General features: G+C 43.9%; 2 protein-coding genes across 3 annotated transcripts; one reads left to right on the plus strand and one right to left on the minus strand.

Moving 5' to 3' along the window:
* Positions 1-4,927: 4,927 nt before the first annotated feature.
* On the minus strand, positions 4,928-75,638 carry ACAD10 (acyl-CoA dehydrogenase family member 10). Its single transcript, XM_083151405.1, has 21 exons — positions 75,493-75,638; positions 63,282-63,474; positions 57,173-57,321; positions 56,342-56,536; positions 56,028-56,186; positions 54,957-55,116; positions 54,684-54,825; positions 52,489-52,557; positions 49,962-50,143; positions 47,291-47,441; positions 45,405-45,550; positions 37,106-37,279; positions 35,302-35,705; positions 16,844-16,984; positions 16,190-16,327; positions 13,900-13,990; positions 11,394-11,552; positions 10,870-11,042; positions 9,843-9,986; positions 7,578-7,655; positions 4,928-5,838 (listed from the first exon to the last, which is right to left on the minus strand). The coding sequence occupies exons 2-21, from the start codon at positions 63,466-63,468 to the stop codon at positions 5,704-5,706; spliced, it is 3,177 nt and encodes a 1,058-aa protein (XP_083007531.1). The 5' UTR covers positions 63,469-63,474; positions 75,493-75,638; the 3' UTR covers positions 4,928-5,703.
* BRAP (BRCA1 associated protein) lies at positions 75,539-117,143 on the plus strand. 2 transcript variants are annotated; one of them, XM_083151407.1, is made up of 12 exons: positions 75,539-75,676; positions 82,595-82,750; positions 83,904-84,057; positions 89,150-89,339; positions 90,660-90,773; positions 96,387-96,535; positions 96,731-96,806; positions 98,310-98,448; positions 99,088-99,197; positions 113,350-113,439; positions 114,555-114,658; positions 115,201-117,143. In XM_083151407.1, exons 2-12 carry the CDS (start codon positions 82,603-82,605, stop codon positions 115,547-115,549), a joined length of 1,623 nt encoding a protein of 540 aa, XP_083007533.1. In that variant the 5' UTR covers positions 75,539-75,676; positions 82,595-82,602; the 3' UTR covers positions 115,550-117,143. The 2 variants fall into 2 exon arrangements, with proteins under 2 accessions (XP_083007533.1, XP_083007532.1); XM_083151406.1 differs by lacking the exon at positions 75,539-75,676 and adding an exon at positions 75,936-76,197.
* Positions 117,144-144,179: the final 27,036 nt, after the last annotated feature.

A 144,179-nucleotide genomic window follows, 5' to 3' on the forward strand; every position in this document is an offset into this window, starting at 1 on the left:
AAAAATACTATTTAAAATAAACCAATTATTATTACTAAACTATTGTGCTCTTTTTGAGAGATATTTTTCTTATATTTCTCTTGCTCTATATGCAAAACCCAGTAATATTCCAGATTACAATTGGGAGCTGCAAATATTGGAATTTAAGTTAATTGGACATTGTTTTGTCTTAATTCTTTTTCCCTTTGCGTCTGAAATTTTTCTCCAATAATCCAGTGGTTCCCAAACTTCTTCGAATCATGGCACCCTAGAGAATCAGAAATATTTTCGTGGCACCCCATGGCCAAAAGTTTCTTATTGAGTACTTTTTAAAAAAAATATTAAATTAAATAATTTGTACAAGAAAGAAATAAGCGTGGGGCGCTCAAAGGTACACAATAATAACCGATAAAAAATGTATTAAATACACAGACAAAACAATACATTAAAGTATAAATTGAATATTCAATTGATGCAAATACCGATATGAACTTAATTACTCCTGAAGAATCATTACTATCACCATTGGCTATATGAAAACAGTCAGTCCACTTTGAATGAGTATCAATAGGCTATATGGCTGTTGGTTGGAATAGCAGCTCAGTTGTATAGCTAAAACTCAGCTGTAATTTAACAGAATAATCATCCAGCAGTCAGATGCAATCTGCAGGGTATGTAAATGGCAACAATGTCTCCATAAACCAGGCATGTTCAAACTGTGGCCCTCCAGCTGAAACTACACATTCCAGCATGCCTTGCCATAGTTTTAGCATTCCCTAATAGCAAAACTGTGGCAAGGCATGATGGGACTTGTAGTTTCACAACAGCTGGAGGGCCATAGTTTGGACATGCCTGCCATAAACAGATCAAAGCGGTTATATTACCTCCAGTGGTTCAGATTGTATCACCATTCCACTGTTTGGAGGTGGGATGGGGCTCCTGCAGGTGTGAGCTCGCACGGCCCAATGTGTACTCCAGGGTGTTTTTCAAGTAGCACTCTCAGCTGTTGTGTCCAAAGTGCCCAGCTTGTGCAGTCCCGCTGGCTGATGCCGTCCCCCGCCGGCTGCTCGTGTGGTGTGGGGGTACTGAATGACGCTCTGCCACAGCGCGAACAGTACAGCTGTGATGACCGTCACTGAGAGGTGAATCACTTGTAGTGTCGGGGGTCACAGGGGCCGGGTACCAAAGGGGCAGACTCCTTGGAGAACACGTTTCGACACTCCCCGGGCGGCTTTTTGAAATCCAGAGTCACTCTGGATTTGAAAAAAAAAACACACCCAGGGAGCCATTTACTGCTAATTAGCCGCTGTATTTTTAATGGTGATTCCTATTCGTATTCTGTTGATGGTGTATACATTCGTATTTGTAAATACAAATACGAATATGCCATGAATACAAATTTACGTATTTTCGGGATAGTAAATCCCGAAAATACAAATTTGTAAAAAATAGGTGTATTTTTGTATAGGAATACACCTATTTTTTTTACTAATTTATCTTAGTAAATTTTTACCCACAGTCTTGTATGAAAGGGTTCAGTATGATTTACAAACAATTGAACTACTGACAATCACTTGGCTGTCATTGTTATACCGACTTATGCCCACTTTTTTATCTCTGTCTACCATAGCCTCCACCCAATCCATCCTGAACAGAAAATGTAATTTAGATAGGAATAGGGGGAATTGTGGAGGCGTGGGATCAATCCATCCCTGAAGAATAGTCTTCCTACCCGCTGCACTCAAAGCCAACAGTAATTTTTTGCTTTCTTTTGTCATACGGGTGTTTGGGTCAAATATTCCCAGTATCGCCCACTCTGGGGTAAAGGAGTTTTGCCTCTGCGTAGCGCTTCACTAGCAGCCAGAAGTAACGAATAATAGGACATACCCACAAACAGTGATAGGTATCTGCGTTGTCAGAGCGGCATTTTGGGCAGCTGTGGGTGTCTGATGTTCCCATATGGAAGCGTCTTACGGGGGATAAGTAAGAGTTGTGATAGATGTTTATGAATAGCTCAATGTACATGTTGGCTTTGAGGGTTTGTCGGGAATATAGCAGGCCCTTCTGCAATTGTGGAATCGAGAGTGTAGGGAAGTGATCAAGCCATGTGGCCATACCACCCTTGATCTTAGTGTAGTCCAAGATCTGTCTCAGAAAGGTATAGTGGATAGATATGGCTTTCGAGGTCGGAACCTGATAGGCAAGCATGGTGTCCAGGGTGTTATTCCAGTCCTTATCAGAGAAATGGCCTATCACATGCATTACATAGAAATTAGTTTGCAGAAAGGCTAGGGGGTATGGGCTAATCATGGGATATTAAGCTGTCAATTCTGAGAAACGTAGAGCTCCCTTCTCATCCTTTACTACCAGGGAGTCAACCGATTTATCCCCATTGCCGCCCATGCGGTATAGGGATGAGCAGCCATGCCGTCCAAAAATGCTGGGTTTTTAAGCAGGGGTAGGAACAGGGAGTGGTGTTGATTTAGGCCTGTTTTATGTCTTAATATGTGCCAGATCTTTTTAGTTGACCATAGCAGAGGGTTGGTTTTAATTTGGTCGGGCAATTCTTGGTCATGTTGGTGTAAGAAACCCACAAGACTCGTATAATTTAAAAAGCTCTGTTCCAGGGGGGTGTTAGTGTACACAGAACTAGAGTGTAGCCAATCCCGCAAGTGCCGGAATAAAGCTGCGTGGTTGTAGGTGACTATGTCCGGAAAGTTAACACCTCCGTTAAACACAGGTTGTGTGAGTTTTTTCATCGCAATGCGTGGACGACCTCCTGCCCATATAAACTTGTGGGCAATACAGGTGATCTGTTGCGTGTCTTTTTGAGTTAGTAGGACTGGAAGCATTTGTAGTGGGTAAAGTAGTTTTGGTATCGCTACCATCTTTAGCAAGTTAGCACGTCCCAGATAGGATAAAGGAAGACGTTCCCATTTGGCCACATCGTTAGATAGGGCAGTAATAGCTTTGGTTACGTTTATGGTGTATAAGGTGGTTGGGTTTCGGGGTATCAGGATGCCTAGGTACGTGATGTGTTTAGTTTGCCACTTTAGTTTGTATTGTGGTGCCCATGGGGGGGACCTTTGGACCATAAAGCAAAAGGGCAGAGGATTTATCCATATTAATGCTGAAGCCAGTTATGGGTTCAAAGGAAGTTAATTTGTTTAAAAGTAAGGGCAGAGTGTGTTCGGGATTGGCGATATAGAGAAGAATGTCATCAGCGAAAGCTGATAATTTTAGTTCCTGGGTGCCTATTTTTATTCCTTTAAATTCTGGCCATGTCTGTAATGTCCGTAGGATGGGATCTAATGCTATGTTGAATAAGAGCGGTGATAGGGGGCATCCTTGTCTAGTTCCCTTTTCTAGACAGAAGCGTGGACCCTTAGATCCATTTATCAATAGTGAGGGCGAGGCGTTGTGGTATATTGTTCGTATAAACAAATGTGCACATTTTAAAAAATGCGATTTTGTGTAACTTCAGGCTTTTCTCGGACCATGATTGGCTGGCGGGGCTAAGTCCCTGTCTAAGACACCGTTCTGCATTGCGGAGGGTCCAGAGAAGCCCCGAAGATGAGCCTGGTGCTGGCTTGCTGGGCCTTGTAGTGCCACAGCAATACACAATAGTTGATCTATTTTTTACACCAATTATCAGCTTAATGCCCACCGCCCAGGGGCATCGAGGACAGCCCCGGGCTTCAGCATGGGCAGGTAAGTTCTGGAGGGGGGGACCCCTTCTTTGGGGGGGTCCCCACTTCCCCAGGACCCCTGCCCATGCTAACCGGTAAGGGGGACAATGCTTTGGCCGGGGGGACTTGTATAAAAAGTCTCCCCCCCGGCTGTGGCATTACCCTGCTGGTTGGATGGGCCTGGTGCTGGTTCTTCAAATACGGGGGACCCCTAGTCATTTTGGGAACCAGGATCGACCCTTGAGCCTGCTACTGGTTTTATAAAATCCAGGGAACCCCCACTTGTTTGTTCCGGGGCTTGTTATGCTCAGGAGGGGGGACCCGATGCCGTTTTTTTTTTCTAACCCTTTTTTTGGACAGAACCATGCACAGATCACAATGATCTGTGCATGGTTCTGTCAAATTCGCCAGCCAGAACCTGGTCTAATTTTTTGGCGATTTTTGGTAACTTTTACCAAAAATTGCGCCCTATTACATGTGCGAGTTAGATGCTTTCCAATGGGAAAACATCTGGATGCGAATTGAAGTGTGACTAAAAATCGCCACTTCAAAATGTGCGATTTCGCGGCAAAAAGTGAGATTTTTTGCCGCGAAACGCACCCTTTAAAATATGCGATTTTCGGAAAATGCACGAAAACGGCCGTTTTTGCGGGAAAAACAAAAACCCTGCACCCTATTACATTTCCCCGCAGTTTCATTGACATTCTAATCATGTCAACATTATGGATGTCACCATTACAACCATGTCAAAAGTTTTATAAAACAAAGCCATCCCACTACACTGCTCTCTCTTCTTAAGTGCATATATGGGAGGGGAGCAAATAGGGGTAACTATAGTCAATGTGGACACAGAAGTATCTATGGCAACTGGGGTGGTTAAGGGGAAATGCTACTGGCCTATAGGGGCTGTGATAATATACCAAGGGTAAGTGTGAGGTAATTTCTAGAGGGTCTCAACATAGGTAGGGAATGCTGATACCACAATAGTAATGGTAGTTACTAGTAAGGTACTAGTAAGCTCGCTCGAAGCAAATGCTTCGAAAGCTCATCTGCTACCTTGTGATTGCCTCTGTGTTTGAGCATGCGTGAGAGAGATAGAGATGTAGTTTAAATCGCAGCCAACAGATGGCAGTGTTTCGGAGACACACAATCAGACACTAGACATATATATAGATGATTATTTACCAATCTCATTAAAATATTTAGACATTTGTTTTTCAATAGTCATCAGTTAAACAATCGGAACCAATGCTAGAGAATGATATGCAATTTTTTTTATTAAATTAATTTTTAGAAACATTTCTTAGAAAAAGAATTAATATTTTTCATAACAAAAGTGATATTGTACATTAACGAAAAATATTGTTTTTTCGCAATTAACAACATTATAAGTTACATCTGTGTCATTTTATCCCCATATGAGAGAAAAGTATTGAGTAATAAAAATATGGCATAAAACATGATTTGCAATGGTATGATTACATGAAATGATATCTATAGTATAGTGTGTAGAGTTTTTTAATCCAGTAGGAAGGCAAGGCACAATACTATCTCATACAGCAGGCAGAGGCACCAGGGACTGGCCATACCGCCAGGCATGGACCTAAGGCAAACCCTGGATGACATGTTCTAAACCACTTCAACTGCTTAGTAAATATCAAGTTCCAACCACTACTTCCAGCTTAAAAGGGCTATTCAACATATGATCATTTTTTGCTGCAAGAGTGACATAATATTGCAAAGTAATATTGTAGTGACAAATCTTTATACTCATACATAAAGAAATGGATGGAAAAAACCTGAATCGTACAAAGTAACAGTCATATGGAGAGCTGACATAATTAAAGTAGTGTAAAAACACCACTCATGCATGTGCATATCCAGGTATAAGAAAGTTATGTCACACAATCACACCATAAGTACACAGGTGGCTTGTGACCACATATTGCCAGTGATTGGTAATCTTCAGGCAGGACATAGAAGTGATTTAATGAACCATACACCTATATTTATATTGCCCATCTAAAGACTGGCCCTAATGTTTAAGTTCTATTTTAGCCACAGCTGCTCGGTGAACTTCATCCGGTCCATCTGCCAAGCGTAGAGCCCGTGCCCAGGCATGGAACTGAGCAAGAGGGAAGTCGTTGCTGAGACCTGCTGCCCCATAAGCCTGAATAAGGAATTTACATGGATTAAAAAAAATAATGTAAAAATGATTAACACAGTTGAGAATACAAAAAAACAAGCACAGTGTTTGGCATAGTTCATCAGCAATCAGTAACTAGTAAGCGTCATTCTTTTGGGGGGAGACTGAGGGGGCCATATTCAATGCGATCTAGGTGGAATCTCTCTGCCCACGATTGCATTGCAATATGCAATCCTATTAACGGCATGTATGACCCTGAACCGGAAAAGACAGAGGTTCCGATCCCATCTCTGTGATGTGCTCTGCCAGCTGCCAGCCAAGCCTCGCGTGAATGGTCAGCCAGGCTGAGCTGTACAGCAGGTGATTGCGAGGGAACCCTCTGCCCAACTGGCAATGCACGGAGTAGCCCATAGGCTATAATGGGCTACAGACATTTTTAGATGGCAGTAGTTGTAGGGGCTAAAATCCGGAATAGTAAACCGTGCAGCATCGCATCCCACATTTAAAACAGCTTGAGGTGGAGAGTTTGCAAGAATGGCGGGATTGCAGATAGCTGCTGTGGTCCTTCCTTCGTACAGGGAATACTTTATATTTGCAGGTAACCCCAGAAAATGAGTGTTTTCAGGGAGATAGCTGCAAATAGACAAAGAAAAATAGCAGCTGAATGGCTGTAAACTCTTGCACAACCCTTGGTAAGTTAGGACTGAATTCAATTAGCCATGGTTAATCAGTGTGGGCTATTTGATCTGCCGGATCTATTCAATTATAGGAAGCTCTAATACAAATTAATTTTAAATGGCCTGATCAAGTGTGCCGTGAACCTGTTAACACATAGGTCTGGGAATTATTCAGGATTGCATAGGTTAACGAGCGCCAATGGTTAATTCACAGCGCAATGAAAAGGGGCTGTAATTGAATAGCCCTGAGCCCAAAAGCTACCACCGTGGCACAGTACATTCTCCTGAAAATGTAATTTGGCCCATAGCATCTTGTATAGGAAATAGTGTTTTGCAATACAAAACAAGTTTTACTGGTCATCTGTTGGCAGAAAGTTGACAACCACTTTAAAGACCCCCATACACTAGGCTGACTTGTCCGAAGGACAAGTTAGACCTGATTTCTGGTCATTCTTTTGTATTACATTTTTTAAATATCCTGCCCTCCACCGCAGGGGATGCAGAGAGGGTAGAGCGCATCTCCTGCACGGCGCTTACCCGCCTCGCACATAGGTGTGTACCAGTGTTGCTGCACTGCTGGCACACACCTACACGGACCGTGTCTGATGCGATACATCACAGATGTGCTGCTGATGGCTGCCCATACGATTTATCTTATGTGCAACCCGTCAGACCTCCGACCCCTGGGACCGCGCAGAAGTTTGGATCGGATGTCATATACATGCGATTATTGACAATGTCACACGATTTCTCAGCCTGATCCACCAGAATCGGGTGAAATCGGGCCCAAATCGCATAGTGTATTGGGGCCTTAAGATAGGAAAGTCAGATGTGCACCTAAAACTTCTGCTGCCACCATCCAGCTGGAATTCTGCTCATTCTTTGTAATTATTTACCTTTTGTACAAAGAAATTGCAACATTGTATATCACTCATAGTAGCCTAGTCTGCGCTACAGGACAAGCTTTTATTTGTGCTTTCAAATTAATTCAAGAAGCTCAGCACTACAACAGCACAACATGTCAATCACGTTACTTTAAAGACAGACACATTTAAATATATAGATCAGTATACTGTTGGACTTTACCTGAATTGCTCGATCAACCACATTTTGGACCATCATAGGGGCGACCATTTTAATCATGGCAATTTCCAAAGCAGCTTCCTGCACACAAATATGAAATTTAATGGCTTGCAAAACAACAATTCACTTACCCATTAGTACCCATTACCCATGCACATGAAAAACAGTACATACTATACATGGACTTCCCCTTTGGCATACGTTAACATAGTTAACGCATAGGAAAATGTTGCACTGCTTCCAATGGATTTTATTGATCATGTAGGGATAGTAATATGAATGGATGCTTGGCAACTGGATAAGGTCTAACAGGTTCAATGTTCTCAACAAGTTATTGGATAATTATTTTATTAATTTCTGAAATGTCACTCATTCCTTCCTGTTTAGACCAAAAAAATGGCATTGTTAGAACCAGTTCTTGCATTTTACCATAAAAAGTCACTATACACACTGTGAAATCCCTGTTCACAATAGTGTATTGGACCTTAGAAAAGCGCCCTTTGGCAGGTATAAACGCGTCGGTCGGTGGACCGCGGTGTGGACAGACGGGCAACACATTCCAGATAATACCATCCGGAGCCAGGTACAGCGATCTCCACCCGGGTTGTTGTGACCTCTTTCTGTGCTCATATTGAACGGTTTGATATATCAGTTCACACTACATCTGGTACTTTGCTACCTACATTACCTCACCTCACTGCGGCTGTGTGGATGTGCAATATTAGGACTATGTGACTGTCATTTTACCAGGGCTGTGTGGATATGTTTTACGAATCTTCATGAATGTTTATGCTATTTATCAATTAAACTGTACTTCACTATTTTTTGCAAAATCTCTTATCTCTTTGGGCGTACTCGCTGCATTGAAAGCGGAATATTGCGAAAAAGTCTCCCCTGTGACGTCAGCGCTAGCTAAGTGAACTACTAGAAAATTTGCTTGTTGTTATCATAAGTAATATTATTAAAATATTGCTTATCTGTCAACATAATCAACATTAAAAACAAAAACAAAACTTATCTCCTGTTAATAAATTGCATCCAGATTATGGTAACTGACCTGTAACAGACACACCATGTACCTGGTAGACAGCGCACAGTGGCACTTAGGGCCTTTTTCTGGTTGGTTCGGATGGCTCCGAATGCGTTCGGACGGCTGATGGTTGGTGTTTTCGCATGTGCAGAGTCGTATCTGCGCATGTGTGAATGCCACGCATGTCCGAATACAGCGTGAATTCTGTAAAATCCGAACAGCGGGTGGAGAGGGGCGTGAAGGGCTGTTTGGGCTCATTAATATATGCGTACGCCCCGCGTTTCATGGGCGTTCCCATGAAAACGCTGGGCGTACGTATGGTAATCCGGCCGTGACGCACGTGTGGGGGGCGGACCACTGACATAGCCGGATGCCAGCTGCCTGCCCATATCCCTGCTTTTGCACGGAGAAATGCCCGAGTGGTCTGGAGCACTCGGTGATGCCTGACCACTCGGTCCAGCATTCGCTGGTCGGCGACCATCGAATGATGGGAGAGGTTTCCACAGATGGAGGAGGTGTTCACATGGAAAATCCACTCGCAGTCCATTCGGTTGGCGTCTTACCGCATTCGAAGTGATCCGTACGGAAGGCGGGGCTAAGAACACTTGGTTCCAGTCCGCAAATACGCATCCGTCTGAGCCAACCAGAATAAGGCCCTTAATGCTTCTGCGCTGTACATGAGCAATACGCAGCTGCTAACATCCTCTGCAGCATCACACTGAAATCCCAGGCAGCACCTGCAGAATTTCGAATGAAGCTGAACCTGAACAAACTCAGCAGTACTATAGGGACAGGGTAGAAAATTAAAAGACAATTTAGGAATCCCCTGCCACTAGGTAGAACCACTGAGCCAGCACATCCAGCTATTACTCCTCTACCTGTTATATAGGATGTCACCAAATCCTGCTATAGCCTGCAGGGTGGCTGTGTAACTGTGTAATGGGGGGCAATTGCTTCACCCCCAGATACGTCGCTGCCAACACATGCAGTAGAATCAGCATCTGTGCGCTCCATGCATTGTTCATTGGCTGAGCAATCCATTACATTGCACACTGTGAAAATCAGTGAAATCAGGAAAATGTCCAGTTGTCACAACATTTTGCAGTGAAATATCAGCAACGTTTCCATCAGATACCAAGTAACATGGGTTTTTAAAATGAAGGAAAACAACAGAACTATTGCATGCTATACAAAGGTTATTGAATGAAGTATATACATATAGTAGTGTGAGAAATGACCTTATTGCCGACAGTATCCATAAGATGGGCAGCTTTCAGAACCAGCAGTCTTGCCTGTTCGATCTCTGCTCTGGATTTTGCAATGTCTGCCAGGATAGTTCCTTGCTCAGCTAAAGGTTTGCCAAAAGCTATTCTTGATTTTACCTGGGGAGGATATAGCAAATATAAGGGAAACTTACTTTTGACCAGAAAACATCATGTGTACGCTGAACGGCTACTCCATAGAAAAGTAACAATGTTTAGGTAGGAAATCTTTAGCCCCAAACACACTAGGCCACAGGTTCTCAAAGTCCGTCCTCAGGACCCCACACAGTGCATGTTTTGCAGGTCTCCTCACAGAATCAAGTGAAATAATTAGCTCCATCTTTGGATCTTTTAAAATGTGTCAGTCAGTAATGCGTGCACTTGTCGGGTGACCTGGAAAACGAGAACTGTGTGGGGTCCTGAGGACCGAGTTTGAGAACCACTGCAGTCCAGAATTAAAACCTCATACACTCTGTGAAACACAGTAGTGGTAGTATCATGGTTTATGCCTGTTTTGCTTCATCTGGCCCAGGGCGACTTACCATCATTGATGGGACAATGAATTCTGAATTTTACCAGAATATTTTAAAGGAAATGCCAGGACCTCTGCCCATGTGCTGCATCTCAAGACACAAGACAAAGACCCAGAAAATCGAACTAATTCGACCAAAAAATGGTTATTGAAATGTTGTGGAAGTAAGCAGCAGTTCATGGGATGAAACCCACCAACATAACAGAGTTGAAGTTTTCGATGTAGGAATGGGGTAAATTCAGGGCTGGTGCGTCCCGGCGCTCAATCACTCACCCGCTCCACAGGGGGGTTGCCCCAGCACACACCTCTGTTGCTCCATGTGGGGAGGGGGTAGCGCTGTGCGATGCGGCACTGGGCGCCGTGATGCTCCCCAGGGGGGGCTTGCCGGGTGAAGCGATGCGGCGTGACGTTCAGGGGGGGGGGGGGGGGTTTGCTGGGTGATGCGGCGCGGAGAATGATCTAGTTACTTACTCTCTGCTTCATGAGCGTTAAAGACCGCTCTGCATGACCAATGAGCCTCATGCAGTGATGTATCCTCCCTGGGCCTAGTCTGCCCTGTGCAATTTCAAATCCTCTGCCTCTACCCAGGAGGATGTTTTCCTTAGGCACATGTACATTGTCAAAGCGTAATTCTCCATGTCCACCTGTGGGACAGAAACACACACTGAAAGTCAGTTCTTTATATTGCTCAAGAGAACACATTCCCGTAATTAGAGCCAACTAATCAATACTTAATGGTGTCCAGGGTTGCCTACATGATACATGAATCATCAGTGCAGCCTTTTTTTGCTAATGCATTACTGCATTTGCCCAATATTTCATGAATTATACATTTCATTAGTCTCTGCATAGCATCAGATGTCTGTATCTGTATAAGTGTTATCTGCACAATAGCTACTTTGCATAAATGCACCTGGTGGATATAGTAATATTCCCACCCCATGTATGTGGCTGGAAATTGTAACCATTAGCATACTGTATACTGCAATTCATACCAGGAGCATCCTCTAATCCGTAGACAGTAAGTGGCCTTAGAACTGTTACTCCAGGAGTATCCATAGGAACTAGGATCATGGTCTGCTGTTTATGGCGAGGGGCATCCAGATCAGTCTTTCCCATAAAGATGCAAATTTTACAGCGTTGATCCATTGCACCTGTATAGACAAGGCTAGTGTCACATAAATAAAACTTAAAAAAAAAGAATTATCTTTTTTTGTTTTAACCTGGTCAAAACACAAACACCACATTTGAACACTGAAATGCTTTTTATATCATTATTCAAATACAATTTATGTACTGTATGTTAAGAAATAACTTCATATTCATTAAAAAAAAAAAATCCTCTTTCGTTGGCATTTTCAATGAATGAATGTGTGTTTGTGTGTGTATCTGAAATAACCATAAATCCCAATTATAAAAATACTGTGGCTGTCTCCTCTCTCCACAACAACTTATTACTATATATGTTACAGTGCAATGTATATGTCAGGGACATGCAATCAGGGGAGGCAGTGCTTCGCCTGTCATAAATGATTAAAAAAAATGGCCCGGTCGGTAACTTCAGTGACAGTCGCTCATAAGCTCCTGCACATCTTCCGCATGTGTGGCGCGGGGATGAGCAGGGCCATCTGAGCGACTGTCACGCCGGAGCACGCCGTCCAGAAGAAGCCCCGCCGCCCTGGAAGTCCCGCAGCCGCCGCCCTGGAAGCCCCCCGATCTGGAAGCCCCGCTGCTGCCGACCTGGAAGCCCCGCTGAAGACAGATGCTTCCTGGACCTGCCGGGTGCCGCGCCTGCCCTCTGCAGTCGGATGGAAGCTGCAGTGAGAGGATGCGACGCTGGAAGACTCCGGATTTACAGTGTGCCACCAATGGTTGAGGGGAGAGGGGGATGCCACACTATACCACCAACGATTAAACTTTTTATGGGGGATACTACCACCAATTATGAAATGTTTGGGGGGGGGGGGGTCATTTACTGATTCATTGAGATACATCTCACATATTTATTATATCCATCACACAAATCTCTGCGTATGTAGGGCCCTTAAGTTTCTATCATAATTGGATACTCCTGTAAGTTCTGGAAGTCTGGGCAGGGATCTACAAATAGACATAGAGGTGACAGTGCTAAATAGCCGTGAGCATCCTGGCTGCACACTGACAGGGTGTAAACACATTATGCCACTCAAGTAAACATAAAATGACAAGACTGACACTCATGTACAGATAAGGCACTCCATCTGAATTGGTTAAAAGGTGCTGCTGTATGCACCATGAGCCTAATTCATATCTGTATGGAATTGCATAACAACAAGGAAATGGCTGTGCAATTCCCTATAATTAAAATTGTAAAGGCCCCCATCCACTAGAGCGAGGTATCGCATGCAATAACCCACTTACTCACCCAGCAGCTGCAGGACCGCATACGATACATTGTTTTGCGGTCCTTTTGCATAAAATGTATCTTATGCGATCCTAGCAAGGGGTACGGGCTGCGATGCACGGGATGGCAACTCACATCGCAATCGCAGAAAAGTGAGATGCAATGTGTCGCTTTTCATGTGATCTGTGATTGCATTGCTTCGGAATCGTATAAAAAGTGTCCATATCGCACTAGTGGATGGCCGCCTTAAACCAGCATAAGGCATCTGTAGAATATAGACATCTCCTCCATGGTTTTGCAAGATCTGAAGGCTGAGGACCTGCCTGAGGACGCAGCCTAAATTCACCATCACAACCCATTGTGTTGCAATAGAAATGGTTCCAGGCACCTGCCAGCCTGTGTTGTGTTAATAATAAGCTTACTCAGGCTGACCGTAGAATCTGTCTGTCCCTGCAGTGCTCCTTTGGCCACCAGGATATTGCACAATCCAGATGGCTGACATAATGTCTAGGTCGACATACAGATGGTCGACATTGTCAACACAAGCAACAGGTGGACATGACAATGGTTAACACACAAAAATAACAACATGTTTTTCATAATTATTTTCTTTTACATTCTTTTACATACTTTACCATCCCCCAATTGGGAAAAGTAAAGTGTGCATTGAAGAACCCGGCCCAAAGCCAGCCATATATGGAAACGAGGTACACTAATTAGTCCACATGCAAAGGTGTCAAGATTGACACAACAAACGTGACACATTCATATTGTCCTTTTCTTGTGTCAACATTTTCTTCTTTATACCTTGTGTATGTCGACCTTTTATACCATACCTGCACAATATATCCCCAGGCTCTCCTGTATACATCCCAGAATCCTGTATAAGTGTCAGATCCATAGTAATTGGTCGGGAACAATTATAGCAAGAAGAACCGGCAAAGAGAATGTGGTGGAGATGTGTGGTTCAGTAAGTTCATCCTGCCACAACAATACAGGGCATTTTGATTGAGTAGGCCCAAAAAGCCCATCTGCTTGTGATGATGGGGGTCATCTCTGTAACGTTTCTAACTGAACTTTGCTTGTATACTGCATAAAGTGTCCCTTTAAATTCATACCTGACGTCCACCACTTATGTCCATTTATAATGTAAGAGTTTTCTTCTTCTCTTATTGATGATTCAATGTTGGTAGCATCAGAAGAGGCGACCTATGGCAGAATACATAAAGAGGGCGTCTTTACTATGCTTCTTGGTCAATAATAGAAGCCTTCCAACATTTTACTACAACTACAGTATTATCATGGACTACAACCTAACATATGTGAATAATTCATTCCTATTTGTAGGGACATGGAATATGTATACAAACTGTATGTTAAAGGGAATTTCAGTCAACAAATAAAAGCAATGCACTTTGCAACCAAATTACTGGCACTATCATAGACAGTCAAGAATATTTTATACATTTATGCCTTAAAAATGATATAGGACCAATACAAGGAAACCTAAAGCTGTTCTCTATATGTATTTGAGTATGAATTAGAATCCTTTTATTTTTTTTACTTTGTGTACACCTTAATTCAAAATGCATGTTTCCTTCTGGCTTCCTTTACACAGATACAGAAATTTGCCTACAATGGAATCCTATATTGCAAAAAGCTAATGATAAAGTAGACCTTATCTTCAGTGGCGTAGCTACGGCTCCGCAGCCCTGGCGATGGGGAGCCGACGCACCCAGGGCGCAGGGTCACGGAGCCGTAGGCAGCAGTTCTTGAAAGCTGCAGCACCCAATACTTAAACTTCCGTTTCTCTTCGTCTCTGGCTGTCTGTGTGAGGACGCTAATTGACCTGCCCCATGACCTGCTCATGGGGCGGACTGCGGCGGGTCAATGAGTATCCTCACACAGCAAGCCAGAGAGCTCCTCTCCCTTTCTTCCTGCCTGGCAATCCCCCGGCTTCCACACAGCCCACCCCCTGTCCTTACACTGTTGTGGCCGCCGCCCCCCCCCTGTGCACGGCTTGCTGTACAGAGCGGCAGCTGCTGGAGAGCGAGCACTGTGTGGTGGCCGCCGCCCCCCCCTGTGCACGGCTTGCTGTACAGAGCGGCAGCTGCTGGAGAGCGAGCACTGTGTGGTGGGGGCTGCCCCCCCGGTGGATGCTGTCACAGCCGCCGGCTCAGTGAAGTTGGCAGATACTCCCGGAGCAGGCTGCAACTTCACTGCGCCAGCGGCTGTGACAGCGTCCACCGGGGGAGCAGCCCCCCCCACACACAGTGCTCGCTCTCCAGCGGCTGCCGCTCTATACAGCATATATATGGATGAGACAGGCAGGGACTAGTGCGGCACTTTACCTCCTCTGCCCGCCCCACTGCCTCTCAACTACCTGCCACCAGCCCCAACCTGCTGTCTGCCCAATCAAGTTAGGTAAATAATGGCAGCAATTTACATAAAGTGTTTTATAAAGTTTTCTATATATATTTTATTTGCGTACCATACAGGGGTGCAGGGAAGACAGGGGATAGACAGGAGAAGAGGGGACAAGGAGACAGAGGTGAAGGGGGGACAGGGGGGAAGGAGTGGTGAAGAGGAGACATGGAGAGGGGGGGCAGTGGTGGAGGGGGACAGGAGGATGGAGAGGTGTAAGGGGGATAGAGGGTAAAGGAAAGGATAGAGGGATGGGAAGATGCAGGGGGATAGGGGGCAGAGTGGTACAGGTAGGACAGAGGATGGAGAGTTGTACAGGCAATGGAGAGGTGCAAGGGGGATCGGGGCAGAGATCAGCAGGTAGGAATGAGGATGGAGAGGTACAGTTTTTTTTTATTGTGATTGCCAATGTCTGGGGAGGGGGAGAGAGGGGGGCGCCAGAAATTTTATTTGGCTTGGGGGAGCAAAATTTCTAGTTACGCCACTGCTTATCTTTCAATACTACATACAAAACTTTTGTTACCACCACTACTTATTATTTCCAGCATTGTTTCTCCACACAGTGCTGCCTCCTCCTGATGCTAATCACCATCAGATCAATATGAGAGCCAGTGGTGTATTTCCCACTAGGCATTTGAGGCACGTGCCTAGCACAACATACTCACTTGCATGAAATCCCTGCTTCTCATACAAGGTCATGTGATTATTTTGTGGTGGTGAAGGGGAGAAGAAGTTGGTATTACTTTGGCAGTTGGGAAGGCTCAACATTAAGGGGGCAGTGACATGATCTCGTAAATTTGCCCCTGAGGAGAGCAGCCTGCTTATAAATGTTAACCAGATGGCAGTGCGGACGTCACTTAATGACATTTCAATACCCCAGTACCCAATCAGTGGCGCAGTTACTTCTAACCTGGTGGGAAAATGCTACTCTGACACCATAAAAACCTTCATTGACTGTAAAGTCAACAAATGAACGTTTAATACCTGTGGTTCAGTCATTGCAAAACAGGACCTTATCTCCCCTTCTAATAATGGCTTCAACCACTGTTCTTTCTGTTCCTCTGTTCCGTAGCGGATTAGCACCTCCATATTTCCTGTGTCTGGGGCCGCACAATTAAAGATCTAAGTATTTTAAAAAGAAGTGTTACTAGAAATAAATACCGTGAACACAAATAGATAAAGAGATAACTTAAGAGTCCCATTTAAGGTAACAAAACATATGTTTGACACACAACCGACATTGCACCCTGAAAAAAAAAAAATCAGAGCTTTTTTATTGAAGAACAGGAAATTATGCAATATAAAAAAGAAAATGACTTGTGCAATGATTATGGGGGGACTTCAATCTCCCGCCCCTATTCCCGACGGGTAAATTAGCGTCAGGGCCCCATTCAATGCTGTCTTTCCCGACAGCATTGAACAGTGATCTCGGTAGAATGTGCCCGACTTTAAAAGCAGTCGTGCCCGTTCTGCCGAGAACAGCCATGGATTGTCGAGCTCCTGGCCTCCTGATTCCGTGAGGAGACCTGCAAAACATGCACTGTGTGGGGTCCTGAGGACCGACTTTGAGAACCTGTGATCTAGTAATTACCTTCTTCCATATTTCATACATGCTACTATATATACTGGATCACATACCTCTGGTGCATAGAGAGAGTGGCCCATTAGCTCACAAAGATGAGCATATTCCATGTTTGTAAGCTTAGCGCCGTATTTGCCATCTGGGTCACTTTCCAGAGGAAGGAAGAGATTCCACAATCCTTGGGACTTTGCTTTCTCCTACAAGATACATTTCAACACTAGGTAAATCTACCAATTAAACAGTTATAAATGCCCAAATGAGACTTTGTGAATACATGGAACATTAAAAACCAAACAAATATGTATTGATACATAGTGAATTCTAATCTATATTTAACTAATCTATAATAATTTCAATTAAATTATATTAAAGGTATACCCCATGGATCACTAGTGTTTCCAAGTGTTGCAAAAAATATTCTTAATAAATCTTTTATCTATAGCTAAAAAAATGAATTCTCCAACAGTGAATCCAACCTACCCAACTTCTTTAACTATGTTAGAAACTATTTTAAAATATGTCTTTACAATGGATTGGGTTGACTCTTCTCTACATAAGGCAAAGGAAACATAGGGTGACATTCTATGGATTGAGATAATTAGACTTTTGCGAGTTTTTTCGCAAAAACGGCCGAAATCGCATTTTTTTCCATTTTCGCATATTTAATGAGCTGCGAAAATGTGAAAAAAGTGCGATTTTGGCCAACAAGTTGGATACACTGGAAATGCGATGGCTGCTTTTCGCAGCACATCGCATCCAGATGTTTTTACATGAAAAAGTATACAAATCGCATATTTAATGGTATGCGATTTGTATAAAGTGTGTCTATAATTCGCCCAAAAATCAGACCAGGTTCTAAAGGGCGAATTAGCCAGAACCCTGCACAGATCGCAATGATCTGTGCAGGGTTCTGGTGTAAAAATAAGTTTAAACAGTTGAAATAAAAAAAAAACAGCGCGGGGTCCCCGGCCAGAGCATAACCAGCCCCGGGCTCATTGAGCCGGTGCTGGTGACATAAAATCAGGGTCCCCAACAAATAGGGGTCCCCTTGATTTAATGAAACCAGCACCAGGCTCAAGGTCCGGCGCTGGTTCCCGAAATACGGGGGACAAAATGACTAGGGGTCCCCCGTATTTTAAGAACCAGCACCAGACCCAACCAGCCAGCAGGGTAATGCCACAGCCGGGGGACACTTATTATATAAGGTCCCGCGGCCAAAGCATTATCCCCCTGGCTGGTCAGCATGGGCAGGGGTCCTGGGGAAGTGGGGACCCCCCAATGAAGGGGTCCCCCCCCTCCAGGACTTACCAGCCCATGCTGAAGTCCGGGGCTGTCCCCGATGCCCCTGGGCGGTGGGCATCAGGAGCAGCGCGTCTGCCGGAGAGGATGCCGAGGTCGTCGCCGGGGACCAGGTGAGTAGAATTTCCTTCCTTAGGAACCCCTTTTGGACTACTTCGGATCCTGGACCCCGGAGACATCAGCCCTGGAGCCCAGGACCCCGGACCAGCCCCGGAACCAGGACCAAGGCCCCGGAACCGGACTCTTCTGTCCAGGAGCCCCGGACCCAGGGACCGACCTACGGGCTCAAGGTAGGTAAGTATCAGTGTGTGTGTTATGTGTGTATTAAACTTTTATTTTTCAGGGTGTCAGTGTGTTTTATTTAACTATTTTTTGTACTGTAGAACTACAAGTGCCAGCATGCGGGGTAGGCTTGCTGGGACTCATAGTTCTACAGTAGAAAACAATAGTTTTTCTTCTATTTTTTACACTATCCATCAGCCTGATGCCCACCGCCCAGGGGCATCGGGGACAGCCCCGGACTTCAGCATGGGCTGGTAAGTCCTGGAGGGGGGGGATCCCTTCATTGGGGGGGTCCCCACTTCCCCAGGACCCCTGCCCATGCTGACCAGCCAGGGGGATAATGCTTTGGCCGCGGGACCTTATATAATAAGTGTCCCCCGGCTGTGGCATTACCCTGCTGGCTGGTTGGGTCTGGTGCTGGTTCTTAAAATACGGGGGACCCCTAGTCATTTTGTCCCCCGTATTTCGGGAACCAGCGCCGGACCTTGAGCCTGGTGCTGGTTTCATTAAATCAAGGGGACCCCTATTTGTCGGGAACCCTGATTTTATGTCACCAGCACCGGCTCAATGAGCCCGGGGCTGGTTATGCTCTGGCGGGGGACCCTGCGCTGGTTTTTTTTTTTATTTTAATTTGCGATTTCCTGCAAACAGCGATTTTCAGACATGAAAATCGCACATTTTCAGGACTAAAGACATCGCACCTATTCGCACTATTTGGCCCGTTTTTCGCATCTCATTAAATATGCGAAAAACGGCCCAATCTTGCGATTTTCAAAAGTGCGAAGTGGTGCGATAAAAAAAATGCGCATTTATCTCAATCCATAGAATGTCACCCATAGATAGATAGATAGATAGATAGATAGATAGATAGATAGATAGATAGATGAAATAGTGTATGTCTAGGGGAAATTCAGAGTGGCACGATCTCTTTTTTATACTATCTCTTCGCCTTTTTTTCCCTTCCCCCATGCCTTTCTTTATCCTTGTTCCTACTATTTTATTATTATATTATTGAAATTGTTGATTTTTCTGATCACACTAATTGGAAAATGAGAAAATGGGGTACTTGTTTCCTAGCACGGCGCCCATCGCATCGTATACCATAAGCCTTACAATGGTATGCGATGTTACGCGATGGCACCAGATGTTATACAATTTAAAATCGTATACCATCGTATACCATCAATCGTATACAGTGGTATACGATTTTAAATTGTATAAGCACCCTAATGGGTGTTTTCAATGTTAAATGGCCCCCCCTATAAGATTATTAATTGTATAAGCACCGTAATGGGTGCTTACAATGTTAAAAGCACCCCCACGCCACCCCCAGTATCAACGCCAACCCGAAGAGTGGCGAGTGCAGCGAGCCCGCGAAGGGTGGCGGTACGCGTCTCCCGACCATTTCATACCCCCACTATTCACGTCGGTGTGGAGTTGATTTTAGATAGTGTGGCGAGCGCAGCGTGCCACTGAGCCCAAAGCGTGGCGAGCGGACGCGGAACACATGTAAAGTAATCCGCGTCCGCTCGCCACGCTTCAGGCTCGGTGGCTCACTGTGCTCGCCACACTATTTAAAATCGGCTCCACGCCGACACTCGCCACGCTTCGGGTTGGCGTTCACAGTGGGGGTGTCGTGGGGGTGCATTTAACATTGTAAGCACCCATTAGGGTGCTTATACAATTAAAAATCATATAGGGGGGGCAAAATCGCATCGCATGTGGCTATATGGCATGTGATACAATGCATAAGATGCCATACGATTGAAAATCGTGGGTGCCGTGCTAGGAAACAAGTACCGAAAATTGAAGCCACAAGAAGTTAATTTGTGCCGGCTCATCTGTCAAATGACCATAAAGGAAAAAAAAATCCGGTACTTGTTTCCTCAAATACAACAAGATGGAATTTCCAAATCCTTGGCGCAACACTTGAATACGATAAGACTGGAGTTCTTTTTTCCAGAGATTTTTCTTATTTTTCAAGGATATTCTCAGTAGTACATGTAAGAAGAGGGGAGTCACTGATTAGAAGAGTCTATACCCCAAAATTTATAGAAACAGCAATGAAGGGTGTATAAGTATAGGCGTACCCCTACTCACGGTAAGTAAGGTGATGTAAAGGCCCGTAGCGGTTTCTTTGTGATTTTCCTCTGTTTTCTTGATCTTGGTTCTTTTTTATGTTCTCCGTACCAGATGTTGAAGTAAAAAATAAAAAGGAGGGATTAGTGGATAGTTCTTATCGTGTGATAAACACCCCGTGCAGGTTCTGATGTGATGAGAATGTGACTATCGTACCTTACTCACCCCAAGATAGAGTAAGATACACATATAAAGGTATCTTTATGACGAAATACAACAAATGGCTACAATAGAAAAGTGGGTGTGCGTACCGCACTCACGTCAGTAGGTGCGGGGTATATACCCGTAGCGTTTTCTTTGTTCAAAACCTCGTGTTGGTCCGTAAAAAACGGTGTTTTTCTCCCAAATTTGGTAGTTGGGAGTAAATATATAAAAAAAAAAAAAAATGGATCAGTACATGAATCTTATCATGTGGTGAACACCCTGTGCAACTCCAGATATGGGCCAGATGTGACTATCGTACCTTACTCACCCCAAGACAGAGTAAGATACACATGTAAAGGTATCTTTGTGATGGAGATATTAACAACGGCTGCAACAGAAGGTAAATATGCGTACCGCACTCACGTGTGTAGGTACTGGGTATATACCCGTAGCGTGTTCTTTGTGCAGATTTCTGTTGATCCGTGAAGCAAGATATTTTTCTCCCAAATTGGTGATTTTAGGAAATAAATGTGAAAATAAAGGTAAATAAAATTGCGTTTGATAAGTGCTATTTATACTCCTATATATAAGTGTAGGTAGGTGTAGAGGAAAATTTGGTGTCTTGATTTTATTTTGTATAAAAACCAAGATGGAGGTAACACAAGCGTACCGTGACTCACAATGGAGTGTGTAGATAAACACCCAAAAAGGTTTCTTTTCATAGAAGGGGATACAATTTTTCACCACGTGATGTGCATAGATATGTAGTAATATGTACCCAAAGACAAGTTGATCAGAGATTTGCGTACCCGAACTTACAATAATGCAAGTTTTCACCACTTATAATGGTTTCTTTTATCTTCTACGTGGGAAATAATCCGTGAGGATAATTCCTTCTCCCAAATATGGCCGAAAAGATGTTTTAAAAATTTATAAGTTCTTTATTCCATAAAAAAGTAAAAGATACAAAAATCCTCCATCCCAACGATGGTCAGATTATACGAGAGTCCAAGAGTTTGTCCACAAGTCATTACAATATGTCCAGCACAACAATAGAAAAAAATACAAAAAATAAAAATGAAAATGTAAAAAAATGAAATTGGTTTCCGAAAATTTTTATGTTTCAACATACCGTCCTCCACATATACAGTAACATCAAGAAAATTAATACTTTTTTCCTCAATTTCAAAGGATAATTTTATGTTGAGATCGTTGTTATTGAGAAGATCACAAAAAGTTTTCAAAGCCACTCTGTCTCCCTCCCAAATGAAAAAAATATCATCGATGTATCTTGCATAGGACACCAGATTCGCCCCAAACGGGTTATTAGCCCAGATCGTGTTTAACTCCCATGCCCCCATAAACAAGTTGGCATAGCTTGGGGCGAATCTGGTGCCCATTGCAGTCCCTGTCCGCTGCATATAGAAAACATCGTTAAAAAGAAAAAAATTGTTTTGCAAGATAAATGTTATACTATCTAGGACAAAATCTTGAAGGCCCTGTGGTTTCTCTGATAGGGCAAGAAAATGTTTAGAGCTATGTACCCCCTTATCATGTTCTATGATGGTGTACAAAGACCCCACATCCGCTGTTACAAGGAGAAAATTGTCCTTCCATGTAATGGAGTCAATGAGTTTCAGAAAGTCCCCTGTATCTTTGAGGTGCGATTTGTTTAAGGAGACGAGGGGTTGGAGATGATGATCCACAAACATCGACAGATTGCTAGTAATAGACTCCACCCCGGAGATTATAGGTCTTCCGGGTGGGTCTATGAGACTTTTGTGTACCTTTGGTAGTACATAGATAACTGGGGTAATGGGTTTATCATTCAGGAGGAATTTTGCTTCTCCCGAGGTAATGATATTTTTGTCCAGGGCTACATTGATGAGACTTTCTAATTTTTGGATGGTACTGGACGTGGGGTCTCCTCTTAATTTTTTGTATGTTTGTTTGTCTTGTAGTTGTCTTGTAATCTCGGCTTCATATTTTTCTATATCCAAAATAACAATCCCCCCCCCTTTGTCAGCTGGCTTGACTATGATCTTTTTATTTTCTTTTAAACTTTTCATGGCCAGCTTCTCTTTTGCAGTAAGGTTTGATATACTTTTATCGATTTTTATCGATTTTATATCCTCTAAAACTAAGGTCGAAAATGTTTCCACATATGGACCTTTGCAATGCTGGGGAAAGAAAATGGATTTAGGTCTAAATTTGGGTATGATGTTTTCATTTTCTAAAGGTTGTTCAATTTCATCGTTTTTATGGTAAAATTTTTTTAGTGCTAGTTTCCTTGAGAATCTTTGTAGATCTATGTATAGATCAAAATTATTAACATGATTCGTGGGAGCATATTTTAACCCTTTTTGTAACAGGGTTAATTCTTCTTGGGATAAATCATGAGAACTCAAATTAAAGATTTTAGTGGCCATTAGGGTAGGATTACTGTTGTTTTCCTCGCTGTTTAAAGCTGGTATAGAAGTTTTTATCTTCTTTTCCCTTTTATTTTTATAAGGCTTTGCTTTCCTTGTGGTGGATTGCAGTTTTGTTTTGCCACCCCTTTTGCCTCTATATTGAGATAGATGTTTTATCTGTTTGGGGATGAAGTATGGCTCATCTCTAAAAAAGGAGAGTAGCAAGGGTCGAAATTTTCTGTAAATGAGTCCTCATGCACTAATGGACTATACCTATTTTGTGTTTTAAAAATCGTAGAGTTCTTTCTTTGTCTGTCACTGTGATTATCCCTGAAAGTTTTTGGAGGAATTCTCCATTCAGGCGTTCTTTTAATTTCATTTTTAGGGTATCTCTCAGTTTTATTGGGATTGTGTTTATTCCAATGGGGTGTATGGTTTGTCTCCCTTCGGTCATACATATTGTATTTCCGATAGGGTGAACGGGTCCTGTTGTATCTAGGATATTCGGTCTCGTTTTCACGGGACCTTCCATTGAAATTAATTCTCTCTGTATAATTTGTCTTATATCTATAAGGCTCATGGATATAATTTTTCCTGGTAAAATTTCTTCTTTGTCCCTGTATATGTTGTTTAACCTCATTAGGTATATTTTTTACTGGGATTTTACTTAATTCTTCTGGGTTCTTATTAAGTTCTTCTTTGTCCCTTTTGAATTTCTTTACTTTCCTCTGTATTATGGCTCTTTCTGCTCTCCTAACATTAGAGGTAATAGTTTGTTCCAGCAGTTTGAAGTCTTCATTTTTGGCATAAGGGAGGGCTAATGATTTATACATTTTAATCTCTTCTTCCACTTTTTCTAACTCCCGTCTCCTTTCTTTAATAATCAAGGACATGAGTGAAAAAGAGCAATCATTTATGATTATCTCCCATTGTTGCTTAAATTCTTCTCTTGCAGTGGAGAAGGTAGAGGTTTTATTAATTTTTAAGCCTTTTGGGATCAGTTTTTGGGATAGATATTTCTCCAACGTAATGACCTCCCATAGTATTTTACTCTCCTTTAATAGCATAGATTCTAATTTTTCCATGATACCCTCTAGGTCTTCATCTATTAATTAATAGATGAAGACCTAGAGGGTATCATGGAAAAATTAGAATCTATGCTATTAAAGGAGAGTAAAATACTATGGGAGGTCATTACGTTGGAGAAATATCTATCCCAAAAACTGATCCCAAAAGGCTTAAAAATTAATAAAACCTCTACCTTCTCCACTGCAAGAGAAGAATTTAAGCAACAATGGGAGATAATCATAAATGATTGCTCTTTTTCACTCATGTCCTTGATTATTAAAGAAAGGAGACGGGAGTTAGAAAAAGTGGAAGAAGAGATTAAAATGTATAAATCATTAGCCCTCCCTTATGCCAAAAATGAAGACTTCAAACTGCTGGAACAAACTATTACCTCTAATGTTAGGAGAGCAGAAAGAGCCATAATACAGAGGAAAGTAAAGAAATTCAAAAGGGACAAAGAAGAACTTAATAAGAACCCAGAAGAATTAAGTAAAATCCCAGTAAAAAATATACCTAATGAGGTTAAACAACATATACAGGGACAAAGAAGAAATTTTACCAGGAAAAATTATATCCATGAGCCTTATAGATATAAGACAAATTATACAGAGAGAATTAATTTCAATGGAAGGTCCCGTGAAAACGAGACCGAATATCCTAGATACAACAGGACCCGTTCACCCTATCGGAAATACAATATGTATGACCGAAGGGAGACAAACCATACACCCCATTGGAATAAACACAATCCCAATAAAACTGAGAGATACCCTAAAAATGAAATTAAAAGAACGCCTGAATGGAGAATTCCTCCAAAAACTTTCAGGGATAATCACAGTGACAGACAAAGAAAGAACTCTACGATTTTTAAAACACAAAATAGGTATAGTCCATTAGTGCATGAGGACTCATTTACAGAAAATTTCGACCCTTGCTACTCTCCTTTTTTAGAGATGAGCCATACTTCATCCCCAAACAGATAAAACATCTATCTCAATATAGAGGCAAAAGGGGTGGCAAAACAAAACTGCAATCCACCACAAGGAAAGCAAAGCCTTATAAAAATAAAAGGGAAAAGAAGATAAAAACTTCTATACCAGCTTTAAACAGCGAGGAAAACAACAGTAATCCTACCCTAATGGCCACTAAAATCTTTAATTTGAGTTCTCATGATTTATCCCAAGAAGAATTAACCCTGTTACAAAAAGGGTTAAAATATGCTCCCACGAATCATGTTAATAATTTTGATCTATACATAGATCTACAAAGATTCTCAAGGAAACTAGCACTAAAAAATTTTTACCATAAAAACGATGAAATTGAACAACCTTTAGAAAATGAAAACATCATACCCAAATTTAGACCTAAATCCATTTTCTTTCCCCAGCATTGCAAAGGTCCATATGTGGAAACATTTTCGACCTTAGTTTTAGAGGATATAAAATCGATAAAAATCGATAAAAGTATATCAAACCTTACTGCAAAAGAGAAGCTGGCCATGAAAAGTTTAAAAGAAAATAAAAAGATCATAGTCAAGCCAGCTGACAAAGGGGGGGGGATTGTTATTTTGGATATAGAAAAATATGAAGCCGAGATTACAAGACAACTACAAGACAAACAAACATACAAAAAATTAAGAGGAGACCCCACGTCCAGTACCATCCAAAAATTAGAAAGTCTCATCAATGTAGCCCTGGACAAAAATATCATTACCTCGGGAGAAGCAAAATTCCTCCTGAATGATAAACCCATTACCCCAGTTATCTATGTACTACCAAAGGTACACAAAAGTCTCATAGACCCACCCGGAAGACCTATAATCTCCGGGGTGGAGTCTATTACTAGCAATCTGTCGATGTTTGTGGATCATCATCTCCAACCCCTCGTCTCCTTAAACAAATCGCACCTCAAAGATACAGGGGACTTTCTGAAACTCATTGACTCCATTACATGGAAGGACAATTTTCTCCTTGTAACAGCGGATGTGGGGTCTTTGTACACCATCATAGAACATGATAAGGGGGTACATAGCTCTAAACATTTTCTTGCCCTATCAGAGAAACCACAGGGCCTTCAAGATTTTGTCCTAGATAGTATAACATTTATCTTGCAAAACAATTTTTTTCTTTTTAACGATGTTTTCTATATGCAGCGGACAGGGACTGCAATGGGCACCAGATTCGCCCCAAGCTATGCCAACTTGTTTATGGGGGCATGGGAGTTAAACACGATCTGGGCTAATAACCCGTTTGGGGCGAATCTGGTGTCCTATGCAAGATACATCGATGATATTTTTTTCATTTGGGAGGGAGACAGAGTGGCTTTGAAAACTTTTTGTGATCTTCTCAATAACAACGATCTCAACATAAAATTATCCTTTGAAATTGAGGAAAAAAGTATTAATTTTCTTGATGTTACTGTATATGTGGAGGACGGTATGTTGAAACATAAAAATTTTCGGAAACCAACCGATTCCGGCACATATATCCCCACTTCCAGTTGCCATCATAGCCAATGGCTTAATTCAATCCCAAAAGGACAATTCCAACGTCTACGAAGAAACTGTTCTGACGATAAAATATTTTTGGAACAGGCAATGGATATGAAAACAAAGTTTGAAGCTTGCGGCTATGAAAAAACAAAACTTGATGGGGAAATTGAGCCCCTTAAAAAGAAGGAAACTATACAATATAGGAATAAAAATAGGGAGAACAATAAGGACAACCCCTATGCATTAGCCTTCGTATCTACATATACCGAAGAACACAAGAAAGTAGAGAAGATCTTTAAGAAACATTGGAAGGTGTTGTTATGTGATCCGATATTGAAAAACATCATACCAGAAGTCCCTAAGCACATTTACCGTAAAGCCCCAAATATTAGAAATAACCTGGTTAGGAGCAATTTTACTTCTAAACCCCACATGTCTAGAATAACCACAAAGGGTTTCTTTAGATGTGGAAGCTGTATGGGGTGTAAGAACATAAAAAGTAAAAGTACCAGCAAAATCACCTCCTATGAGATCAACGGATTCAAAATGGACATTAAGGACTTCATAACGTGCAATGTGAAAAACGTCATCTACACAATACAATGTAGCTGCAATAAGCACTATATTGGTCGCACTACAAGAGCCCTCAAAACTAGACTCGGAGAACACATTAGGAACATCAAAAAGGGTTTAGATTGCCATGCCTTATCATTACATTTTAAAAATGTGCATAATTGCTCCCCGGCAGAAATAACATCTTTTTGCGGTCTGAAAAGGGTCAATAAGAACATCAGACATAATGACAACACATCATCTCTGGCCAAGGCAGAGATGAATCTCATTTTTAACTGCAAAACATTACTGCCGGGAGGTCTTAACAGTGACTTCGAGCTGAAGTGGTTCTTGTGAACATAGCTTCAGCTCGACCATCACTGTCACTAATATTTATTATGTAAGGTTATAATTTATAATCCCCATATATGATAAACTTGTCTACATTAACTTTTCGTTATATTCACACTACTTGTGTATGAACCAATTATTGCACAAACACACACAGGGCTGATTTATAAATTCTTTATTCTTATGTATACTTACGGTTTAATATATAGATTTATGAATGGGGCAATCTCTGTATTAATGTATATCTCTGTCTATTCTTTTAGATACGTGTCACCATGACAACGCTCACGCTCCTGATGTGACCATTCTCAAGCTATTACGATGTGCGGGTCAAATTCCAGGAAGTAAATGCGCACATCCAAACAGCTGACTGCCCCAGGCTTCCGTCAGCTTGCGTTCCAGCAGCCGGAAGGAGGGAGCGCACATACGCGATCAGCTGAGTGCGGCATTACAAGCCGCACAGCTAGAAAAACGGCAGCGGTATATCCCTGCTGCCTTTCAACTTCTATCACATTTGCTATTCCCATTACCAACCTATGTTTGATAATAATCTAAAGGGACTTCCGGGAGCGAATAGACGGTTGTCATGGTGACCGTTTAAACAAAGCTTGGATAACACAAATCACGTTGAATTATCTGGCATGTTTTAATTTATAACACTATATATAGAATGTATAAACGATGTTTCTGATGATTTACTGCTGATGCTGCATTATATACCATGTTTTTATAATTACATATGCAAAAGGAAGTTAATTGTGTAACCTCACTTCCTGTTTGCTATGATTGGCTGCTCTGGGTATAAAAGATGGTCACTCACTCTCTGCAGACATGTCTTGAAAAAGGTGCTTGGACACCGAAACGCGTTGACCAGTTTTGTGGAGAGTGAGCAGCCATCATCTTTTTCCATTTCGTATGTATTTTAAACCTTGTATTTTATTGGTATTTTTTTCATTTTTTTACATTTTCATTTTTATTTTTTGTATTTTTTTCTATTGTTGTGCTGGACATATTGTAATGACTTGTGGACAAACTCTTGGACTCTCGTATAATCTGACCATCGTTGGGATGGAGGATTTTTGTATCTTTTACTTTTTTATGGAATAAAGAACTTATAAATTTTTAAAACATCTTTTCGGCCATATTTGGGAGAAGGAATTATCCTCACGGATTATTTCCCACGTAGAAGATAAAAGAAACCATTATAAGTGGTGAAAACTTGCATTATTGTAAGTTCGGGTACGCAAATCTCTGATCAACTTGTCTTTGGGTACATATTACTACATATCTATGCACATCACGTGGTGAAAAATTGTATCCCCTTCTATGAAAAGAAACCTTTTTGGGTGTTTATCTACACACTCCATTGTGAGTCACGGTACGCTTGTGTTACCTCCATCTTGGTTTTTATACAAAATAAAATCAAGACACCAAATTTTCCTCTACACCTACCTACACTTATATATAGGAGTATAAATAGCACTTATCAAACGCAATTTTATTTACCTTTATTTTCACATTTATTTCCTAAAATCACCAATTTGGGAGAAAAATATCTTGCTTCACGGATCAACAGAAATCTGCACAAAGAACACGCTACGGGTATATACCCAGTACCTACACACGTGAGTGCGGTACGCATATTTACCTTCTGTTGCAGCCGTTGTTAATATCTCCATCACAAAGATACCTTTACATGTGTATCTTACTCTGTCTTGGGGTGAGTAAGGTACGATAGTCACATCTGGCCCATATCTGGAGTTGCACAGGGTGTTCACCACATGATAAGATTCATGTACTGATCCATTTTATTTATTTTTTTATATATTTACTCCCAACTACCAAATTTGGGAGAAAAACACCGTTTTTTACGGACCAACACGAGGTTTTGAACAAAGAAAACGCTACGGGTATATACCCCGCACCTACTGACGTGAGTGCGGTACGCACACCCACTTTTCTATTGTAGCCATTTGTTGTATTTCGTCATAAAGATACCTTTATATGTGTATCTTACTCTATCTTGGGGTGAGTAAGGTACGATAGTCACATTCTCATCACATCAGAACCTGCACGGGGTGTTTATCACACGATAAGAACTATCCACTAATCCCTCCTTTTTATTTTTTACTTCAACATCTGGTACGGAGAACATAAAAAAGAACCAAGATCAAGAAAACAGAGGAAAATCACAAAGAAACCGCTACGGGCCTTTACATCACCTTACTTACCGTGAGTAGGGGTACGCCTATACTTATACACCCTTCATTGCTGTTTCTATAAATTTTGGGGTATAGACTCTTCTAATCAGTGACTCCCCTCTTCTTACATGTACTACTGAGAATATCCTTGAAAAATAAGAAAAATCTCTGGAAAAAAGAACTCCAGTCTTATCGTATTCAAGTGTTGCGCCAAGGATTTGGAAATTCCATCTTGTTGTATTTGTGGTAATTTATGGTTATTGGGTGATAGCCAGGGAAAGTACATATCGCGGGCAGCAGCGCGCCATCACAGGTCATATCCTAGAACTCTTTTGTGGTACTTGTTTCCTATCTGGGCGCCCAGGTTTTCTACGTACGGCACCGTAATGAAATCGGATCGCATCGCATCGGATTCGGTACTCGATGATGTACGATGGCATACGATGCTATCCGATCCGATTTTACATTGGAATCAATGTTAAATGGTCCCTGAGACCCGATTTTACATTGATTTCAATGTAATAACCCCGCAAACCCACGATTTGTATAGGAAACCCCCCCTGATGGTTTAAAATGCGCCTCCATTGTTAACGCCACCCCAGTATTGACGTCAACCCGAAGCGTGGCGAGCGTAGCGAGCCCCGCGAGGGGCGGCGGTACGCGTCCTCCGACTTTTTCATACCCCCACTATCCACGTCGGCGTGGAGTTGAGAATAGAATAGTGTGGCGAGCGCAGCGAGCCACCGAGCCCGAAGCGTGGCGAGCCCCGCGAGGGGACGCGGATACCTGTGAAGCCCGCAAGGGGACACGGATACCTGTGAAGTATCCGCGTGCGCTCACCACGCTTCGGGCTCGGTGGCTCGCTGCGCTCGCCACACTATTCTATTCTCAACTCCACGCCGACGTGGATAGTGGGGGTATGAAAAAGTCGGAGGACGCGTACCGCCGCCGCTCGCCACGCTTCGGGTTGACGTCAATACTGTGTTTCTGTGCAGATGTGACAAGGGGAGGGCTTTGAAGGGTTAATAAATACAGTAGTGTTACAGATGGCCCATCCTATGGGCCAACCATAAAAGCGGGAACGAAATCGGATCGGATCGCATCGCATCGTTCAATATCGTGTATGTGCATTTGTGGTATCCGATGCGATGCGATCCGATTTTGATACGGAGAATAGCATGGTGCGCAATTAACTTAGCGGGCGCCCAGATAGGAAACAAGTACCAAAAATCCATCCACAAAAGGTCTCAAGGTGCATGTGTGATGTTATTCCCTGTTTAGTTCTCTGTCAGTATCAAAATGTGAACAAGATATAATTGTACAGCATGTTTGTAACCTCTTGCATTGCATTTCCTTCATTATGTAGAAACAAACGAAAAAAAAAATATCTGAAGAAGCCGCTGAGTCCCCACGGAAATACAGGAGGACCTACCCATGTGACCTGCCTATTGCTGTATGTTTTTTGAGACAATTGTCATCTGTGCCAAAGAGAAGGAGCCCGGGCTTCCAAGGACTACTTAAACTGGATTGCTGCAAATAATTTGCTAAAAAGAGCACACAACCCGGTTCATACAGTGCAGGTACAGGGAGGTCACCTCCCTTTTCATTGTTTTTATTTTTATTTTTATGTCTGGCCAGACAAAATACAGTGAGAGAAGGTCTCTCATATAGAGGAATACCAACATCCTCCATCCACCCTGCAGTGGATGAAAACATATGAATGTAATTAACAACAGCTTTTTTCATACAAATACTGGGACCAGTAATAACATAGCATCAGGCTGTGCTAAAGTCTTGGCCTAACAAAAGAGGCTTTTTAAACTTATTATGGCAGACTAATTATCCTTCTTTCATATTTTAATAATTTTGTCTATAATAACCTGATTTTTTATCACTGGCCAGTGTATTACAATTTAATAAATTCTATTTATTTCTATACATTGTTTCTAGCGCATTATATGTGTTTTTTTCGTTTGTTTCTGCATGTCTGGGGAATAGGCATTTCCCTTACTTGATGCTGCTGGAACCTGCTGCGCATTTCTACACATATATCGAATGAGTATCTGTACGCAGTAGTGTATTGGGTCTACACCTCAAACTATTTTATAAAGACATCGTGTTTTTTTTAGAGTTTTTAGAGATATTTTTCCTGTGTTTGTGTTTTTTCCTTCATTATGTGGCTTAATAAAAACATTTTTAAATATGTTATTAAAAGAAACTGCTTATAATAAAATATGTCAATCACTGCAAAGAAGGCTATGAGGCCAATTAAGAGTTGCACACAAGTTGGCTGCAATCAGGCTCACACTGCATACATGGACTCAAATGCGAATAGTCACCTCTATGCGGAGTTCCCTGCAGCTATGCCAAAGCACTGCCCCATTCCATACAATTGGTCAAATACCCACCATCAGCAGGAGGGAGGACAGGAAGTGAATACTACTATCCCGTCCTCTTCTGCCCGCCTGCCTGACGCCCACACCACCGCCCGCCTGCCTAGAGGTGCATGTTTGAGAAGTATTTTTTGGTTTTAATTTATGCAAGTACCATACAGAGGTTCAGGTGTGACAGGGGGACGGCGAGGTACAGGGGTACCAGGGGGGTGGATAGGTGCTGGTGAAACAGGGGGATGGAGAGGTGCAGAGGTGATGGGGGATGGGGAGGTGGAGCGGTGACAGTTGGACGGAGAGGTGCAGCGGTGACAGGCAGGTGCAGTTGTGACAGAGGGACGGGAAGGTATAGGAGTGACAGGGGGATGGGAAAGTACAGGGGGATGGAGAGGTGCAGAGGTGACCAGGGATGTGCAGCGGTGACAAGGGAACAGGAAGTTCAGGGGTACCAGGAGGACGGAGAGTTGCAGGTGTGACAGGGAGATGTGAAGGTGCAGGGTGCAGGGGTACCGGAGAAGTGCAGGTGTGACAGTGCGCCAGGTAGGTGCAGGGAAGAAGGGAGTAAAAGGAGGGACTATCTAAATGGATATGACATTACCTTAGCGCCCGCCACCCCCCCCCCCCCCCCCCCCCGTCTGAAGTACTCCGGGCCCCCCAAAACCTTAATCCTGTTCTGACCATCAGTAATGCACTCTTGTACCAGATCTGTACTTTTCCTAGGCATACATGCTTTACATTATCCGGAATTCCAGCTAAATGTCCTCCTTAAATTTAGTCTACTTGCGAATGCCCCTTACCACCCATTTATGCCCATTCAGCTGCAAGTGGCAATGCAAATTATGGTACTTGTTTCCACGATATTGATCTTAGGCATCGCAAGGAAAAAAATTGCGTCGGTCGCATTGCATGCGGCCAAAAAAATCGCATGCGATGCGACCGACGAGATTACCGCGGTTTTACATAGGGAACATTGTTAAATGGGCCAATTGACCCGATTTTACATAGGGAACAATGTTAAATGGCCCACAGACCCCAAATAGCCACCCTGAAGTGTGAAATGGCCCCCCCAATTGTTAACGCCACCCCACGATCAACGTCAACCCAAAGCGTGGCGAGCGCAGCAAGCCCGCGAGGGGCGGCGGTACGCGTCCTCCGACCTTTTTATACCCCCACTATCCACGTCGGCGTGGAGGCAAGTCAGATGCTTGGTTGCATAGGGAGAGGTATCAGCAGTAGAAAGAAAGAAGTAATAATGCCACTGTATAGGTCATTGGTACAACCTCATCTAGAGTACTGTGTTCATGTCTGGAGGTCATATCTCCAGAAGGATATAAATACATTAGAGACTGTACAAAGAAGAGCAACTAAAATGGTGCATGGCCTACATCACAAAACGTACCAGGAAAGACTAAAAGATCTTAATATGTATACTTTAGAGCAGAGAAGGGAAAGGGGGGACATGATAGAAACTTTCAAATATATCAAGGGTTTTAACAAGGAACAGGTGGGAGACATTCTTCACAGGAAGAGGAGCAACAGAACACGAGGACATGTACTGAAACTAGAGGGAGGAAGATTCAGGGGAAATGTGAGGAAGAATTACTTCACAGAAAGAGTAGTAGATAAGTGGAATAGCCTCCCATCAGAGGTGGTAGAGGAAAATACAGTAGTACAATTTAAACATGTTTGGGATAGGCATATTGATATCCTTACAAAAAAAATAAGGATCAAATATGGTTTGAGGTAACATGTTTAAAAAAGGGGCAGACTAGATGGGCCAAGTGGTTCTTATCTGCCGTCAAATTCTATGTTTCTATGAGTTGAGAATAGAAAGTGTGGCGAGCGCAGCGAGGGGACGCGGATACCTTCACAGGTATCCGCGTCCCCTCGCGGGCTTCACAGGTATCCGCGTCCGCTCGCCACGCTTCGGGCTCGGTGGCTCGCTGCGCTCGCCACACTTTCTATTCTCAACTCCACGCCGACGTGGATAGTGGGGGTATGAAAAGGTCGGAGGACGCGTAGCATCGCCGTTCGCCACGCGTCGGGTTGAGGTTGATCGTGGGGTGGCATTAACAATTGGGGGGGCCATTTCACACTTCAGGGTGGCTATTTGGGGTCTGTGGGCCATTTAACATTGCTCCCTATGTAAAATCGGGTCAATTGGCTCATTTAACATTGTTCCCTATGTAAAATCGCGGTAATCGCGTCGGTCGCATCGCATGCGATTTTTTGGCCGCATGCGATGCGACCGACGCGATTTACATTTTACCATGCATTTCTATGTAAAATCGCGGGCATCGCATCGGTCGCATCGCATCACATTATAATGGCATGCGATGCCCGCGATGGGCGCCGTTCTAGGAAAAAAGTACCCAAATTATATATGCACATCTCAGCATCACCCATAGATCCGTCCACAAAAAAAACTTGTGTGCCACTCTGAATTTCCCCTAGATACAGTATACACTATTTCATCTATCTATCCATCTATATATGGCTAACTACTCCTCACCTCTATGAGGTTACGTACTGCCAGTGACCACTAACGGCCACTCAACAAACCCAATTACTCCTTTGTGCTAAAAGATGTCATAACAGAAAGTGAAAACAATGTTTGCAGGGACACTGATCTGGTTCAAACTTGCTTGATATGGAGAGAGGGAACTGTGAAGACAGAGATTGGATATAGAAGCAGATAGGGACTGGGGGTGTGGTGGAGAGTTTGTGGACTAAAAAAACTGTTGCAGCTCAAAATGAAAGTAAAATATGTCACAGTACAAAGTAAAAGCACATTTACAAAGCTGTCATTTTGATGTGCTTTTGGTACTTATATGTTAGTTGGGCGCCCACTAAGCTATTTGCTTAGTTTTGCGTGTCCACTCGCCACGCTTCGGGCTCGGTGGCTCGCTCCGCTCTCCACACTATATAAAATTAACTCCATGCCGACATGGATAGTAGGGGTATGAGCGTACCAACTAACATATAAGTACCGGGATTTTAACTAGTACAAGAATATTTGCTAACAAAATAAAGTATTTTAGATACTTTGTTCCACAGAGCAGAACCTTCAGTGGTTACATATGGATCTTCGGGCTTTATATTCTCCACTAAGGTACATTGCAGAAGAGTTTTAAGCAGTATATAGAACTTAGTGCACCGTTTTTGTCTGTTAATTAGTAACATTACCTTAAGGTCTTCAATTAATGGGTGCGGAGTCCATCTGTTCTCAGAAATTTGATAATTTCTGAGTTCTTGCTCAACAGGATAAATATGAACATCTATAAACTCCTTCAATTTGCTGTACAGGCTTTTGGCCTCTGCAGAAAGAGCATCAGGGGAGATGACCAGAATACCTTTCTGTGCAGAATGAAGAGAGGATCTAGAATATGTAACAGAGGTTCTGTTCTCCAAAGGATTCAGGTTTATTATTCTACTCCATGTACTGTAAAACCTTGTGGGATTTTTAGAAGTGGTCCCTGAATGAGATTTGAATACTCGAAAACCTTCTTTGGTAGCAAAATCCCAAGCCATGTCAGCCATTAATTCAGCTAATTTTCCTCCAGCTTCTGCATTTGCTGCGCTAGCCTGTCCTGCAAGAGATTAAGGTGGAGTTCAAAGGAGCATTGCCTTTATCAAGCACCAAGGGTGGTATTTGATTGTTTTTCACCAGAATTTCAACTCTCTATCCTCTGGGGGCTGTGCACATATGTGTGGCTGATCCTGGCCATATTGAGCACGATATAGACAAAAAAATAGATCCATTGAATATCGCCTTATGATCTGTGGTCATTTAAGATGGGAGATCGGGTGCGATTTAACAATTGAATACCACCCCAAGTGTCACAGAACCAAACATGCTTGTTAGTATTTACACTGGACTGATTTTCTACATGAATACAATATAAAACAAAAACAATGTGCACATGCTGAAATGACTGTATTAAAAGGAAAAAGGGTACTTATGTATTATCTGGGCTCCCATGTTAAATGCACCCCATTTTTTCATACCCCTACTATCCAATTACACATGGAGTTGATTTAATATAGTGTGGCGAGCGCAGCGAGCCACCGTGCCCGAAGCGCGGCGAGCGCAGCGAGCCCCGCGAGGGGACGCGGTCTCATAAGAAAAACGGGAGCCCAGATATTACATAAGTACCGGAAAAAGAAACATACAATTTTAAGACAGATAAGAACCATTTGGCCCATCTAGTCTGCCCCTTTCTTAACCATATTGTTACCCCTAAACCCTATATGATCCTTATTTCTATGTAAGGATATCCTTATGTCTATCTCATGCATGTTTGAATTGTTCTACTGTCTTAACCTCTACCAGAATCAGAATCAGCTTTATTGGCCGGGTTTACTTGCGTATACTAGAAATTTGGTTTGGATTGCTGTGCAACAGCCAGTTAGGTACAGTTAAGCAGTGACAGTACAGATATACATAACACATACAGGTGTGGGCCAGATGTACCCTGGGGGTTATAGATGCAGGGAATATAAATTCAGCGGCGCCACTGGTCCTTGCAGCAGCCAGGTGGGTAAATATATAGGGAAATACGGTACAGTTATCACACAGGGATCACATACCTGCCGAGCTGCACAGCGACTAGGCAGCCATCAGCGGCGCCACTCGTCGCCGCAACAGCCAGGTATATAAAGAATAAGCAGAGACAGTACAGATATACATTGCTGTGCAGTGCACAAGACAGGGGAGACACGGGGTTACATGGCTTAGTGCACCATTCCTAGGCAGCCATTTGTGGTGTGGCGCCATCTTGCTCATGCTGCTCACAGCAGAAGAGCTCATCCAGCCATCTTCCCTGGAGGGAGAGCCAGCATGGGGGGGGGGGGGGGGGTGAGTCCGTGGGGCCAGGGGAGAGTCAGGGGGGAGGGGGGGGGGTGTCAGTGAGGCTGGGTTGAGGTCAACCATGGAATATCTTCTCTTGATAAGTGTAATCACTCACTAAAGCCACTGAAAGGACTGTACCTGTGAGCGAACGCTTGTATACACCTTGCAAGATTGCAGCCAGTCGGAAAAATGAGAAGGCCATGTAGATGTTCCAGTCCTCGGCCTTAGAGATCCCCATGTTTTCATAGTACTGATCAAAGTATTCCTCTGCAGTGGGAATCCCCAGCTCTTTCAAACCATAGGTTTTCAGCCCTTACATGAAGGAGAATTGTTAGCTAAAATCCATGTCATAAATATGTGACCGTATTAATTGCAAACAATATATTTTTATAAGCGGTTACCTAAATTTTTAAACTTATTTTCAACTTTAATAAAAAAGAAACAGGGCCATACTATTAGAATTACCTAGGTGGCGTGATCATATGTTAGTACAGGTTGAGTATCCCGTATCCGAGTATCCGTTATCCGCTGTACTATTATTCACAAAACATACCAAGATTTTAGACTGAAAGGATTTTTCACATTAATAAACATTAAATCATAAGCATATTTTCATAGAGTGGCTAGTGATTGCTATCCACTGACATTTTCAACCATTTTCAAATTGCGGCACACCGAACTAGACTTTAAAATTGCCAAGACACTCCATCAGTCCCCAACAGAAAATAAAATAACTGACATTGGTCTCAGCAGGAAAAAAAAAAAAGCCCACATTGCCCCGCACAGTAATTAAACACAGTGGTCCTCAGAGTAATATAAACACTTTGGTCCCCAGGCAGGGCCATTATGAACACAATAAGGGGATTTTTGTAAGAACTTACCGTTCGAATCCCTTTCTCTGAATCCATCCTGGTGACACAGCTCAACCATGGGATGCACGAGAGTCTAAAAGGAGCCAGGCACCTATGCTAAAGCTTTGAGAGGCAGGCTCCTCCCTTCTGCATCCCAGCATTCAACTTCCAGAGCACACTAGGATACATTAACTCAGTACAACGCCTGAATATATTAATATGCACAATCAAGTAATTATAACCATCATAACATGACCAACATGAAACGGCATTACTTACTGAGTGTAAAGAGAGGGATCGCTGTGTCACCAGGATGGATTCAGAGAAAGGGATTCAAATGGTAACAAAAATCCCATTTTCTCTTTCATCCATCCTGGTGACACAGCTCAACCATGGGACGTTCAAGAGAATGTCCTTTGGGAGGGTATGCTCAGGCCTGCAGTTCTCATCACTGCACTGCATACTTGCTCCGCCGTAGCCCCGTGGCGCACAGCCCAAGAGGCAGCAACCGACCTGGTGGTATGAGCATTAATTCTGGAGGGCACTGGTTTGCCAACTTTAGTATAGGCAAATGCAATCACGACCTTAACCAATGAGCAATGGTCTGCTTTGAAAATGGCCAGCCTCTTTTGTGTACATTGTACAAGACCAATAATAAGTCAGTTTTCCGAAACTCCTTCAATCTGTCCACATAAATGTGCAAAGCGCGAACCACATCCAAATTCTTTAGTCTGTGCCTATTCCTGACCTCCTCAGGAGGACTAAACACCGGAAGAACAATTTCCCGGTTTAAATGAAAAGAGGAAACAACCTTAGGCAAAAACTTAGGGACTGTTCTCAGCACAGCTCTATCATCATAAAATACCAAAAACGGAGACCTGCTAGACAAGGCCCCTAACTCTGAAACATGCCTAGCAGAGACGATAGCCAACAAAAAGGTCAGTTTTCAAGTAAGAAACCTCAGGTCAGCCGACCTTAACGTTTCAAATGGAGGTTTCTGTAGAACAGATAAGACCAAAGATAAATACAGGTTGTCTATAAGGAGGTTTCAAACGTGTAACCCCTTGGAGAAAGGTCTGCACCTCCGGTAGCAAGGCCACTTTCTTCTGAAAGAAAGTAGACAATGCTGACAATTGCACCTTCAGTGATTGAAGGCTTAATACTGAAGAAAATCCATCCTGTAGAAACTCCAACAGTCTTGAAATTTTGAACCTAGACGTGTGAACTTTCTGTCTTTCCATAATATAAGTTTTCCAAACCCTATAATAATTAGCTGCTGAAACGGGTTTTCTTGCACTAATCATGGTACGGATAAACGTGTCTGAGAAACCTTTCTTTTTCAGAATGGAGGTTTCAAGAGCCAGGCCGTCAAATTGAGCCGAGGTAGGTCCTGATGAAAGAAGGGCCCTTGCCTGAGAAGGTCTGGCCGAAGTGGAAGACGCCATAACGCTGTCGACAAGCTCAGAATGTTGGAATACAAAGATCTCCTTGGCCAATCCGGAGCTATCAGGATGACGCATGCTCCTTGTGTCCTCACTCTCTTGAGGACCCGGGCAAGCATGGGAAATGGTGGGAAGACATATGCCATCTTGAAATTCCAGGGCACTGTCATGGCATCCACCGCCCACGCCAAAGGATCCCTGGTCCTCGCACAGAACCTGGAAACTTCCAGGAAATTGTGCTGGGATGCCATCAAGTCCATTTCTGGCAGCCCCCAATGAGCCACTATTTCCTCGAATACCTCTGGGTGTAACGCCCATTCCTCTTCCAGGAGATTCGCTCTGTTGAAGAAATCCGCTTCTACATTCCGAACTCCTGGAATGAAAACAGCAGACAAGGCCGGAACATTGGCTTCTGCCCACTCGAAGATCTGAGACACTTCCTTCATCGCCATCTTGCTGCGAGTGTTCAGGTTCAGGCAAGCCACCGCCGTGGCATTGTCTGATTTGATCCGAATGGGAGATCCCCTCAGCACCTTTTCTGCCTGCAAAAGCGTTTTCCAGACTGCCCGCAGTTCCAGTACATTGATCGGTAAGGTCGATTCTCCCCTGGACCACAGGCCCTGCAATCCAAACTCCAGGGCTACTGCCCCCAAGCCCTTGAGACTGGCGTCAATGGTAACCACCAGCCAATCCCATGACCGAAGGGAACGACCCAAATGAAGAGATTCCACATCTGTCCACCACAGTAAGGAATTCCTAGTTTCTGGGGTTAAGAGAACCCTCTCGGTTTTCATGGTCTTGGGGTTCCCCAACCAACACACAAGAATGTTCCATTGGAATGGCCTTTAATGGAATCTGGCGTACTGAAAGGTCTCGAAGGTCGCCACCATCTTGCCCAGCAGCTTCAAGCATTGCCATACTGATGGACCGGGTTACTGTAAAAAGGTCCAGACTAACTGGCAGATGTCTCTGGCCTTTGATTCTGGAAGAAACACCCGATGAAGATGTGTGTCCAGAAGGACTCGCAAGAACTGCAGCTTCTGAGTAGGGCACAGCTGAGACTTTGGTAGATTTAAAATCCACCCAAGGATCTGTAGAAACTGAATTGCTGCTGACAGATCTTCCTGCAGTTTCTCTGCTGACTCTGCCATGAACAACAGGTCGCCCAAATACGGGATGATTATAATTACCCGAAGCCTGAGTGCTGCTGCCATGACCGCCATTATTTTCGTGAACACCCTTGGGGCTGTTGCCAGCCCAAAGGGAAGAGCGCGAAATTGCAGATGCAGATCGCCTATCCCGAAACGCAGCAAAGATATGTTCTTCGCATATAGGTACGAGCAAATAGGCGTCTTGAATATCCATGGACGCTAGGAATTCTCCCGGCTCAGTAGAACTGTTCTCAAGGATTCCATCCTGAAGTGATCCACCTACAAGTGTAGGTTTAAAGACTTCAAGTTCAGAATTGGTCTGAACGAGTTGTCCGGTTTGGGTACCAAGAAAAGAATGGAGTAAAAACCCTTCTTCCTTTCCTCCCACGGTACCGGGTCCACCAGGCCCTTTTCCAGAAAAGAATTCTCCGCCCCCAAAAGGGCCTTTCTTAAGCGTGCCTCCCTGGGCAAAGGTGTAGGGAGAAACCTCCTTGGAGGTATTCCCCTCAGGTTGATCCTGTATCCCTGGGAAACCACATTGACAACCCAGGGATCCTGGCCGGATAGAGCCCAATCGCCCGGGTACTGCAAAAGGCGACCCCCACTCTGGATCCAGACCGGGGGCCTCCGGCCCATCATGCGGAGGGCTTCTCCTCAACCTTGGCAGCCTGCTTTTTTCAAAGGCCCCTAAACGGGACTTGGGAACTTTTCCTTTCTCGGCAACAAATCTTCCTCTACCAGACTGCCCTCTGGATGATGCACCCCCACTAAAGGAGGGACTAAAGCACTGGCGAAAAGCAGCAAACTTAGAAGATCCTTGTTTTACTGACGGTGTAGGAAGAAATGTACTCTTACCCCCAGTTGCCTGTTTAATGAGGGATTTCAATTCAGAACCAAAAAGCAACTCCCCTTTAAACGCCAATGCCTCAAGAGACTTCTTGGATTCGTTGTCGGCATCCCATGCCTTAAGCCACAAGGCGCTTCTTGCAGTCACTGAATGGCCAATTTTGACTCCCTCTTCACAGCCTCACAGGTGTATTCAGCTGCCGCCTTTAATTTCTCTGCTAATGCAAATGCTTCTGAATCTGGCTGAAGCAGCAAAACACAGGCTATAAGCTCAAGCCATCATGGCCTTGGAAACCCAGGCTGAAACAATAATAGGTCTGTGTAAAACCAACACCCTTAAAAAAACGCTTTTAAACAACCCTCTAACTTTTTATCCACTGGGTCCTTAAAAGCAGCGCCCCACTGCACAGGCAAAGCAGTTGTCTTTGACTGCCTAGTGACCAGGGCATCTACCAGTGGGACTCTCTCCCACAATTCCACATGCTCTTCAGGCATAGGGTACAGACTCAAAAACCTTTTGGGCATAAGTAGTCTCTTATCAGGCATTTTCAACTCCCCTCCCAGCAATTTCTGCATGCCTGCATCAGAAGGAAAAGTGACTGCGTCTCTGCGCTCTCTTTTGAACACTCCCTGCTGCGGAGCCTTATCCGCCTTAAATAAATTCAATGCCTGTTTAACAGCAATAATTAAATCATCCACAACCGGGACAGGGGCTTCCAAGTCTTCCCTCTGGTCCCATGATAGTTCCATACACTCCCCGCCCTCAGAGTCAATATTAGGGGTAGGTGGGGTGGATAAGGGACATCTGGTAGAGACCTCTGACTCCTTTGTAAACTGCTCCATAAAAGCATTAATCTTATGCACACTCTGAGCAGTGTCCTGCATCACTTGAAAAAAGGCAGGGTCCTCCTGTGAGGGGGGAATGGAGCCCACCAAAGGTTGAGAGGACGACAATGGCCTGGGAGATCTCCCCAACTCATCTCTCTGTCTGTTCAAAGCTTGTACTAAAGCAGACACAGACCTTCCCAGAGCTGCTGCCCACGCAGGTTCTGGTTGCTCAGCCCTCTGGGCTTGCACTCCACTGGGCACAGACTCGCATATAGGACATATAACCCCATGCATGGTCCATCTGTTGAGAAGTTAATTTAAGCCCGCAGTTAATTAACATGGCCGATGCTCCCTCCCCTAACACAGCAGCATTACACCTTTCAGTCATGATAATATCACAGTGCAATAAGCCAGGCGTCAGTACAAAGCCAATATATATCAGTGTACTTATCTGTCTGCTGTATGAACCTCTGTGGTCACTGGGGATGGCGTCGCCTCAGAAGAAACTAGTCACTCTGTCTGCAGGAAAAACCTCTCCTTCCAGCTCCGCACAGTGTGGGCAAAAGGGCCCCAAGGCAGAGTGAAGGAAGAGACCAAAGTCCCGGCTACAGCGGGCTAGGTGGCTCTTTGGCGCCTTTTTACCCCCGGTGAGCCGCTCTTACTGCATGTTTCTTCTGTTTCCTGTGTCTCCCCTTCAATGGGGACCACATGGAATCGCCCAGCTGTGCTGAGCTCCTGTAACAGGCTGCAACCTCTGCAAAGTTCAGCCTGTAAACCCTTTCAAGATGGCGGCCTCCATCACCTCCTCTAGTGAGGAGGTTTTAGCGTTGTGCTGAGAGACCAGAGTACACAGGGAGCTGACAGGACGCGCTTCTGTCAGCTCCTGCTGCGCTGTCAGTGTGAGGAAACTTCCCCTGAAAGCCTCACACTGTGCCTGCACTAACTAAGATGTAATATTAATAAAAACACAAACACCCAAGCTACTCCTATGGCTGCAGCAGCAACCCTTCAGCATAGCACCCACTCCGGTGGGCACCTAAAACGAACTGAGGAATGCTGGAATGTAGAAGGGAGGAGCCTGCCTCTCAAAGCTTTAGCATAGGTGCCTGGCTACTTCGGACCCTCCTACATCCCATGGTTGAGCTGTGTCACCAGCATGGATGAAATAGAAGTACAATTATTATAATCATAATAATAATAATAATCATAATAATAGTAATAAGAATAATAAGAATAATAAAGTGACGGTCATTATTGTGAGTGTTAGTAAGTGCTTTTGAATGAAAAGGCTCCAGTAACACCAGAATTATTACATTGCTTGGCACCTAATCCATACTGGGCAGTGATTCAGCAACTCAACTTTTGGGCCAAGCAGCAGAACCCTTGAATCTGTAGCTAATTTTAGTACTTACGGAATCATTCTTATTCATTCGGTCCCCGGAAATTTGCAAGGAGGAACAATGTTTTGGTTCTGGGTATAACAGCTTATGCGCATGTGCAGGTTCCCTGTGCGAACGGTTTTGGTGATTTACTTAGTCGCTGAGTCGTTCACAGAAATCAGGGAGGGCCGGGGGTGTTCGGCAGCTGGGACGAGTGTTTCATGGACGCCCCTATGTTCCCGTGTGCCGGGGGCGGGTGGCTGACATTACAGGAAGTGAGCTGCCCCCACTGTCTTCTTCCTGGCACACGCAAATAAAATTCAGTTTCCACTGACTTTTATTTGTGTGCAGAGGAGAAAAGTTTTGATGGTCGGCGACCATTGAATGATTTCTCCTGCAGCGGCGGCATGCAAGGGGAGGTGTCTTCGGTACACATCACCTCAAATCAGTTGTCGAAGTGGGCCGGTATGCGGCAGTATGGCATACCGGCACTTCTTTGCCACTGATCCAAGAGAGTGCTATTTTCACTATTCGGTAGCAACAGTCCTGTACAGCAGGCAGTGGGGGAGAATGGCCAGCCTGCTGCCCTTACAAAAGGGAAGCTCTGTGTACTGCTGGTCCCTACCTCACCCCTCATTGACACAGCCGAACCCATGTCTCCACGGTAGGTAGCCCAGCCCCCCCCCCCCTCCACCTGCTGCCACATCCCTGTTGGGTGGCCCAGCCCCACTCCACACCCCCCCCCTCCATCCCCTGCCGCATCCCCGCCTGGAGTCCTAAGTCTCTCAACAAGTCAATGCCGCTGGATCCACGGCAGCTGGGCCGACTCAGCTCCCTCCTCATGCCGCAACATACAAATCTATCAATGATAGGTGGAAAGAGGGAAGCTAGGTGGACTGACTCTTCAAGCTGCCGCTGGTTTGCTCTCTTTTGCTTCTACTGGAGCAATGGCAGGCCTCAAAAGTAAGTAGTGCTTCAAAGTCCCCAGTCCCACTGTCCCTGTGTGCCCGGTGTCACTGCTCCTGCATCCCTGTTGTCAGTTTCTCTGCATTCCCTCTGTCACACTCCCTGTCCCTACATCCCTTCGGTCACTCTCCCTGCCTCTGCATCCTTTATGTCCCCTCTATCACTCTTCCTGTCCCTATGTCCATGCTGTCCCTCTCTCGGTGTCCCCGCTGTTGCTGTTCACACTGTCACTTCACTGTCCCTGCATCCACAGTGTCTCTGTCCCTGCATCTCCGGTGTCACTGTCCCCGCTGTCACTCCTTATCCCAGAGTCCCTGCTGTCACTCTCCCTGCATCCCCACTATCACTCTCCCTGTCCCTGCACCCCCACTGTCACTGTCCCTGTCCATATGTTCCAGCTGTCTCTCTCCCTGTCACTGCATCCCCACTGTAACTGTCCCCACTTTCACTGTCCCTGAATTTTGGCTTAATACATGTGGTTTAACATAAGTTTTAGCTCAATATGTGTTGCATAACGTGAGCTTAAAGGGCACTAGTACTAGATAGTACAAGGGGTATACTATTGTGTTGCATAATGTGAATAAGGGATATATGTTGTGGTACACTACAGTTAAAGACACGCCCCTTTGAGTGGTCAAACAGCCTCTTTGAGAGCGTGCACGCCAAAGGCGTGCATTTATACAGTCTTCATCTTTCCATACCCCCACTTAAAAATGTCCACTTCGACCACTGGCACTCGGTAAGATGCAATGTTCGCAGCTTACCGAGGCAACCAGAATCAGGCCCTTAATTCGTGGAAGCACAGTCCAACACTTCAAGCTCACACCCTGCCCTCAACTCTATCAGTCTTATTTATACAACAAAACAGCATTGTATATTCATTGCTGCAAAGTACGTAGAATGCCTTATATTTCTTATAATAATTATACTTGGCGGTGCGGTAGTATTAGAGTATATGTGGTCCTTACTCATACCTTTCTGTATAGGGAGATCAGGTGGAAGATAATGAGCCAAACAGTTGTAAGCCACATCTGACATGGGATCTCCAAGGGTAGACAATTCCCAATCCAAAACACCAAGGACTTCCACTTTATCATGGTGAAATATCAAGTTGTCTAACCTACAGTAAATACATCATATAAAATAAGAACACTCAGCGCAAATATCTTGTAAAGTATATATGTCTACATCTGCATACACTAATGATTGCTAAGCAAGGGGAGCAAATAAATTGATATTTTTCTGTGCATTGTAAGTACTGGATGATTTTGCATGTAGTGCACAAATGTTAGCTTTAATTTTAACTGCAATGTAGATTATAGTTTAAAAAACACCCAAAACAATGTATACACACACACTTGGTGTTTTTGCCCAGCGTGTAGGTACAGTGCTGAAGTGAAAAACGCTAAGCTGAATTGCTCAGTGCATACATACTCAGTGATTTTCACCACACCCAGTGATTTTTACCGGAAGTGAACCACTTTCCCTATCAGGAGACTGTGTAAGGTGGCTCACTTGGCTGGTCAAACCAGCCGACGGCCTGTGGTGGCCGGCAATGATGCGGGAGCGCACATCAGCTCTCACCGCCGGGCCATACACAGTAGAAGAGGTTGAGCTCAATGTATCTTAAAACAGTAAAACTGAGTAATTTTGAGCTCAGATCAACTAGGGTATATGTCTGCAAATGTTACATCTGCTACACCTGCAGTGCATTGTTGTTTGTTCAGTTACTAATTGTTTGATTTACTTACAGACATGAAGCAGGCCATGCTCTTGTGTAGACAGCCCACCGTCATAATAGTAGGTAAACCATGCAGTATATGTACTAATCTGGCCCCCCACAACATAGATCTGTCCCAGGCTTTGCCTACGGTCACAGATTTAACTTTATAAATAGGTTAAAATGCTCAAAGGGAAAGAGGAGGAATAGACATAGGGTCTGAGGCAGAGACCATGCATGGTTACAAAATATAATTTTTTTGCTTCGCAAAAAGAAGTTTGCACTACAGTACAAAAGACTATGCAAGCCCTGCAACAACCACTTTGCATATATGAGAAATACTCAGGTTCGCTGGTGGATCGGATCTCTCCACTATCTATGCAACATCGAGTCTCACTTAAGACTCTCAAGATATGGCCACTGTGGCTGCGAACAGGATGGCATCCACATGCTGAAACATGCTCATTACACCTCCACATTATATGCCCATAACATGTTTTGTGAAGGCTCTGCGTCTCCTAAAATCTCTACCCTGAACCACTCATGAATTGCAGAAGCAATATCGATGTCATACACATACTTTCGTTTTGAGTGGCTGTAAGCCTTACTAGACTTTTGGCACATGGGCAGCAGTAAAAAATATGAATCCCTCAACACATATTGATACTGCATCCACCTCTGAGTAGGTCCCATTGTGGTCTCCTGTTGCCTACTCTAGAGGTCTAAAGGTCCCCACACACTATGGGCGATTGCCCGATTTCCGACCGATCATCCGATATATTAGCCGATTTTTACCGATAATCTGACGATTATCGGGGGGGGGGGAATCGTTCTAGTGTGTGGGACCTTAACTCAGACTGAATCGTACATGTTACATTTGGCACACCTGCAGTGCAACATGGATTGGTCCATTAGAGAAAGAAATGTGCTTTTAGATCCAGTCCGAAGTAGGCCTCAAATCCGTGTCTCCATTGTGGGTAACAATGTCTTCCAGAAACCATGACACACACAGAAGGTTCAACCTACAAGCAAGACCCTTACTGTTTTGATAATAGGATCAAAGTAACTGTCTCACTCAAAAGAATTGTACTTTAAAAGGTTTTATTATATAACCACATTAAAAATAGGAGAATATGTTACCTAAAGTCTCCATGTACAACAGTAGTGTTCTGGCCTGCAGGGAGATGATGTGGAAGCCACTCAATAAGCCTTTCCATTGCTGGGATTGTATGAGTCTCACTAGATCTGTACTGCTTTGTCCATAATTTAACTTGGCGTTGAACATATGCACCTAGTTGAAACAAAAAATATTATCGATAGTGAATAAAAAACAAAAATCATTGTAAGCAAATCCTTCTAAGTAGGTCAATCACTACACCCTGGCTAAAGGAGTTGTGCTCACAGTGCAGAGGTGCAGTATATATCTGGTTATTAAACACCAGGAAATATGCATGTGTTCACTGGTACTGGCAATTAACTCAGCAGTAGAAAAGTATAATCTGCCAGCGACTGACATCATAACTGGGTGGGCACATGTAAACACATAAGGTTGATAATTGGCAAGTCTGTATACACCTACTAATTGTCAGATAGGTCTGCCGATCCGTCACATTAGTGTGTACCCAGCTTTACTCTAGCTCAACTTCAGAGACACACCCACTGTAGTTTTGCCGCCCCTGCTTTTACATTTACAAGGGCAATCTCCTTAATAACTTACAATGAGTCTTCTCTGGAAAAACCAGTCATTCCCAATTGGCCTAACTTACATGGCATTTAAATACTCAATTTCACTTATACCCCTTTTACACCAGAGCCGCGACCCGGATTATTGCCGATCCATTCCGGGCCAGGGCTTGATGTAAAAAGGCAAAAAATAAATAAATAAATAACCCGGTCCTGTTACCCAGTGTCCGACCCGGCAAATGTTCAGGGTCGGACACGGGGCTTCAGCGGAGTCAGGGGTTGTGTAAATGGGTAACCCGGGTTATCCGACCCAGGGACTCATTTCCTCCAATCAGGGAGCCCCAACCTCCGGACCGCAGCACCCTGAAGTCAGTCCGGAGGTTGGGCAGGGGCTGCGCAAAGCCTCCGCTGCTGTCTGCGGTACTATGCAGACAGCAGCAGAGGTGAATGGATGCCTGTGTGCGGCATCCATTCACCTCATGGACAGAGGCTGGCGGCGCATGGAGGCTGAGGGCAGCCCAGCAGCTTACATGGGTGCTGGGCTTGCCCCCGGTGTGTCGGTCGGTGTCAGGCAGCGTTGTGGGGGTGATGGTCAGCAGGTTTCCCGGCGCTTGGAGATGATGTCATCTCCGAGAGCCGGCTCAGGGCCCGAATTCACCAGCGTCCGCTACCCAGCATAATGGGGTGTAAAAGGGAACAACTGCCAGGTCGCATCCAGGTCCAAAAACCTGGGTGCGACCCGGCAGTTTTGGTGTAAAAGTGGTATTAACATCAAATTCCTACTTGATATAGCCTTGCTCAGAATGGTCTTAAACAGTGTTTCAATTTGCCTTCTTTATTTAACAATTAGACCTTAGTATAAATACTTTAATGTTTACTACAATGAAGTCTCTATGCTAATGAAAAACAGGCTTTAACCACTTAACTGCAATTTTTTTTTCCAAAACCGTTTTTTTTTTTACAATGATTGAATTAAGTTAACCCTTTGAGTGCCAAGTGAACTCAGGTGTGGATATAGCACGGGAGGTACTGAGGGTAGGAAACCAGGAGGCAAAAGGACCAGAGGTCCCCTTGAGAGCAGCAACTGCAAGAATACTGTCTTCCTGCAGCCACACAGCTTTCTGACAGCCCACTTAAAATGCAACCATGTCAGGGAAAGCACAGCCTGCTGGTGGCAACTGGCAATCACATTATCTGTTAAGAATACTATACACTCCAAATATAAAAACAGATACATAAAGGCAAATATGATCTGCAGTGGGAGGTGAAGGTGCCCGTACACATTACAATTATTGTATACAATATTGCATCTCGGTTTTCCGATGAGATCGGTTCAGATCTAGTACAAAAAAATATGTGCTGCACATACTATTTGTACTAGATCTCATCTAATCTCATCACAAAACCGAGATGCGATGAAATGCGACACGGTATACAATATTTGTAATGTGTATGGGCACCTTAATGTAGCTTTCACATCACATAAAACATTTTGAAACGTTTTGAAAAACTGTAATTTTAAATGGTATTTTAAACGGGTCTAGTGTTCATATTGCAGCAGATTACCATTTAAAAATACCGTTTAAGTACCATTCACATCACCAGTCAAGCCGTTTAACCTCTGAACATGTTTCTACCCACAGCTTATTTCCTGGTTCAGGGAAGGGACACAAGACAAGGGACAGCCTATCACAGTGCTCTAACCTTTATTTTTTACTAAATACCATTTCAGTGCCATTCAGACAGCACAAAAAACGGCTCTGAATTGGCTTTAAAACGGGTAGGACTCTGCTTTTTAAACGTGTTGAAATACCAGTTAACTTTAAATGGTATTTCAACTATGACACTTTCACACTGCAGCCTTAAACGTTTTAAAAGGCAAAAAAACGGCAATATACCGTTTTAAAAGTGTGATGTGAAATGATGCCAATATTTTTGTTACATGGAGTTTCTATCAATATTAAATACTGAGGAACCCTCAATAACATTGTTTAGAATAGAAAGAATGAAGCGCACTAAACTTAGTACATTACTATATCAAAGCAAATAAGTTGATCTTAATGTTATACAGCATCACCTTTTTAAAAGGTAGCCAAACAGAATTCACATGCTATATGAAGTTAGTTACCCTGTTTCCCATAATCCTGCAGTCCAGCTTTCTGAATATCCACACTGTGAATTTTGCACAGAACTTTATTCATTGCTTTATATATAGCTCGGCGTTGTTCCACATCGAGTCCTGGCAGAGCAGTGTCTTTAAAAATGCGTCCAGTTAAATACTCCATCAAATAGAAGGGAGTACCGATTATGCTGTCAGAAAGAATACAATCACATTTGTATAAAATAATGGAAATAATTTACAGCCACAAGAGAGAAAGTGAATCTTAAAATAGGATTTTGGGGGTGCCGGACGGCTCCCCGACAGTCGGGATTCCGACAGTCATTACTCCGACGTCGGAATCCCGACTGCTCCCTCGTGGGGGTCCACGACCCCCATAGAGGGAGAATAAAATAGGTGGCTAGTGCAGCTCACCACCGAGCCCGCAAGGGGCTTCATTGCGCTCCCCACGCTGTGCAGTCGGGATTCCGACGTCTGACTAATGACTGTCGGAATCCCGACCGTCTGGTTTTTATACCACACCCGATTTTGGTACCTACCAGTAAATCCATTTATTTAAATCCACAGGGGCCACTGGAGTTCATTACAATGGGTATAGAGGTGTGGTTAGGGAGAGCTGGGCACTACAAAATTTCTAAGTGTAAGGCTCCTTCCCCTCTACTACCCATCATAACTCCAGTTAGCAAAATAAAGACCGAAAGGAGATGCGAGATGATAGGAACAAGAAACACATGCATGCTATGGAACAAAAATTGTCAGGTGACACAGAGCAGGGAGGGCGTCCAGTGGCCCCTGTGGATTCAGAAAAACAGATTTACCATTAGTCACAAAAATCCTATTTTCTCTTTCATCCAGCAGGGGCCACAGGAGTCCATTACAATGGGGAGGTTCCAAAATTATCCCCACGGGAGGGACAGCTCCGATCCTGCAACACTGAATGGCCAAATTGAACGCATGAAGAAGCAAAAGTGTCAAACTGATAGAACATCACAAATGTGGGAACCAACGACCAAATTGACACAGCGCAAAGTTGTAAAATAGACGCATCACGTGTCACTGTCCATGACGCTTACACAGATCTAGTAAAATGGGCAGACAGGGAAGGAGGCAGCAGCTTATGTGCTTAGACATACGTTTGTTGAATGGTAAGCTGAAGCCACCTAGCTATCATCTGTGATTTATGACGGCCAACCATGATGAACGGAATCATAAAGCATGAAGAGGCAATCAGTCTTACGTAACGATGCCGTTCTGGACACATACTTCTTTAAGGCACAGACAACATCCAGTGTCGAAGAACTATCGGAAGCATTCCATAACAAAGGATCCATTGGTTGATTTACATGAAACGATGAAAGATGGGCTGCATATGCAATTCAGTGCGATCTTCGTGATAGAGAGGATATGACTGAATCAATGGACTCCATCTTAAACCAGTGGTATGCAACGTAATGATTTAGGAACTGTAAGTTTAGTATAGGTCTGGCAGAACAATCTGGTTTTAGGACCACAAAAAGATTTGAATAACCTCTTCCTCTTTGCTGAACAGGAACTGGTACCACCACATGAAAGGTCAGCAGGGAATGGATTACCTGTTGCAAAATGGCTCCTATTTCTTGAGATATCAGAAGTCCCATCATGAAAAACTGATTGGCAGGTGACTTGACGAAGCCAAGGGTCTATGCCGGAGGTGTCCCATTGTTAATGAAAATTCAGCAAGCACCTACTTGCTAAGCTCCAAGGTAGGACGAGAAACAATCATGCCATGGGTTTTTATGTGGATTGGCCTCTTGGCAGAGCACTGTAGCCTGTGGGTATGCGCCTCCTTTGCCACCTCTGGCATGTACAAAATCATCTCTGCCACATCCTCAAAAGGACTGCTGAGGCCGAAATGATTGAAAAGAGGGCCCTGATTACTGCCTTCTAGCTGGTAAAGACGCCGATGGTGAGAAAGCAGAATTTCCACTAGTGGCCTGAGCTAAGTTCTTATCCAATCCTGGGCCGAATAAGATATCACCAGTAAATGGAAGAGCTTCCACAGCGCTTTTTGATGCAGAGTCCGCCTGCCAAAACCTCCACCAAAGGGCCGGGGGGGGGGGGGGGGGGGGGGTGGCACGATGCCCATGCAGGTTCAGATCTGCAGACCTTGGACAAATCGGAGGACAGCTTTGCCATTACCCCTATTAAATCAGGGTCCGGGTTTGAGCAAGTGTCACATAGGGTGACCTTGCTGTCAGGGTGTGAATACAATTAGTACCACAGTTAGAACAGCTTCTGTAAAGCCTTGGATGAACTGACTGTCATTGTTCCATGGACTCACACACACACACACACACAAACACAGTACAGCAGAAGATTAAAACAAGTGACAGGGAGAGGCGGCGGCCTCCTCTAGCATCTGTAGTAGAGAGGGAGGAGTCCACTTAGAAATGTAATAATTCCCAGCTCCCACTGCCCACACCTCTATACCCATTATAATGGACGCCAGTGGCCCCTACTGGATAAAAGAGAAATACCTATTGTAAATTACACTCACCTAGAATCTTCACAAAGGCTGTAAACCTTTGGTACAGGGATTCCGGCTTCACCCACTGCTTTCAAGATCCTATAAACAATTAATTTATTAAAAAATCAGTAAGCATTGAGCAGGATTTATTTGTGATCTTACATTTTGTATTATGTGCAAGTATTAACAATACCATGCTACCTCGCATACTTAACAATTGAGTCCCTTCAAATTGTTCCATGGATATTCTTTCAATTTTATGGTGAACATATAATTTGTCTGGCAAGTAAGTAACATGTGCTTTTGCATTTTGTGATTTAAATACAGTACTAAACTTAAGCCCTGTGCATGCTACAATACCTGCACCCGATATCATTAACGATATTGTGCATTTACACTGCAAAATATCGTCATCAGTATTGTCCAGTGTGGCCCCGCGCTTACTCTCAATGCTTCTCCCTCACACTGTGGTGGACAGCATCAGCAGGGAGGGCAAAGGCATGCTCTTTATGTCTCTCCTCTGCACTGTGGTGCAAAGCAATAGCAGGGAGGGGAAAGGCACGCACTTGCACTCTATGGCCAGTATTCAATGCCGGTGCGAGCGGCCGGCGAGGGGGTTAAACTGCGAGGATCACAGAAAACCAGTGATCCTCGCAGTTTAACCCCCGCGCCGGCCGCTCGCACTATGCAACGTTCTGGGGGAATCCTCGCAGTCACAGAACTGCGAGGATTCCCCTAAACTGCGAGAGCCACGGCTAGTGCAGCAAACTCGCTGTAATTAGCCTCGGCTCTCGCAGCTTTTGGAGGCACATTCGCAAATTCCCCTCGCTCAAAAAACGGAGCGAGGGGGAATTTGCGAATGAGGGGGGGTCAGTTGAATACTTACAGGGTGAGCGGTGACTGAGAGCAAAAAGTCCTGCTCGCAGTCACCGCTCGCCCACGGCATTGAATATATGCCTATGTCTCTCCCTCACACTGTGGTGGAAAGCATTAGCAGGGAGGGTAAAGGCAGGTGCTTACTCTCTATGGGCCTTATTCTAGTTCACTCTTTCTGACAAAATCCTTCTTAGATGGACAAAACCATATGCACTGCAGGTGGGGCAGATGTAACATGTGCAGAGAGAGTTAGATTTGGGTAGGGTTTTACTTCAAAGTAAGATCTATATTGCAGTGTAAAAATAAAGCAGCCAGTCTTTACCCTGCACAGAAACAAAATAACTCACCCAAATCTAATTCTCTCTGCACATGTTACATCTGCCCCCCTGCAGTGCACATGGTTTTGTCCATCTAAGAAGGATTGTGTCAGAAAGAGTGAACTAGAATAAGGCCCTATGTCTCCCCTCACACTTTGGTGGAAAGCATTAGCAGGGAGGGGGAAGGCACGCACTTGCTCTCTATGGGACAAATGTAATAGGGTGAGAGTTTCAGAAAGTGAGAGATTTTGGGAGAGTTTTCCCATGTTTTTTAAAGCAGCAATCAATTACATGGCAAAATCAACCTGGTTTTGCAGTGTAATTGATTGCTGCTTTAAAAAAAAAAGGGGGAAAACTCTCCCAAAATCTCTCACTTTCTGAAACTCTCACCCTATTTCATTTGTCCCAAAGTCTCTCCCTCACACTAGGGATGGCCATCAGTGCCTTTGCCATCGATGGCAAAATTGCACATGGCCATCGATAGTGTAAAACTATACAATGGGTGACCATCGATAGTTTTACATATCGATGGTCATCTATTACGTGTTAGTAATTGGCCTGTGGACCAATCAAAACACGTGGGCAGGGCTTCGCGTGTGTCGGGGGCGGGGCTATGCTCCGCGTCCCGGCACTTTAAAAAAAAAACAGCAAAACATCAGTTTTGCTGTGCCATCGATGTAGGGAAACCATCTGGTTCCCCCTCATCGATGGCAAAAATATTCGACATCGGCCATAAACCATCAATGAATTTTGAATCATCGATGTTCAATGGCCATCCCTTCCTCACACTGTGGTGGAAAGCATTAGCAGGGAGGGGGAAGGTACGTGCATGCTCTCTGTGTCTCTCCCCTGCACTGTGGTGGAAAGCATTAGCAGGGAGGGTAGTGGCACATGCTTGCTCTCTATGCCTCTCCCTTACACTGTGGTGCGAACCCTTATCATGGAGGGTAAAGGAAAGCACATGCTTTTTGATTGATTATAACATTACTTTGAGCGCTCATTGCAGGTGTAATGATGACTGACTGCACCTACCTATATTCCCTCTCTACAGCATGTGCCGCAGGCAGCAGCTTTCCTGGAGGTTTTTTCCGCAGCACAAGTTCTTTTCCATTAAATTTAACATAATAAGTGGGGTTGGACTGCCCATGACTGAATTGTCGGACAAGCAGGGGACCTGCAAGATTTCAAAGACACATATAACGTTTATGCAACTGCTGGTGAACGGAACAATGCATATGTCCATATCTGTAAATTAGCTGTTTAGGTGCCATTATTAAGAAATCAGTATTTTGCTGCGCCACGTACCAGACGATTCCTCCCCAAATAGATTTTCCAGATACTTGTTTAAGGAATCTCTTGGAATATCCATAGTGGGTCTCACAGAACGAGTGTTTGAAACAAAGTCTCTTAATGTAAATCCTAAGAGATTTTCTAAATCTTTTAGAGCTTCTGTGACATTATTGACCTGCATAACAAAAGAAACCTGGAGTACTGTGTTGAAAATGACCACAACGTGATACTGTAATCAAAAACAAATTGCATATTGGGGCTAGATGTATGATAACATACATACATACATACATATAGTAGTAGTGTTCATTCTAGCACCCGCTGTGTTTGAAAATCCATGCAGTTCCTCTTCCCTGCCTGGGGTGTCGCTGTGTGCTGTAGTGCTTCTAGCACAGTGTGGTCTGTATATCAGCACTGATATGAAAACCAGACCTTGCTAGAAACACCACAGCAGACAGTGACACCCCAGGCATGGAAGAGGAACTGCATGGATTTTCAAACACAGCGGGTGCTAGAATGAACACTATACATACATACATACATACATACATACATACATACACATTTACACCACTTGCAGTTCTCAACAGTTTCACAAAACTGAAGTAATTGCCCACCCTGGGTACAGTGTGATATAATCCGAGAGGTTTTTTTTTGCTTACTAAAACTACAACTTTTGATCTAGATTTTAGCTTTTGACACAGCTGACAAGAAAGTACAGCAATGAATCAGTAACACATACAGTATATATGATATCTGTAATGCATGTGGGCATGGAGTGGATGGAGCTCCTTTCCTTTTTATTATAACATATAAAACACTGTTAATGGTACAGAAGCACCCACAATTAGCATAGTATGCAGAAAAAAGTATTGGGCTTAGCTGCGATTGATATACATTAAATACAAATGATGTAATTGAATTATAGTAGTCAGCTGCAACATGAGGTATTACCTTACTTTGTTACCTCAGCAGAAATCAGAATTATGACTTTGCTTTGTTCAGTTTATCCAAAAGGTTTCTACCCTTATCTTCAGTTATTCTCCTCATAGGTGAACTGTGTATACAGTGTAGACAGCCACTTACCTTTATTGTACTGAAACCTAGCTGCGCAGCAGCTTTCAAGTTCTGCCCTATGTCATCCAGAAAGATGGCCTCCGCTGGAAGAATACCGAGCCGCTCTGCGCACAGCTGGTAGATCCGAGGGTCTGGTTTACACACCCCTTCAATGCAAGACTCAACGATCTACAATAACACAAACCTATCAGAAAATAACTCTCATCTACAATGAAATGAAATGATCATAATATGCAGTCAGCATCCTTTTGATTGTTAGAAGTAATGAGGGGTGTATGCTATCAGGATTCATTCAGCCAATTGGAGACAATAATTGTCCTTACCACATCAAACTGTGAGCGGTCTAACGGCAGGAAACTTTCTCCATCATGTAGAAAGAAATTGTTGCTCAGAACAGCCGTTTTGAGCCCTTCTGCTCGGATACACTGAATAGCTGCAGTCATTTCAGGTACCTGTTTTGCCATCTCTCTACTGGTGAGGTCGGTGAGGAAACTGTGAACGGGAACTGTTCCACCTGCCTGCAGTATGTATGAGAAAAAGTGATTGCCATAACTGTATTTCTTGTCTACGTAATCATCAAGCATGGGCACACCGGCCATGTTATACCTATTAACTTGCACTACAGAGTGAGGCAGCTGTTTTCTGGGTAGGGGTAACTAGCAATCACCTGCAGTTGTCCACTATTCAGCCACGTCTGCTTTTTATGTGGTTGCCATTTAACTGCACTCAGGCAACATATGCTCCTGGCTCAGCCACATGGTTCTTGTATTCATAAAGTGCAGTAATATGCATCGCACTACACGCTCAAAGTATATCGTCTGTCAGAGAATTTTAATCTTACGCTTTGGAAAACATACTTGACACAGCTGGATGTGTTACCTCAAACAGCAGCATAGAATAATCGAATAACCTGGCATAAGAAAATTATTTGCTATGTGCTAAATCTGAATGTGAAATAACATTTGTATTTCCAATATACACAACCACTGCCTGTTTTTTGTATATTTTACCTGACACATGTATTGTGCTTACCAGCCTTTGTATGTGTAGTGTTGCTCGCAATGCTGTAGCAGGTTGGTAATGTGAGAAATCACAGAACACAAAGTCCTATGTGCCCTAAAAAACAGACAAGAACCAATAACATTGAAACTCACAATCTTTGAGCAGAGGTTTCCAAATTCTTTCTCAAAGCCTTGAGCTGATAACTCTCCTCTCATATATTTCATCCAGGGCCCGTCATTTCCACCAGTTAGAATGGCTTGCTGTATTGTATCCACAGGAACATTGTTACGGATTTCCCAATCTGAACAAAAACAGTGAACACATTATAGCTACTAGTTTATGTGAATACATTACCGGTCAAAAGTTTGGACAAACCTTCTCATTCAATGGTCTTTGTTTATTTTAATTATTTTCTACATTGTAGATTGATACTAAAGACATCAAAACTATGAAAGAACACATGTGGAATTATGCCGTAAACAAAAAAGTTGAAAAATGACAGGAGCTGATTGATTGGTGGTTTTAGAACTTTTCAAGGCTTAGCACATCTCGCCCTAAAATGGCTACAGAATGCTTATAAATTTGCACACTGGTGGGTCCTGCATGTTGGTCCAGCCAATAAACTGAGGAGTACTCTCACACTGGCCAAAGTTGGCTCTGTATGTCAACTCAATGACCTCATGTCAGTATTCACATCCCTATTTCCGAAATGAACAAAAGAGGAATTTACCAATTCTTCCAAACAGCAAATCAGTGCCACATGAAGTACTAGATAAAGAGAGTAAATTAATATGGTATGGAATGAAAAATTAAAAAAAAAAATTAAAAATGCAATTTTTAATGAAAATTTTTATATACACATCAATATCAATATGTGATGACTAATAACAAAAAAATGACTACACCAACTAATGAACAGAAAAAGAAGTAAAATACATGGAATGAATAATAATAATAAAAAAAAAAATGGTTTCCGGAATGTACTTTTTTGTTTTGCTAAAAGCATTACTGGGGACATTTGTGACTGGTGCTACTGGGGACATCTTTATACTGGCACTACTGGAGACATCTGTAACTGCCACTAAACACGTACAAGAAAACTACTGCTTAGCATTCACATTTAGGGCCTTATTCTGGTTCACTTTTAGAGGCAAATTCCTTCTCAAATGGACAAAACCATGTGCAATGCAGGTGGGGCAGATGTAACATGTCCATAGAGAATTAGATTTGGGTGAGTTATTTTGTTTCTGCGCAGGGAAAATACTGACTGCTTTATTTCTACACTGCAAGATAGATCTCACTTTGAAGAAAAACCCCACCCAAACAGTGGCGTAACAATATCTCCTCAGACCCTGCGGTCGCGGGGTGGTGCTGTGTAAGTGCGGGCGCTGGGGGTTTGCAGGGCTGTTCTCTGAAACTGTCTGCTCAATGGGGGCGGACATTTTGGTATGGTCAGTTTTTCATACCAGCAGAAGCCAGGAGGGGAGCCGGCTGCGGGTCCCTGGCACTGAAGGACAGTGGAAAGTAAGGCACGAAGGCGGATTAAATTTTCGTCTGGGGGAGCACGGTTTTGATAGTTACGCCACTGCACCCAAATCGAATTCTATCTGCACGAGTTACATCTGCCCCCCCTGCAGTTTACATGGTTTTGGTTCACTCTGTCTGGGTGGTGACTATCTGATCGAAGGGCTTTTTAAAATCACCCAGCAGTGGTCAGGTCTGAATCGGACCCAAAATCTTGTACATTGGGTATTTTATTCAATGTATTTAGGATGCATAAGATGTGTTGGGACACTTCATGAAACTAAAACAATCAACAAATATGTTGTCCAGGCCTTCAAGAGTTAATAAGTGTTTTTTTTTTCTTTATTCACATAACGTAAGGGTCTATTACCCATGCCAGTACCCGAAGGCAGTATACACTTTGTGAAAGTTACAGACCATTACAACAGGTTCCAAAAAAGGGAAAAATTAGATTGCTGAATCATAACAAGGGAAGAGAAGAAAGACTGTTATGTACGTGACGCACTGTTAGGACAAGAAAAATTAATAAAATGTAACCTTTAATTGTTTATTTTAAGATTTGCGACATATAAAAACAATTGCCAAGGAGGCTGAGAGGAAGAAACAAAGTGTTTTTAAAAAAGGGGATATAGATCCTCTCAAATTGAACCCCAATGTCCTGTTCCCAGTGTAATTGCTAGATTAGGTGCGTGTTGCTGTATATCTTACAGTGTGTACCCACTCATGAAATGAACAAATCTGTTACAATTTTCACTTAATTAAGTTACTTTTGTTTAATATTAGTTTATAACACAGATTGTTTCCAAGGACTGTGCAGATAAATTAGGACAGCAAAGTAAATATGTCTGTTTGGTCCTTTTAAACATCAAAAAAAGGGGTTGCCGCCTAGTATCTGCACAGATATTGCGCAGTGTGTAGCACAGTCTTCAATAATAACAGACTACGGGGCCGGCTGGTAGTATACGTGCCGTATTTCACATCTAAAGTGTACACGTTAGATCTGATATTGGGAACACAAATTGGCTGTTAGTGTTCTCCGCCGTTTGTTTGGTTCCTCTCCGCAGGGAAAGTGGCTTGTATGTATGCCGCTGTTCCCGGCTGTGCTGGTAGTGCGTCGGTGTCTGTGGGGAGATCAGTCAGTGGTGAGGCTGTGATTCTCCAACTCGCAGACCCGCTCCGTCACTTGACACTGCGCCTAACAGAGGGACGCACCGGCCGGGTGCTGTATCTGCACTGGCGTGCTGTAATCACATCTGAGTCTTGGGAGACCGTGGTCAGGTTCTGACCCCACAGCTCCTATCAGATGTGCCCTCTGTGAGTGGATACTGTAACGCCCTATACATCAATCAAAATACATTTCATGGGGGAAGGGGACATGGGGATATTTCACACACTAAGTGTGTCTGGTCAACGCGCGTGTCGCCACCAGCTTCATCAGGTCCTGATGAAGCTGGTGGCGACACGCGCGTTGACCAGACACACTTAGTGTGTGAAATATCCCCATGTCCCCTTCCCCCATGAAATGTATTTTGATTGATGTATAGGGCGTTACAGTATCCACTCACAGAGGGCACATCTGATAGGAGCTGTGGGGTCAGAACCTGACCACGGTCTACCAAGACTCAGATGTGATTACAGCACGCCAGTGCAGATACAGCACCCGGCCGGTGCGTCCCTCTGTTAGGCGCAGTGTCAAGTGACGGAGCGCGACGCGGGTCTGCGAGTTGGAGAATCACAGCCTCACCACTGACTGATCTCCCCACAGACACCGACGCACTACCAGCACAGCCGGGAACAGCGGCATACATACAAGCCACTTTCCCTGCGGAGAGGAACCAAACAAACGGCGGAGAACACTAACAGCCAATTTGTGTTCCCAATATCAGATCTAACGTGTACACTTTAGATGTGAAATACGGCACGTATACTACCAGCCGGCCCCGTAGTCTGTTATTATTGAAGACTGTGCTACACACTGCGCAATATCTGTGCAGATACTAGGCGGCAACCCCTTTTTTTGATGTTTAAAAAGGACCAAACAGACATATTTACTTTGCTGTCCTAATTTATATGCACAGTCCTTGGGAGCAATCTGGGTACACATATGTACAATCGTCGGGCCGTTCTTCCGATCTGCGGACGAACGGCCGTTCGATTGTATATATGTGTACGCTGTCCCGATCCCTTCGTTGCGATCGATAAACGGCCAAAAACGCTTTTGGCCGTCCACGGTCGGTCGGTCGCAGGTTCTTTGCTGCTTAATATTCTTCCGACAGGACGGCTCCATATCGAAAGAAAAGTGACATGTGTACGCACGTTCGATCGATATGCAGCCCGTTCCTGCGATCATTCCTCCCAAACGCAGCACGCCCATGTGGGTGTTGACTAGCTGCGTCATCCCTCCATCAGCTATTACCCGCCTTATCAAAATGACCCCCCACCCACTGGTGTAAAGATTACATTAACAGGCATTGTAATGATATACATATAGGGTACAGGTATGTGCACAGCTATACATATGGGGGACATGTATGTAATTTCTATATTTACCTTCATGTATTTCTCCTGTAGAACTTGGACGATGGCATCACAGGTGTCTGGTATTATCAACCCCAGCGCTTGAGATGATATTGCGGTTGTGAATCTCAGGTCGGCAAGGGTCCTGCCTGTTGCCAGATAACGCAGCGTTGCCACCAGTCTCTGCTCTGCAGAAATAGGCCTCCTGAAATAGGTGTCCTCTCTCTCTATTAAAGGGGTAACCAGTGTCAGCAGCTCCATGAAGGTAGCGTCATCCATACGGAGATAATTCCTGAAATCATCAGGATTGTTCTCCCGTATCTCCTGTAGCAATGGCATGTGGGAGAAGGTGTCTCTCCTCAGAAGCCAGTCTCTGGTCCAGCAGCTCCGATTCTTGGTCCTTTTTCTTTTTTTAATAGCCCGCAATCTGATGGCCATAGCAGCCAAAATGCACGCACGAGCCTTCCTTCTCCTCAAGCTCATGATTAAAAAGGCCCAAATGCACCGATAGACGAACGTACGTACGTATATCCAGTACAGCTAGCAATGGATATGAATAGTCACGGCTCTATTCACTGTACTACACGAACGATTCTTTGTTCCGTGATCACGCCTCGTTTTGCTATGCTCTTTTAATCCAGCCCATTATGATAATGTTGTGTACATTTTTATCGTTCGAATAGCCAGAACGGGAGAGTGTGTACGGTGGTACAATCTTTTTCTTGCGATTGTTTGGACGGGAGTACATCGGACGTCGCCAGTAAAATTGTACATATGTGTACGCGCAGATCGGTCGTATGTTTCGGACGGCCGAACGTGTATACGGTCGATCGAACGGTCGCAAGAAAAATGAAATTGTACATATGTGTACCCAGCTTTATAAACTAATATTAAACAAAAGTAACTTAATTAAGTGAAAATTGTAACAGATTTGTTCATTTCATGAGTGGGTACACACTGTAAGATATACAGCAACACGCACCTAATCTAGCAATTACACTGGGAACAGGACATTGGGGTTCAATTTGAGAGGATCTATATCCCCTTTTTTAAAAACACTTTGTTTCTTCCTCTCTGCCTCCTTGGCAATTGTTTTTATATGTCGCAAATCTTAAAATAAACAATTAAAGGTTACATTTTATTAATTTTTCTTGTCCTAACAGTGCGTCACATACATAACAGTCTTTCTTCTCTTCCCTTGTTATTGCTCAAATTACTGTTGAAGTGACAGCACACCCCACATAATAAAGTCTATGAATATTGATTGAAACAAGGGGTTACCTTATAAACACTGCCAGTGCGATTGTTCACCCCCCCCCCCCCTCTTTTTGTTCTAGATTGCTGAATCAACTTAAGTTATGGACTCAAGTTATGTTAACAGTAATCTAATGTCAACTTCATGATTTTCTTTCTCTACCAACATGCTGATTTTTTGTGTGGTAGTTATGTATACCATTATTAAGCCCCTAAAAAAATTGGGATGTCTAATGGGGACTCAGGGGGGTATTCAATGTCAGGGGTACTGCTGTAGAGAAAGCTCGACAGCCGTGCCCCTGTCCCGTTCTCGCTTTGCTCTACTTGAGCTCAGCAGGTGGGATTGATTGTCCCGGGCCCGCCGAGCGGCGAGAAAGGGGTGTGGCAGCTAGTTGAGGGCGGAAATAGACGAGCTCTGGCTGGGAGCTCGCCTATTTCCATCTTTTCTCTGCAGAACGAGCCCGACAGCTTGTGAATTCGGTCTCATTCTGCCGAGAACCCCTGTTCAATGCTGTCGGGGAAGACAGCATTGAATAGGGCCCCGCAGCCATCTCCCCCGTCGGGAGATGGCTGCGGGAGCATGACTATCATTGAATACCCCCCTAAATGTGCGTTTCTGCCATAATATGAAACATAATGCAGATTAAGTAATTCGTCTTTTTTGGGGATTCGGGAGGAAAATGTATCTTCCGTGTACTACAAATACACTGGATAAAGAAGCCACTATTAGTTAATAATTTAATACATCGAAAAATCAATATTTATTAAACGAATTGTCAAACAGTCGAAGGTATTTATCAGAAAGAGTTGTTTTGAGATCCTCTCGGAAAAAAACCTGAGACGGGTGGTGAGCATTTACATTTTTTGGGGGGTGATCTAATATGGAATGACCCAGCTGTGTGTACCAAGGAGTTGCATTCTTACACATGGAAGAGAACATTTACCCTCACTGTTATCAAAATTCACCTTTAGCCAGTTTGTAGGGGGATGGAAGAAGGACCCCACCCATATCAAAAACGACAGCCTTGTATGCACAGCTTGCAGCATGACTCCATCTTATTGCACTCCGCTGTGGAAACAGGCAGTGTCTCCAAACTGAAGAAGCTGTACAAGGTCTTATATACGAAGCTTGGAATACTCTGGTTATCAACATTGTCACCTAGAAAAGAAAATATATAGCTTTGTTTTTATCGTAAGACTATTTTGCAACTGTGGACACGATTCTCCAAAAAGTGAACGTAAAGTCCTGTGCATCAAACGTTTTTTTTTTTTACTTATTTTCCTCTTAAAATTGATGTTTTATTTTGGCAATACTGAGTGGTTTATTCATAAACAGTTATTATCTACTGTAGACATGATACCTGGATAGAAAATTGTATCACTCCCACCTCACCTATATTTTGTATGACTAACGTGTCATATGCTATTCTAGTCACATATTCTCTCCCCGTCCCCCTATACTGTCTTTTCCTCTGACTGGCTCGTCCTACGTCTCCTTATAATTTTGACAATGCTGTTATAAGTGTTTATACAAAATCTTGAATGTTTATTCGAAATGTTTATTTAAAATGTTGTAACGTCTGCCCTGAATGACCCAGTTATACCGCTCCATGGAATCTATCAATGTTAACTGTTTTGTTGGAAAGTCGCTGTGCGACAGTCAATTTCATTCCTCCACATTGTTATTGCCGTACAATGAGAAATGTATAACTGCCTGAATATGTATCTGTATGTCCATGCTTATAACTCAGGCCTACAACACCTTCTCTGTTATTTCAATTTCTGTAAAAACACAATAAAAATGAAATAAAGAAAATAGTTGTTTTATGAAAACTTAATTGCTTAGTAGCGATGCCTATAACTTAAAATCCACTTAAATCTTGGTATTTTGGAGAAGTATGTCATTTAAACTTGTGTAGCTGTTCTGTGCATCACAGAGAATCACCCATAAGGTGTATGTGAACCATACTGTAAGTGCATTCAGTGGTTAGTCTTGGGTCCCATCCGCAAGATATCTCATTATGGTTTGCAAATATTCCAAAATATTGAAAAAGCTGAAATAAAAAATACTTCTGGTCCCAAAGAATTTTGGGTATGAAAGACTCAACTTGTGAATGTAATGTAACAATCTATTAAACTGGCAGTGCATACGTAAGCATTATTTTAGGATTTAGACTGTTTCTGAAGATTCAGTTAGCCCTGTGGTGCAATGACTTTATATATATATATATATATATATATATATTTTTTGTACAAGACCCCCCCCTACCAAAAAAAAATGACAAGCCTATGTTAAGTGGTAGTCGGGAGTGCCAGAGGAGGTTATGTCAGACACTACACCAATGATGTGTTCCTGGCTAAGGGCACCTCTCTGTCTGAGCCTGGAACTCCAGTCAGGGATACTAAAACTGGATGAACTAAAGGAAAAATTGGTTAAATCTGAAAAACTACAGTTTTTTAAAAATGTTGCCCTCAATCCCCATATGTTCCAAGCTCCTGGACCAGGTAAGCAATGCCACCAATAGATGGTGTTGCCCAATAAAAGCCAATGGGTTTCTTTTCGTAAAGTTCCCTCAGAGGAATCAGATCCATCCCAGTTGAACGCATGCATGCGCAGAAGAACTTCTGGGTCATAAGCCCAGAAGTCCTTGCATCACAAAAAATAACTTTGGTACTTGTGTATTATCACGCCACCACCACTATCAACACCAACCCGAAGCATGGCGAGCGCATCAAGCCCGCGAGGGGCGGCGGTACGCGTCCTCCGACCTTTTCATACCCTCACTATCCACGTTGGCGTAGAGTTGATGTTAGATAGTGTGGCGAGCGCAGCGAGCCACCGAGCCCGAAGCGTGCCCCGCGAGGGGACGCGGAATACTTTACATGTATTCCACGTCCGCTCGCCACGCTTCGGGCTCGGTGGCTCGCTGCACTCGCCACACTATCTAAAATCAACTCCACGCCGACGTGGATAGTGGAGGTATGCAAAGGTCGGAGGACGTGAACCGCCGCCGCTCGCCACGCTTCGGGTTGGCGTTGATAGTGGGGGTGGCGTTAACAATGGTTCTGCAGCTACGATCCTACTCAGCACAGATTCATCTGGACTTCATCTTCTTTATCATCCAATCATCCATCCAATCCTTCAATCAATCATCCAATCCTTAAACCAATCATCCAATCCTTATCTAATCCTTCTTTCAAATCATCCAATCATTCAATTTATTCATCATCTTCAAAGCTCTACAATAAGTATTGTATGTTATTGACTTTTTCCAATTTATCAAAATCTACAGTTATTCATTATGCCATCATTCATATATTGTACCGCAGTATCTTTATTAAAAAAGGTTTCATTTTATCCAATTGCTTCACTCCCTTCTGTCGTTCATGCAACAGCCCTACATCACCCTACACGAAACGTGACACCAACATTGAAGAGAGGTCAATTTTGGGGTCGTGGCCTAGCAACAAGGGGCATGGCCAATATGTGGAATGCTCTTGCGAGGCCACACCCCCTTTCCCACCACTATGGGGGCCTGGCCAGCCGCTTCACGAGCTGCTAGCCATGCCTCCAGCCCCTCTGGCTGCATGAATAAACACTGCCGGCCCTGGGTGGGAAGCGGAAACGTCCACAAAAAAAGGACAGTTGGGAGGTATGGCTTGGTTGCGCAGCAGCAGGCATTGTCGATCTGTCGATCTGATCATCACAGCATCCAGATGATGCTGTGAAGACAAAGATTGGAGGTAGGAACAGATAGGGACTAAACTGTCATTTTGGCAGGCTTTTAACTAGCACTATAAAGGGATTTTTGAAAGAACTTACCGTTCGAATCCCTTTCTCTGATATGGTCCTGGTGACACAGCTCAACACTGGGATGTAGGAGGGTCCGAAGGAGCCAGGCACCTATCCTAAAGTTTTCAGAGGATAGGCTCCTCCCCTACTGCATCCCGGACTCTTCAGTTCAATCTTTTAAAGCCACTGGAATACATTAACTCAGTACAAACGCCTGCACATATTATATGCACATTTCTAAACAATAACTGTTTATTAACCATTTTAACATGAACATCATGAATACTGGCATACTTACTGAGCGTAAGGGAGGGATCGCTGTGTCACCAGGACCATATCAGAGAAAGGGATTCGAACGGTAAGTTCTTACAAAAATCCCGTTTTCTCTTTCAATGGTCCTGGTGACACAGCTCAACACTGGGACGTTCCAGAGACGGTCCTTTGGGTGGGTACGCTCAGGTCTGCAGCTCTCATCACTGTTCGCCCGAATGATGCGTCCTCCGACGCGAACTCATGGAACCTATAGAATTTGGCAAAAGTATGAACAGATGACCAAGTGGCAGCCCTGCAAACCTGCTCAGCTGTTGCCCCATGTCGAACCGCCCAAGAGGTGGCGACTGACCTGGTGGTGTGCGCATTAATCCTGGCCGGAACAGGCCTACCAACCTTAGTGTATGCAAAAGCTATAACAGAGCGCAACCACCTAGCAATGGTCTGCTTAGATGCAGGCCAACCAATTTTGTGTATGTCATACAATACTAACAAGGTGTCAGTCTTTCTGACACTCTTAACTCTGTCCACATAAATGCGTAAGGCACGCACCACATCCAATTTGTCCCTTTTTCTAGAACCCTCTGGGGGTTGAAACACAGGCAGAACTATCTCCTGATTTAGATGGAAAGCAGAGACAACTTTAGGCAAAAACTGAGGTACCGTCCGAAGAACTGCCCTATCATCGTGAAATATCAGGAAAGGAGACTTGCATGACAATGCTCCCAACTCTGACACCCTCTTTGCCGATGCCACTGCCAACAAGAATACCAGCTTCCATGTGAGAAACTTAAGGTCCGCCGACCTTAAAGGCTCAAAGGGTGCCTTCTGAAGGCATTCCAAAACCAGTGATAAGTCCCAAGGCGCTACTGGTTGTTTGTAGGGAGGTTTCAACCGAGACACCCCCAGTAGAAAAGTCTGGATTTCCGGTAATATAGCAATCTTTTTCTGGAAGTAGATGGACAAGGCCGAGATCTGCACCTTTAAGGATTGAAGGCTTAACCCAGAAGAAAAGCCATCCTGCAAAAATTCCATCATTTTTGTCAACTTAAAACGTGATGTATGTGACTTCTGTCTCTCACACCATCGAATGTAGGTCTTCCAGACCCTATAATAATTTGCCGAAGACACTGACTTCCTGGCTTTTATTATGGTGTTAACCACTGCCTCTGAGAATCCTTTATTCCTTAGAATGGCGGTCTCAATAGCCAGGCCGTCAAAATTAATCGAGCTGAATCCAGATGATTGAACGGTCCTTGTCTTAGAAGGTCTGGTCTCAGAGGCAGACGCCACGAGTCCACAGACAATCTCTGAAGCCTCGAGTACCAGGACCTCCTTGGCCAATCTGGGGCCACTAAGATCACCAGAATTGCCCGAGCCTGTATTCTTTTCAACAGTCTTGCCAGCATTGGGACTGGCGGAAAAACATACAAGAGATTCCCCTCCCAGGGGATAGTCATGGCATCCACTGCTTCTGCCAGTGGATCCCTCATTCTGGCATAAAACATGGGCACCTGATGGTTGAACCTGGATGCCATCAGGTCCACATCCGGAGTTCCCCACTTCAGGGTAATCTGATGAAATACTTGAGGATTTAGACTCCATTCTCCTTCCTTCAGCTCCTCCCTGCTCAGGAAGTCAGCCTCTATATTCTCCACTCCTGGTATGAATATAGCTGATACTGCTGGAACATTCTGTTCCGCCCACAGGAGGATTCTGGACACCTCCCACATGGCCAATTTGCTGCGTGTACCTCCCTGATGATTCAGATACGCCACAGCTGTGGCGTTGTCGGTCTGAATCCTTAAAGGGAGTCTTTGTAGCCTGTCTCCCGCCAGAGAAATCACTTTCCAGACAGCTCTCAGTTCCAAGATGTTGATCGGTAGAGCAGACTCCTCTGGAGTCCACAAGCCCTGCAGCCGCCGGTCCAAGACTACTGACCCCAGCCCCTGAGACTGGCGTCGGTAGTTACTACCAGCCAGCTCCAGGACTGCAGTGACCGACCCCACTGAAGGGAATCCACGTCTGCCCACCATTTCAGGGAGGCTCGAGTTTCCGAAGACAGCACTATTTGCTCTGTCTTCATGGTCTGAGTGTTTCCTGACCAAGCCGTTAAGATGTTCCACTGGAACACCCGAGAGTGGAACCTGGCAAACTGCAGCGTCTCGAACGACGCCACCATTTTCCCCAGCAGCTTGAGGCACCTCCACACTGATGTGCTCCGAGAGCTGAGAATCTCCTGGACTAAAGCAACCAGATCCCTGGCCTTTGTCTCCGGTAAAAATACCCGGTGTAAATGGGTATCCAGAATGACTCCCAAGAATTGGAGTCTCTGTGACGGCACCAACTGAGACTTTTGTAAGTTTAAAAGCCAGCCGTGAGCCTGTAAAAAATTGATGGCTTCTGCCAAATGACTCTGCAACCTGTCTGCTGACTCTGCTTTGAACAGCAGGTCGTCCAAATAAGGTATCACTGTGATTCCCCTCAGCCGAAGCACAGCCGCCATTACAGACATTATTTTGGTGAATACCCTTGGCGCTGTGGCCAGACCAAAGGGCAACGCCTGGAACTGTAAATGCAGGTCTCCTATCGCAAACCTCAACAGGGCCTGATGTTCTGGGTGTATAGGTACATGAAGATACGCGTCCTGGACATCCATGGACGCTAAAAATTCTCCCTGGTCCAGGCTTAGCAGCACTGACCGTAGAGACTCCATTTTGAAATGAGACTTTAGATTTAGTATCGGTCTGAAAGACCCGTCTGGTTTGGGCACCAGAAACAGAGTGGAAGAAAAGCCTTTCTTCCACTCTGCCCTGGGAACCGGAATTACCACCCCCTTCTCTAACAGAGAGTGAGCTGCTTTTAAAAGAGCTGAACGGAGCCGAGCTTCCTTTGGTAAAGATGTGGGAATAAATCTTCTCGGAGGAAGACCTTTGAAGGGAATTTTGTAGCCCTGGGCTATAATGTCTAATACCCAGGAATCCTGGCCTAGAGACGCCCATGCGTCCTTGAAATGTGATAGACGCCCCCCCACCTTTACCACTGCCGGGCAAATCCCCTGACAGTCATGCAGAGGGTTTGTCCTCTCCTTTGGCGACAGGCTTCTTGTGAAAGGAGCCAAATTTTGACTTTGGGGCCTTACCCCTGGCTGACTGAAACTTTCCCCTAAATGAATGTCCTCGAAAGGACGCACCACCTCTAGGGGAGGGCCGAAAGGACGGCCTAAAAGCAGAGAATCTGGATGTCTGCTTTCCCGCGGGAGCAGGCAGGAAGGTACTCTTGCCACCCGTGGCCTGCTTAATAATCTCTTCTAATTCAGAACCAAATAATAACTTTCCTTTAAAAGCTAATGTTTCTAATGCCTTCTTAGACTCATTGTCTGCTTCCCAGGCCTTAAGCCAGAGTACTCTCCTGGCATTGATAGATACTGTGGAAACTCTGGTCGCCATTTTGAGCGATTCCTCCTCCGCTTCCAACACATACTCAGCTGCTGCCTTAAGTTTCTCCGCCAGCAGCAATACACCAGGATCAGCATGTAAAATGGTGCATAAATCATTAGCCCACTCAATCATGGCCTTAGAGACCCAGGCTGAAGCAATAAGAGGACGTAGGGTGAATCCCACCCCTTCAAATATAGCCTTGAGGTTACCCTCCAGCTTTTTGTCCACAGGATCTTTAAAGGCTGCGCCCCCTTGTACTGGCAATACAGTAGCCTTAGACAGACGCGCCACAGAAGCATCCACAACTGGCACTTTTTCCCAGAGCTCCGCATGAGACTCTGGCATGGGGTGTCACACCAGGGGGCTTAGTCGACAAGACTGAGACCTCTGGTGGGGACCTGGACCGGTACCTGAACCGGGGAGGTTGGAGAGGACCCTTGCGCATGGACTGCGCGACAGTGCACCCAGAGCCAATAAGCAGTCAGAGGTAAATACAACCGGAGTTTATTTGCAGATGGTTGTAATAGTACAGGCAGTAAAGTATGCAGGAAATAATGACAGTTCATGCAGATTGCAATACTTTACAGATGAGATGATGACATGTATCGATGGTGGAACATCGGATCCGGAGTGTCGGATATGGAAGAAGACTGTGGGTCCGGAATGACGGACGGGAGAAGACTGTGGGTCCGGAATGACGGACGGAAGCAGGAGATCCGGAATATCGGACTATCGATGGTGGAACATCGGTGGCAGATGATGCTGGAGCATCGGAGGACCAGAGTCCCGGAGCTAGGCTTGGTCGCTGGGCTGAAGAGGCAGGATCACAGGCGGTGGAATAACCTGGACTTCACAGGAGATGGAACAACCTGGAACACACTGCAGCATGGAAAACAACACCAGCAGAGAAATACACTTGCACGGAGACAAGGACAGCTGACCATACACTGGAGACAACTGAAGCACTAGCAATGGTTCTGAGAGCTCCCAGCATACTTATCCCCACTGGGTGGCCAGGATTGGCCGAGGAAGTATGACAGGGAGATCAGAACCAACAGGATTGGACAGCACAGACATGTGACTGGAAAGAACATGGCAGCCCCCATGTCTGCTATGGCGGGAAAGTGTGTTTGTGCACACCATGCTGGATACTGGGAGCAATGGCGGCGGACAGGTGGATTGCCGTGCACTGGGGACTGTCACTGGGAGACAGGAGGCCGGCAGAGATGACGTCTGGACCGCAAGCTGAACCTGCGGAGGCACTTAGCCGGTAGGAAAGTCTGTCTGACAGCTCGGATCGTGACATGGGGTACAGACTTAGGAATCTCTTTGGCATCTGAAGCCTTTTATCAGGGGTTTTCCAAGCCTCTTCTAACAATTCCTGTAAACCTTCATCAGAAGGAAATGTAACAGCCTCCTTACGCTGTCGTTTAAACACACCTTTAGCAGGAGTTTTATCCTCCACTGAAAGTTTTAAAGCTTGTTTTACAGCCGTAATAAGATCCTCCACCCCTACAGCTGAGGAATCTTCCAAATCATCTCCCTGTTCCCAGGGGATATCTGTATATGCTCCCTCCTCTTCATCTACCATTAAAGGTACCGAATAAGACCTCTTAGGGGTCCCTACAGCATCAATATCAATTTTGTCTAGCAAGTCACTAAACCTGTTGATCCCCTTTGCAGTATCCTGCATCACCTGTATGAAGGCAGGATCTGCCTGGGTAAGAGGCAAGGAGCCAGAGGACTGCTGAGATGATGACATAGGTCTCTGAGATTCTTCCAAGGCATCACCCTGTCTGTCCAGCAATTGCACTAAAGCATTAACCGACCTGCCCAAGGCACTAGCCCACGCGGGTTCAATCTGCTCTGCCCTCTGGGGTTCACTCCCCATGGGTCTCACAGCAGCGCAAGCAATACACAAGCCCCCCTTGGCCATCTGCTCAGGTATAAATTTTTGTGTACACACATTACAAGCGCTCAGTGTAATAAGGGCTCCCTCCCCCAAAACCACAGCTTGTTGCTCAGACATGATGTAAAGTAACCCACACAGTGCATACAATGTACAACAGCGCTTATACAGGGTTAATGCACGCAGTCACTTATCTGTCTGTAGGTTTCAGATGCGGGGAAATGATGCCCAGGAAATCCAAACACTCTGTCAGGATCTGTAAGCCAGCTCAGCTCCGCTGCAAGCGTTCTGAAAGGCGCCAAAAACAGAGTGAGGGAAGAGACCAAGTCCCTGCTGCTGCGGGGTCCGTGACTTTTGGCACCAACCACCCCCAGTCAGCCGCTCCCTTAGTAGGATTTCCTAGTTCCAGTATCTCCCCCTCGGATGGGGACCACTTGGAACATGCCTGTAACAACACTGCTGTCCTCTCATAACAGGAGCTCAGTGTGTAAGCTCTGCAGAAAATGGCCGCCGCCATCACGGAGCGCCTGTCCCCCATGATCCCCACCTAAGCGTGAAGCCGGTTTCAGGACGCTCCGGAGCCCAGGCAGCTTCTTAAAAGAAGCTGTAAGCGTTGCACAGGGAGGCCAGACAGCGTCTCCCTTGTGCACAGTGAGCTGACAGGACGCGCTTCTGTCAGCTCCTGCTGCGCTAGCAGTGTGAGGATTCACTAGTAAGAATCCTCACACTGTGCCTACCTAGCTAGAGTGAAAGTTAATAAAATAATAAAAATCCCCTAACTACTCTATTTCTTTAGCTGCTCACGCAGCCCTTTAGAATAGCACCCACTCCAGTGGGCACCTAACACGAACTGAAGAGTCCGGGATGCAGCAGGGGAGGAGCCTACACTCTGAAAACTTTAGGATAGGTGCCTGGCTCCTTCGGACCCTCCTACATCCCACTGTTGAGCTGTGTCACCAGGACCATTGAAAGAGAAAGAGATCAATGGATTGATTTCTACTGTGGGTATTAACAGAGAAGATAACTTTTTTGCATGTTCTGTTAACCCTTTGTTGATTAGCAGAGTTAAGGGCCCCACACATCAGCAATTAATTGTGACAATTTTCAGATATGGAGATGATTGCCACAATTAATTTTAGATGTGTGGGTTCCCCCTTTTGGCAATCCCAATCAAAATCGCCAATCGATTGCTTAATCAGGTTTTTAAACATGCTTAATAATCTGGTATTATCTGCAGATCTTTTTTATATGTGTGGGCATTCCCAATTCGTCTTCTTCATCTATTTACATTATGAACAGCTGAAATGACAATCGATTGGGCAATTTCCAGATATGAAGATGCAATCTTTAGATGGAAAAATCTGCCGATCACTGAAATAAATCTGTAATGTGTGGGCAAAGTCAGAAAGATTGTAAAATCCATTTATCTGGCCAAAAAATCCCTGTATCTGGAAATCCATAAATTGTGATTGCTGATGTATGGGGCCCATTACGCTAAAAATGCAGTTTGGTATTAAATCTATTTTGCATGTTTTGTCTCTATACCTATAGTTGATGCAATTTTATTTTCCTCACGCTTAAGGCAGGCATACACTAATGCTGTGTACACACAGTACAATCCAGCATGAGATTTTGACTATATCAGTGGTTCCCAACCCTAGTCCTCAAGTACCCCCAACAGTGCACGTTTTCCAGATCACCCAGCAGGTGCACTCATTATTCAGACACATTTTAAAAGATCAACAGGTGGAGCTAATTATGTCACTTGTGATCTGTGTGGAGACATGAAAAACATGCACTGTTGGGGGTCCTTGAGGACCAGGGTTGGGAACCACTGGACTATAGTCAAAATCCCGTGCAGATCGCACAGGTTTTTTACCTTGCGCTCCCGATGCGCGCTCCCGTGACAGCACAAATCGCAACCCAGATAGTCATTCTATATAGTAAAAATTGAATGTAGATAGCATGAATTGTATGTAAATAGTACAGAGTTAGCAAAGATTGTATAGCACTAGAATCTTAACTCGAATAGCAAGGTAATCTCACCATGTGTACACACATTAAGTCAGACCTGATTTCCCTGGCAGCTCCCCGGGAGGGCTCACATATTATTTGGCACTTGATGTGCCATTTTTTACAATTGATAAATCGCATGCGATTTATCGCATGTAACTTCCGGGGAGCTGCAGGCGGAGGGAATTGGGCAGGGGGAAGCCAAGAGCCAGGCAGAGGGAACTGAGAGCTGGGCAGAGGGAGCTGGAGAATACAAAAAAAACCTGTACAAGTAATTGGGCAGTCACTGATTGGCTGAGAGAGCTCTCTTAAGGTGCGTACACACGGGGGCGTTTTTGTGCAAAATCCCGTGCGTACACAGCATAAGCCAATCAGTGGCCGCCTATTCATATGTATGTTTTTTTTTCTTTTATATTCACCTGCTGTGCCCCTCTTCTCGGCTCTCGGCTTCCCCTAATCAGATGTGATACATGTTGCACATAAGATTTATTTTATGTGCAGCATGTATGATCTCAGCTCCAATTTGATGCGCATGGGACCGCGCATTGGATCAGATGCCATACACATGCAGATTTCCCCCGATTTCTTGGCCCAATCCGCCGGAATCGGGTTAAATTGTGCCCAAAACGCATAGTGTATGGGGGCCTTTAGTTTAAATGTGCCACAGATGTCACTGCTTTGTGTGTTTTACTGGAGCATGCAGCACTGCGCCGCTAGCAGTCCCAGGCGGTAGACGGTCACTCGGTAGACAATATCTAGGTCAAATCACTTGGTCAACATTGACAAAAGATCAACACAAGCTTATGGTCAACATAAGGTCGACATGAGTTATTCTTCCTTTTTTTTTTTTTTAAATAAAGTGATTTTTTTATACTTTACTATCCAAGTGGGCATAGAGTGGGAATATAATAGTGTGCTCAAAGCAAAGTGAGCACAGCAAATCATCATACCTCCCAACATGATCCTCTCCAGGAGGGACACAATGCTCTTTTTCTGGACTTCCCTGGTAATGTAGGATTGCCATCACCTGTGGTGAGCTAGATAATTGATAAGAAAGGTGTTTCACCACAGGTGATGGCAATCCTACATTACCAGGGAAGTCCAGAAACAGAGCATTGTGTCCCTCCTGGAGAGGATCATGTTAGGAGGTATGAATCATGCAAGGGGACGTGGTCCATGGCGACATATACACAAAAAAGTGAAAAACTCATGTCAACCTTATTGATGTCGACCATAAGCTTGTGTTGACCTTTTGCCAATTTCGACCTAGTCACTGTCGACCTAGACATTGTCTACTATTTATAACGTAACCGTCACAGGCTACACAAGCAGTTGGAATGCAGTATAAATATAACTATACCACTTCACCAGTGTTTAAAAAATATTGGACACAGTCCCACTATGGATTGTACATGGACAGAGTGAGGTCCATGCAAACCAGCTGGTGTTACAGTCTCATTTGAACAGTTGAGCTACTGCTGCTGGTCTTGGTCATACATAAAGTCAAAGAAGCAAAACTTTGAAAGAGCACTGGTGCCTCCCCCTGCGGCCCTCAGTGATCCTGGGTCAGAGTGCGGCTAATATGACACATGCACAGACGACCTAGTGTGACACTGACATGGGCACAGGCTCAGCCAGCCACTCTGCAGTTGTTATTATTGTGCAACTTAGTGACGATGTCCGCTACTGTAAACACAGAACGGTTTCCTCTTCGTTACCTGACGCCCCGGTCCCGAGTAAAATGTCACTCACCCAGGCCAGCAGCGTCGCAGCGGCCAGTGTACGCGCAGGGACAGGGGGCGCTGCTGCTGCTACTACTGCTGTGACAGATAGGGAACGCGGATCGGAGCTCCAAGCGCTAGAGACTAAACAGTAGCACGGAGGACATCATTATGACTCTTGAGCGCCCGCTGCCAGTACTTTACACTCGGCGTCGGTAAGAGAATGTCAGTCAGGTTACTGTAGATACTGCATTAGCTTAAAAGTGATTACACACTAAATAAAAATATAAAGTACAATGTTATAATAAAATGAACATATGTGCACAGTTGTGCCGGTTTTAGTCATGATCTACAGCTGGCGCAAGTGACGCTGCGTTACGGGTATAGCCGCATAACAATGTATTTGTTTTCCCATATTAAAGATGGCCGCTTCGGCTCTCTATAGCGTTGTCGTTGACAACCAATTACATTTCTGAGGAAGAGACACGGGGTGACTATCCCGGAAGTTCAGTAATATTGACATCGTCGGGGAAAGTCGACTCACAATCTCTGGTGTTGGTGTCGTTCGTTCCTCCTGAAGCCCGTCTCCCGGTCACGTCGCATCCCCCGGCCCGATCCCCGCCCGTCTCTGTGTGCGCCCCCTACCTGAGCAACCCTATGAGTGTTTCACTGATTGTCATCCGGCTGGAGCTTGCGGATCACTCTCCCCTACCATTGGGCTTCCAATACCGTGCCGGTAAGTAAGCACACAAAGCCCCAACATACCGCTGATGGCAGCTATGCATCATATCACCAGTGTTATGCCCTGCCATAGCTTCTGTCCCAGCCTTACATGCACTTAGGGTCAATTGTTTACACACTCACACGGGTGGCTGTGGCAGTGGCAGTGCCACACAATGGTACAATAACCACACACTGTGGCAGTGCCACGCAATGTGATTGTGACAGCTCAACCAATGCTATCTGGGCACAATAACAATTCAAATTCCTTTAGAACTTTTTAAATGAAAGGTACAACTATAGAGTTAAATCCCAGTGGTGAATATTACTCATGTTTTAACAGATATTTGCTATTCAATCCACGTTTATGTATTTATTTACAGTTTCTTATATAGCGCAGCAGATTCTGTTGCACTTTACAATTGTAGACCGTGATAAAACAATCTGGGTTAAGGTGCCCATACACACTCCGAGAATCACATGCGTTATGAGCTAGATCGCATCGCACGGCATGCGTTTTGCATGCAATGTGCGTGCGATCCGAAAGCAGTACAAAAAGTATGTGCAGCACATACTTTTTGTACTGTGCGATGTGATGCCTGCTGTAGTGCACATCAGAACGCACCCTGCTATCGCAGCGTGTATGGGGGCCTTCACAACAGACAGACTTGGAGGTATGATGGTCCTGCTGCAAGCTTACAATCTATAGACGGATGTGGGACCATTTGTAGACAACAAGTAAATAGACAGCCATTAGGTCGACACCATTAGTTTGACAACTCAATAGGTCGACATGCTTTTAGGTCGACATACCATTAGGTCGACATACCATTAGGTCGACATGTCATTAGGGTGACAGTCAAAAGGTCGACATGTTTTTTTTTCACTGTTTTTTGGACGAAATGTCGACACAGTCGACATGGACTCAGTTTGAAGTGAACCGCAGCCCCTCGCATCGCTCGCGATGCTTCGGGCACACTATTTTATTCTCCCACCACGCCCTAGTGGATAGTAGGGCATGAAATACCGCCTGTCGGCACATGGCTCAAAAAACAGTGAAAAAAACCATGTCAAAACTGGAAGCCACAAAGTAGGCAACCCTGCCCTAACTGTGTGGAGAGTGCATATTCTCTCCATACTTGCATGCATTTTCCTCCCTTAATGCAAAAATTTATCGGTAGGTTAATCTGTTCTCGACAAAAATGTAACCCTGGTGTGTGTTTCCATGTGTTTTTAGGGCATACTAGGTGGGACATTTGCTGTTAAAAATCTATGTTTCTATGTGAGTAATTGCTGCTTAGCATTTTTTGATTCCAATGGAGGATATTACTCTGTTCTCACTGCAGGCAAATTTCTGGGTCTAGCATGTCGACCTGGAAATTTGCCTTTTAACACAGGTTTTTTTTTTGCAGTGTGAAGGGGTCGCATACCCGGACCTCATACACAGGTAAAACCCTTCTTTTTACCAGTGTTTGAGATCCGGGTATGCAGACACGGGTTGACCCATTCTCACTGCATAAAAACCTGTGTTAAAAGGCAAATTACCGGGTAGAACTTCTTCACCTGGGAATTTGCCTAGCAGTGAGAACGGGGGTCCGTCCCTGCAGTCCCCGGCATTTTAATACCGGGTAAAAGCCATGTAGTTCTCACTCGCAGTGAGAACACTGTATAATATGTAATACAAGTCATCATCCAGTCTATGGGTTTGGCAATGGGGAGATCTATGATGTTATGTCAGCTTTTGACAATTATATCTCTTCTGTGTTGCGTAGCATACACATAACATAGATTATTTTGTCACTGATTTACTTTCATGTTGTTGCTCCATCTTGGGTGCTGTTTCCTTTAGTCTTTTGAACAGGCATTGCTTTGTCTGCCACAGTAGTGTTTTCCCATTGCAGCACAAAATTGTCTTCAGTACAAACGTGTGGCTACAGATCTCTGAGAAGAGCTGTGTATCAGTTCGCCTACAGTGATTCTGATGCATTGCAGTTTGCTGCTTATAAAGATCTCTGCATTCATTTCTGCTGAACTGTAGCATTGTAAACAAGCTTTGCTGTGTTATATTTGTTAACTAAATATAATGTTTTATTAGAAAAATCTTGTGTATCCTGTTATATTTTCAAAAAAATGTTTTCAGTTGTTCATGGGATAAATTACTATTTATTTACAGTCTCTCATATAGCGCAGCAGATTCCATTGCGCTTTACATTTGGAAACAGTGATAAAACAAACTGGGTAGTAACACACCGACATAGAGGTGGGAGGGTCCTGCTCGCAAGCTTACAATATATAGGCCTTGCCGAATAATTGTAATGAGTGAAATACAACTTTATTTGATTTTTTGCTTAATCCCTTCATTTGGCTCAATAGCTGGACTGTATCTGTTCTCTAGAAAATAGTAAATTATTTCATTTTGTATTCTAAAAAATTAGTTGACTTGCTCTATCTTTTGGAATAGACAAGAGAGCAGTCTTTGATGTCCTGTGCGCTAAAAGCTGCCTTGTGGGGGGTGCATCCAAATAAAGTGGTGACCCTAAAACCACTCAAAGCATATATAGAAACAAAGGATGGATGTGCCCTCCAATGGTGCACCAAACGTCCCTTAATGAGAAGGTACGTTCCTCTTCTCCGAGTATATAATGGCAGATATATACAGGCAATTACCTTACGTTCCTCTGATAGATTGAACTATCCTCTTCTCCGTATGATAGGCTCCATGGGATCCACATAGATGGAAGATCTGTCCAATATGGGTCTAGGAGAAATCCTCCGCAATCATGAGATAGACCATACCAGAGCGTGTGTCCACAAAACAAAATGGATAGTTATATATAGTGTAAAACCTTTTATTAAGCAAATAATACAAATCAGGCTGGAAGATGAATTAAACCAAATGGCATATTACCGTGGATGGTGGAGAACCTGATAGTACAATCTAAGTTCTCAAATAGGCATACAGGTGCCCATACACGTACCAATTACCCGGTACTTTTTGTGCTAAAATAGCATTGCATCGCAGGCACAATGCATGCACAACGATGCTATTTCAGCACAAAAAGTACCGGGTAATTGGTACGTGTATGGGCACCTTAAGTCTACAGTGGTGATACCTGGGATAACGACCACTGCTTCCTTAATGCGCACAGTAAGTCCAAACGTCCAATGCACTTCCAAGGAAGTACTGTGTACAAGTCCCTGTGTACTGTGTACAAGTCCCTGTAAAAGGCATATTTCTTTACATTAAATCACTTTGATTACCTCCGTTGCATGAAGTTTTGCGTTCTCCACAGTTAAAAAAAATACTAAGGTTGGTGCAATGCCAAATATTAAATAATAAAATGATTTGGATTATTGTACATTTTTTTTTTAATTGTTAATTAAGGCAAATATATTTTATAAAATGATAGACAAAAACTGGATTCCATAGGGCGAACTGGGGTGATTTTCATACAGGGAACTTCGGGGTAATTAACAGACAAATTATTTCCACAGTAATCTCAATTTTGTCAACTAGCCTTTATTTTCTGTCGGAATAGTTCTTTTCTTACGTCTATGCATTTTGGTGGGAAGTGTCTAATAAATACCCTAATATTTTGTCATGCCAAAATACAGTGATGTCTACCAATTACCTAGTTGGTGCACATGTCAGCTCTTTAAATTGTGCATGAAACAGCTGTTGGAAAAATACTTCTCTAATGTCTGTAATTTACCCCCATCACATGAGGTCGTTTCCAGATACTATATTATTTTTTTCTTATATCTACTGTGGATAACAGTAAATGTCTCAGAATAGCACCCTAAAGCCTGATAAACACTATGAAATATTGGTGGCAGGGACCGGGCATCGGCAAGTGAATACACACTTAACGATGTCGGCAGGAAGGAGTGATGGACATGCAGTATGGCCCTCATTAAGGGTGTCCATACACTAGTAAGATTTATCTTCAGATCTGGCTGGTTGGAACAAAAACATGGTTATGGATGGGGACAGTTTGTCTGTTTTCCAGCATTTCCAAGCAAATGGTAAACTGTGATTTGCTCTCATCCATAACCAGGATTTTGTTCCAACCAGCCAGATCTGAAGATAAATCTGTGTGTGTATGGCCACCTTAACAATGCACTCCCTCGTCTGCACAGGCAGGATGAGGTGGCGCATTATTAATGACCCACGGGAGAGCGCATGCATGCCAATATTTAGCAAACACACTAAGCGATAAACAATATTGATCAGAAGGGGGGAGTGAGCTGTAGTGTTGGAAATATCGTTTGTGTCTGTGGGACTTTAGACTAGGTACACCTTGCTATGATATCAGCACAATGTGTCCTCTTTGGGAAAATCGGAATGAGTAAAGGTGCACTGTGTACCATCAGGAGCTTGCAATTGTGGGTCATTAACAATATCTTCAGGTTGTTAGTGCTGTACAGTCAATGAAAAGAGATCATTAACAATGCCATGCTGCTAAATGCAGGATAGCATTTTAGATTATCTCGTTGTACTAAGTAATCATGCATTGTGTAGGCACAGTACGATATGTCGGCTGGCATATTGGCTGGGAACACATCGTTCTATGAGCGTTTATAGTGTGTATTTTTATTATCTCAAGGATATTTATCAAATTTTTTTCCTGCATAAAAGTCGCTCACAGCGACTGTTCTTTTAGTATACAGGTCGAGTATCCCGTATCCGAATATCCGTTATCCGAATTATTCCGAAATACGGACATTCCAGAAAGTGAAAAAAAATATTTTTTTTTGCTAAAAACTCACTGGGGACATATGTAACAGCATCACTGGGGACATGATATGTAACTGGCACTATATATGTGCAAGACAATGATTGCTTGGCATTCAAATTCAGTGCTGAGATAGTACACACATTTTGTTTCACGTTTTGAAACCTTGTTTTTTGAACAATTAAAATATGTTTGTGTGTATTTTATGTGGTAATAAAATATATTTGTGTGTATATTATGTGTTTATACAGCATAAATGCAAGATACTTCAAAATACATCATTGAAATATTAAAATATTCCGAAATACGGAATAATCCGTTATCCAAAATTCTCCTGGTCCCGAGCATTTTGGATACGGGATACTCAACCTGTATTTAAATACAAATACAGCCAAGTTAATAAATTGAAGTTTAGTTAAATATTGCACTCAAAAAAGAGCAATTACTGTGAGCGACTCTGGCATTCTTTAACAAATACTGGGGCAGATGTATAAAGCCTCGAGAAGAGAAACTGGAGATAAAGTGAAAGGAGAACATACCAGCCAGTCAACTCCCAACTGTTATTTTCAAACACAGTTCATTGGCTGGTGCTTAATCTCCTTTCACTTTAGCAGGTTATCGCTTCTCCAGGCTTACTACATCTGTCCCATTTTGAGGATCTCTCACAGCAGTGTTGGCACTCAAAGGGTCAAAGTTGAATCTGCATTGGCGGAAAATAGTCAAAAACAGACACCTTTTTGACTAAAACACCTAGATCGGGGAGTAATTCGCTGATCCTCTTGTTTTCCAACAGTCAAAACTCCACACTTGAATAAGTCAAAAGTAAATTCGATTAAAAAAAATAATCAAACTGATGATTATGACTGTCGGAAAAATCTGCACTGATTGAATACCCCCATAAGAGATTTCAATAGTTTTTTCACCGGCAGATGGCATCCAATGGAGCTATTCAATTGTTGCTCCATTTGAGTGCGATCAGCTTCCTGCACCTGTGTTTCAGCTTGCACCACCCGAGGGGCGGCAAGCTGAAATTGGCCTATTTGAGCATTCTCTCTCTCAGGGGGGAGCGACTCTTCATGTTGCGCCCCCATTACAGGAGATCATGGTGACACACAGTTGAAATACCCCCCCCTCCCCCTAAATGTGAGGTGCCTGCTATAATAAATGTGAGTTTCACATGCACACTAGACTTCCTATGCACGTGTCTATTACAGGACAGAGAAAAAAATTGTTGGGGTAGAAATGCATTTGATAAAATTGCATATATGCTACTTTTGTTTGTTTAAAACCATGATTCTAATTTCCATTTTACAGCAGAGCTTTCTGTAACGTTCGCCTTGAATATATGAGTAGTCCCCTCATTACATAGGAGGAAACACATTATTGCTCCTAATGTAATGCTAGCATTCTGACAAAGCTGCCTCTCTCTTCTTATAAATAACTTATGGCAGACCTTGCCAGATATGTACCATCGCTGCTCCCTACATGCACAGTGTACTCTGTGTCATCAAGGTGCAAGCAGTGATTTATGATTGTTTGAGCCACCTCCTCAGCAGAGTACCAACAACCAATTACTGTAACCTGCAGAGTTCTGTATAGGTTTAGCAAATTCACAGTACTATTGTTATCTGGCCTTCCTGTAAACCACAACACATTAACATTTCTGTTCCTGCTCAGCCACCGAGATGTCTGATGAGGAAATTAAAGAGAAGACGTTATGTACTTCAGCAGCCTATTTGGAAGGAAAGGCGCCAGTGGAAAAGACAGCAATCCTGCATCAACATATTGGCAGGAGGGAAATGACGGACATGATAATAGAAACCATAAGTCCAGGTGAATATTCTCATGCAGTCGGCTCTACATCTGAATACAATTTAACTTATACATATATGTGTTTGTCTGTGCTATGTTTACTCCTGAATATATATTAAATCTATGTTTCCTTGCTGTAGGACTCAGGGAAACCCAAACAGTGCATGTTTTCCAGGTATTCTTTCCAGGTTTATCCATTACTGAGCTATATTAAAAGATACTCAAGTGACACTAAGGGGGTATTCAATCACCCACAGCCATCTCCCAACTCCCCGACAGCATTGAACAGGGGATCTCAGCAGAACGAGTTCGACTTCACAAGTAGTCGGACTCGTTCTGCCGAGAACGGCTGGGAAGTGACGAGCTTCCGGCTGCAGCTTACCTCTTCCCAGCCACAGCACGCGGCCACGCCCCCTTCTTGTCCCGCTGCAGGCGGGACATTGAATCCCGCCTGTAAATTCTGAGGACAGGGTCACGGCTGTCGTGCCAGCTCGACAGCCGTGGCCCATAATTGAATACCCCCTTAATATTTCACTTGTGATTATGGGCCTTATTCTGATCTGAGCTCAGTACATATTTGTTCAGAAAATGGGCAAAACCATGTGCACTGCAGGTGGAGCAAATGTAACATGTGCAAAGAGAGTTAAATTTGGGTGGGGTGTGTTGAAACTGAAATCTAAATTGCAGTGTAAAAATAATGTAGCCAGTATTTACCCTGCACAGAAACAAAATAACTCACCCAAATCTAACTCTCTCTATACATGTTACACCTGCCCCACCTGCAGTGCACATGGTTTTGCCCATTTTCCGAACAAATTTGTACTGAGCTCAGATCAGAATAAGGCCCTGTATGCGAAGACCTATAAAACCTGCACTGTCCTGTTAGGTTTCCTGAAGACTGGAGCTCAGAAACACTGGAGGCAATTCAATTGTTTGCGGCTAAACCCCATCTATTGTGTGCATATAAAGCAACGCGCTCCAGATTAGCGCAACAACTGGTGAACTGATGGGGGCCCATTACTTTGGGCTCTGCAGACACATTTGAATTGACCCCACTGAATTAAAAAGTACTAGGCTGTGTCTGGCATATTAGAAAAGTCATTGTATGAAAATAGAGATAATGTAGAAGTTAAAATAACATAAATTACATATATTTTTTTTGTATTCCGCTTAGATACACAAGTGGGCAAAACAGACGACTCGCAGGCAGCTTCTAATAAGGCTGCTCCAGACTCTCCATCAAAACAGCTGCCGGAGCAGATCACTTTCTTCAGTGGAAATCCCTCAGTGGAAATAGTTCATGGCATTATGCATTTGTATAAAACAAAGTAAGGAAAGTGTTAGTAGTTCAGTATCAATTCAACTGACTGTGTTCTACTTCATTATATATTGCATTCTTTTTATGTGGAGCCACGCCCCTTTTGGATTATATACTAAAGTGGTATGTGTTTATGGAAATAAGCAGCATGCGTTAAGGTCGTATTGGCTACGCCATTTATGGAGTAATTGTTATGACTCCCCAGTAATCATTAGGCACCAGAGAGGGCTGGGCTTGGGAACTTGACCTCTCCCCCTATTTTGTGACCTATTCTGACATTCACATCAAAAAAAGTACTCCGTACCACATCAGCATTCCCGCACTGTACTGGCTCCTCCTCACCTTCAGAACACATTTTGGGACTTATGTAGTACCCGGGCGCCCACTAAGCACTTTGCTTAGTGGGCTATTCTCCGTGAGATCATCGCATCGTAGTACCAGTTTAATGTTATAAGATGCATGCGATGCTTTCTTACTAAGTAATTTATTCACTGCTCTTTTCCCACCTGTTATACTTTGCATGCGATGTTACTAAGTAATTTATTCACTGCTCTTTTCAAGCGTAATTATCGCATTGCATCGCATGTCATTGTACCTTTTGTAAAATCGCATGTGATTGCATGCGATTTTTTTAGGATAGGATGAGGCATTAACTGTACTATAATGTCTACACCCCCCCCCCCCCCCCCCTACTATCCACGCCGCCTGTAACCCTTTTCAGCGCAGTGTTACCCTACTATCCACGCCACCCCAAAGCGTCCTCCTGACCTTTTCATACCCCCACTATCCACGTCGGCGTGGAGTTAATTTGTGGCGCCGTGCTAGGAAACAAGTACCCTTAATTTTATATAGTGTGGCGAGCGGAAAACGTAAAGTAATCCACGTCACAACGCTTAGGGCTCGGTGCGCTCGGCACACTATATAAAGTCAACTCAACGCCGACGTGTATAGTGGGGCTATGAAAAGGTAGGGAGGACGCGTTCCGCCGCCCCTCGCTTCGGGGCGGCGTGGATAGTGGGGGGGTTTTAGGAACACATTCACAGCAGCCATACAACACATCTGACACAGTAATGTGGGCACATGTTCACGTCAAACTGTAAATTTAGTGAATAATGATTAAGATAATTAGTAGTCATTACATATTAACAATAACATTAAATATAAGAAGAATCATGAAAACATTAAGAACAATAATGATAAGAAGAATAAATACAATATTATTAACATTAATAATGGATGACAAAAAATGCAGTTACTGAGAGGGCACTGCAGTACCCGTTGGCAGGAGGGTTAGTGCATGCAAAATACTTTGAAATGGGTTGTCTGCACCCACACTTTTCCTCCACATAAACTCCTGCAGATCGAAATTTAAGTGCTGTCTTGTAGTGCCTCTATGTCTCTTATTGTGCCATTTTGCGGCCCCCCACATCCGCTCAATATTCTGTGTGTGTACACCAGATTCCAGGTCCATGAAATTATTTCTGTGATTCACCCTGCAGTGTTCGTAGCCGGCCTGCTGTAGTTTCTGTGTATTATACGCCCTCCAGCAGTCAGAGTATATAATGGACCCGAGGGCGACATTCTCGGTGATGGCAGCCATAAGGGTCGTTTCTACGGCTATGAGGAAGCAGGCCCCTGTCTCCCTGCATATGCTACCGAATACCCATTGCTGGGGCAGTATCCTCCAGACGTCTTACTTCCTTTTCGCAAACGGGGTCTCATCAACCTCCACCACCAATCCAGGGCCTCCAATTTGGGTCTGCGGCTGTAACAGCAGATCCACGGTGCAGGCCTCCGTCATTAGGGCATTGTACTGCACCATCGTCTAAATCGACATATTTAACTCCCTCTGGCAGTACACAACACTTGTAAGGTACTTCACCGAGACCCTCATCGGATGCTCGTTAACGCAACAGTCTGCGTAACGTGCAGCAAATGCTTTTCTTGTAAAAAAAGCAACGCCTCCTCCTCTTATGTCGGCAGGGTGAATAACATCATGTGCTCACCTGCCATGCCTGCGCTGTGCACACCGGTCACTGTAACACTGGAACAACTCTGAGTAGCATCCATCGCTGACACCAAATCACCTCAGGGGGAACTTACGCAACTTCTGACTGACTACGCTATTTACGTAGCTTAAGCTTATTCACAAAGCATAGCTACGGTACTTTATATGCATACATCAGTACTGTATGCATATAAAGTACTGGGATCGCATAGCACTAAAACGGGACATGCGATGCAATGTGATTTCCTTCCGCAAGAGTACATATGTAAATTGGGCGCCCGGCTACTACATAAGTACCCACAATTAATACTCCTCACATTCTCTTCCTGTTCTATATACATCTCTGACCTTTCCATTCCACATTTCAACTTCAGTTCACAAATGATTGCTGCCTCTCCTCAAAGCAGTTTGCTTTTTTTCCACTCCGGCATTATAGGCAGCCAGCATCTGATCCGATTCTTCTCACGATTTCCATTGATCTCCCCAGCAGTCCCAGACTCACAATGTGGTGCATTTTGACACAGGATGTGCTAACTATGTACTTCTGATGTAACCTTCGATGCAGCTGCCCAGTACGATGGATCGCCTCATGATCGATCGTTTGCTTCACAAACAGCCTGCAATCTTCTTAAAAAAACACACTGTGTCGCACGAGCCATTGAAATTGCGCAATCAGCTTTGAAATCGCTTTAGTGTATGGCCAGCCAATGACTAAGCTCTGATCAGCAGGGTCCTCCCCCTCCATTCCTAACCTATCCCTTGGGTTCTGCTACCATGCTACTTTAAGTTTTATGACTCCGGACACAACATGGTTTATAAACCATGTCCAGCAATGTTACATATTCAATGTACTCTGATTTTGTTCATATCGTTTCAGTTTGTCATTTGCATGGCTGTTGACTTGTCGCGCGCTCTCTCCCTCTCTCTCTCTCCCTTTTACTTTTTCTCTTCCAGAAGCAACATATTATTTTATAACTTGTGCAACTCTTAACAGGCACTTGAGCAAATAGAGATTCATTTATATATTACTAGTTACTTATATAATTCACTCATATTCTGCAGTGCTTTACAGTGAATTTTTGGCCATTCACATCAGTCCCAGCTCCAGTGGAGCATACAATGTACATTCCTTTATTACATTCAGATTCATATTGCACAGGAGAAAAATGAAAATAAAAAAATAAAAACTTTTTTTTCTTTAAATATGTCGAATATACAGTAATTCCCTCGCAATCAATGTTGTGGTGGTTTTCCCATCAGTCATTATAGTCAGATTGTACAGCAAATGTTTGCAAAGACAAAAGAAGATGACTCTTATGTGGGATGGGCTTGAAGTCAGTGCTGCAGCCCCGGAGAATCCTTTGTACTCTTCTGCGCTCCTCTCTGTCCTGGTGGTGGGCACAAGTTACTGGAGTACAGGGTGGAATTCGCCCAGCTTTGGCCCTTGTGCATCCTGTAATAATACTTAGTGTTGCATCCATCAGTCCTGTACCTGCTTTCTGTCATTTCAGTTGTGTCTTCCTTTTTTCTGGACCTGGCCACACCCTTCAATGACATCATATACTACCTTTATATCCCACACATTGTCATTAGCCCACACTTCTAGGCTTTTACATAGTAAGATTATACTGACTGGAGAGTTCTGGGAAGTGTCCTATATTCTGGGGCAGAGAGAGCAAACAATGGAATGAAAGTAAATGGGGATCTTGACAAGTAGCCTTAATGGCACAATCCTATAAATTACATAAAGTCCTGTAATAAAAATCTTTGCATGCATTCATTCCTTAATAATTCTATTAGACATATACAAAAGGAAAAAATACATTGTTGAAGTCCCGTTAAAATCCTGACTCAGGTTGTACAAAACAAAGTCTGTGTCATTGTCACTTACAACAACCCAAAGTTATCACATCAAGCTTGTGGTGTCATTAATCCCTGTGGGCTTCATTCAAATATTTCAGAATGTAATAAGTTTAACATCTTTTGAGTGTCACACAACAAATGTAAATTGTTTAGTTCATTTTATGTTTTATTCCTATTTTCCAAGTGCGCAGCCACTGGCTTTAGCATGCCCAGAGAACGGGGTCGAGATACCTCTGTTTCTGGAATATTACCTGGCGCTGCCCCCAAACACTAGCAGCATGTCAATCCTAGAGCGCCTGGAGCTCTGTGAGTGCTTATGGGCATCAGTGATGTGTGTTAATATCGAATTTACATCGTGCTTCCCTACTTTGCAGCCCCCCCCCCTCGGTTGCTGTTGTAATTTCTAAGTAGTAGGATTTCAGTTAAGAGAGCAACATGTTTGTGAATGGAAGCTGGCATAATTAGCATATTACATTGCTGGACATTGGGATCCTTCACCTAGCGATGAATCATAATGGCTGTTACTTATCATTACGGATTACTAAATCTAAATATTACTTTTTTATTTTTCTCTTAATGGCAAATAATGAGAGCAATGCAGACCCATTTTATAACACAGGTGAAAACTAAGGTTATAATGGTTCTTAAGTAGAGTGATCTATATTCAGAATGTCATTGCCATTTTATATAAACAGGTTGGGGTAAGAAGAGCATTGGCTGCTTAATATATAGAGATTTGAATGGAAAATGGTCATAGCATATATTATTTTGGCTCTTCTATTATTGATATCTTTAGTGGCAGAGAATATGCAATGTAATCTACTAACATTCCATTATACAATATGGAGACCGTGCCGGCGGTATGCTAATACCCACAATTGCTCATTGCGCATAATAGACTTGATGAGGGCCATCTAGTTTTGCCCCAACAAAAGGAGCATGCCAGGGCTTATTGGGGAAACAGGGCTGCAGGGGCTATAAACACACAACCTTTGTGTTTTTGCAGTGAAGGAGTTTTTTCGGGCAATCTAATCGGACAGCATTCCTTTCTCATCTGTTAGTTAAATAAAATCCTATGGTTCTCTTTGCATTGAAGACCTCTATAGACACCCCCCTCCCCCCACTTTGCTAAAGAATTAAAAAAATGAAATCACCTGTGATGTATTTACGTTTACATTTCTGTTAATCGCGCCCTGCTTTAACTTCTGAATAACATGCTGTATCTTTGTAGTAAGATGACCTTGCTGAAGGAGGACGTCACGCGTAGTGCAATGATTTGCATTCTTACAGTCCGTGCTACAATGACCAGTCATGATCTCATGAAGTTTGTGGCTCCATTTAATGAAGTTATTGAGCATATGAAAATCATCCGAGACTCAACACCAAACCAATACATGGTTCTCATCAAATTCAGTTCCCAGGTAATTGTCACTCTTCACCGGAGTATTCTTAGCACTGTTTTATACCATTTCATTAAAAAAGAAAAAAAAAACATAAAAGCTGCAATAGAAAAAGCTTAATCATATATTGATCATTCCGCTGTCCTCATGTTCCATCTGCACTAAAGTCTGGTGGTAGCAGAAGAGAACATTTTGGCAGAGCTCCAAAAAGCTGCTCTGACCAATAGTGTGTGGCTAAACTGAGTGTCATTATGGCGTTGTGGACGAATGTGTTACCAGCATAACCGCAGTGAACGTGACTCTGTAGTGTTCATTCTAGCACCCGCCATCTTTGAAAACCCATGCAGTTCCTCTTCCCTGCCTGAGGTGTCGCCCCCAGACCCTGATGGTCAATAATGAGGTCAAATGCCCCCCCCCCCATTGTTAACGCCACCCCACGATCAACGCCAACCCGAAGCGTGGCGAGTGCAGCGAGCCCGCGAGGGGCGGCGGTACGCGTCCTCCGACCTTTTCATACCCCCACTATCCACGTCGGCGTGGAGTTGATTTTATATAGTGTGGCGAGCGCACCTAGCCCAAAGCATGGCGAGCGCACGCGTAATACGTGTGAAGTAATGCGCGTCCCCTCGCGGGGCTCCCCACGCTTCGGGCTCGCTGCGCTCACCACGCTATATATATATATATACAACTACATGCCGACGTGGATAGTGGGGGTATGAAAAGGTCGGAGGACGCGCGCGGGCTCGCTGTGCTCGCCAGCTTTGGGTTGGCGTTGATCATGGGGGGGGGCATTTTACCTTGTAATTACCCATCAGGGTGGGTATACAATTAAAAATCGGGGTCTGGGGGGCATTTAACATTGTAATCAGCCATCAGGGTGGTTGTACAATGAAAAATCGGGTCGCATCGCATGCGAGTTTTCTGACCCGATGTCAAAATTGGGCGCCCAGATATTACACAAGTACCAATAAAGTATATAATATTGTCTCCCCTATTGCTCCCCCCTGCCAATATGTTCTGTGGAACAGCCCTAATAGATATACAACATCATTTGTGTTGTCTGCAACAGAGGGTTCATCCATGTGACTATTTTGTGACAGGTATGAAGAAAAAAACATGACAAAAGATTGATCTAGTGTTACATTGTTTATAGAAAGGATTGACAGCTCTGTGTTAAACACATCAGGTGATCTCAGTTACTGATGGGAGACTGATGTCCATATGCCATAGGAGGTTCAGGACCACTTCATCACCATTTGTCCTGAATCACTGGATGCTACTTATTTTGATAATGAAGGGGACTTTACAAACATTACAGTAACTCTTCTTGTTTGTCTCCAGGCGGACGCAGATAGTTTTTACATGTCAAGCAACGGACGTCAGTTCAATTCTATTGAAGAGGATGTTTGCCAGCTGGTCTATGTAGAAAGGGCAGAGGTGTTTAAGTCTGAAGATGTGAGTATTCTGCACGTTTTTTTCCATAGAATTTGTATTTATATAAAGTACACTCCTTTACCGAATTGTCTACGTTGCACATTCCAAATATTGAATGAAGAATTATGTACAGATATGTCCTGCAACTGGGATGCATAGGGACGCTGTGCTGATTAATTGGATATGCTACTTGTATCTAATGAATGTGTGCATTGTGATTAAGACACATTTTATGTTATGATGTGGGGGCTGAACACATGTAAAAGCATATTATACTATAGAGGCTGCCTGAGGATCCTCAGAGGTTCGACCATTGTACAGCTTTGTTCTAAAAGTCTGTAAACCACCGTTGTCTCCCAAGTAGCTGGCTGAGCGTTCTGAGTCGTAGTTCATGAACTACGGTCATACTTGCTAATTATGTACCATATATATTACAAGGCTGTTTCACACCCAAGTTTCAGTTATACATTTTATGAGCCGTTTTAATTAGCTGTGATCAATTTAGATCCTTGGTATGGAGGTTTTCATTCAGTTTGCAAAATAGGTTTAAAGAGCCGCTATTAAAAGTCCTACTGTAATTTTCCCGACCATATATTTTACAGTTATAATTTCATGACCGAACTTGACAGGTTTGTTTTCCTGCAAGTAATTGTTTTCTGTTTATTGTCTGTTAATTGTCTCATTTCATTTCCCTACAGCAGGGGTGGCTAAACCTTGTCCTCAAGATCTACCAACAGTTCATGTATTTCAGGCAACCTGATGCACTCTGTTTCTTCACTGTTATGGTTACCTAGAAAGGCCTGATCCAAAAATACTAGAACCCACCCAATCATTTCTCACACCCTTGATGTCTGGGACACGACCAATAGAAAATTCAATCTTGCCCCCTTCCCTAGCCCTCTGGTACCTTTGTTTAACTACCCCAGATTTTGGCCAGGGTGCTCCCGGAACACCTTTGGATAATGGTGGAATAGTTGGATTAAATTTCTTAATGATATTTCCCAAACTTCTTCCTTTCCCACCTTTGCGGAAATTCAAACGTTACACTCAATCCCTCATAAAAATGTCTTTCAATATCTCCAAATCAGATATTTCCACTTTTTGGTAAAATCACAAATCACTGCGAGACCCCTTTCTTCAGCATAAAACGTAGTTTCCGTAAAGCATCTACTAAGGGGCTTATATCTTCTCTGTGCCTTTTTAATGTTGCCTTATAGTTCAAACACTAGAGATTGACATGAAAAGCGTGGGAAAATGATTTGGGAGAGACTGTTGGGGATGAACAATGGTCCGATATTTACACAAACATAGCCTCTAGCTCAATATGTGTCAGGTTAAAAGAAAACGCATACAAATTATTTTATAGATGGTACTATGTCCCAGTTAGGGTTAACAAAATGAATGCTGAGATTTCCCCCCCTTTGTTGGAGATGTAAATGTATATATGACACATTTCTACATATTTGGTGGGATTGCCCTCTCTGGCAAAATATAGCAGCGCTGGCTAACTCTCTTTTTTTTTTTTTATCTATACATCTATACATTGGCTGAAATCACTGCCAAAATCTGGCATATTCATTCTATGGAGTACATTACCAGCATTTTGAAAGGCTCTTCAACAAAATTCATTAAAGTCTTGGAACCCTGGACCATTTACTTTAATGTCACACCAGCTTTTGACTAAATTACCTGGGAAATGACCCTGTGCTAGTTTGCTTGACCTTCTGGTGATTATATCATCCAGCCGGGTTGGATCCCTTTTTTAACCCTACCTAACTCCCCTTCTACCCCTCTTTTCACTTTTCTTTCTCCCTCCTTTTTCCCTTCTGATGACTTTGCTCTTTCTTTGCTAGTTTTGGTACTTGTTTCCTAGCATGGCGCCCACGATTTTCAATCGTATGGCATTGCATCGCATACCATATAGCCGCATGCGATACAATGCGATTTTGGCACCCCTATACGATTTTTAATTATATAAGCACCCCAATGGGTGCTTACAATGTTAAATGCACCCCCAAGCCACCCGCACTATGAACGACAACCCGAAGCGTGGCGAGTGCAGCGGTACGCGTCCTTAGACCTTTTCATACCCCCACTAACCACGTCGGCGTGGAGTTGATTTTAGATAGTGTGGCGAGGGGACGCGTATTACCTTACATGTATTCCGCGTCCCCACGCGGGGCTCGCCACGCTTCGGGCTCGCTGCGCTCGCCACACTATCTGAAATCAACTCCACGCCGACGTGGATAGTGGGGGTATGAAAAGGTCGGAGGACGCGTACCGCCACCCCTCTCGGGCTCGCTGCGCTCGCCATGCTTCAGGTTCCCGTTGATACTGGGGGTGGCGTGGGGGTGCTTTTAACATTGTAAGCACCCATTACCGTGCTTATACAATTAATAATGTTATAGCGGGGCCATTTAACATTGAAAAAACCCATTAGGGTGCTTATACAATTTAAAATCATATACCATTGTATATGGCATACAATGCGATGGTATACGATTTTAAATTGCCATCGCGTGACATCGCATCGCATACCATTGTAAGGCTTATGGTATGCGATGCGATGGGCGCTGTGCTAGGAAACAAGTACCCTAGTTTTTATTATTCTTTAAAATTATAATATCTTAAAATCAAGAGTTGTGTGTGTGTGTGTGTGTGTGTGTATATATATATATATATATATATATATATATATATATATATATATATATATATATATATATATATATATATATATGTGTATATATATATATATATATATATATATATATATATATATATATACATAATATATATATATATACATAATATATATATATATATATATATATATATATAATGTTAAATGTGCCAATTAATATGTTTCTTTTTAATTATGAAACCTCTGCGTAGGTTTTCTTGTGGTTCCTATTCTTTGTATGCATGACCTCTCTAATAAAATGTATTTAAAAAAAAAAAAAAGTAGGAATGAGTGCAGCACATGTACTAAATGTGACAGTTAGCAATGACTACAGCTGTGCACCAGCTAGTGATATGCAAATCGTGGACCGTTGGTAGATCATGAGGACTGATTTGGCCACCCTTGATTTAGGATGTATTCTGTCAAATTAACCCTTTGCGTGCCAACATCTCTGAGAGATGTGCAAAATATCCACAAAAAATGCCAGTGTCGCTCACATTTGTTATATAAATTCAAATAAAAATTGTCTAAAAAAAAAAATTCCTATTTGAGGTAAATATACTATACTGTAGATATAGGGGATATTCAACCCCTTTAATTAATACAGCAAAAACACCACGTGGCTTAGAGACGATACATAGTGTCTGCACCCTCCTCTGGTAATGTAACCCCACTCAGACACTTTTCACATGAGATATCACATTTGATCTAATTCTTTAATTGTCAACGGGAACCACCTGTCGATAGTGTATATATATTTTGACAGTTCAATTGTGTCAAGTAAGTGAGCCGCCGTTTTTTAAAACACACCACATTGATGTGGTTTTGTCTTGTGTTTTTTTTATATTTCGCTCTTTTCAACAGTGTGAATAAAAGCTTATTTTTACTCGTGAAAGTCCATAAAGGTGCACCACGCCGAGACATACTTTTCTCCTTTCTGTTCTTACAAATCTTGTTTATGCCCTCCCGTACAACAGAATCTAATGCCGGGTACACACCAGGACGACTAGGGCCCGATCCCCTCAATCTAGATCCAATTCCGACCAATTGGATGTAGATTGTGTGGTGATTGGGCCCTTTTCTGTCCTGGTGTGGACCGATACCGATCCGATGCGCGGTCCCGCGGGTCGGTCGGTCGTTATTGAGATCCTACCTGCTGCAGGTAGGATCTGAATGATGACCATACAGCCGGGTGCGGGTCGCCATCGGATCGGACCCGCTCACGGTGCACATCGTGAGCGGGTCGTGCCCCCCCGCGTCACCGTGAGCGGGTCGGACGAGACACTGAGGACCCGCTCACGATGTGCATCGTGAGCGGGTCATCCTGGTGTGTACCCTGCATAAGGGAACATACCTATTTATAGAGTATCACTCAGGGGGGTCCATCCTTATTTCCTCAACTATGATGAGGGTCCTGTGCGAATAACAAACTCCTCTTTATGTCTATTTGAGGTAATCATTACAGGTCATTATGATGAATTAAAATGTAATTTTTGGCAGGCAATTTTCACACCTATATTGACAAATTCACTTGGCACTCAGAGGGATAAAAGCAAGAATGTTACATAGTGTAAATACAACCTAGGTATTTGTTCTCCTGCATTTCATATAGTGTTCATTCTACACCTTTCAAATCCCTGCAGTTCGTCTTTCCTGCCTGGGGTGTCGCTGTCCGCTGTGGTGTTTCCAGCAGTCTGACTTGTTTCTCTATGCAGACCAGCTTGTACTAGAAGCACCAAAGCAGACACCAAACACCCCAGGCAGGAAAAAGGAACTGCACGGATTTTGAAATGTGCAGTATGCTAGAATGAACACTTACTTTATACATAGTACTTTGAGGGAATTATATATATATATATATATATATATATATATATATATATATATATATATATATATATATATATATATATATATATATATATATATATATATATACTTAGTGGGATACGCACTCAATAAGGATTCTTAGAGTAACAAGCGGGTGCCAGCCATGTAGATAATAGGAAAACTTAATACCCAAGTCGGATATATGAGGCAGCACTCCAGGTTCAAAAGGAAGGTTTTTTACTTCATGGATAGTGATTTCAAACACATACTGGGATTGCAACTGATAACATGAAGTTAGGCATGGGTTTCAGGGTAAAATAACATAGTCACCACAGCAGTAAAGTGGCAGTCAACGAGCCCCGTTTTGGCTTATCCAGCCTTCATCCTGGGTCAGTCCAGGATGAAGGCTGGATAAGCCGAAATGGGGCTCGTTGACTGCCACTTTACTGCTGTGGTGACTATGTTATGTTACCCTGAAACCCATGCCTAACTTCATGTTATCAGTTGCAATCCCAGTATGTGTTTGAAATCACTATCCATGAAGTAAAAAACCTTCCTTTTGAACCTGGAGTGCTGCCTCATATATCCGACTTGGGTATTAAGTTTTTATATATATATATATATATATAATATATATATTCTGGACAGGTGGCCGAGAATGTGGTAACAACCATTATAGCTGGTGACAATAAAGATCTTTCAGAACTGTACAGGATTGTAAGTGTAATATATGATATTGTTGAGTAGATATTGGTCACTGAAATGCAGATGTTTTTTGAGTGCTGGTAAATGTAACCAATGCCATTGAATAACCAAGTCATGTTCAAGGATATCTTATAAATACTATATGTGATCTTGGGCTAGCTGTACAAAGCCTTAAAAGGTAATACAATGAAGAGTGATAGTACTAGCCATTCAGCTCATACAGTCAGTTTGAATAAATGACTGTTAAGAGCTTATTAGTTGGTGGTTTTTCCACTTTATCACTTTTCAATGCTTAGTACAACTGGCCCCCTATGTTTTATTTACATTGGCTTTTGGAAATACCATGATTGTTTAAAAAATGAAAAAGTACAGTTTTCCATTGGGTTTACAAACGGTACATTATTCCTACATTTCAGGGTGCCAGCCTGCCAGTGATGGATCTGACGGAGCTCCCTAAATGTACGGTGTGCCTGGAGAGGATGGATGAATCAGTCAATGGAATTCTAACCACTCTGTGCAATCACAGCTTCCACAGCCAGTGTCTCCAGCGCTGGGAGGACACCACGTAGGTGCTTGCATGATCTAATGCTCCCAGACGCTGGGTATTTTTTGCCAAATAAATTCCATTTTTGAAATATTAGATTTAATACTATAATAATACAATTAAAATAGTGAAAAAAAAGAGTAATTTCCACTTCTGAATTACACATGTTTCACAAATTTGCATGTATAAAGTAACATTATTTTTTGTATGTTACAGATGTCCAGTGTGTAGATACTGCCAAACTCCAGAACCAGTGGAAGAAAACAAATGCTTTGAGTGCGGTGTTCAAGAAGTAAGTTGACATTTTGGTTCCCTGCACTGGGAGCATGTGGACTCTATTTATACTGCGTGTTTTCTACAGAACATACTGAACAAGTTGTCCTGGAGCCAGGATTGTTGTTTGCACAATGGAGTGAAAGCTCTAATTCATTCCATAATCCCTTGTTTTTTAATCATGCATAAGTATCTGCTTGTGTTTCTTAAAGAAGCGGTGTCCTGCAATACCTCCATATTCCCATATACAACCAACAGCACCTTCCTCATACCGGCATCACATCTGACCTATTCTCTCTCTGTATTAGAGTCTATAATATAAAGTGATTGCTACAAACATTAACTGCTTATGGACACTTTGCAACTCCATGACAAAAAACATATTAGCCATGTTTGTATTTGGTAAAAAGATGATCAATTGTATAGGTGATCAGTGTTTATTTTATATTTATTTTTATTCTTGATGGATGGGGATTTATTTTTGTTGGATTTATTAGTGCTAATGGAGACTATTCAATTCTGGATGCTATTTCCGACAGGGGAAATTAGCAACTGCCGCCTATTCAATGTTGTCGTTTCCGACAGCATTGAAGGTGGTTTTCGACAAAACAGATCTGACCAGATGGATCCGTTTTGTCGGAAATGGCCGCAGATTGTAGAACTCTCTTATGTTTTCCCACAATCTGCAACCATTTTCACCTACGCCCACTTTCTGACACTTGACAGTCCGGTGCTTACTCGATCCACTGGGGAAGGGAGTGTGAGCGTTTCTCCACGGGGGATCGCTCCGAGTGAGTGAAGAGGCTCGCTGATGATCTGGCCGGCGCTACATGGCTCCACGGTGGGACAGGTGATGTGGTGAGGGCTGCCGCGTCGCTCCTCGGGGGTGGCCGGTGAATGTACGGTATATATATGGAACCCTTGGAATTCAAACCCAGCCCATTTATAATGAAAGATTTTCAGCAAAGTCTTTCACCTCCTGAAAATCTCTTGCTCTTTGGGGAAAATAGTTCAGTGTGTACGCACTACTTTGGTAAAAGATCTATCTATCAAAGATTTTGGCAAAGTCTTTTGAGATGAAAATCTTCAAGTGTGTATGGGCCTTTACTGCTGTAAAAATGCATTGTGTATTCGATAAGGCAGTGTTTCCCAACCCTGGTCCTCATGGCCTATTCACAGTCCATACATTAGGGCTATCCCTGCACAAGTTATCGAAGTCATAATATAGCTACCTGTGCTTTGATATCCTCAGTACCTGGACTGTAAGCGTGCCATGGGTACTGAATTAAGGAGTCTTCTTTTTATTGTATTAGACATTTTAGATAAGTATACATTGTTGATGTATGTCAGTAATGTTTGAATAAATAAATTATTCATTTTCTTTTTAAATGTGCATTGCTATTTTTTTTCCAGTATTTTATTATTAAAAGTTGGAAAATATCTACCGTAATTTACAAAGGGTAAATCAAGTTGATAGTGGAACACTACTGCTGGGGTTAACTCCTTGATTTTTACCTTGCAGAATCTCTGGATCTGTTTAATTTGTGGCCACATTGGCTGTGGTCGGTATGTTAGCAGACATGCATATAAACATTTTGAGGAGACGCAGCATACTTATGCAATGCAACTGACCAATCACAGAGTCTGGGATTATGCTGGAGGTGAGCAAACCAATATCCTGGTATGTTCTGTGTGTTTCATAATGGCAATTTACCATTTGTCTTTTGATAAAGCAGTTCTCTGATGCATGTCCTTAGGTTTTCATGTAGTTCTTTTCTGTAACTCCTATGTCTTGATTGTGTATGTTCTAGTGATGATTTTTTTTTTTAATTCAGTAAATACTGTCTCTTATGCACACTAGATAGCCTACTCTACATTAAGGGGGTTATTCTAGTTCACTCGCAAAGGCACAATCACTCTCTAATGGACAAAACCATATGCACTGCTGGTGGGGCTGATGTAATATGTGCAGAGAGAGAGTTAGATTTGGGTGGGGTTTGTACTTCAAACTGATATGTATATTGCATTGTAAAAATAAAGCAGCCAGTATTTACCCTGCACAGAAACCATAAAACACCCAAATCCAACTCTCTGCACATGTTACGTCAGCCCCACCTGCAGTGCATATGGTTTTTTTCAATTAGAGAGTGATTGTGCCTTTACGAGTGAACTTGAATAACCCCCTAAAACTGATTATTAATAAATGGGTTGCTAGTGTAATGACTGAATTTAAATTAATGTATTACCCCCTTCCTGTTTTTGTGTGCAATAACTTGTCTGTGCTTCATCTTCTTCTTCAGATAATTATGTTCATCGATTGGTTGCCAGCAAAACAGATGGAAAAATTGTGCAATATGAATGTGAAGGGGACACTTGCCAGGATGAAAAGATAGATTCCCTGCAGTTAGAGGTGAGTAGCATTGTTGCACTGTGTAGATGTGTAGATTTCTAGCATTCAAATATACAGATTATGTTGCCTGACTTTGTTTTACTAAACTAGATCACAAAATGGGGAAATATATACAGTGCACAAATGCTGATATTTGCAATTGAAACGCTAAAGGTGCCCACACACTAGAACAATTTTTTCCCCGATAAATCGGCCCATATATCATCCAAGGTTACCAATAATCGGTCGATATCAGTGCGATGTGCGTTCCTGTGGATCTTTTGCTAAATCTTCTGATTTTAAGGCTGCCATACATCTACAGATCGATTGTCAGATGGGCTGGTTGGAACAAAAACCTGGTAATGGATGAGAGTAAATGGCAGTTGACCATTTGCTTTGAAATTCTGGAAAACTGACAAAATCTGTCACTCATCCATTACCAGGTTTTTGTTCCAACCAGCCCAATCTGGCAATCGATCTGTAGATGTATGGCAGCCTTAACATGCTGCACAAAAGATAAGAAGATTTAACAAAAGATCCATAGGAACGCAAATGGGATCTTAAGTAAAATCGGTACTTGTTTCCTAGCACGGCCACACCGATTTCCATCGGGGTGGTCGTGTCGGAAAAATCGCGTCGGTCGCATCGCATGCGACCGACCCGATTTTAAAATTGAATCAAATGTGAATAGGGTCCCTGGGACCCGATTTTACATTGGATTCAATGTCAAATATTCCCTAGACCCCCAATTTTACACCCTGAACCCCACGCCACAATTGACGCCAACCCGAAGCGTGGCGAGCGCAGCGAGCCCGCGAGGGGCGGCGGTGCGCGTCCTCCGACCTTTTCATTCCCCTACTATCCACGTCGGCGTGGAGTTGAGAATATAAAGTGTGGCGAGCGCAGCGAGCCACCGAGCCCGAAGCGTGGCGAGGGGACGCGTATAACTTCACAGGTATACGCGGCCCCTCGCGGGGCTCGCCACGCTTCGGGCTCGGAGGCTCGCTGCGCTTGCCACACTTTATATTCTCAACTCCACGCCGACGTGGATAGTAGGGGAGTGAAAAGGTCGTGGGGTGACGACGGGGCCATATATAATGTGAAATGGGTCATATTGGCCCATTTCACATTGTTTCCTATGTGAGATGGACTTAATCAAGTCCATCTCATCTTGTGCCATTAGATGCTCCCGATTTCCCGACGCGATGCTCCCGATTTCAATGTTAAAAATTATTTTAACATTGAAGCCTATGGAAAAATCGCGGGCATCGCGTCGGGGGAAATGTTAATGGTCGCGACCGACGCGATGCCCACGATTTCGCCTTTGCCGGCAAAATGGACCTGATTTCAAAGGAAATCAGGCCCATCGCGGGCATCGTGTACCTTAACTTTAAGGTACACGATGCCCGCGATTGTGGCCGTGCTAGGAAACAAGTACCGAAAAATCTTTGGTTAAGATGTGCGCTTGCCTAAAATCTTTTTTGTCCAGGACGGAGAAAAGATTTCAAGGCTAATTTATGAGCACATCTTTCTAGTGTGTGGGCACCTTAAGGCTTGGGACACACTTTGTCATTTTGGCGGGTCTCGTCCGGCTCGACGAAAAATAGGCAGGCGGGATTCAATGTCCCGCCTACCAAACACTGAAAAGGGGGCATGGACGTGAGATACGCCCGTGGCTCGCCAAGCTGCGGCCGGGACCTCAACAATCCACAGCCGTATTTAATAGGGCCCCGCCACTATTTCCCCCGTCGGGAATAGCAACAGGAGTTTGAATATCCCCCCTTAGTGTCCAGCAATCACAGGTCCCCAGTAGCTGCAAATGCGACTGTTGTTTCTGATCTACACATATGGGAAGTCAGGTAATTATTCTGGCAACTGATCTGAGGTCCTCTTAACTCAGTCAGGGAAGAGGAATATGGTTGCATGTCTTCTGTGTATGCATACTTGTGTAGCTGTGTAATAGGATTCTCAGTGCTCAGAGAGACACCTTTCTCTGTAGTAATTTTTGCCCCATAGAAGTGTCCTAGTTCACAGTTTGCCCTCAGTAAATGTTATGTCACACTGTAACACCACAGTCCATATTGGTTGACAAGTATATGACTTTGGTGCAGGTTAGTTGTGCTCCCCAAACCTCTGAGTCCCACAGCAATGGCACCCCCTGCACCATCTCTAGCTAACCTGTATACTAACCAGCTTTAAAAAGAGAATTCCTGAGCAACATGCAATTAATAAGTAATACCCCTTCATAGTTCATCATTCGCCATAATATTTTAACATTCATGGACTTTATCCTATGCAGCTGAAAATGTTTTCTATTGCCAACTATATAACTCCCTTCCTTAATATGTGACACTGACTTGACTGAGCTAATCTTTCTTCATAAAGGCCCCCATACACTCCTGAGGACAAGTCGCCCCCGACTTCCCTGGCAGCTCCCCGGGGGGAGCTTGATAAGATTGGCACTTGATGTGCCATTTTTTACATGTGATAAATCGTCTCGATTTATCACATGTAAACCCGGGGAGCAGGGGGGGGCTGCAGAACAGGGCTGCTGGTGGGGGGCGCTGCTAAGGCAGCGTGCAGGGGACGCTGCGGGGGACAGTGACAGAGCCGGGCAGGGGGAGACGGGAGCTGTCAGTGCTGGAAAAAAAAGCCCATACAATGAATGGGCAGCCTGTGATTGGCTGAGTGCTCTCTCAGCCAGTCAGCAATTGGCTTAGAGAGCACTCAGCCAATCACAGGCTGCCCATTCATTGTATGGGCTTTTTTTTTCCAGCGCTGACAGCTTTTCCTGCCCGGCTCTGTTACTGCCAACTCTGTGTCCCCCGCAGCGCCCCCTGTCTTACTAGCAGTGCGTCCCCCCCCCCCCCCACTGCGGAGTTAGTGCAGGCGGGGACCGCAGGCGTCGCAGAGCAGAGACTGTCGGCGCGGCGGGAGAATAAAAAGAAATCTTATTCAAAAGACTGGGCGGCCGCTGATTGGCTGAGAGCTCAGCCAATCAGCGGCCGCCCGGTCTTTTGAATAGGATTTCTTCCTATTCTCCCACCGCGCCGATGGTCTCTGCTCTGCGACGCCTGCGGTCCCCGCCTGCACTACCTCCGCCGGGAGCCATCAATGCGGGGGGGGGGGGGGGGGGGCGCTGCTAGACGGGGAGGCTGTATACCCTCTCTACTTATGTGCCTTTCTTAGAATATATAAACCTCTGCCACCCTGATAATTGCGTCGGTGTCCTGTCCCCTGGTGCAACTATCCATATTAACCATGTACTTGTCCTAAACTGTCTTGTACTGTAATTTGTTATGTGTTTTTTGATTATAACTATGCTCTGTAAAGTGCCGCGGAATCTGTGTGCGATATATAAGAAACTGTTAATAAATAAAAATAAATAAATATAAAGATATATCGGATCTGAACATCGTGGGTGCTAAAAAGCACCCATGATGGCTCAGATTCCGATATATCTTATGTTCTGCAGGTCCGACGCCATGATCCGATCCGATTCGCGCGGGACCGCGCATCAGATCAGATGTCAAACACATGCGATTTTTGGCCGATTCCACCCGATTTATCGGCCCAAAGGGCCGAAATCGGATGAAATCGGCCGAGAATCGCATAGTGTATGGGGGCCTTTACTTCCATCCAATGGCCATGATGGAGTCATCCTTTGTCTCTGGTCATAGCTGTTGCACACACTCCATTTCTGAACTCCACTCTGTAGTAAATCTATTGATCAGAACCTGAAAATAACAATTCCAGCACCTGGGATAATTAGTTAACATATAATTGACCTAAATAATTTAATCTGAGGTCCGTTGCAAAACAAGGCACTTGATCTGATTTCCAGCATCACTGGGTCTTTGGATCATTTTGAGGTGTTTTTCTCATTGTGGGGATTTCTTTTGAAATTTCAGACCTCATTACAAGTATGTGGGATTATGATAACAAACAATAGAGGTGTTTCATGTATTCTTCCCAGACCATGGTCTGATGTCTCATTGTGGCTGGTAACTGCAAACCTTAGTTGCCTAACCCAATCACTACCACTTATCACACCTTTATTGCTCCATTGTCCTTAGTGGCCATACCCTTCACATTTCACCAATTTCTCTTTTTCAGTAGTTAGCACTCCAATGGGGGGAACTAAATTACCCCATAACGCTCCATAGGTTTACCACAAATTTAACTACACCACCACTAAAAAGATGATCAGCTGGGGCAAATCCCTATTTCACCTACATGCAGCAGGGGCCACTGCAGTCATTACATGTGGGGATAGAGTAGGTGTACTGGAGGAGTAGCACTTTAAGAAAAATTTACTGCTGCAGGCTCCTCCCTTCTCTATCCCCACCCATACCCTAGTCTTAGAAAAAAGTGCCCGGAGGAGTAGGTTCTCTGGGCCTCTTCTCCTCAGGGAGTTTAGGTCTTTTTACCTTTTTATTTTTTAAATTTTTTTATTTTTACTGCATTGACACAGGCAGACCCCTCCGCAGGGTCTGCCTGCTTCGTGGGACCTGGAGAGGTGCTGGTTGCCACTGCCCGCAGTGCGCCTTCCACGCACCTGGCCACCACACCGGGGACCCGCCGAAGCTGCCCGCAGCTCGCGTTACGGGTCCAAGGCCTGGCCACTGCTCCAGGAGGTGGCAGCATCGCTGCAGGTAAGCGGCGCTTGGCGCCGAAATGTGGCCGGAGACGGGCGGGCGCAACCGTCTCAGTACCCCAGCAGCCTGTACCTGACGTCCGCCATCTTGGGCAATGTCAGAGGGGACAAAGGTCAGAGCGGAGGCTGTACACAGCGCTCCGCTCTCAGATGTAATGCTCGCCGGAGGGAGAGGGCGGACCTAAGTGACATCACGACTTGGCGCCCTTCTCCTTTCCCCTCTCAGCCGACGGCGCCATTGCTGCCCCGCCGCGTGCGACTCTCAGTTATATTAACGCCACAGGCTTGCTACCAGGACTGGTGAAAAGCGCAGCATCGCGCAGACACTGCAGTCCAGTGCCCCGTCACACTCTGCAGAGAAGGTCTGTACGTTGGTGGGGGTTTTTTGTGCACACTTATAGGGGGATTTTTTATAACAAGGCTCCCCCCTCCCTATCCTAGCTCAGCTCCGCTGCTCTAAGCATAGGAATACTGTTGGTTACAGCCAGTGTGTTTTTCTGTGTGTGAGTGTGTGGGTGCAGTGTGTACTAAAACTTATCTACACTGTCTGACACTATGGCAGGAAAAGCTGCCTCTAAGGCCGCCCTTAAGGTTTTTACTTGCAAGGCTTGCAAGGAGCAATACACCCAGCATATAAAGGGTGTTTCCCTGTGTGAGTCTTGTTATAAGGCAGAGCACACACAGTATGTGGAGCCTCAGACATCCCAGTCAGAGTCTTCTGAACCCTTATTACAAAATATATTGGCAGGTCTGGCTGCAGAGTTAGCTGCATCCAGGAAAGATAGGGAGCGTTTTCAGGCCCACCTATCTATTATGAACACTACTGAGCCATCCTGGGATAGGACCCTCATTCAGTCAGTGGACTCCCTGTCCAATACAGTGGCGGGCCCTTCACGCCCACCTCAGAAGCGAGCAAGGTCACCCATTTGCTTACTGCAAGGATCAGACAATGATACTGATGTGGATGAGGATATGCCTCCTTTAGATGAACCAGAACAGGTTCAAGATGAGGTACTACCTCGAGATGACCCGCAAGGGGTGGAGGGCCTCATTCAGGCAGTCAGGACCACCCTTAATTTGATTGAGGAGGATACTATCCATTTTTGGACGCGCAAAAAAACACCAGGTTACCTTTCCTGACTCAGCAGAGTTGGATAGGCCATTGCTTAATGTGTGAAAAATGCCGGACAAGAAATTTCAGTTGTCCAGGCGCATGAAAATGTTGTACCCCTTTTCTCCAGAATCTAGGGAAAAATGGGAAAATCCGCCCCCGGCAAGGCTGTCAAAACACACCACGCTCCCAGTCCCGGCTGCAGTGGCGTTGAAGGAGGCTCCTGACCGTCGCCTAGAGACCACGGTAAAATCAATTTATTCCACTGCAGGGGTTTTACTGAGACCAGCCTTAGCTTCAGCCTGGGTCAGTAAGGCCATGGAAAAATGGGCAGAAGAGTTGGCGCTAGGTTTGCAGAGCGGTAGGCCTCGTGAGGAACTGCTCCAATTGGCTCTGTACGTAAAAGACGAAGCTGTCTATATACAGGAGAGCAGACGTAGCTGAGTTGGGGGCCAGAGTCTTCGCATCGGCAGTTTTAGCCAGGCGCACTATCTGGTTGAGGTCTTGGCAGGCTGAAGCCGACATCAAAAAGGCCGTAGAAGCATTACCCTATGCGGGGGATATGCTATTCTGCCCGGAGCTTGACAAGCTTATTGCTCAAGCTACAGGAGAAAAGTCCTACCTTCCTCCCCTCATCCACTCCTACACCAAAGCGACAATATACGGCTCCGTCCTTTCGGGCCTTTAGGGGTGGAGCTTCATTTAGAGGACGCTCCAGGGGAGGTTTTTCGTCCTTTCGAGGGCGCAGAGGCAGAGGTGCCAGAGGAGCTGCGGCCACTGCCACCTCTACCCGCAGAGCAGAGCCCAAGGTTGCAGATAAGCCTGTGGCATGACGGGCTTCCTGCCCATTTGGGGGATCCCAAAGTGGGCGCAAGGTTATCCCTCTTCGAAAAGGTCTGGAGGTCTCACTGCCGAGACGGTTGGGTGCTTCAGATTGTGGAACACGGGTACAAACTGGAGTTTGTTCAGGCTCCGCTGAACAGATTTTTTACAACAGGCCTACCTGCTCTGGCAACAGCACAAGTAGCAGTGGTGAACACCATTCAAAAATTCCTCCAGGAAGGGGTCATTCTACCTGTCCCCAAAACCCAGGAAAGACTCGGTTATTACTCCAGTCTTTTCGTAGTACCGAAACCGGACGGATCGGTACGACCTATCCTCAATCTGAAGCACCTGAACGATTTTGTAGTGTACCACAGATTCAAGATGGAATCCATAAGGTCGGTCATTGCAAGCCTGGAACCAAGGGAGTTTATTTTTTCACTGGATATAAAGTATGCATATTTGCATATTCCTATCTGAGATTAGGAATTCAGGGCACTCCCTTTCGGCCTCTCATCAGCGCCAAGAACCTGCACAAAGGTTATGGCTTGCATGATATCAGCCCTTCGGATTCAGGGGATAACGATTGTGCCCTACCTGGACGATCTACTCCTGAAAGCGTCCTCATCCCAGAAGCTCCAGGAGGATGCCAGGACTACCTGCAATTTCCTAGTCCAGAACGGATGGATCTTGAATTTCAAGAAGTCACAGCTGCAACCAACGCAGGTGATTTTGTTCCTGGGACTGCTGTTCGACACCGTCCAAGAAAAGGTTTTTCTGCCTCTGAAAAAGATCACAGTGATCCAGCAGAAGGTCCGTCAGGTTCTGACGCCTCGCAGAGTCTCGGTGCATTTATGCACGAAGCTTTTAGGCCTGATGGTAGCAGCCTTCGAGGCCCTGTCTTACGGAAGATTTCATTCCAGGACATTCCAGGAAAATCTTCTGGCACAATGGTCAGGGTCCCATCTTCACAATCCACCGGACCATTGTGCTTTCAAGAGAAGCAAGACCCTCCCTTCAGTGGTGGCTGAATACACCCAACCTCACCCAGGGCCGCTCTTTCCAGTCCCAGGTCTGGACAATGGATGCCAGCCTTCGGGGTTGGGGAGCAGTTACCCTGGGTCACACATTCCAGGGTCTTTGGACAAGCCAAGAGGCCCGGTTACCCATAAATATCCTGGAATTGCGGGCGATCAGGTTGGCCCTGGCTCAGGCCCACACCCTTCTGGTCGGCAAGGCGGTAAGGATACAATCAGACAACATCACAGCGGTATCCTACATAAATCGACAGGGGGGCACCAGGAGCAGGACGGCCATGCGAGAAGTCCGCCCGATTCTGGCCTGGGCAGAGGCGTACACCATCAGCTTCTCCGCCGTCTTTATTCCAGGAGTGGAAAATTGGGAGGCGGATTACCTCAGCAGGCAGGATCTCCACCCGGGGGAATGGGGCCTTCATCCGGAGGTTTTCCAACAGCTGGTCCAGAGATGGGGGATGCCACAGATCGATCTCATGGCATCCAAGCTGAATCACAAACTTCCTCAATACTACGCCAGAGCTCAGGATCCAGCAGCTGCTGCTGTGGATGCCCTGTCCATTCCTTGGGACTTCGACCTGGTATACCTCTTCCCGGCTATTCCGCTACTTCAAAAGGTACTCAAACGGATAAAGAGGGAGGCAACGGGGGTCATCCTGATTGCCCCGGATTGGCCCAGGTGACCATGGTACTCCGACCTCAGGGACCTGTTAGTGGACGACCCATGGCGCCTACCGCTGCGAGAAGACCTGCTGTTGCAAGGTCCATTCGTCTACCCCGACTTGCCTCGTCTACGTTTGACGGCATGGCGGTTGAGGCCGAGCTTTTGAAGAGGAGAGGTATACCGGGGACGGTCATACCTACGATGATCAAGGCAAGGAAGGATGTGATAGCGTCTCACTACCATCGCATATGGAAGTCTTACATCCGCTGGTGCGAGGCCAGGAAGGCACCTAAGGCGATGTTTTCACTGGCTAGACTCCTTGAATTCCTGCAGGCTGGCCTTTCGGCAGGTTTGATGCTGGCTTCTCTCAAGGTCCAGATTTCAACCCTCTCTGTATTTTTTCACCGCAGGATAGCGCTGATCCCTGAAGTACAGACCTTTTTGAAAGGAGTACTTCGTCTGCAACCACCGTTTACTGCCCCGACGGAACCGTGGGATTTGGCGGTGGTTTTGGACTTTCTGAAATCAGAGGTTTTTGAGCCGCTGGACACCCCGGATCTCAAGTTTATGACTTGGAAGACTGTGATGCTGCTGGCGTTGGCCTCAGCACGTAGGGTTTCTGAATTAGGGGCCCTCTCATGTAAGTCTCCATTCATTGTTTTTTTTGGAAACAGTACAACAAAAACAAAGATTTTAAACCAGTAAATCGTGCGCTATGACATGCAGCTTTGGTACAAGACAGGAGATTGAAGAACCACTTCAATCAAACAGATACAATACCAAAAACGAGTTCTGAATTGTCCCAGTGCGCTTAGTCTCAGATGCAATTCTCTCAGTTTGTGTTTGAGATGTGAGTGGACCCCAAAACAGAAAACAAGAAATACAAAATAGTGTAATACTATTTTACATAAAACGATGCTCCAAATTAATGATATCCTTGCAGAATTTAAACCGTACCAGAATGATATGTCTACTGATTTTGTAGACTCAAGCGTATTTATCATAGGGGGCTGTATCCCAAAGCAGATCACCTCCTCTTCCCTCTTTCTCTGAATGTGATGGTGGGCACTCGGAGGGGCACAGAGAGAGAAGAGAAAAAACTTGGTGCAATAACGTTTTATTTCAACAAAAAGGTGCAGTAAAACAAATACCAAAGGTAGGATCTCAGGACTCTCACCCTCTATTATTGTCCACATCGGAATGTTGCAGACAATACAAGCATGATACAAGCATGTCTCCACAGGCGGCTTGTGGAGACAGAAGGAGGACGTCAGGACAATCGAACCCTAAGATTCAGCATCCAGGGACGCCTGTTGAGTATTACATCATGCTTGTATTGTCTGCAACATTCCATTGTGGACAATAATAGAGGGTGAGAGTCCTGAGATCCTACCTTTTGGTATTTGTTTTACTGCACCTTTTTGTTGAAATAAAACGTTATTGCACCAAGTTTTTTCTCTTCTCTCTCTGTGCCCCTCCGAGTGCCCACCATCACATTCAGAGAAAGAGGGAAGAGGAGGTGATCTGCTTTGGGATACAGCCCCCTATGATAAATACGCTTGAGTCTACAAAATCAGTAGACATATTATTCTGGTACGGTTTAAATTCTGCAAGGATATCATTAATTTGGAGCATCGTTTTATGTAAAATAGTATTACACTATTTTGTATTTCTTGTTTTCTGTTTTGGGGTCCACTCACATCTCAAACACAAACTGAGAGAATTGCATCTGAGATTAAGCGCACTGGGACAATTCAGAACTCGTTTTTGGTATTGTATCTGTTTGATTGAAGTGGTTCTTCAATCTCCTGTCTTGTACCAAAGCTGCATGTCATAGCGCACGATTTACTGGTTTAAAATCTTTGTTTTTGTTGTACTGTTTCCAGCGCTCTCCCGCCCAGACTTAAAAGCTTGGGTATGTTTCCCCACATGTAATGACTGCAGTGGCCCCTGCTGCATGTAGGTGAAATAAGGAATTTGGTACTTACCGATAATTCCCTTTCACCGAATCAGCAGGGGACACTGCACGCCCACCCAGCACTGGTTCTCCTGCCATGATGTTAGTGTGGTATGAGTGAAAGATATGCTCTTTCTGTTCGTTGCAATGTTTGTTGCATAATTGTTACTCTTTAGATAGGGAGGATCATTGTTTCCCTATGTTTCTTGGTATGTTAGTATGTTCACGTTATGTGCCTTGTCTACTAACTCTGTTTATGTTTTAGCTCCGTTCCCTACCGGGTCGGCCCGGTCTCTCTTCTCCTCTCGGACACAGTTTTCTAAGACTGGGGTCTGGGTGGGGATAGAGGAGGGAGGAGCCTGCAGCAGTAATTTTTCTTAAAGTGCCACACCTCCAGTACACCTACTCTATCCCCACATGTAATGACTGCAGTGTCCCCTGCTGATTCGGTGAAAGGGAATTATCGGTAAATACCAAATTCCTTATTTTAAGTAAAAAAGTCAGGATTTGTTTCTGAACCCCTGGGACACTCCCCTGAATTACTAATTAGACACTTCAAAGTTTTTAATTATAATTTTTATTATCAATTGGTCAGACCGGTACTGGAATGCAGACACTGATGAGGATACCAGTGCTGGAATCCTGACTGCCGTCATCCCAGTGGAAAGTATGCAGAGTGGGTTAGCGTTAGACTTTTTCAGGTTCGGCAGTGGGGTGTAAGGGTCAGGGAGGATTTGCAGGTTACGCTGCTGGTTGGGGTGGTAACTATACTTACTGTACACCTGCGGGCATTCCCTCCTTCAGGATGCTGGAGTCAGTATTCTGACTGCTGACATTTCCACCATTGGTCATCTGTGTGTATTCTAATTAATGCCTAGTATTGTTACAATGGTAAACATACTAAATGTTTGACTATGGTTAATTTTCAAAAGTATATTTGCCAGTATTATCATTCCAATTGTATAACGAAAAAATAACACTTATATTTTACACTTAAGTAGTTTCCACTACTCAAAGTTACTTTACACTTAAGTAGTTTCCACTACTCAAAGTTACTAAGATAGGAGTTCTATTTCACATGGCATGTTGCTATGGGCAACAATCAGAATTTACTTCTTATTTATTTAGCAAATTCTAGAAGATAATAGATAGTATCTGATTGGTTGCCCATAGCAACATCCCATGTGAAATAGAACTATCTTAGTAAATTTCTCCCATTGTGTATCCTATGTTTTATATGTGCTTTTGGTTCCTGGGGCTACTGCATTTTTAAATACTGATATTGTGCCAGCCTACGTAGCAACACTTCCCCCATACTTGAATGTGCCTCCCTCTTTCTCCTATCCACCTGTACTGGTCTCATGAGACCAGACATTTATGGCTCTGTGAAATTTTTTTCTAAATATTCCCCTTTCGTCAGTCCCCTGCAAAGGTGTTTTCATGTCATTCCTCTCCCCCCTGCATCTTAAGGTGCCCACACACTAGAACGATTTTTTGGCCGATTGTCCGATTTTTTTATAAATCGGCCGATATATCGTATGATATTTACCGATAATTGGCCGATATCGGTCCGATGCGCGCTCCCGTGGATCTTTAGCTGAATCTTCTGATCTTACGTGCTGCACAAACGAGCAGAAGATTTAACAAAAGATCCATAGGAACGCACACGGGATCTTAAGAAAAATCTTTGGTAAAGATGTGCGCTTGCCTGAAATATTTGGTCCAGGGCGGACCAAATATTTGAAGGCTAATTTATGCGCACATCTTAAGATCGCAGATCTTTCTAGTGTGTGGGCACCTTTACACCTACCCCACCATGTGCTATTCCTGTAATGTGTACCTCCGCAGATTGCACACAAGCCGGCTCTAATCTATGCAGTGCACAGAGATGGTTGCCTCAGATGGTTTCTCTGCGGGCAGGTTGTGCTTTGTGCAGATGTTTTTGTTCAGGGTATATCATACTACTACACAATGCTTTCCAATATCTGCATTCGGACCTTGTATGGCTCGCCTCCCACAGTGTAAACTTCGTAGTGCACCCAACATGGCTACCGCATCTGGTATACTTGTGGATGGGATGCAAAATACATGGACCGGAGTCTACACTGAAATCACCCATTTTGTGTAATTTCTTCTAGGAGTAATCTGTTCCACACAGGGTAATCCTACGCAGAGCACCTAAAATGGCTGCTTGGCTACCTTGTCAGGGTGGAGTACACAACCCTTGGAAGTTATCCAAAATGCTGCACCACTCCTGCATTATGCTAACTGTGTGCTCAAGGGTTTCTTTTGTCTCTTGACTTGTCTGTTATTGTACTACCTCCACCCTCTCATGTATTATGTGCATTGTTTTAATGTCTGTAAAGCGCCTTGAGTCCTGTTGGAGAAAGTGCGCTATATAAATAAAACGTGCTTACTTCTAGAACTGGGGCAGTCAATGTACATAACTAGACCTGCTGTATGCCCCCATACTCTGGTCTGACTTGTCTGACACACAAGTCAGATCACATTTCCCTTTGACTCCCCTTACAGCTGCATTTAAGATTTATCCTATGTGCAACACATACGACCTCCGACCTGATGCACATGGGGCCGCGTATTGGGTTGATTTGGATGGCAAACACATGCGATTTGGCCCGATTTCCTCCGATTTCTCATCCCGATCCGTTGGAATCGGGTGAAAACAGGCCAAATTGCACAAGTATAATGGGCCCTTAACTACACATGCCAGCATGCCCTACCAAAGGTTTAGCTTGCCCCAACAGTAAAACAGGCTGGGATGTGTAGTTCCAAAGCAGCTGGAGTGCAACACATTGCCTACTCCTGCTATAGGAGGTGATAAAGTGGCTTTACCACTTGTAGTGTAGACTAGATTTGACTTGTGTAAGCTATCACTAAATAACAACACTAAGGAATGTCTACGTATGGTCAGATCAGTGGTGGATTAAGTAGAGCCCTTTTTTTCCTTCAAAACTTGCCAATTTAAAAAAACCCAGGATACAAAAAACACTATATTTGTTTGTGCTCAATTATGTAAATGTTACCGGAAAAAGTATACTTTAAATTTATAGTTTGTACAAATTCAGTATTTTGGATAACTAGATTGATTATTTTCGGTGTGGATCATTAGGTTGACAATGATCCATACCACTGGTGTGCCGGTGATTTATTTATATATTTTTTCTAAATAATCAGTCTTGTTCTGGGGGGTGCAAGAAAAAAGATCTGTCATTTTCTATAGAAATCACCAGGTTACATTTCAGTCCCCCAATGGGCTAGTCAAATTTGGCCTGTTTTCGTCAGATTTAGATGGATCTGACAGACCTATCTGAGGGAAAAAAGGATGTGCGGCTGAAATTGTGTGCACACGAAATGGTGTACGCACGCATCAATTTACGATTTTCGATTTAATTTGCTTTCGATTTCCCCAGTTTCACCCCCTTTCGATTTGGCCTTTTGCTTTTTCATTCGATTTTACATTCAATCTGCACTGTTGCATTTGATATCGAAATCTATTTGGTTCTATAACCAAAATCGAATCGAAAACCTGTTAAAATCGAAGCGTGTGTACATCCTTTGAGTCTCAGATTCATATGATGAAAAAATCTATTCTGTCCTCTAATTGAACAAAAAACAAATGTGGCTCCATTAAAAACAATAAAAAAAAAAAACCAAACCATAGGTTTTGGCATTTTTAAATTCCCACATTTGTTTATCTTCACTTACATAAATGAGTTAGGCCCTGGGTTCACAAGTCTTATATAATCAATAGCAACTTTGAGCCATGTTTTTTTTTAGTGCAGGTAAAAAGTGCAAAAAAATAATAATTTTATTAAAGAAGAACAATTGTGCTACTTTCCCTAATCTGCAAGTGAGCATCGGACCAATTTTTTCCCTTTGCTGTCATTGTGATCCTTATTGTTTGTAGTACTCCTACCTGCTCACCAGCCAGCTGGAGTCTCAGCGCATCTATTGGGAGAACAAGATTGTGCGTTTGGAAAAGGATACAGCAGATGAGGTGAGTGACAACAACTGATGTGTATCTGTCAATCAAGACTGTATTTTGTAAATGCCGGGTCTGCTTCGACTGTTTTCTCTACCATTTGCACTATTCTTCTAATCCCCAGGGGTATGGGTCATAGGGTTGACACTATGGTCGACCACTTAAAGTCGACAGGGCTGAGGTCAACACATGAAATAGGTCGACAGGGCTAAAATCGGCACAAGCATTAGATCAACAGTCAAAAGATGGACATGAGTTTTTCACATTTTTTTTTTGTCCCGAATTTCGACGTAAGTTGACATGGACACCGTATCAGTGAACCGCATTCCCTTGCTTCGGGCACGGTGTCTCACTGCGCTTGGCAGACTATTATATTCTCTCTCCACACCCTAGTGGATGGTAGGGTATGAAATATTACCTGTCGGCACAATAAAAAAATGTGAAAAACTCATGTCAACCCTTTGACTGTCAACCTTCCCATTGTCGACCTAATGCTTGAGTCGACCTTTTGACCTGATCAACCTTCAGAGTGTCGACTTAGCGATCATATCCCATCACCAGAAAGTCTGCAAAGTAAAGTAAATCATTCTGAGGGGTAGATGTATGAAGCAGTGATAAGGGAGGAGAAGACCGGCCAATCAACTCCTGACTGTTAAATTACAGGCTGGGTTTAAAAAGGGACAGTTAGGATCTGATTGGCCGGTGATAAACTACCAGTCACTTTATCACTTCTCCTACCATATCACTGCTTCATACATCTACCCCTTTATCATTTAAGCACTACTAACTTTTCATTTGTACATACCATAGCAGTACAGGTAGACTATAAACATATTAAATTTATGAGATGCTCATCTCAAATGCTTACACTGTAGTTCAAATTGAGTAATATAGTACATTGTACCATGGTAATTATTGCAGATTATTTCTATACACCGATCCATAATCTGCATGTACCACACCGTGAAAGAGCTACACGTTCAGTGCTGTATGTAGCTGATAATGAGGTCTCTTTATTATGCACTGTGTGAAGCCTTGTGAGCCCTAGCAGAGTCTCTCCAGCGCACTCGGACAGTGATATGACTAGGCGATTACATTTTTATGGCTGTGCATTGAATTTACTCCTCTAGATTAACAATATGAAGGCCAAGTTCAAGGAGACAATCGATAAGTGTGACAGCATGGAGCACAGACTGAATGACCTTCTCAAGGAGAAACAAGCTGTAGAGAGAAGGTGTGCTCATTTTTTTTTTATTTTTTTTTTTTATTAAAGTTTGACCGTAAAATATTGCAGGTTTTAAGATTTTGGGGTGACTATAACGATGCACACTACCATCGCTGTAAAGCATTTATACGGCTAACATTACAGTAACATATAAATATCCTAGGTAATTTTCCAAGATCATAAAACAGAGTTTACAAACATTAGTGTTTTGTAAAGTATATTTGCCTTGTATATTATTTAGCCATTGAAGTATAAAGGAAGGGCCGCGTATGTTGGACCCATATGAATAATGCGTAGAATAGAACATACTCACTTTGGGGAAACCCCATACTCACATATTGCATGCAGGATTTGTACACAGAGCATATTTGTTCTGGATATAGAGCACATTGAACAACCACACCACGCAGAAAGCATTTACTTATCCACTCTAGATGTACGTAACATGCAACACGTTCATCCAGGATGAATCTAATTATCAGTTTGTGCTGTGCATATTTTTTTTCTCTGAGGAAATTATGGTTAACCTTTATTTCTCTGCCATTTGAAAGGTGTACTCAGCTAAACACAAAGGTGTCCAAGCTTTCTACAGAGCTGAAGGAAGAGCAGGAAATGAACAAATGTCTGAGAGCCAATCAGGCTGTGCTCCAAGCCAATCTGAAAGAGGAGGAGGCTCTGAGAAAAGAGGCCTCTGAGCAGAAGGATCTGCAGATTGTGGAAATGCAGGAGCAACTACGCGATGTCATGTTCTACTTGGAAGCTCAGCGCAAAATCAACCAGATGCCCGAGGAGGCACGGCAGGAAATTCAAGATGGTCAGATCAACATCGCTGTGGCCTCCTCTAGCTCTCCTCCAACGTCTGGAAAATCAAGAAAGGGGCGTGGAAAAAGAGGAAAATAGTGCAAACAGAAGTCGGCGGTATATCCAGATACACCCTATGGGCCTCTGTTTGTTTTCCCTTTGGAGTGAGATACATGAAACTTTGCTACAAAGAAGTCTCACCAGTATCATTGCTGGGATGTCAGGAATCCCAGCTTTAATATTTATAGCTTAGTCTCTAGTCCTGAATGATCAGAGATGTAGACATTGATGCTTTCTCTGAGAAACAAGCTTTTTAAGGCAAATAGATGGGCGCATCCTACACGAAAAACAAAGCAGAAATCCTTCAATTTCCATGACTGATTTTATGACTTATTTTAAAGTCCTGGCACCCAAACTTTGCTTTCTTTGTTAAAAAGAATTGGTAATGACACGGACCATAAAAAGTTGTTGTGGCCTTTATGAGAGGATGAGAATTAAAATTTCTGTGGAGTAGATTTACAAAATAGGATTTTGGATCATTTGTACAAATTTGTTTTTAAAATATTCAAATTGTAAAATTTGGCTGTAATTCCACAGTGACTGTTATTTGATTTAGGAGGGATTTATATCATAAGAACAATTGTTTCACAGGTAGTTGGCGATCAGTAATATAAATCATCTAGGCTTATTTAATAATGTTTCTTGCCAGTACTTTAATTACAGGCTTGTAACTTACAGAAGTTGTCATCTCTAATTTAAAACCAAAAAAAACTCCCATTCAATGGCAAAAGTAGAAAGTTCTTAATTTATATGCAAAATACTTGCAAATATAATAGGATGGTATAAACCAATGCCCAGACAATCCTTTCATTAGGAGCCAGTGAAGGTTCTTAGACATGATTTATCTCCTGAATTGATATGCTGCATTTTCCTGAGGATTGATTGCATTAACAATATAGCAGCCTATGCCATGTTTTGCAATGGGTACATCTTAAATCGGCAGTACAGAAGTACTTTTCTGTAAGGTACTACATATTATTGGCACTTAACACTTGCATGCCATAGCCAAATGTGCTCTTAATGTCACAGTGCAGCATTATGATGTCAGGCACTTGCTGGCAAAGCTTATGAAATACAGTCATTCATAATGTAACTATGTGTCACCCAGCTGTGATTTGATATGCCTCACCAATGATCGGAATCCTGACGGTCAGTATACCGACATCAGAATCCTGATGGTCACTATGCCGTCGGAGTGCAAAAAATCCACTTGTGGGCTCGGTTACTCTCTTCGCTCACCAAAGGTTCTGATCTCCCTCTATTGGGGTCCTAAAACTCCACGAGGGAGAATAGACCCTGTTGGTTGGGATTGCGACTGGCAGGCAGATGAACAGTCAGGATTTCGGCATCTTTATTCTGACCTTCGGAATCCCGACTGTCATCTAGTCATTCGATACCTCCCAGCAGTAATTGGCAGGATGAAGATAATGGTTCTGTATCCACAAATGTAACCAAACTACTTATTTTCCTGTGTGTTTATAAGGTGGAAGTCTTGTGAAAACAGACATTACACTCCTTTTAAAAAAAACTGTATTCATCCTGTAACTTGGGGTTCTGTTGATTCTGTTGTATTGAGTCTCTAGTTTGTCAGTTATTCAAATACATCAGTAATAAATTTGTTTCAGACTCGTAACTCATAGTGCTATACTTGGAAACTCGCTCAAAGCAAATGCTTCGAACGCTAGTCTCTACTTTTGTGTTTGCCTCTATGTTTGTGCATGTCTGATAGAGAAAGAGATGTCATTTCACTCACTGCCAACAGATGGCAGTGTTTCGGAGACACACAAACAGACACTAGACATATATAGATGATGTGGGATTCATGAGTTAAGCATAGAGACTAAAGAAATGTGTGGCTTGCATATGTACTAGGTTCATAGAAGTGGATTTGGTAGGTTTGCACAGATTTATTTATTTTAATTGTATTTTTTTGTGTGTGTGTGTGCGCATATCTTATACAAAAGAAAAAAAAATCTGATATCTGACCAGATTCAGTGTGTGGAAGCTTAGATTTGTGTGAACTTCGCCCTAAAACAACCAAAAAAAAAGGTAAAGGAAATGAAGTGGTACTGGAGCTAGACTAACCACATTGTGATGTTACTTACATCAGGGTTGCCGACCCTCCCGGAATTTCCGGGAGTCTCCCGAAAATCGGGTACCCCCTCTCGGCCCCCCGGAAGGGTGGGCAACCCTCCCGGATTCAGGGGGGACCCCTGCATTGCGTCATTAAAATGCCGCAATCCTCGGGTCTCAGAGGAGGGGGCGGAGCTAAAATGGCACAATCGCGTCATTTTAGCCCCGCCCCCTCCACGGAGATCATTGAAGTCGCTGCTTTACCAGCATGGGGGCGGGGCTTAGTGATGTCACTCGTAAGCCCCGCCCCCTGAGCGGCTACTGAAACTCTCCTCTCCGGGCTTCTCCCGGAGAGGAGAATCTTAAAGTCGGCAACCCTGACTTACATACATCATCTATAGCTTCCTCTCGTATGACTAGAACCTGTATGTTCTATTTTCTAAGTTGTAGAAACCTTGGCTTCATTAAATAATCAGTGCCAACAGAGTTTTTTTATTATGTTTTTGCAGTGGGAAAATGTGTAATATTTATAGGGCTCCACAGTGCCTAACAATACATAAATGAGCAAGAACAAGAAAACAATAACTTAGCTACATGCTAAAACTGATACAGGGTATGCTGGGAGGCATAGTTAGATAACACCGGGAAGGCCAAAGGTTCCCTATCATTGTTGTAAAGGGAAGGGGCAGACAGACAGAAGTGACACAGAAGGGGTAGAAGTGGTTTTACCTTTTTCTTCACACAGTCAATGTATATTTTATTAATTAAACATGCAGCACTTATTCTGTGACACACTAGGCTTTCAGGAACTGATCTTGGGTGCTCTTACGTGCCACCAACTGCTATTTAGGTGGGGATGGGGAATGGGGTACACTGTTGTTGCGGTTCTGTGATTGTGGGCTGTTATCCTGAGGACGGGGGGAATCCCCGAAAGCGCTCGATGTAGCTGAGACCTTGTCTGCTATGCCCAATACAGCATATTTATTTTATTACCATTTCTGGTATTGTCAGTGTGCCTTCTTCATTGGACATCTATATATAGAGATATAACCATAAATATCAAAAAGGCCCAACAGCGCCTCTTCTTCCTGAGGCAACTCAGGAAATTCATCATCCCACAGGAGCTGTTGTGTATATTCTACACCGCCATATTATGTTCCTCGATCACAATCTGGTACGGTGGCACAAGCGAGAATGACAAATAAAAACTGCAGAGGGTAGTGAAGACTGCGGAAAGGATCATAGGGACCAACCTCCCCCCGATAAGGGATCTGTTCTTATCCAGGGTAAGGAAACGTGCTGAGAAGATAGCGAAGGACAAGCTGAGAAGATAGCGAAGGACAAGCTGCATCCACGTCACAGCTTTTTCAACATCCTACCATCCGGAAGACGGTTCAGGTCTATCCTTGCCAAAACGTCCAGATCCTTCTTTCCGTTAGCTGTCCATCACCTGAACAATCCAATCAAAGCTAATGCAATCCCAATATCAACAGCAAAACAACGTGACCCTACTTGGCGACCTGACCACCATAGTCGTAGCTAGAAATGGAATGCATGGAATGCATGTAATGTCTTTATGTAATATGTTATGTCTCTCCACCCCCCCCCCTCCCCTGTTTGATGCTGCACTGTAATCCACAAAAAATTCCTAGTGTGCGCAAGCATACATGGCCAATAAAGTTGATTCTATTCTATATATATCTATAATAGTCCATAAATGTGGAACTAGAGTGCTGGCATAAGGATACTAGATAGATCGATCAATAGTGAAATAGATAGATATATATCTCAAATACAGAAGTGGCACTCTGAGTCAAGAAGTCGGTGAAAAAAGTATGGACTCTATAATTCAATAAGCCCATCAACGTTTTGGGGTACGTCGACCCCATCTTCAGGATGTAAAATGGTGCTACGGATGGTGTAATTGTTAGCATTACTGCCTCACAGCACTGAGGTCATGGGTTCGATTCCCACCATGGCTCTAACTTTGCAGAGTTTGTATATTCTCCCTGTACTTGCGTTTCCTCCGGGTACTCCGGTTTCCTCCCACAATCCAAAAATATACTGGTAGGCTAATTGGCTCCCAACAAATTAACCCTAGAATGTCTGTGTGTGCGTGTACATGTGTGTCACGGTTGAAGATTCAGATGGGGTCGTCTGATGCACAGGGACTGGAGACGAGGCAGTAGCAGTAGGGTTAAAACGAGCGGGTTTAATGAATGATGTCATACAGGGACTCAAATACTTCTTTGAGATAAAGGCAGGCAAAATAATAATAATGAGTAGCAATGATAAAGAATGTCCAGATAACAATGATGAGGAATATCCAGAGTACAATGATGAGGAATGGCTGAGACCTGAGGATGCTGGAGACGGATTCTTGGAAGATCCAGGAGCGGGACCGGAGTTATTAATCCAGGAGGTAGCACCCAAGAGTACCAGGGAGAAGCTGGCGACCAGCGTGACTGGAATGAGCGATGGGGTCAAATAGCCAATAGCAAGCTGACAGGCACAGCGGGAATAGCAAGGGCACAATGATTCAGGAGCCTTCCAGGAAGTGCACGGCACAGAAGACTCTTTGCACTGACACTGAGCTACCTAGGCAGATCCCCTTTATGCAAAGAGGGCGGCTGCCATTGGCTGTCACAGTGAAACAGGTGAGAATACCTGGCCTGGCCCAATCCCCTGTTTGCCCTCAAGCAAGATGGCGGAGCTGGCCTCTCGGCATCTATAGCCTTAGAGCAGGACCATGCTGCAGATTCCCATGCTGCCTTCCAACACTGCCGGACCTCTGCCTGCCGCCTCACCTGACATGGAGGCCGACACACGCCAGCCGGCGGCGGACGCGGGTGAGTACAGTACCCGCCGTGTACCACCGCGGTGGCGTGTGACACATGGGGTAGGGAATATAGATTGTAAGCTCCACTGGGGCAAAGACTGAATGAGAATGTTCAAATATCCTCTTTAAAGCGCTGCGGAATATGTATGCACTATATAAGAAAAAGTTAATAAATAAATAATCCTAAAGACTGGGTCGCCGTACCCCGAAACGTTGATGGATGTATTGGATTAAAGAGTGCATAGTTTTTTCACTGACTTTTTGACTCCAAATGCGACTTCTGTATTTGCTATATTTGGGATGACTGCAATCCTCTCTAAGGAGGCACTGGAGCACAGTATACCAGTTTGCAACCTGCGTTAAGTGTAGTTTATTGTACAAAGGTACATATTCAATGTCGACATTTCGACCCTGAACGGGTCTTTTTCAAGACAGATAAACAACAGCAGCAATCCAATAGGGAGGTCGGCACAGTACTCTGCTGACCATTGAAATTCCCGACTGTGGAGAAAATGTCCATAAGATCTTTTTTATTTGTACCACTAGAGGTTCACCTCTGGATTACACGTTTATCTAATTTATTTTGTGTATATGTGAATTATTTTAGATCGATTTTAATGTTTTTATTTTATGGGCATTTTATATTGGCTCCCTATATTTCATATTGGAGGATTTTCTATATGTGATGAAGTTGGTTTTAAGATCATATTATATTTATGAAGCAAGAAGTTCCTTGTGTGTGTGTGTGTTTGTGACCTTTTAAAAGGGGAGTAGACCGCAAAACACTGCCCGTGAGATCATCTAAACAACAGAGTAAACCCTATCCAATTATTCATCCGATTTGCTAATTGTCTTGTAATCTAGTTCTTGGTCCTAATACAGGGTGTGACAATTGCAAAAATTATATTAGGAGGGGGTTTTAGCCACAGAAATTATATCCATGGCTTTCAGTTAACAAATTCAAACTCATAGGGGAGGAGAGGTGCCCCCTTGGGAACAGGAGCCCAGCAGCAGATGACTCCATTATGTCCCAGATTTACACCTCTGCATACCATAAGGTCCTACTTCTGTTTATATTATAGATTATTATATGTAGGTGGATAATAATTTGTGACCAGCAATGACCTAAAAGTTCAGTTTGTATTTTTCCCCCTAAGCGTTCTGATGAGTATTGAAAATGTACGACTTCTGTATAACTATGCGTAGCTGTTCCAGTGCCTGAGACCCTGTCATATATAATATACCTACGTCTGTCCCCACTGCTGTACAGCGTGTTCAGTTTCTCTAAGCAAAGGAAGGATTGTGCTACAAACAGCAGAATTGTTATTTTTAAATTGCAGCGGGATGACACATGCCTGGCACAGTCAGTCTGCTCTGAGACGTTTGTTCAATGAAAGTACTTTTATCTATTTTTAGAAGACACAGCTTGTATAGGCACAATATGTATGTGCAAACAATTGTAATCCATGGCAGCCTGAGTTGGCTGAGACATAGGTTTGCAGCCACATTATCTCCATTATGAATATTATTCTCTTTTGTAAATAACTGTATGGGGAAAAAAGGTTCGGATTGGGACAATATGAAAACACTGACATTTTATCGCTAATGAAATCAGTAGATCTCACCCCATGTCTCGTTTGTACCAAATGTCCTAGTCTCTATTTCAGTTCATGGTCTATATTTAGAATTTGACACTTTAATGGCTAGCAGCGATTTGAAATGAATCTTCTATAAAGCTTATGTGCAGTCTAGTTAATATCATGTAAAAGAAGTGTGGTTTCTCTTGGAAGATGTTTTTTGTTCTTGGAAGTTAGAGTGGGCCCCTGCTGTTCTCCTTCCAATGAGGGATGTATGAGTAATACAAGAGTAGACAAGAGCAGCTTCATATGTTAAAAACAGTGGCAGAACTAGCGTCTGTGCAGCTCCTGCATTGCACTGGGCCCTTTCTTAGGGGCCTACAGCCCTCAACTACACCTGTTAAAGTAATCCCTATAACAGTCCTATCTGCTAGATAAATGAATTAACCCAACACAGTGGAATCCCCTCCTACATGCAAGAGGATACCTCAAAAGGGAAGTAGATACCACAACAACAGGGTAGCCAACATTCCAAGAGGGGCATACAACGAAAGTCCTTCAGCACCAGGTATATACAGTATGTATTTAGGATACTGTTATTGAGGTGTAGTTGACTCCTGCACCATCACCCGAAGGCTTCCTATACTCCCATCCCCCACTTATTTCACCTAAAGCACAGATGTCCTGGGCTAGTCAACTGCACATTAGAGAGCTGGGTGACACTTTATATTGCCAATATAAATAAAAAAATTGCTCTAGCAAAGGTATGCATATAGATGACTGGGGGTCAGAATACTGATGCCAGCATTACGAAGGAGGGAATCCTGACAGAGCATACTTACCATAGACCTCCTTTCCTACAGCCTAAAACCACAGCCTCACCCTAACCCTCCACACTACTGCTTGACCCTTTTACTGCCTAAACCTAGCCCCCCTCTGTAAGTGCCTAACCCTCCCAGCCACAGCCTAACCTTAACCTGCCCCCTCCTAAACCCAAGTCTCACCCTCTCCCCACACCTGCCCTACTGCTTACACCCATCCTCGACCTGACGCTACCACTTACCGATTAGTCATCATTCAGTGTCCTGGCAGTTGGGATCCTGGGCCAGAATCCTCCAGCATCAAACACAGGGATGCTGAACACATCCCCTAACAACAAACTGTCACTAATTATAAAACATCAGATGGACTTATTCTAGTATGTCACAGATCCATGGGCTGTGACTAAAGATGCTTACACACTGGCCGATGGATCAGCCATTTGATTGAATGGCCAATATATTGATGTACCATTGGCCAGTGTTTACCAACAATATATCTGTGAACAGGGACATTTACAGATATATTGTGTTGGCATTGCAACACAGATGATCCCCAGTATAGCTAAAGATCTATTGGTGCCCCGTGCTGTGTGTAGAGGTGATCCATTGACTGCCCGCACAGCCACGCCAGGTACCACCAGTGATTGACAGCTCAGTGCACAGGCGCATGCAAGTGCGCCCACCCATTTGGGATGTCAGTCCCGATGGATGGGGCAGTGTGTGTGTGAAGAACATGCTGATCCATCCGTAGATATATTTTAAAGGCTTTTTTTAATTATTTATTAAAGATTATATGTAGATGGGGCGTGGCTTGGCCGGCATTGTGAGAGGGTGCAGGGACCGGGAGCTCTGGCATTATCCTTTACATATATCCTTCCCCGGGACCCGTGGACGTCCTGTACTTACCTCCCCTGGCTTCTGAATTGTTCCTGAATTCCCTGCACCACTCGTGGGCCTCCTGAGCGGCTCGTGGAGACCTGGCTGACTTTCGAGGCCTGCTGAAATCTGTGGGTCCTCCTTCTTGACGGTGGGCACCATCTTGGATTTCCCGGCGGCTCTGACCGGGCCTGGTGCTTTGTTGGTGTCTCCTGTTGGGTGGCTCGGCGGGTGGGGGCGCCTGGAGACCCTCCAGAGGAGTGGCGGTAGTGAGCGGGAGTCGTCTGTAACGAGGCGCACTGCTTGGCCGCACGGGGGACCGACGCCATCTTGCCTGCCTGCCTCCTGGGCAGGGGTGCCTGCATAGAGACACTCCTGCGTTCCAGGCCTGCGCCCGCTAGCTGTCTTCTGGTGCGCTGATCAGCTGGCGCTGCCCTCCTGCTCCGTTGTCCTGTGTGCTGTGGCTTCTCCGCGGACGGCCTGCTGAGACCTGTAGTGATTGATCCCCGGTGACTGCTCATTCATTAAGCGGATTCTCATGCCGCGGTCATCTAGTTTTACACAGGTACTGTAGAGGTGGCGAGCACTGGCGGCGTGCTAGCCGCTGTCATCTCGTTGCCTCTTTGTTTTATTGAAGGTGGTCTCAGCTCCCTTTATCCTTCTAGCGAGCTACTTGTTCTGAGACATGGAAAACTCATTGCAATTGATCCTCTGCGCCATAACCACTTCAACCCAGAGGATTCTCAGCATTTTTGATGCTACACCAGGGGGTACTGCTTCGCCCTGCTCTTCCCTGGATGATATAAAGTATGTTGCTCCGACTCCTGCATGTACCCCGGCTGACATCGAGGAAGATGTGGTGATCATGGAGGTCGGCAGACCTATCCTCATTTCATCCGGGAACTTTATCTCTCCTGTACCAACTCCAGTTATGCGCTCCTTTGTGGCTGTGTTTGATGGGAAAATTACTATGGGAACTATAACTCTCCTGGATCATATGTTTGTTTTATCTGACTGCTGCCCGGTTCATCTCCGAGCTCCTGAGGACAAATTTATTTCTACTGTGCCCATTCTCTTTCAGGGACAAGATTAAAGATTTTTGTTGTCTCCCTTTTTTCCTTTTGACAACTCCCTACAATGATTGCTTAGACTGATTATTGTTATGATACCCTTTTTGATGCTCTCATTATCCTGTACAGTGATTTACTTATTGATGATATTTGATTGCTGCCTCCTTCTGTCCTTGTGTTGAGTCTCCTCTTTTTGAGGGATGGAGGGCTTAATTTGTGTTGCTTACATCCCCTCTTTTTTTTTTTGTGTTTAACTACTCTAGATTTAATTTGTTTAATGTAGTGCTATGCATAGGGATGAGGTTTGACATATCCTAATATTCTCTTGGGACATATTCTCGTAGCCCCTGACATATCCTGCTCTTAATCTCATATGTTTACATGGGGGGGGAGGGGGGGATAGTGGGTGTTTAGATTAGCATAGTTTTGTGTAGGGAGGGGGTTTGGAATGGGTTTAGGGGTAGTATGTTGTAGGGCTCCAGGTACAGCTCAGTTGGGGATGGGTAGTACAGGGTGGGGGGTTATGTGGAGGGTTGATTTGGGTTCTTTGGGAGGTTTTTCCTTTTTGGGGTTTAATTTTCTTTATCAATGCTGGTAGTCTATTTAGGTTAGACGCTGGTGTAACTGTTAGACGATTATTTCACGATACAGATTAATGGTGCTCAGTGTATTGCCATACGTCATATCCACATCCTTAGACTATCCAATTATCTCCCTGCTGTTGGGAACCCGGATGGCGCCTCCGGGTGCTCGATTTATTATATGTTCGCCTACTGTATATCCTGCGAGGATGGTCTTTAATTTGTATATATATATGTACATAATGTGAATGAATATGGTTCCTATCCTATGCTTATCCATATACGTTATATTGAATGTTACAATTCTCCTGAATGCACCTGTTAAGCTACTATTACACTGATGTCTGCAAGGGTATTTGTTTGTTAGTGCAAAAAACAATAAAAAATTAAAAAAAAAAAGATTATATGTAGATAACCATTTTTTCTGGTTAAAGTTCAGATCAAGGGACCACCTCTGCTAGCATAACAAAACTCTTTCAAATTATCACTACGCTGTCCGTGAGTCTCTGAACTGAGGAATCAAATGCTCTCCAGCTTTTAATGTTTTCTCATTTTCTTCCTGTCAAGGGTATACTTTTATTTTACACTAGAAACATGACAAGCACAGGTGGATGTGGAATCTTTGGGTGGATAAACAGCATACTTTATTATTGTGTGTTTATACAATTATTTTGCATAGTAAATGTGTCTCGCATGCCTTAATTCTCATACATGAGTCTACCAATGAATGGACTTTCCTGTGGAGCAGCATATGTGCTGTTTTTAAAGCAAAAAAAAAAAACTACTAGAAATATCTTGAACAGATTTTGTAGTCTAAAGCTGGGTACGCATCAGGCAATATGCTGTCTGGTAAGACAGATCAGATTGGCATCTCTCTGTGTGTATGTGCATTGCAGCGGTCTCTTGTGATGATGCTAGGTTTGATATTCTGCACATCAAGCTTTGCAACATGTATGTTAATGAAGGACGGAACAGTAATCATTACATCCTTCATTAACATCCAGGGCCTGATTAAAGGTTCCCTTGTAATGCTCCTGAACACAGGAGTATTGGAGCTCAGGGACTTTGGCTGTGTAGTCTCTAGTTGTAAATTATATTTGTGTAAAGTATGCTGTTAAATCCTAATCAGTCCTAAACCGATGGACAATAAGCAAGTTTCACAGTTAGCATAATAATTTTCGCAGTTACTCTTTATTTCTAACTATGGGCATACCTATGCGTAGCGCCACGTAGTGTACCCTATCAGCGTTCCTCACGCTACACCGATACCCTTATGGCGGTATCCTTATCAGTACAAAGTATTTACACACATTTGCAATATATCAGGGATCGCTTCTCTTGATACTTCCGCTTATTGCGAATAATTTACATGAGACTTTGTATAAATTCAGAATAAGGATACAAAGTCCTTATCCGTATGTATTTAATCCCTAATGGACACAAAGGGGTAACAGAATATAAAAAGAACACATAGTATACATTTCTTACACTATCTTACAATAATAACAAAATGGGGAAAACTAATGCAAGTACAATCAGCTACAATACAACCACACAATACATAAAGTACAGTTACCGTCTCTTACTCGCAGGTGCCACCCGGACCAGGGATCTGTATTCAAAGTCTGAGCACATTCAAAGTAGAAAGTCCCTAACCTGGGCGCAGCAATATATAGGGTGCAGACAATAGGGTGCAATAAAGTTCTTCATTGGTCAAGAGGTCAGGTTTCACCTCTCCTTATTGGTACAGTAAGGATGTACAGCTGGGTCTTTGTTCTTAGGCTTCATCATCATGTCTGCCAAACTGTTATTCAGAAATTACCAGATTTTTGTTCCAACCAGCCAGATCTGAAGATAAATCTTCAGGTGTATGGCCACCTTTACTCTTTCCTTGTGGCAATGTATAGATTTTAATATGTACAGTCCATAAATTCTCCAACCAAACACCAGAGCACTGCATTCTCCAACCAAACACCAGAGCACTGTGGAGTATGAATCTATGTGTAGTATTATTATTATTATTATGGCTGTCATTACATTCCCACAATTCGCCTACTCTCCTCCGTACGCTTTTTACGTATGCAAATGTAAATGGCAGCCATAATATGCTAGCGCGGTGTAGATACAATCCGATTTCAACAATGCGAATCAGAGATATACTGGAGAGAAACAAAAGGACAGAAAACTCTTCAACCTCCACTGAAATTTCAGAAATCAACATACTGCATTGAGTTACCTGATCCAGCAACACCTACAGTCTGCACAGCCTGGACACTGAACTCCATGCTGAACTAAATGCTGTCTTGCACTGCTTCTGGCTCCCTTATACACTGACTGCATTCACTGTTTAACAATCTCAGCCATCCATTATATTCCTTTATTTTCTGTAGGCTCTCCTCACTTCTAGTACATCACCTTCTCATCCAGATGGCACATCAATGCGAGCTGTGGCAAGAAGGTTTGCTGTGTCTGTCAGCATAGTGGCCAGAGCATGGAGGCACTACCAGGAGACAGGCCAGTACATCAGGAGACGTGGAGGAGGCCATAGGAAGGCAACAACCCAGCAGCAGGACCGCTACCTCCGCCTTTGTGCAAGGAGGAACAGGAGGAGCACTGCCAGAGCCCTGCAAAATGACCTCCAGCAGGCCACAAATGTGAATGTGTCTACTCAAATGGTCAGAAACAGACTCCATGAAGGTGGTATGATGGCCCAACATCAACAGGTGGGGGTTGTGCTTGCAGCCCAACACCGTGCGGGACGTTTGGCATTTGCCAGAGAGCACCAAGATTGGCAAATTCTCCACTGGCGCCCTGTGCTCTTCACAGATGAAAGCAGGTTCACGCTGAGCACGCTACAGAGTCTGGAGATGCCAAGGAGAACGTTCTGCTGCCTGCAACATCCTCCAGCATGACCGGTTTGGCAGTGGGTCAGTAATGGTGTGGGGTGGCATTTCTTTCAGGGGCCGCACAGCCCTCCATGTGCTCGCCAGAGGTAGCCTGACTGCCATTAGGTACCGAGATGAGATCCTCAGACCCCTTGTGAGACCATCTGCTTGTGCAGTTGGCCCTGGGTTCCTCCTAATGCAAAACAATGCCAGACCTCATGTGGCTGGAGTGTGTCAGCAGTTGCTGCAAGACGAAGGCATTGATGCTATGGACTGGACTGCCCGATCCCCAGACCTGAATCCAATTGAGCACATCTGGGACATCATGTCTCGCTACATCCACTAACGCCACATTGCACCACAGACTGTCCAGGAGTTGGCAGATGCCTTAGCCCAGGTCTGGGAGGAGATCCCTCAGGAGACCATCCGCCACATCAGGAGCATGCCCAGGAGTTGTAGGGAGGTCATACAGGCACGTGGAGGCCACACACACTACTGAGCCTCATTTTGACTTGTTTTAAGGACATTACATCAAAGTTGGATCAGCCTGTAGTGTGTTTTTCCACTTTAATTTTGAGGGTGACTCCAAATCCAGACCTCCATGGGTTCATAAATTTGATTTCCATTGATATTTTTTGTGTGATTTTGTTGTCAGCACATTCAACTATGTAAAGAACAAAGTATTTAATAATAAGAATATTTCATTCATTCAGATCTAGGATGTATTATGTTAGTTTTCCCTTTATTTTTTTGAGCAGTGTATATATCTCCTCTGAACAACTTCTGTACTAGAAATATGGCTCCTTGATCCTGTCCCATACCAGTCCTCACTGTTAGGTCTCACCCCCTCTCAATGTCCACACCACCCACAACCCAGACAACCTAATCCCTATCTCACCTGTTCCTTCCTATCCTTTCTCCTGTGCTCTCTGGAATGCTATCTGCAATCTGCAACAAGCTTCCAACTATCCACAACCTCTTCATCTCCCACTTTTTTAACCTTCTTGCCATCACTGAAACCTGGCTCTCCTCTGATACTACCTCCCCTGCTGCCCTCTCCTATGGAGGCCTCTCCTTCACCCACTTGGTCAGACCTGAGGCCCGCCAGGGTGGAGGAGTGGGCATCCTTCACTCCCCCAACTGCACCTTCCGTGTCATCCCACCTGAGCCCTTCCTCACATTATCCACCTTTTAAGGTACACAATATCCACCTCTTTTACCCCATTCACCTCCTTGTGGCTGTGATCTTCTGCCCCTTCTATCATCCTCTGTGACTTTAACATTCCTAATCACATCAACAATGCTTGCTCTGCTAATTTTCTTGCCCTTTCTGTCTCTTTTGGATTTTCTCAATGGACCTCCACCCCACTCATAATCTCGGACACTCCCTTGACCTTGGCTTTACCCACTATTGTAATCTCTCTGATTTCTCTAATTCTTCCTTCCCACTCTCTGATCACAATCTGCTTTCTTTCATCCTCCCCTCCCCCCTCATTGCCAAGATCCACAGTCACCAGATGCAATCTCGGGTCTCTTGACCCTGCTACCCTGTTCTCCCTGGAGACTTTACTCTCTTTCACTCTTCTTTCGCTCATCTTCTCCCTCCTCTACCTGTCCCTTGGCCCACCTCCCCTCCCATCTCATCCATTACTTTTCCCCCACTGGCTGCTCCCACCTTGATTAACTCTTTAACCTATCCCTTTCTACTGGTATCTTTTCCTCACCTTTGAAACATGCTCTGGTCTCACCTATTCTTAAAAATCCCAATCTCTTTCTGGATTTCTGAGCACTCCCTGAAGCTCAATTTGGACAAAACTGAACTCATTATCTTTCCCCCACCTAGAGTTACACCCCCCCTACTAATATCTCTATCACTGTTAACAACACCGTCATCTCCCCCGTTCCCCAACTCCGCTGCCTGGGTGTCACTCTTGACTCCTCCCTCTCTTTTGCACCCCACATCCAAGCTCTGGACCATTCTTGTCTGTTCCAGTTACGCAACATTGCTTGCATCAGGCCTTTTCTCTCCCAGAGTGCAACTAAACTTATCCACTCACTGGTCATCTCACGGCTCAACTACTGCAATGTTCTCCTTACTGTCCTTGATGCTCCCAACTGTCCTTAACTCCACAGCCAGGCTTATCTTCATCTCCCGCTGCTCCACTTCTGCCACTCCTCTTCAACAAAATCTGCACTGGCTCCCATTCCCTACAAAATCCTCTTCAAACACCTCACACTGACGTACAGGGCCATTCCATTGCTCCATATATCTCCATTCCTACACCCGACCCCTACGGTCGGCCGACGACTGTCATTTTTCCTCCACCCTCATCACTGCATCCCACGCTAGAGTTCAGGACTTTGCCCGTGCTGTGTTCAGTAAAACACATTCCCTCGCTCCATTAGACTCTCCCGACCTTACAAAACTTCAAATGGGCACTGAAAACTCACCTATTCATGAAAGAATACACTTCCACTGCATAACCTAGTCCTGATCCTGGTCGTCCGACCCCCTGCCTCATGCCTTGGCCATCTCTGTCTGCTTACATCCTGCTATCAAGCCACCTACCACTCACTTGCACCTCATATAATCTGTCGGTCTCCCCTTCCTACTAGATTGTAAACTCCTACGAGCAAATCCCTCTTCTCTTCACATTTCACTCACAGCTCTCCCATACTCAAACACTCAGCGACCATGTTCGTTCCACATACTCATCTCCATCTCTGACCACAAGCCTGTAGTAGTATGTTGATCAAGTCCTCACTACTTACATTTAAGCTGTAGGGGGGAATTTTCTAAGATGTGTATTCTACTTCACATGTGATGTTGCTATGGGCAACCAATCAGAATCTACTTCTTATTTATTTAGCACCCTCCAGAAGATAGTAGACAGGATCTGATTGGTTGCCCATAGCAACATCACATGTGAAGTAGAATACTGTACAATGGCTGCCTAGGAACAGTGCACTCAGCCAAATGTATCCCGTGTCTTCTATGTGATAACTGTACTGTCTTTACTCACACTTTTACCTCATACTGTGCTCATACTGTTACCTATCTGGCTGCTGCAATGGCCAGTGGCACCGCTGATGGCTGCCTAGGCGCTGTGCAGCTCGGCGGGCATGTGTTCCCTGTGTTATAAACTGTACTGTCCCTGCTTATATTGTTACCTACCTGGCTGCAGCAGCGACCAGTAGCACCGTGGATGGCTGCCTAGGTGCTGCCCAGCTCGGCGGGCATGTGCGTCCCGAATGTAATGTCTTAATGTGACGTATGTAATGTCCTCCCCCCCTCCTCCTTCATCCCTGCTTGATGCTGCACTGTAATCCACAAAAAATTCCTAGTGTGCGCAAGCATACATTGCCAATAAAGTTGATTCTATTCAATCTTAGTAAATTTCCCCCGTAATGTGTATTGAACTGTGGCACTCTTTTTACCTGTACTCTATTTTTGTTTATTTACTGTAATGATTGTGGTGCCTTATAAATAAAATTATAATAATAATAACAAATCTATCTCCCTGCGCAGTCTTAACTCCAGCTACTGAGAAGTTTGACATTGTCGCCTTACATTACAAAAGAAATACAGACAAGTGAAAACTGCCTGGATCATAATAACCCAACCTGGCTGACGCCAGGTTAAACTGATTGTAGAAGATAGGATCTATAGGATATTTTGTGGATTGGAGAAAAGCCAAGTGGTTAAGGCAGCAGTAGTTTTGAAAGGGATATTACAGCAGGTATGGTATAGCACACCGGCAGTCGGGATCCGGACAGTCATAAGCCTGACATCAGGATCCTGACTGTCCGGACTCAGACAGCAGGGGTAGTACAACAAAGCCCCTTTCGGGCATAGTGGCTCGCTATGCTTGCCACCTATTCTATTCCATGGACCCCTATGACGGAGAATAGCCGGTGGCCGTCGGGACCCCGAGTGTAAGGGTTTTAATAGTCAGGATTCCGACATCAGTGTAATGGCTGTCGGAATCCTGTCTTGTCTGTCAGTCATCCGGCACCCATTACAGCTTGGTCCAGTATTGCAGAATATGGCTACAAAACAAGGACAGTGACTAATAATAATCCGACTTAAATTGGATGTGTTAACGTATGTTGGAAATAAAGTTGGAGTGCAAAAGGAGTCGTTGCAGATGATTTTATAGTTGGCATTATTGCTTCACAGCACTAAAAACATGAGTTCAATTCCCACCACAACCCAAACCATCCTCAGCAGCTGAGGTCTACAAGCATTAAATAAAAGGCTGCTATATCAACACAAAAATCTCTAAAATTGCGCTATTTAGTTTATACTTTTATCGGTCGCTGTTAACACTCAATCCCCTACTAGTTGGGACTGTAAACACCTTCTATACCACACAATAGTGTCTTCAGCGCCCTGTTTTTTGTAATGTCCATACACCATATACAGTAAAATATGCAATAAAACAATACAGTGATAAAATTAAATACACTTCTGAGGTAGTTCTTTTGAAAAAATTTTTCTTTTTATTTTGAAAACGTGATCAAATACCCAACGCGTTTCGCCTCAGTAAGAAGCTTCATCAGGGGTTTGTGATCTATAAAAGTATACATACAATCACATTTTAGGACATTACATATATAAAAAAGATACATAAAAAAGATTTTTTTGCATAAGAAGTATATACATAAAATTATATATACACATAAGATTACAGCAGCAATGATATATATATATATATATATATATATATATATATATAGATGGGAGGAACAGGCTTATGGATAGTCTATTATAATACTTTCTTCTTTGATTGGCTCATTACACTTATTTCTTTATAGAATTTACCAGAATTTTTATATATATATATAGAATTGTATACTTGGTTCTTCATATATTTATATGGTACATACCTTTTTATTAAAAATGTAACGTTAAACACCCTTCAGAGTCAGGACTTATTAGATAGTAGACGGAACCGGGTTTATCTGTGTAGGCCCAATGGTTTTTTTTACCCAGATGGAACCTGGTGGGTTTGTACAGAGATAATAGTTTTTTTATGGTGTCAGAATAGTATATATATACACAAACACACATATATACATATATATATATATATAAATGCATACACAGACGCATATATATACACATACATATATATACATACAGATAAGGTCCTATTAGGTATTATATTCATTGTACATACCTTAATTGTACATAGACATTATATGGGATAGTAAATTTCCTTCAGAAGAACATCTTTAAAATGCGGTGGACTTTCTGAAGAAAACACAATGAGGGGTTCATTTTTTAATTATACAAGTATATCTTATTTGGATCTAAAATACTGGGCCTAATCTCTGTTACATACCTCCTAGAACTTAGTAGGTAGCATGTCCAATGTTAAAATCACATTTCATTAGATCCACAGAATAATCTGATCCATTGGTTTAGATTTTCAACCATAAATTTTCAACCATGAATTTCTAAGGTCAAAAGACTTTTTTGTGGAAAAAAATCCTAACAAAAGAACATATATGTATGTAACATAAAATTGTATTTATAGCTGGTACTGCATTTTGCAATTCACTTAGAATTAAAAATAAAAATAGAAATAAAAATAAAAATTATTAGGTATCTTACCCTTAAGTGTGGGACATGTGTGCTCTCCTAGGGATCCAAGTGGCAAGTGAGTGGATGCTAGCTGGATCTGGGTATATATAGGGGACTGCCTATGACATCATTTCCCCTTTGTCCAATCAATTCAAGTGATTTTATTTCTTATTTATATTTATATTTATATGTGTTTTTCTTATACTAATTTCTTATATATTAATTTAGTATGTGAATAAGCTTTTGTGTGTGAATTAGGTGATTTAATTTATTAAATGGTGTAAGCATAAACATATATTTTCAAAAACACCCCATAATGCATTGCGTTTCGTTATTTTTTAAAAATTCTTATTTATAGCTTTAGAGGTGTCTTAGAGTTGTATGATCAGGAGTGAGGGAGCTATTATTAAGTCCGCATATTCTCTATTTCAATTATTCCCTAATAGGGTTTTTAAATCATTTAGTTTGTGTTAGATAAACGGTTTGCGTTCCACTCGATGCGGGTGGAACGCACCGCCATCTTACCCGGAAGTCACATACGGAAGTATGTGATCCGCCGGTTATATTAGTCGTGCGTCACTGGAGATTGTTTGTACCTTCTATGTGTTCCATCCACCTCTATTGGGGACACATCTCTCATATCTGGCTCTACAATAGTTATCTGAAGGGGCTACTAGGGTTTACCTACTGTCAGTTGGGACGCATCGCCATATTTTTAAAGTGAACCTAGTTTTTATATATATATATATATATATATATATATATATATATATATATATATATTAGTGTAATATTTAACAGTGGTGTGAATTTTAATATAAGCTGGCTTATTAATTAGTTAATTGCAAAATTCCAGTCTCAACTTTACAAATAGTGATAGTACATTGCTTCCACATAAATTAACAATAACAAAAACTATTTTTTACATAGAAAAAATATATAATATATAAAAAAATCATATAAATACATAAATAATAACAAATCATTATGCATAAAAAATTCATTAGTTAATGAAAAGACAGTGATCCATGGATAAAAATCATGACACATTGAAAAATAATTTCATGACACATAATAATACGTATTGAAATAATTCATTAATTAGGCTGCTATATGTCAAGAAATGGTTTAGAGTTTAGGCACTAAATTGGACAGATATATCTAAAGACATCTGTCCAATTTGTCTAGTGAGAACAAAAGTCTGGCAATGTATGGGAGCAAATGACAATCAACCATTTGCTCCTAAATGCTTTAAAATGGACAAAAACAATTGTTTTGATACATTTGTTAAATCATATGGATTTAACCAATTTGTCTGAATGAGCATTGTCTATTGTAGCAAATTCCCACAGACAGTACCGGATTAGGCACTAGGTATCATGGTTATGGTTAGACCCCAAGCCAGGGCTGGGCAACACCGGCCCTCCAGATGTTGATTAACTACACATCCCAGCATGCCTTGCATCAATTTCAGCATGGCCACAAAGCAAAACTAATGCAAAGCATCCTGGGATGTGTAGTTCATTAACATCTGGAGGGCCGGTGTTGCCCAGCCCTGCCCCAAGCTGTTGAAACCCAGACCCATCCCAATGTCACGGTCGGTTGTCTGACCATCAGGAACCTAAGTGTAGGGGTTTTGATACTATAGAATCACAAAACCTGGGTATTTAAAAAAGCTGGTGATTACAGAAAGCTTTGATAGAATTGGATGATAATATTTTAGAATAAACAGATAATGCACTGAATTTGGTTACAAGTGCAATAGTTATAGTTCAAAGGATAGATATCAATGCCTTAAATATATTTTTTATTAAAAGCGAAAGTGAGGGGTGAAGTAATGCAGATAACCAGGTACTGGAGTAACATGAAATGAGGTTTACACACCTGTAGCGAGAACAATTACACACTTGTATTTGAAGATCACACACTGGTGACAAGTATCTGAAGATTAATCACTGGAGGCAGTCACAGTGACTGAAGATTCTGGCAGCCGTATTTAAATAAACTGGCAATGCTTGTAAATATTCTGTGCAGACAGATAACAAGTGTCTGCACATTCTGGCAATTGTAAATAAATTAGGGTTGCAATAATATCCCTTTAAACTGGGACATAAATTACACAGGTTCTGCTGCTGATTAAAGCCAAATGAAATTCGGGCTTGAAGTCAGCCAGCCACAGAACCTGTGTAATGCATTAGTGTCCTGGTTTAAAGGGATAGGATGGTAAGCCTAAACTGAATTGTGTAGATAACAAGGCTGGTAATTCTAGCAATGCTTAGAGAAAAAACTAGAGTCAGACAAATCAGGGGATCAAAGACAAAAGAAAAAAGCACAAAAGAAGCCAAGGTCAAGGGTTCCAGAAGTCCACAAGGTCAGGGTCCTGCAACAGTTCAGGTATTCAGGAAACTCAATCAGAAAATCCAGCCATGGGTTCAAAGATTACGGTGCTTGCAACAAACATTTGCTACACAACCTCTTATATAGAAAATTTCCTATTTAAAGGATAACAATCAGGCGTAATCTGAGGCAGCTGGAAAGTGGTGAGCACAGACTGAGGAAAAGAACAATCAAAGACAGCTGAGAAATGTATTATTTATTTATTTATTTATTTACAGTTTCTTATATAGCGCAGCAGATTCCGTTGCGCTTTACAATTGTAGACAGTGATAAAACAAACTGGGTAACAACAGACAGACTTGGAAGTAAGAGGGCCCTGCTGCAAGCATACAATCTATAGGGATATAGGAGGGAAACACAAGGACAGGCACCAGTAATAGCATACCTTGTAGGTCCAGAAGGGAAGCTATATAATACATAAGTGCGTCAGAGGGTTATGTTTATGAAACTTAAATATGATAGGCTTGCTTGAAGAGATGCGTTTTCAGGGAACGCTTGAAAGTTTGGAGGCTAGTGGAGAGTCTTATGAACCTGCTCAGGGAATGGACTTGGATGACAAGCTGACAACTGTATAAATATATTTTGAGTATGATCATTACTTGGAAATTGAAAGACTATGGACCTTATTCTGGTTGACTTGCGAGTTCACCAAAGTACCTATACAAGGGTCCTGTTTGTCGGCTTCAGCTCGGCTTTCAACACACTCATCCCCAAAATCCTCCACCCCAAACTACTCCGCAAGGAGTCCCTGAAGCTATGTGTTCTTGGATTGTGGACTTTCTGACTGATAGAAAATAAGTTGTGAAAGCGGGGGAATTCAACCCCCAAGTGCGGTCCATCAGCACAGGAGCCCCCCAGGGCTGTGTACTCTCACCCCTGCTCTTCTCCCTGTACACCAACGACTACACCTCAGAGGCACAATCAGTAAATATAATACAGACAAGAAGCAGACCGATTGGCCCGGTAGTGCAGCTTCAACCATCTAGAGCTCAACCCACTCAAAACCATTGAGATGGTAGTGGACTTTAGGAAGAAGGCTGTTGGTGTTCCTCCGCTAACAATTGCTGACAGTGTGGTGTCGCTAGTGGACTCCTTCAAGTTCCTAGGAACCACAATCTCCCGGGACCTTAAATGGGGGCCCAACACTGATACTATTGTTGGAAAAGTGCAGCAGAGGCTATTCTTCCTTAGGCAACTGAGGAAGTTCAACATCCCACAAAAGCTTCTGCTCTTCTACTCCGCAATTGTGGAGTCTGTACTGTGTTCCTCAATACTGGTCTGGTACGGCTCCGCCAGCAAGAGAGACAAATGCAGACTCCAAAAGGTAGTCAGAACTGCGGAGAAGATAATCAGGACAGAACGATAGTCAAGGACCAACTACATCCTGGCCATGGCTTGTTTAACCTGCTGCCATTAGGCAGACGCTACATAGCTATTCCCACCAGGTCCACCAGAAGCCTAAAAAGTTTCTTCCCTCAAGCGGTTCACCTGTTGACACGTGAACTCATGAACACCTCACTGTCTAGTCGCGCCATAACCCTTTGCACATAATCTATCAAGGTGTCCCCTCGGAATAACTTTCTGTATGACTGTACATGTTCCCCCACCTGGTTATATTGTTCATACTGTATGTTGTTTACTTGTTACCCACCTGGCTGCTGCACAGCAATCCGAAAACAAATTCCTAGTATACGCAAGTACACCTGGCCAAAAAAGCTGATTCTGATTCTTTGTGATACAGTCAAAATTAGTGGCAGAAAGGTGATGTAAGATCAGGCAAACTCTAAAGCCGCCTCTGGTGTATGGTTTATCCTCACATTTTCATGGTCTTTGCTCTGAAGCAGCTGGGCCTATTGCAAATATACCCGCTGCCCAGCCCAACACTGAGCTGCATTTGTAAGATTTAAAACAAAGTGTTAGTAGGAATTACAGATGCTCCTACAAATTGTACTTCTGGCGTTATTATTAAAAAATACAAATTTGGTAAATGAGCATTTTAATTGCACAAATGTACAGTACAAGCAGACATTAATACAAAGCCAATTATATACACTGACACATGCACAATTAGTCATATCTATATATAGACACACAGATGTCACTTTTCATGTACAGTAAATGAATAGCTGACACATATAGTGACAGGTCCTTATATCTTTCTCATTGGCTACAGGAGCCTGCACCCGAGGATAAATTGCACATGACTCTCTACTACTTCATTCTAAAGCTTATATTTTCACACCTCAATTTAGACCCATAGGATGTACATATACATTTATATACTGAATAATGCAGCATAAGTGTGAAATAATTTTTGTCTATCATTCTTTGGTCCTAATTCAGCATCAGTTCTAGTTTCATGAGTAATCGCAAAACTACAACTCCTTCCAGTAACACGTGGGGAGCCGCTCAGCACAGGACAAGGTCTGATCCGCATGCTGGATCCCTTCGATGTGATTGCAAAATGTAGCAATTGCATTGCAGAAATGTAATGCTTAGCGAAGCTCTTGCATCATTAGGGTAGCCTTCCTGCCTGTGCAGCCTAGCTGTGAAGGCAGTTGCCGGAAATTGCCCATTTTTCCGAATTCGCATATTTAATGAGATGAGAAAAACTGCAAAAAGGCGTTGTTGTTTTTTTTGCCGCAAAATCGCACATTCTGAAGGTGCAATTTTTAGTAATGCCGGAACTAGCATCCAGATGTTTTCCCATTGAAAAGTATACAAATCGCATATTTAATGAGATGCGAATTCAGGAAAATGTGTCAAAAAATGTCCACACATGCAGACCAGGTTCTGACAGGCGAATTGGCCAGAACCCTGCAGAGATCATTGAGATCTGTGCATGGTCCTGTCTTAAATAATGTGTCATTTTTTTTTATTTTTTTTTTAAGTGGAGTGAGGTCCCCCTCCTGAGCATAACCAGCCCCGGGCTCATTGAGCCGGACCTGGTTCCAAAAATACGGGGGACAAAAAGCGTAGGGGTCCCCCGTATTTCTGAAACCAGCCCCGGACTCTTGGACCGGTCCTGGTTCCAAAAATACGGGGGACAAAAAATCTGGGGGTCCCCCGTATTTTGAATCCAGCACCGGGCTCCAACAGTCCGCAGTGTCATGCCACAGCCGGGGGACACTTTTTACATAAGGTCCCCCGGCTGAACCATAAGCACCATGGCTGGTCAGCCTTGGAGGGGGTCCCTGGGGGATTAGGGACCCCCCAATAAAGGGCTGAAGCATGGGGCTGTCACCAGCATCCCTGGGCTTTGGACGGAATGTCTTGTAGCAGCAATAGAGGAAGATGAACCTTGAATCCTTGGAGAGTGATAAAGTGGAAAGAGATAAACTACCAACCAATACAATCTACTTAGATCCTGTCATTATTTCACATCTCTCTCATTGTGTGAACACCCATTTTATCTTCTGGTTCCTGGCAGTATCATCTGCACCTGATTCTTTGTGGCAGATTCAATCAGTAGCTGTGCTTACAGCAGTGCGGGCTTGTAGCTCCAGGCTTTAATAATGTCCTAAGTTATTCAATTAAAAGCCCATTTTCACATGCAGTAAAGGCCATCCATACACTATGGGATTTGGGCCCGATCGGGCTGTGAAATCATCTCAAATTACATGTGGAGACATCCCGCCCAGCCCAATGCGCATGCATCAGGTCAGAGTCGGGAGGACGGGCTGCACATTAAATTTATCAGATCGAACCCATCACTGGCACATAGCGGGTGCTTTTTAGAACTCGCAATGTATTGGGTCGGATACCAGGTATGTGCAGCGTCAGGGTCCGTGGGACTGGCAGCTGGTCGGCACGGCGGCTGGGGAGGCAGTGGGGTTCTGCAGTGCTGGGGAGGCAGTGGGGTCCCTGCAGCGGCTGGGCAGTCAGCAGCGTGGTCCTTGCGGCTGCTGGGCAGTCAGCAGCGGGGTCCCTGCGGCAGATGGGCAGTCAGCGGCAAGGTCCTTGCAGCAAATGGAAACTAGTAGCGATATTGGCAGGGCGGGAAGCGGCTGCTGAACTTGCAACTATATTTTGAAAAGACTGGCCGGCTGTTTGGCTGAGAGAATTCTCTCAGCAAATAAACGGCCAAATGTACATGCCAATCAAGTGCCAAATCATAAGTGAACCTCCCGTGGAGCTGGCAGGGGCTCTCAAGGGCAAACTGGTCCAACTTGTCCTTAGGACATGTTGGACTAGTATGGGGGCCTTAAGTCTGTGGCTAATGTACAATAACTCATAGATTCCAGGTTAAGTACCCTGAGCTTTGGGGTAACATCTCATGGCAGTCTTTGTAAGGCCACAAAGCATTACATACAGAGGATTTCTATTCTCACTTGACGATAGTGTGAACAGAATTTGCGGTAAGTGCAGCCTGTGGGCTTACTGCAGCTTCAACTGAATAGCACCAGACATTGGGGCATCTGTATAGCCCAGCGTTAAGTGCATTTCTGCAATTAATGTTGTTAACTGGGGGGGATTATGGGTACTCTTTACCTAGAAGGGCGCCCATCGCGACCATCGAATGCACTAAAAATTGGGTGCGACGCGATGCCCGCGATGGCCGCGATTTCCCATAGGGACCAATGTTAAAAATGAGATTGGACCCGATTTTAGTGTTCAATGCCTCAATGCCCGCGATTTTTACATAGGAAACAATGTTAAATGGGCCACAGAGCCCTAATAGTCACCGTGAACTCTGAAATGGCCCCCACAATTGTTAACGCCACCCCACGATCAACGTGAACCCGAAGCGTGGCGAGCGCAGCGTGCCCGCGAGGGGCGGCGGTACGCGTCCTCCGACCTTTTCATGCCCTACTATCCACGTCGGCGTGGAGTTGAGAATAGAATAGTGTGGCGAGCGTAGCGAGCCACCGAGCCCGAAGCGTGGCGAGCGCAGCGAGCCCCGCGAGGGGACGCGGATACCTTCACAGTTATACGCGTCCCCTCGCGGGCTTTACAGGTGTCCGTGGCGAAAAGCGGACACCTGTGAAGCCCGCAAGGGGACGCGTTTACCTGTGAAGGTATCCGCGTCCCCTCGCGGGGCTCGCTGCGCTCGCCACGCTTCGGGCTCGGTGGCTCGCTGCGCTCGCCACACTATTCTATTCTCAACTCCACGCCGACGAGGATAGTAGGGCATGAAAAGGTCGGAGGACGCGTACCGCCGCCCCACGCGGGCTCGCTGCGCTCGCCACGCTTCGGGTTCACGTTGATCGTGGGGTGGCGTTAACAATTGTGGGGGCCATTTCAGAGTTCACGGTGACTATTAGGGCTCTGTGGCCCATTTAACATTGATTCCTATGGCCAAATCGCGGGCATTGAGGCATTTAACATTAAAATCGCGGTCAATCACCGTTTTTAACATTGATCCCTATGGGAAAATCGCGGTCATCGCGGGCACCCGATTTTAATGTACCCGCGATTTACCCGCGATGCCCGCGATTTTTTACCCCCGACGCCCGCGATTCCAATCGCGGGCGCCCTTCTAGGTAAAGAGTACCGGATTATGTTTTTTCTAATGTATAAACTGCACACCTAATGTGCGCAGGGACAGCATGCCGAGGGCAATCCCCCCTAGTATTTAGCAGCCGGGGCAATGTATTAGCAGCCGCCTAGGCATTAAAACACCCCAGCCGCTGCACCAGCTCAGGGCTAGTGTTGTCCTATCCCCACTGCGGGGACAACACTAGCCCACCTGCTGGCTCCGGGCTGCACTGGAGATCTCATGGTAATAGCAAGATGTCGCGCATACCCATTACAGCCGGCCTGGGGGAAAGTACGATTGCGCATGCGCAGGGACGCAGATAAGGAGAGCTGTTAACACTGGGCTCTCCTTATCAATGCTGGGGGGTTAATACGTTCGCCAGCTACGGGTGCCTGCTTCTCCAGGTTATGCAGGAGAAGTGGGACCCTTTATTTTTAATCTGCCTCATTGTTACAAGCCTTTTCTAAGCACCACTGTTAATTGAATATGGATCTTTTTGTAGGCTCTGCTTATCTTGTGCCTCACAGTATTCAATGATGTGGGAGTTCAGAAATGCAGGATTGGGGACCAGGGCAGATTGCAGAATGGTGACTAAACTGGCCCAGGAGAAATCCCACAGCAGCCCGGGGGTGGGGGTGATATTGGGATTGCTGCCGGGGGGGGGGGGTGCTATCGGGTTGCCGTTGCCACCGGGGGGGGGGGAGTTGGACGCTATCGGGTTGCCACGAGGTGGGGGGGGGGTTTGCCATCGGGTTGACGCCGAGAGGGTGCTATTGGGCTGGGGAGGTTCAGGGTGCTAACTCGTTGCAGCGGGCGGGGCTCTCACCGGGATAGTCTGCTTCTCTCCACTTGCAGCAGCTTTGGCGGTGGCAGGGAGGACACCACGGCTCCAGCTCCGTGGCCGCCATTTTCATCCCTGGCAGCCGGCCAGGGGGAACGCAGCCAAATCCGGGCTGGCCCACCAGAAAATGGCTCGGTTTCCCAGTGGCCCAATCCACCCCTGTTCGGGCCTAACCAAACGGCAGTGCTTGGATGCTGGATCTCAAACGCCAGAGCTCAATTGGCCCCTTAACCTTGTGGGCCCCTAGATATTTGCTAGTCTAGCCACCCTATAGTTACACCTCTGGTTTTAAGGCTATCCACCCTTGTACAGGTGACTTAATTGGCACTTCAGTCAATTTGATTTAATCATCTGTGCTCAAGCATAGATATCTTTAAAACCTGGACTGTTAAGGTGCCTTGAGGACTGAGTTTGGGAACCACTGGGTTAAGTATTTCTGTGAAATATTTGCAAACATAGGCAGAGAAGAATGCGTTTGCCTTTGCTTCTTCTGCAAGCCTGTAATGCTTCTTGCATCATAACGTAATAATCCTCCTCGTGCACTAGACAAATGTTTGTTCTGGGAGGTGAATTGCTCTCTTCATTTGTTAAGCCAGAAGTTATGATACGTTTATAACTCCAGTCTGTACTACAACCAGCTTATTTTCCACCAAAATACTTTTTGCAGTCAGTTTTACCTAATGAAAATATTTTTTTATATTGCATACTTCCAGGGCTGATGCAAGGCATCTCGGTGCCCCAGGGAGGGGTACCGGGTGAGTGCCGCCGTTATGAAGCTCCAGGGGGAAACATAGAAACATAGAATTTGACGGCAGATAAGAACCACTTGGCCCATCTAGTCTGCCCCTTTTTTTAAACATGTTACCTCAAACCATATTTGATCCTTATTTTTTTGTAATATTATGGGGAATATGGTAATGAGTTGTTTGTCTACCTGATGGAGGTTTGGGTTCTGTGTTCAGTCTCAGTTGGGGGAAGTGGGGTATTATTTAAAATGTGGTACAGAGAAAGAGGGTGTGGATCCGCACAGACTTTAATCATAAACTTAGAGCATTCTGAAATGAACATCTAATGGACCAATATGTTGGACTACTTTTGATTTTTTTTGTAGTCTTGGATTGGTGGTGCGCCCAACACATTCAGTATTTGTAAGGGGGTGGTATTCCCTCCTAATTGCGCCCTCCCTCTCCACCGCGTTTGCGCTGACCTGCCCCACCCGCTTGGGGGGCATCCGCCGCCACTGACCCCAGCCACAGGGTAAGGGAGGGGGCTGGTACTACTCGTGCCTGCTTCAATGGGGAAGTGGGCGCCACTCGCGGTTGCCGTTGACCTGCTCTTTGGGTGGGTGGTTTGGGTGAGGCCACGGCTGACCAGTTGCAGGTTTTTTTTTTTTGCTACTATTTGCAGGGATGGGGGGAGCGGGCGCAAGTAGTAGCTGACCTGCACCATGCGTGGGTGGGTGATATAGGGAGTGTGCTCCACTGAGGTGGGGGGGGGGGGTCTGGTGCTGGAAGTGTGAGGGAGACCTTACCTTTCCCTGAAGACAATGCCCCAGCCCGGCTGGGATGATTAATGGGTGGGAGGCTGCCTTCCTGCTCCTCAGGCGCCGGACACCTGCTTTCCTGCTTCTTTAGAACTCT

This window comes from Crinia signifera, chromosome 1 (genome assembly GCF_055691185.1).
Source record: "Crinia signifera chromosome 1, ASM5569118v1, whole genome shotgun sequence".
Taxonomy (NCBI): domain Eukaryota; kingdom Metazoa; phylum Chordata; class Amphibia; order Anura; family Myobatrachidae; genus Crinia; species Crinia signifera.

What these genes read in the sequence shown, in the direction of transcription:
- ACAD10 (XM_083151405.1), bottom strand. Translation starts at nt 63,468, where the DNA reads ATGTTGATAACCAGAGTATTCCAAGCTTCGTATATAAGACCTTGTACA. An exon ending in GAAACCTCTGCTCAAAGATT is followed by an intron (nt 56,537 to 57,172) that starts GTGAGTTTCAAT and finishes TACATACTGCAG; the next exon opens with GCAGGTGGAACAGTTCCCGT. An exon ending in ACATAAGTGGTGGACGTCAG is followed by an intron (nt 11,553 to 13,899) that starts GTATGAATTTAA and finishes TTGTCTATACAG; the next exon opens with GTGCAATGGATCAACGCTGT.
- BRAP (XM_083151406.1), top strand. Translation starts at nt 76,119, where the DNA reads ATGAGTGTTTCACTGATTGTCATCCGGCTGGAGCTTGCGGATCACTCT. An exon ending in CAGCGCTGGGAGGACACCAC is followed by an intron (nt 96,536 to 96,730) that starts GTAGGTGCTTGC and finishes TGTATGTTACAG; the next exon opens with ATGTCCAGTGTGTAGATACT. An exon ending in AAACAAGCTGTAGAGAGAAG is followed by an intron (nt 114,659 to 115,200) that starts GTGTGCTCATTT and finishes GCCATTTGAAAG; the next exon opens with GTGTACTCAGCTAAACACAA.